This window comes from Hemiscyllium ocellatum, chromosome 20, assembly GCF_020745735.1.
Source record: "Hemiscyllium ocellatum isolate sHemOce1 chromosome 20, sHemOce1.pat.X.cur, whole genome shotgun sequence".
Classification (NCBI taxonomy): Eukaryota; Metazoa; Chordata; class Chondrichthyes; order Orectolobiformes; family Hemiscylliidae; genus Hemiscyllium; species Hemiscyllium ocellatum.
The window spans coordinates 4,531,860-4,660,676 of NC_083420.1; the positions used below are offsets into that span (position 1 = coordinate 4,531,860).

The 128,817-nt window shown below is 42.5% G+C and overlaps 2 protein-coding genes across 5 annotated transcripts in view; one reads left to right on the forward strand and one right to left on the reverse strand.

The window, feature by feature from the left end:
- Nucleotides 1-8,079, forward strand: part of LOC132825317 (meiosis regulator and mRNA stability factor 1) — a 55,808-nt gene extending 47,729 nt beyond the window's left edge. For 3 of the 4 annotated variants that reach the window (XM_060840430.1, XM_060840434.1, XM_060840431.1), the window contains exons 23-27: nt 317-529; nt 2,030-2,090; nt 3,307-3,450; nt 4,307-4,477; nt 5,869-8,079. In XM_060840430.1, coding sequence (XP_060696413.1) covers nt 317-529; nt 2,030-2,090; nt 3,307-3,450; nt 4,307-4,477; nt 5,869-6,110 — 831 coding nt within the window. In that variant the 3' untranslated portion in view covers nt 6,111-8,079. The remainder of the gene's footprint in view (nt 1-316; nt 530-2,029; nt 2,091-3,306; nt 3,451-4,306; nt 4,478-5,868) is intronic. The other variant, XM_060840433.1, reaches the window with a different exon arrangement.
- Nucleotides 8,080-12,910: 4,831 nt separating this feature from the next.
- On the reverse strand, nt 12,911-120,851 carry LOC132825320 (bMERB domain-containing protein 1-like). The gene is made up of 6 exons (XM_060840440.1): nt 120,548-120,851; nt 58,782-58,905; nt 33,429-33,502; nt 17,798-17,912; nt 15,786-15,868; nt 12,911-14,302 (listed from the first exon to the last, which is right to left on the reverse strand). The coding sequence occupies exons 1-6, from the start codon at nt 120,849-120,851 to the stop codon at nt 14,184-14,186; spliced, it is 819 nt and encodes a 272-aa protein (XP_060696423.1). The 3' UTR covers nt 12,911-14,183.
- Nucleotides 120,852-128,817: the final 7,966 nt, after the last annotated feature.

Here is a 128,817-nt window from a genome sequence, read left to right on the forward strand (position 1 = left end):
TTACATTCTGGTTTTATATGCAGCATGCTGTATCCTATTTTAATATGTAAAAATCATCATTTACTACAAATTATGTAACACAGTAAACTTTTAGCTTCTGTTGTGTGACAGGAATTCTTCACCTGAATTTAAAAATGGAAGTTTGTTTATCGCAATGTTTGCAGACTCCAAGCATTATAAGAAATCTTGTTTTTAAGGTTTTACTTTATAGCAAGTTGCCATATTTTCATTTGTTTTGCTATAACTTGGACAGGATTTAAATGAGGAACAATGTTGGTTGTTAAAAGTTCCTTTTTGGGCCATTCATTTGTGACAGGTATTCACTGATGACACTGGCAAAGAATATGTGAAACTGACAAAAGTGTACCAGTTCGCTAAGAATGTGCGAGCCTTGCTACACACCTACCACTACCAGCAGATCTTTCTGACTGAATTTCCCTCCACTTACCACAAGTACACAGGTGAAGTACTGCAACCAAAAGTGTACGGGTATTCCAGCATAGAGGATCTTCTTATTGCTATACCACAGGTAAAGTTGTGTGTTGTTAAGTTATGCAATGTCTTCTCTATAATTTGGTTCTTTCCATAGATGGCAGTTAGTCATCTTGGGACGGCTGGGTTTTGCCATACTGCGATTGTGGAACAAACTTGCAGTGACCAAATTCCCATTGACTGTATTAATATAAAATGACCCCTAAAGTACAGAGGCTTTTACAGTTTTAAATTCAATCAATCTCTTTTGAATGTTCTTCCCTTTCCTTAATATATTCCCCACTCCCTTAGTTTTCTTATTCCTTACTCTCTCGGAGCACTTGGAAGGGAATGTTTATATTAGCTTTAGTCACTTGGAATCTTCTATTGATTGACCTAGAAAGTCCATCAAATTAGAAATGCTGTATTAATGAATTGTATTCAACTGCAGCTTTCAAAACTAACTAGAACTTAGTGAAATCTTTGCCACAGTCAAGGTGGTTGATGAATATTAGCACTGTTAAATACTTTGCCTGGGACCCAATTGTTGTGTATTTACATCTGTAACGTTTATAATTGCCTGTTCTGGAGGATCTTTATTTACTAAATTCACAAAACATAAGACGAGGTCAAAGTGTACCCTTGGTTTGCAATTAAATGTAGAAATCCAGAAGTTTTGCTATTGCTGCCCATGTTCCCCTTGGATTGCTCTATTGCTGATGGATTCTGCACAGAGAGAAACTGTGGAGTGAACCACAGCTAATTGTCCGGCGTTCTGCTTTAATCGGAAAGGCTAGAGTCTATTCACTATGCCATTTTACATTTCAAAAGCTGAGTGTACACTGCTGAACAGGCCCTCAGCCCCTGAAGAAAAAAATGACGTTTTATTCTCAAAATTAATGTTGCAATTTTTTTTAGAAGCTTTGTTCGATTGTGGAGAATATTCCAGTCTTTATTTTTGCTTTGTGTAAAATTTGGGGAGTTTTATATTTCCTACTTTTCTCAAATGCTGTGAATCCTGAATGCAATCTACTACCAGACTAATACATCTGAGACACCCAATCACTCTGAGCTAGTATACATTTAGATGAATGGCACAAGTCATTCTTTTCTCATCGCCTTAGATTCAGGCCATTGTGAAATGTCTGATACTGTAATTTGTGTTTTTAAGAAAAAAAAATCTTGGCATGAATTCATGCCAAGTTTATTTAATCAACTGAAAATATTCCCCCTCATTATTCACTGCAGTGGCACTGTGCACTTACTAAGCTGAACTTTGCAGAGTGGTCGAGGATTCGTGTCTTTGTCCCGGAGTTACATGTTTCAGTTTGAGGTTTAACAAGTTTGGGCAGGTAGTTGCTGAAAACTGCCTTGTCACTTTGGTGTTTTGGCTGCTGCTAAGAGTGACCCCATGCGGAAGAATATAAACATGCCATTGACAAACAGAAAATGGATTGCTACAAGGACTGAAATGTCAACCGGTATTAGGACTTTTTAGAAAGCTGTTTATCATTGACTATGGAGTTCTTAATTTAGTGTTTTCTTTATTTTTGAACAGGTCATCTGGATAAAAGGACATGGACACAAAAGAATAGTCGTTTTAAAAAATGATATGAAAGGTGTGGTTTATTTTAAAAATCTGTAAGCTTTGCTGTTTGTTTCTTGTCACTTTTGTTTGTGTGTATATATACTATCACTGTAGCCAGAGATGAAATTATAATGAAATTTTTTGGTAAACATTTTTATCTGCCCCACATCTTTTTCACAAAGAAAACTGAATTTCCACAACACAACGCATTAATGAAACTGCATTAGGGGCTTTGAGTAGAATTTTGGTCCCATTGAAGAGGCAAGTTGTATTGGAGATAACCTCAGGAGGTTCTCTCGATTGATTGTAGAGATTAGAGATTTCACTTATGAAGAGAAATTGAGCAGTTTAGGCCAAGACACTCTGGAGTTAAGAATGAGAGGAGATCTAATTGTAGTATTCAAGATGCTAAAGGGGATTGATAAAGTAGATGTAGAGGGTGATTCCTCTTGTGGGACAATCTAGAACAATTTTAGGCTAAGGGGCAGAAAATTTAAAACATGAAGACAGATTACTTCTGAGTCATGAACCTATGGAATTCACTACCCCAGATTAATGGATGCCAAAGCACTGAGTAAATTTGGGGAGGTAGTCATGTTTTAGAGATAATTTGAAGAGTTATGGGAAGTGGGTAGGAAAGTGCAGTGGAGATTGAATGATATTTTTGTCTCTAACAGCAAAACAGGATAGAGGGGCTGAATAGCTACTTCTGCTCCTGGTTCTTGTATTCATAGTGGTACGCGATTTGTACTTGCCTTTTTAGACAAGTGAGGAAGAAATCATTTATAAAAACTTATTTTTCCTGCTACTTCACTCCTGAGATTAGAGATATTGAAATGACCTTTGTCCAGCTTATTCTTAACATTGAATGGTAATACCATGACCGAAACCCCCTCAATCAACATCTTGGGGGTTACCAGAAACTGACCTGGACTAGCCATATTAATACTATGGCAACAAAAACAGGTTAGAGGTTAGGAGTCCTGCAGTGAGTGATTTTCCCCCAAAGTCTGGTCACCATCTGCAATGCAAGTCAGGGGCACAGTGCAATATTCCCCATTTGCATGGATGAGTGTAGCTCCAACAGTACTTGGCAACTCAGCACCATCCAGGTCACAGCAGTCTGCTTGATTGGCACCATATCCACAAACATTTAATCCTCAGTGATTCAACAAGATTGCCTAGCTCAGTGGCATCACCTAATCTCGTATCCTTTGTTTTTTTTCCCTCTCGCCTGTCCCCCTCAGTTCGTAACAGTTCTGCATGTTGTTCTCCTGCTTGCATGGTTGAAGAATGTGGACAAACACCAGAAGACCCAAAGCGACCAGTAACTTTGGCTGTACAGAACCCCAGCAGCAATGAGAAAAAGGAGTTAGAAACTGACCGCTCCTGTAAGTAATACATCTCATGAAATACTTAGTCCACTCCTGGCCTGCACTAAGACTTGCCATCCAAGCCTCTCTCCACTCTAATTTGCACATGTACCACTGTTTCTTCATTGTCATTGGGTAAATATCCTGCAGCACTCCACCTAACAGCACTTTTGGTAGCAAATTCACAGGCAGACAACAGTCGTTCTAAGATGGTGTCTTGCCACCTTTAAATTAGAGCAGCAGGAGTCCAGTAAACACCAGCTTTGCCTGTATCAGCGACATTCCGAAAATAAGTATTTTTCTAAACTGTTAAGCAGTCTAATGTGTATGCAAAGGAAAGGTTTAATTTGTTGTTCTCATAGCACTGATTCCAGTGCAAACAGATGTGGCAGCTATAATTTGCGAGCTGGATAATGCTTAAAAATAACATTAGTTTTAAAATGCATGGTCCAGGCCAAGATTTTGGGAAGCTTTGGAGTAACTAGGATTTTTGAATGTCTACAAGTGACAGAATGAGGTACTTTGGTAACAAGAACATTGACTGTTTTGCTTTCTTGGAGGTTGTAGTCTCAAGCAAATCTTATGCCACAGGCTGCACCTGAATCCTGCAAACTTGTTATAATCTTCACATTTCAGCAGGGGCAATGACTGAAAGTGAAAGGCTAAAACCATGAATATTTGTTTAATTTAATACTCCATAATGTCTAGTGGTCTCTTGTTCATTTCCTAAAGTAAGATGAATGCAAAATGTGTCTATGGTTCTAAATACATGTACAATATTTTGAATTAAAATATTATATGGCATCAGTGGCATTGACTGCTAAATATGTTCAGTAATGTGCATGCTGTAATATTTTGTTACCTTTTTTCATAGGTTCAAATCAGACAGAAAAAGAGCTTCTCTGTCTTAATAACCAGTCGCCTGTTGACTTGCTGTGTGGACCCGTACCATCGTGCTTGCCATCCCCTCAGCTCAGACCAGACCCAGTTGTTCTTGAAAACACTGATCTTATCCAGTTTGAAGAACAGTCACCCAATGTTGCAGGTTGAAAGCAAACTTTTTATTCTCTCTTAAAATGTTGTCAGAGTTTCTCCATATAGTGGATTAAAACTCTGTGTTCACCCGTTAAGTCTGTGTTAGGATGGGAAGAAGTCTAATTTGTTAAACAAGTAGTTAAAAATCTACTTACCTCCCTTCATATGGCTTCTCACTGCCTGATGTAAGTCTACTGTAGGAAGGTTTGCATTTATAAAACATTTTCATGATCCTTGGGTATCCCTAAATGTTTTCATCCAGTGAAATATTGTTTGAAGTGTAGTAATTGTAATAATCCATTTGTAGGCAGTAAGTATCCAAAAACTAAGAAAGGAGACGTGTAACGGTTACTTATTGGTAGTTGAGAAGTAACTATTGGTTGGCATGCCAAGGGAGATTACATTGAGTTGTTTTGTCAGCTTGACATGTGACCGTCATTTAACATCTCACCTAAAAGACAGTATCTTGAGGTAAAGCAATGAGAGTAACTGCTTAGATTTTATGCTCCATTTTCTGAGCAAAGTATCTGTTAGCTTTCTTGCTGTTATCTTCCTCGCTCTATTCCTTTGTCTCACTCTAAGCCTCCATTTACCTTGAATGCTGTTTATACTTTGCATGAGTATGCTTCCTTGTTATAATTCCTTCACTTGAACAATTTTCACTTGTTTTGGTTTTTCAGTCTCTTTGTAATTTGCTTTGTAAAGTTCTGATTTCCCAGACTTAACGCATTCTCTCCATTTGTGAGAAGGGAATTATGGGCCCAGTAATACATACTGGCAAAGGTAGGCTACTCGGCCCATCAAGCCTGTTCCACAATTCAACAAGATCGTGATTGATCTGATTTTAACCTCTTCTGATCTGCAAGTAGTTCTGCAATGAGGGGTGGAGGATTTAGGTTTAACAGAACAAAGAAACCAAGCAAGTGAGGTTCTAATTGTGTTGTGTGTAACCACAATGTACGTATTTATCATGGGAATTAAAGAAAGTGAAAGTCGTAACTGTGGGATCGACCGCTTCATCTCAAATAACCATAGAGTCACTGATCAGCAATGCTAGCGTAGCTCTGCTGTTAGCCCAAATAAAACATTTTTTTTCTAATTACAAAGCTTTATAAATGAAGCTCTTACCTAAGCTCTAGCTGAATGAGTTTTATTTGTCAGCGATGTTGGAAAGAACGTGTTACCCAATTTTTTTTATTCCAAAGCATCATTTTAAAATAAAATAAAAAAATTGGTGAACAAGTTGTTGGCTGAAAATTGAGCTGATTTCAGTTGCAAGGAGGTGCTTTTTAATGTAATTGAAATGCAATTTCACCTGCTAATTTTCAATGCCAATTTAGCTTTAACATTGAATAATCAAGTCTTCAAATGTGTTGTAATGCTATATAACTTTCTAAACAGACATGTTGATCTTGACAGAGGAGGAAAAAACTGTCCTTCCTGCAGCTATGACTGAAGAGGCTTTTACCAGTGGCAGTATCACCAACCAGATTAAAAACAATCTACCTACCGTGTGTCAACCTGAGGACACACAAGAAACCAAGTCGCCGCACCTGGAAGTAACTGCCAGCCCGGTCAGGAAGCCTAGAAGTAAAGTGAAGTTAGCAGCAAACTTCTCATTGGCATCCCCCAATAATACTTAAAATAATCTAAAATTTGTGTGCATGTGTATTTTACTGTTTAAAGCACTTAAATGGATTCCAAAGTGCTAAATCCAAAGAACTAAATACTTTTTTTATCTCCGCCTTCTAATTCTCTCTCTCAAAATATTTGACAAAGCTACCATCACATTGCAAGAAAACTGGGTCTTTGTCTGGAGCTAATTTGGTGTTGTCCATGAACTTTCTTGGCTGTGATTGAGATGCCAAGATTTATGTAAGCTTGTTATAATTTAGAAGTTTGTGTGACCAAGGTTTTTGTTTTTAAGAAAGTCAAAGAAAGCAGTGTTTTCTTGCACTAAAAGCCTGTTCATATTATCCCTCCACTTTAAGGTTTCTCTGTAAAATGCATGATATCTCAGAATCTGTGTTGAGGTTTTGTTGATCCAATACCTACAGAACAGCAGTAAGTTTTTGTATAATCTAATTGTACAAGTGTACTTAATGTTCAGCATGTCACTTGAATGGCTTGTAACGATAATCTGTCTTTCAGTTTTGGTCAGCTGTCTGTAGAAAGAACAGATTGCATTCAGTGGTTGTGTTGTTTTATAAATGTCCTGTAGTTGAAGAATAGAACTAAGAGCCTCCTAATAATGCAAATTCTTTTGGGAAGGTGTTGGTTTCCCGTAAGGTTCAGGTTGGTTTTTACTGCTAAGTTGGTCTGATCAGTTATCTGCAATCTTGACTTCATGAATTATATCAATAAATTGAATTTGCCATTGGCTTTAGCAATCTTTTACACTTATGGTGTGTCCCTCAGCTAAAGTGAGTAGCCCTTGTGCAGAAATGGGAGTTCATTGTGAAATATGCATGTATTGCATAAATCATAGATCATGGGTCAGATAAGGAAAACTATTTAAAAACTATCATTTCCACTTGACAGTTAATGGAGCGGACTTTCCCTGTGTAAGTGTGGAAACCTCAAGGTTTTGTTGTTAAACCTTGTTCTTTTTATAAGCCATATTTCATTGGGGAGCAGTGTGCATAAACTAACAGTCACATAAGGTTGTCTTTTTAATACTGACTGCTGCTTATTCCATTGTACGTTGAATGGTTACTCTTGGAAAGTTTTAAGTATCAATTGGTGACTGGTGCCAGTGCGATGACCTTGGGTAAGGTTAGGATTTAATAGTGTGTGGCAGTCAACCCATTAAGGCTTTCTGACTGGGACCTGACTTTTACAATGGGTTGTATTTGTCAGGGCGCACACTTTCTAGATTACAATAACCTATTTTTTTGAAAAATAAGTTCTCCACTGGTCCCAGAGGTTTGAGTTTATTAGTCATGAAAGGTGTAATTGCTGAAATTTTCTTTCTCTACAGAGTTGCATCTGTGACTGTGCAGGTTTATAATGTGAGTAAACATTGAAATATTAGCTTCAGAAATGCTGGAAAGTAGCAAAACTGGGAAAAATTTAAGTTATATGGAAAGATCTGTTCCATGTTAAAACTGGAACTTGTGCTGAAGATGTGGACAGGGTGTTTAAGATTTGTACATCAGTACATGTGTAGATTTTTAAAGATCTTTACTAAATGGCAGCAATTTAGATGCTAAGCTAATGTGCAGTAACTATTGCCAGATACCTTTTTAAATGCTTGGAACATCAACAAAGAGGAACAAAAGTATTCTGATTTATTACAAGCCACTCAAGTTACAGTAGGTTTCTGGTTTTGTCCAAAACCTGCAGTATGTAGTAATTGTTCTGAAATGACAGTTCATATATGCAGATCTGCATAAATTGTGTTGGTAATCTCTAGGCTGATTTGAATAACAGACTTTGTATAACTGATGTAAACTGGATGCATTTCTTTGAGGTCTTTAAACATTATTATGTTGACCCAAATATTGGATATATCTGAAAATATGACAAGGGCTCTTATTCTGTTTCCTCTCTGAATTTTCAACAAAATTTAGCTTATCAAATGCTGACTGCTTTTGTTTGGGACCAAAATTTATTTTGCCATGAATAAAATTTTACAGCAAGCATATTTCCTGTTTGGTCTTGATTTAATGTTTTGCATGTTATTCATGGAAGGGGTAGGTAGGAACAGGATTAGTCTTTTGTGCCAAGTTCTATCAAATGTGCCATTATTTAATGATTTGTCTGATGTATTTGTGCTGTTTTTTCTAAAGCCAGTGTGCTTGATATAAAGGGACTTGTGTATCCTGGTACACAAATCTCAAAGTTGATATGAAGGTGCAGCAAGGGTTAGAAAGACAAATGATACATCAGTTTGTTGCAATGGGAAATGGGAGAGTTTAGCTGTAGCTGTTATAGGATTTTGAAGTCCCACCTGGAGTACTGTGTAGTTTATTATATACAGAAGAACCTCGATTATCCAAAGGAGATTGGCAGGCAGTTTTTCGTTTGAATAATTGATTTTTCACTTAATTGATTCAGCGCCTCTCCTCTGGGACTCAGAGTTCTCTGAAGTTTCCTTTTTCCTCGCTCTGCCTGCATTGCTGTAACTTGGGGTTTGTTTCTGAGCAGACACACTTTTGTGTGTAAGGCATCTGCAGCATTGCTGAAGCTGCCTGCACCCCCAGTCAGTTCAATGGGATTGACACAGTGTGCACTAGTTACTTCCGCTCCCCATTCAGGAGAGTAGGCAGCAGCACACCACGTGAGAATCCGCCCCTCCGGCTAGGACAGCTGGATTGGATACCAATAGCAAAACTGCTGCTGCCTTTGTGAGGTGAGTCTCAAAATAGCAGACGCACGCGTGCACACACGACTTGTTACTGCAACTTTTTGACAAGTTCCACCTTTGCCCTATACAAGACAATGTTGGAGAGATTAAGTGGGGAAGGGGGAGTTTAGGGTACACACCTGTGTAGAACTCCAGGGAAAGTGTGGCGAGAAAAAGGGCGGGTGCTCAGTCATTTGGAGACGATGCCCAGGCTCCCATCGATGTCCAGGACTGTTCTGTTCTTGGCAGCATTTCAGTCAGCCAAGTTCACTTTTAATCATTGTAAACAAAAGATACGATTGGTGTTGGTTACCCTTTTGATGCATGTTTTGGTCGGGATCTCGAGATTATCTTCGGGTAATCCGACTTGGATGTTTGAGGTTCCTCTATTTGCAAAATATAATTACATTGAAGAAATTAAAAACGTTTACTTGATCCCTGGGATGGAGGAATTATGAGCAGATTTGGCATTGGAGTAGAGGGTGAGGTGATTGAATTGAAAATGAGGAAAGTTATGATGACTTGGGTCAGTCATGATTTTTAGTTAATGGTGAAGCAGGCTGAAGGAACTGAACGGCTGCTGTCTCCTGATTCTGGTGTTTGAGTGTGTCTGGTTCGGTCTTGACCCATGTGGCTTGATTGGAAATTGCTGCCTTTATAGTATAACAAGGTCAAATTCCTGGAACTCCCTCCCAGACAGCACTATGGGAATGCTATGGTTCAAGGAAGCTCACCACCGCCACCTTGAGGCAGAGAGGAATGGTCAATAAATGTAGGCAATGCCCTACTGAATGAATGAGTTATTTTAAAGTGAAGCAGACTCTAAGCTGTAGGTTTTTGAGGTAGAACTGAAGTTTTGGAAAGGCAAAAAGAGGGAAAGAACTGCATAATTTATATTGCATTTTAAAGGGACGTGGTTTAATTTTGAAATTGCAGAAATGGCAAAAATGCACATTGAAGAGTTTCTCTTGTTTTACTGAGAATGAAATAAGACTGAAGTCTTTTGATAAAATTGCAATTTTAATGTAGCTTTCAAAAAGTAACAAGATTCTAATCATGGAAATGTTGTTAAAAGATATCGGCTTTACAATTCAGATTAAAGTGAATGAAAAATTAAAATTCATTCCACTTCAAAATAGCAATTACTACACTTTTCCACCCACATCTGCCATCATCTTGATGTCTGAAGGAGACTGCCAGCAGAGAGCCAGTTAGATCGAGCTGTTTTTTGTTTTGTGGATTTACTGGGTTGTCTTTTTGTTAGAAATGTTTACCAAGGTGGAATCACATTATCTGGCAGGTAGCTCTCTCTGATGGCATGTGCCTTGACGTATTGAGTTTTATTCTTCTAAACCATATGTTTAACTTTCCAATGCATGAATTAAAGCTATCCAAGTTTAACAACAGCCCATTTCTTATTAATCAATCAAATGTGGAGCCAAATCTGGAGGGGTGCAAAATTAGTTGAGATAAATATAGATTATCCTAATATCTTTAGAGTATGGGTTTGTTTTTACAGTCATCCACCATCTTTTAATATTTTTTCTTAGCTCCTTAGCATGCTTCTGTCTTTCTCCCAATTAATACTACTTGGCCTTAACATGTACCTCCCACTCCATAAGTTTCCTGCACTTGCCTCCTCCAACTAGAGTATTCCCTTTCCTACATCTTTTGTCTTGGTCTGATGTTTTATAAATAATTGGTATAAGCAAAGTATTTCTGCCTGATCTTGGCCAGATGCTTCTGCGTTTGTCTCATGCAACCTAAATTTTTAGGAGTGACCATGTGGTGAGACTAGGCACGTTATAAATTTTCTCAATAATTTTATCTTTTTACAATTTACCACTTTGCATTTACTTTACAGCTTTGGGTCACCTTCCTTTTGTGCAATTTTCTCCCTTTCTCCCAAGTCATAGAATCCCTACACTGCAGAAAAAGGCCATTGAGCCCATCAAGTCTGCACCAACCCTCCCAAGAGCATCCCACCCAGCCCCCTGAGCCCTACATTTATCATGGCTAATCTACTGAGCCTGCATATCCCTCGACACTGCACAGCAGTTTAGCACAGCCAATCCAATCTCTCCTGTACAACTTTGGACTGTGGGAGGAAACCAGAGACAGGAGAATATGCAGTTTGCCCGAGACTGGAATTGAACCCAGGTTTCTGGAGCCATGATGCAGTAATACTAACTACTGTGGTACCCAACTGAAGGCATAGAAGGTCTTCTAGTGGATACCTAAGACAGATTTATATTCCTAGCTCAAAAGCAATTTGATTGGGAATTTGAAATGAATTTTGTCTGTAGCCACAAGAAAAAATTGCATTCATGTCACATCCTTCATAATCATTAATTGTAAAGCGCCTTGGGACATCCAGTGAAGTTCTTTAAGTATAGTCACTGAAGTGTTTGTAGGAAACTTCCATGATCGGATTGCTGTTGTAATGTAGAGAGAGACTTTAGTCTTGGCCAGGACACTAGGGAGAACTCCTCTGCTCTTTTGAAATAGTCATGGGACCTTTATACCCCTTTATTCAGCTTGGGTGGATGTTAATCTTAAATTAAAACCCAGCTGTTCAGGAGGGAATTCTGACAGGATTACTTAATGCAAAGCCTGATAGAAGTATGGAAAATCCACATTAGAAACAGGATATGCCAGTTCAATCAATTTTAAATCTGATCAATAGATTTGTGTGCCAAGGTTTTAAATCGATACAGAGACTATGTGGGGGGAAAAACAAGGAACCAAGGTTCAGCTTAGCTAAGATTTCATGGAATGCAGTAAAGAGACATGGCTGCCTGGCCTACTTACTCCCATATTCCTGTCAAACCACAAATCTCCATTTCAAAAATCCCCAACTGTAAAATGAGCAACCCTTCTAGATAACCTGAATATTTATTCAATTTAAAATGCATCATTTTATGACAGACATTTGAATAGAATATTTAAAGTTTATGGCAATTTCATTGTTTACTTTCAAAACACTTAATTTTAAAATTTAGTTAACATATTTAACTGAGCATGTACAAATTTGATATTAACAAATGGTTAGTATTTATTTAAAAATGATTTCACATGGTGCTGTTTGCTGTTAAATGCAGTGTTTTTATTCCTATGCCACTGAGTTGATTTTGATGAGATGCTGCAGGATAGTCTGTTCAAGGGGAAGCCAAGAACGTGAGATGAATTTATATAGAGACACACAGCAAGAGAGTTAATAGACCACCACCTCAAAACAAGTGGCAGCTGACTGAACATTAGTCTCCACTCAAGCTATATAGCTAGTCATAAAAACATGACATAGAAACACAAAACAAATCATTCAAAAGTTTTTGTTTCAGATTTGACCATTTGCCACGTTGGGATTCAAACCCTTGTCCCCAGAACATTTAGCCTGGGGTTTGACGTTACTTGTCCTGTGACATGATCTCAGCACTACATCTCTTTATTCTCTTGGTGTACTCAGTTTCCTGAATTGTGAAAAATTGTACCCCAGTATTTTGGAAAGTTGCTGTGCGGTCTATTTTTGTTTTTCTTTTTAAGAAAAAATGTTTTCCCTAAACAAGGGGAAAGAAAAACTCTCCTCTTCCAAAGAAAAGCAGAAACCAACAACAGCAGTAACACACTGACTGAAGTACCAACCAGCACAGAGTCTGTGCTCTAAACTGAGAAAGTTTCACTGTGATAACAAACAGGATGTTTCGTTCAAATCTCCATTCACCCCAGATGGGTCTTGAATCCATCGTCCCTGGCGTAGGAAGCCAATTTGCCTTATCCATTGGGTCACTGGGGCTACACTGTGAAGTCTATATTTGCAAATAAATCCCGCTATAATCAAGTCATAGCAGAATATCAAAAGTAAGTTAAGGTGCTTTTTTGAGACTTGCAATTAAAACATTCAAATCAACCACTAGTTGCTCAATAGTTAGTTTTCAATAAGGTCACTCCTTTTCTAAGGGTTTCAACATCGACTTCTACCAATTCTTACATAAAAATCCTACACTGCATCTGAAGTGAAAACTGCAGATGCTACTGTAAAAAAAAAAGAAACATTTAATCTGAAGAATTGACTTTATTGTGTTCAAGACCTAAACATACAATTGTTTAATTAGCAACATTTCAATAATTACACATTTAATTAAAATAGAGCTGCCAAATGGTTAAGATTTGACATTAAATGAGGCCAAAGTATGTTATTGAACAGGATCGTAAATATAGACTACAATGAGTCAGAAGACAAAGGTTTACTTTCTGGTTCATGTTCTATGGATGCATACAACTATGCTTTTAACTCCTACAGGGATTCATTTCAGCATTAACTAACCGGGTGTTCATCAGCTCTTACTGAGCTTAGACCATGTTCTGACAACTTGCATCACTGGGTTAGTTTCCATTTGATATTCTAAGAGTCATTCAGTGTGGAAAAAAGAGTGCCTAACAGACAAAAATGAATGGAACAGCATATATGCACAAAGTTAATAAATAAGAATATTAAGAATATTTATGGGCTTTGGAGGCCTGGACTGAAATTCAGCTTTGGCTGGGTGTAAAATAGTCTACTGACCCACAAGTGACAATAATTCAATCTTTCCAAAGTTGAATTTCATCCCTTTGAACTTTACGGAGGTGCCATTAGTGTCTGAAATAACTGACTAGATTCTACCATCATCTCTGTTCCACACTATTACTGACAAACCTTGGTTTACTTTGATAGTACCACAGTAAGAGCGACATATTCGTCAATAAGGGAACATTTATTTGCAACACAGCATTCAAATGTACTTTAAATACAGGACAAACATACATAAATTTCAATATTTTAAGTCTGTACAATCTTTCTACACAACAGAAATTCCTGCTAAGTTGTCGAGTTTAAATTTGTGATGCTTGTTACCTGCCAGTTCTCTTGAACAGGAAAATGCTGCAATTGTTTATGAAGCCTCAGTTGAAATGCCCTGTCAATGTTGGAGTATCAGAACAGTTAACTCTAGGAAAGCTTTCTTGTAGGAAACACTTAACAACCCTTACAAGTGTAATTAGGACATTTTGAAAATGGTATGCTCTGTTCTTTCATGTCCTCTGGAACAATTTCCTAAAGCTACGGCAATATCACACGTGCCAGGTATAAAATTCTCCATTTGTACGAGTGGAAACGGGATGCATTTTCCTCTCAGCATGCGGAGTTTGTGATCCATGCATGAAGGACAGACTCACTTCAACAGAAGCAGTGTTTTATCATGACTCTGAATATGGTAGGTCATAGTCTGGTTGAGCATGATTACCATTCTGGTGCTTTTCATCCATCTTGGGTACTGTTCTCTTCCACAAACACTCTTTACAGTTAAGAGTCAAACTTGGTTGGTGAAAACTACATGACACTGCACTGTGTAGTTCCACAGCAATCTCTTATCAATGCCATCCCTACTTTGGTAATGGACGGTTTGATCACTGGGGGTTCAGGAACCACAGGCTTCCCCCTTGGAGACTCTGTAACAATGAAGTGACGATATCTGATCAGTGGCATGTTACTTCAGGTATGCAATTGTGTAGAGTGCACAATAACATATGCGCCAAAATCCAAATTCATCACATTCCTGCAACAGTTTTGGTGGGAATCATGCAGAAAGCTCACACATTGGATCAGAGATTCACAAACATTTACAATACACAAGGCCATTTAGCCCATTGAAACATCTGCCCACACTAATCCCATCTTCCAACCTTTGGTCCATAGACCTAGAGGCTACAAGTGAATATTAAATTCTGCTCTGACGTGATGAGAGCTTCTGACTCAATCACCCTTTCAGGCAGTCTCTCACCACCCTCTGGGAGAAAGAAATTCTCAACTCTCCTCTAGGCCTTTTACTGACAGTGATTGGAACCAGGCCCAGTTGGAGCTCATCGACTAGGAGATCCCAGATTGGGGCCGTTACCCTGGGTCAATCAGGGACTCCTGGCTGACAGATCAGCAGGAGAGTCAGTCTCAGTTTTTGGCTTTGAGCTGGCTGCTCAGAGCCCATGTACTGTACATGTGTAAAGAGTAAGGTCTTGGTGACAGGACACTGGCCTCTGTGCAGTTATTTTAAACTTCTGACCGCATATCAATCCCCCATTACTGACACCCCTTCTAATGGAGAAATTGCCGTCTTATCCATTTGTGCAGAACTTTGCTAGTCACACTCTATCAACCCGAGAATACCCTCACTGCCTCAGCTTCCAGTTCATTAGCCAAATTCTGTATCCATGTGAATACATTAACGCCAATTCCATTAGCCCTATCGTGCTTATTAATGTTTATTGTGGCACCTTAGAGAAGAGTTTTTTTTGGAAATCCTCAGTGTTTATCCACCGTACTAGCTCCATCCTCCAAAAAGCTAATCAATTTGTCAAACGATTTCCCTTTTGAAAACCAGAAGAGGAACTGTGGATGCTGTACATCCAGAAACAAAGCAGAAGTTGCTGGAAAAACTCGGCAGGCCTGGCAACATCTATGGAGAGAAATCAGATACTGCCAGGCCTGCTGAGCTTTTCCAGCAACTCATGTTTTTGTTATAATCTCCATTTTGTTTACTTTATCTGATCATATAATTAATATTTTTGAAGTGCTTTGTAGGAATTTCTAATATACTCCAGCACTTCCCCAGGGTCCAATGTCAGGGTGACTGAAGTGTAGTTCCCAGTTTTCTCTCTTCCCCCACCCCCACCACCTTTGTAGAAACACATTGCTACACTTGCTAACTTCCAATCCACTGGGAACATTCCAGAATCTTGAGAATTTAAGGAGATTATAACTGGTGCATCCACAGTCTCTGCAGCTACATCATTTCAAACCCCAGCATCTCGGTTTGGGACCTGCTGACATTGTGACTTTTGCTCCTTTAAGTGTCTTCAGTACCTATTCTCTATTGATACAAATGACCAGATGTTCCTCGCTCCGATTAGTTCAAATATAGCACTTGTTATGACCTACCCAAAGGTGTTTTAGGTAGATTTTTCAGTGGCCGTAACTTCGATTGGAGAAACTCTTCCATTTCTTTGTCCTCTTCCCTTTCCCTGCAGAAAACAAGTCAATCTTGTTATCCTTCTCACTAAAGACTAGATGATTTTTAGTTGTTTCTGTGATGAATTTCTGTTTATTCAGCTGCGGAATGTCAGTGACAGTGGATGGAATAAGGTTTTCTGCTTCCCTGTTTGTTTTTTAAATTCACTCCTGGGACATGGGCATCACTGGCTAGGCCAGCATTTATTGCCCATCCCTGGTTGTCCTTGAGAAGGAGATAGTGAGCTGCCTTCTTGAACCACTCCATTGGCTGTAGGTAGACCCACAATTCCTTTAGGGAGGGAATTCCAGGATTGTGAACCAACAACAGTGAAGGAACAGTGATATATTTCCAGGTCAGGATGGTGAGTGGTTGGGGAGATGACCTTGCAGGGGATGATGTTCCCATGTATCTGCTGCCCTTGTCCTTCTAGATGGAAGTGATCATAGGTTTAGAAGGTGCTGTCTGAGGATCTTTGGTGAATTTCTGCAGTGCATCTTGTGGATGATGCACACTAAATATTAGGTTTCAGCTTCTAAAGACTTGATTATAAATTACTTGAGAATAATAAATTTTTCCCCTACTCCTTCCATTTTTTGCAGTACACAGAGCATAGTAACTGCAATATCTTTGTTATTTACCACACAGTATAAATATAACATGTGACAGGTGGGCCATAATTGTGTTTATATAACTCTCATGTTGGAGACTTTTGTTTAATGATAGTTGCTGAGTTGTTTTAAGGTTGAATGCGTTACATTTTTTTCCCAGGATTGAGAAGTGCAGCAGAATGGCTAAATCCCACTGTCATATTGTTTAGATTGTTATCCTACTTTACTTTTATTGGGCTCAGCCTCACAGGCCATTCATGAAGTCAGTCCTCGCTGCCTGTGCCTGGGAATTTGCCTAAATGCTGGAGAAGCAGCACAGCTGAAGATCAGATCAAATGCTCAGTTCTTGTAATAAACCGCATTGACCTAATGTGAATTACTGGACCACATCCAAATTAAATGCAATTATTTGTTTTGATCAAAAATATTCAAATCAGCATTTTTCAGAAGTTACACACATTTCACAGAATCCCAGCAGTGTGGAAGCAGGCCATTTGGCCCATTAAGTCCATGTTGAAACTCCGAAGAGCATCTCACCCTGACCCACCCCTTATCCCTATAACTCTGCATTTCCCGTAGCTATCTCATCTAGCCTGCACACCTCTGGATACTATGGGGCAACTTAGCATAGCCAATCCTTCCTAACCTATACATCCCTGGTCACTACAAGGCAATATCTGATGGCCAATTCACCTGCACAGCTTTGGATTGTGGGAGGAAATCCATGCAGACACAGGGAGAATATGCAAACTCCACATAGACGGTTACCAGAGGATGGAATCGAACCAGGATCCCTGGCATCGTAAGGCATCGATACCAACCACTGAGCCACCATGCTGCCCTTACAAATATGTTGATATTTGATGAATAAAATTGAAAACCATAAAGCTCCAGTCAATAATAATCTGGTCTGTCAAGTCAACAGGTGAATAGGCTTCATACTGCAAAGATGTTTCAGTATTTGCATTTCGATTAATGCTGCTGTCCCACCTAAGTTACAAATGCCAGCTGTATGAGAAAGAAGCTCATCACAGGTTCCATTAATCAATATTCTTAAACTGTTGAAATGCAGCACATCATCTATATCATTGCAAAGAAATGAAACTCTATCACTCTGCATTAATACTTCAGAATCTGTCTTCTTGACAAGAGAGAGGACAAAAGCAAGGAAGATAGAAAACAGATCACAAATAAACTGGCAAAGAGTCATCTAGACTCAAAACATTAGTTTACTCTCTCTCCGTGGACGCTGCCTGACCCACTGTGATCTCCAGCACTTTTTGTTTTTATCACAAATAAACAATGTACTGTGTAATCATCCACCTTTTTACCTTAATCTCTCCACCTCTGCATCTTCCACCAGAAAGTCCCTTTTTTCCACTAACTTCTGGATTTTGTAGATTAGTGCATCCTCTTTTTGCTTGTTTTCTGGGTCTTTTTCCTTTTCTGTAATAAACATTGTTTGCAAAATGAAGTTAAGACCATTTCAATCCTATACTTTAACAATGGCTTCAATTTACCATGAGGGAGGCCTGATATGACACTCAGCGGTAAGCTTCTCCAATGGGAACAGGTTACAGCTGGACCACGTGTGAGCTGAACAAGGCTCATGTTGTGGCTATACAGGACATTGGTTAGGCCACTATTGGAATACTGCATGTAATTCTGGTCTCCCTCCTATAGGAAGGAGGTTGAGACTTGAAAGGGTTCAGAAAAGATTTACAAGGACAATGCCAAGGTTGGAGGGTTTGAGCTACAGGTAGAGGCTGAATTGGCTGGGCTATTTTCTTTCCCTCGACTGAGGAGTGACCTTATAGAGGTTTACAAAATTATTGGAAGCATGGATAAAGTGAATAGACAAGTTCTTTTCCCTGGAGTGGGTGAGTCCAGAACTAGAGGGTGTAGGTTTAAGGTGAGAGGGGAAAGATATAAAAGGGACCTAGGAGGCAACTTTTTCCACACAGAGGATGGAACGTGTGTAGAATGAGCCGCCAGAGGAAGTGGTGGAGGCTGGTACAATTGCAACACTTAAAAGGCATCTAGATGGGTACATGAATAGAAAGCGTTTAGAGGGATATGGACCATATGGTGGCAAATGGGACTAGATCAGTTTAGGAAACTGGTCAGCATGGACAAGTTGGACTAAAGGACCTGTTTCTGTGCTGTACATCTCTGACTCTATAATTGTTTGGTTGTACTGAACCTGAATTATGCTGAAAGATAAAAAGAAACTCATTCAACTGAAGGCTTTCATCTTGCACCAATCAGGGCAATTCGCAAGAAATACCCAGTAGAGGAGCAACATTTGAAAAACAACCATCACCCTTCTCATATTGTAAAAAATGGTGTTTGCCTTTATTTTGGTATTCTTGCAAAGTGCCGTGATGAGTGCAAAATGAAAAGCTTCGATGAAATGTTGAAACAGGGGATCCTTCATTGACCTTGACCAGGATCTCTTTTCTGGAAGACTCAAGACCTCCACACCATAAATGATTCTGCATTATACTGACTGCCTTATATCAGACTTCCACTGCAATTCCAATCGTCTGTTGGTTAAAGCTGAAGCAGTGATTTACTCTCTTCAACAGCCCACAATTGTCAGAGTTACCACCCAGGTAAATGCTCAATCACATATGTACATTTTTCAAAAAGGTTCACTGGACCCAAAACATTAACTCGGTTTTCTCTCTCCACAGATGCTGCCTGACCTGTTGAGTTTCTCCAGCAATTTCTGTTCTTGTTTGTTTCAGAGCAAAACAGCTTTTGGCTTCTGCCCGTTCTCCTTTCTAACGGGACCTGACTGCCTGTCAGCTGGTGGGAAGGCATCCCCTGCACGCCTCTGTCATAGAATCCTTAGTGTGGACACAGGCCATTTGGACCAACAAGTTCACACCGACCATCCAAAGAACATCCCACCCAGACCCATCCCCTATCCCTAATACGCTACGTTTACCGCTGACTAAATTGCAGTCAGCTCCTCAGATCAGGCGGTTTGGCAGCAGATGAGGAGCAGTTACTCAGGAGTCGATGAGTTGTGTGATACTTTCATCGCAGTGATGTCTTGCACAAATAACATGATTTTATTTAAATTCACTTTACGTCACTGCATTGTATGTTCATTCCCGAAGTGAAAGGAAATGCATTTTCTAAAGGACAGTGGCCCTTTTGAGAATTGCTGTCTGCCTGTCACTGCAGGAAGGGGGAGGTGGTATCCTGGTAATGTCACCGGGCTAGCCGCAGGTATACATATGGAAAGAGCCCACCTGCTTTATCCTTGCCTTTTCAATGGGGCAGTTTAAAGACCTGAACAGTGAGAACCTACAGCTTTGTTTAACCAGTAACATTGCCCGTAAACCTGTTGGGTTACAACTGCCCAAAAGTCACACTGAAGGGGCTAATGGCAACACGTTTCCTGCAGTCATTAAACTATAGATTTGACAAGTTGTAGATTTAACATATGAGGAATGTTTAAGGACTCTGGATCTATAATTCAATGGAGTTTAGAAGGATAAGGAGGGAATCTGATTGAAACTTACAGAATACTGAATGACCTGGACAAAGTGGGTGTTGGGAAGACGTCTCCATTAGTAGGAGAGACTCGGATCAGCGGGCACAGCCTTAGAGTAAAAGGAAGACCTTTTAGAACGGAGATAAGGAGAGACTTCTTCAGCCAGAGAGTGGGGTGTTTATGGAATTCACTGCCACAGAAAGCTGTGGTGGCCAGGTCATTGAGTATATACGAGACAGAGATAGGTAAATTCTTGATTGTCAAGGGGATCAAAAGTTACAGGGAGAAAGCAGGAGAATGGGGTTGAAAAACCTATCAGTAATGATTAAATAGTGGAGCAGAATCGAGGGCTGAATGGCCTATTTTTGCTCTTATGCCTTATCTCTTATCGAGTTACCTATCTGACTGGAAGCAAGTGAATTTTAGCAACAGCTTGAGCACAAAGCATATGGCAGTGACACATTACACATTACACCCCCTTCATTAATTTCAAACCTAAATCAGGCACAGGACACATTGCCAATAAGTTATTGTGTCTTCTCTCTCGAAATCAATTTCACTGCCATAGTCTTAGCAAATGGCTTTACTTGGACAATTTTCTCTTACAATATATTAAATTAGCTGCATATTGTGAATTTTCACTAAATTCAGATTTCACTATCTGTCCTGGTGGAATTTGAATCCATGGACACCTATATCCCCAGGACATCAGCCCAGGATTTGTGGAGAGCTAACCCGGTGACATTACCAGGATACCACCTCCCCCTTCCTGCAGTGACAGGCAGACAGCAATTCTCCAAAGGGCCACTGTCCTTTAGAAAATGCATTTCCTTTCACTTCAGGAATGAACATACAATGCAGTGACGTAAAGTGAATTTAAATAAAATCATGTTATTTGTGCAAGGCATCACTGCGATGAAAGTATCACACAACTCATCGACTCCTGGGTAACTGCTCATCTGCTACTAATACAGACACAGCAAGCTGCTTTTCTGAGAACTCTGCCCCTAAAACACGATTTATAAAAGATCTGTATTTGTACTAGAAGTAGCTGAAGCTTCAATGAAATCATTGTGTCCTATTGCACCAGTGCTGAACCAGACTGCTGTTACCTCCCACTGGCCCTACCATGTCTGACTGGTTAACAGACAGCATGCCTACATTGGGAAACAAATAGAAATGTATTGTAAGAAACAGAGGGCTGGAACAGGTCAGCTTTGATATATCTAATAGAAACTGACTGAATTATGCCTGGAGCTGCATACAGCTCCCACATGAGCATTTTATGAAGGTCAATCCCCACACAACTTAACAAAAGGCAGCATTATGTCAAAGAATTGTTTCTAAATCTCTACATTTACTTCATTTTGATTCTCTTGTTGTTTAAAATACTTGCTAGCCGCTCCCCTGATGTGATTTCTGATTAGATATTCATGTACAATTGAGTGTTTCAGAAACTCGATGTGGAGGGGCTGCTGGACTGGGATGGACAAGGTCAGAAGTCATACAACATCGGAGTGCTATTCAGGTGTAGAAGGAGCAGTGCTCCGAAAGCTTGTGATTTCAAACAAACCTATTGGACTATAACCTGGGGTCATGTGACTTTGGACTCCCTCTAAAGTAAACGGAGTCCTCAGCTGGCATTATCTAAAGCGCCAGGGCCAAGAGAGAGATTTACAAGAAAGAGTCAGATACATCAAAATCAACGCCTTCAGGACCACAAAAGGACCTCATTACAATTTAAGTGTGTATAACGGAGGAACATTTGGGGTGAAATGTTTCTCGGGAGTGGGTATTTGTACAGTTCCAAAATTATAATCATCGCATACGTGTGCACTAATGGGTGAATTGTGTTAGACACTGTCCCGTTACAGGGGCTGCCAGTAAGTTATTGTGTCCTAAAGCTAATTTCAATGCCTCAGCATTAGCAAAAGGCCTTAACTGGGCAATTTTCTCAAGAACACATTTGAGAAACACTGATAGCTATCATTTGGGAAGCACACTCCAGTATTTTTCTGTGTGAAAGTGAAGCCTCCAGAGAGTAACCTCTTAAGTGGTACGATGAAGCAGGGATACTAGTCGTGAGAAATGTCAAAAAGCAGCATGAAATAACTGAAGCAGGAGGTTACCCTGTCAGGTGGTTTCTTCTGACTGCTGTCACAATTCTCTAAATGCGTGCAGCTTCCCACAGTTGGTTTCAGGTTCTAGTGGAGTCATAGTGATGTAAAGCACAGAAACAGACCCTTCAGTCCAACTCGTCCATGCCAACCAGGTATCCTAAATTAATCTAATCCCATTTCCCAGCATTTGGCCCATATCCTTCCAAACCCTTCCTATTCATATACCCATTCAGATGCCTTTTAAACCTCTCACCCTAAACCTATGCCCTCTAGTTCTAGACTCCCCCATCCCAGGGAAAAGATCTTGTCTATTTGTCCCATCCGTGCTACTCAATTTTGTAAACCTCATTAGGTCACCCCTCAGCCTCCGATGCTCCAGGGAAAACAGCCCCAGCTGTTCAGCCTCTCCCTATAGCTCAAACCTTCCAACCCTGGCAACATCCTTGTAAATCTTTTCTGAACCCATTCAAGTTTCACAACATCCTGTAGCAGAGAGACCAGAATTGCATGCAATATTCCAAATGGGAGCCTAAACAACATCCTGTATAGCTGCAACATGACCTCCCAGCTCCTATACTCAATTCTCTTACCAATAAAAGAAAGCATACCTAACACCTTTATCATTATCCTATCTACCTGCAATTCCACTTTCAAGGAACTATGAACCAGGGAGTGATGGGGTCAGATGTCAAAGGAACCTTGACTGAACTCAAAGTTTCTGTGGTAGTGTCCATTCATCTGGGAATGTAACAACCAGGAGGATGAACAGAAAGCCCTGTCTTCTGGTCAGTTGTTAACCCATTGATCAACTCTCTGGCTTGAGAGTTAAAGGCCTCCAGATCTTCAAGCTTGCACATGGCTGTGGTCAGATAGAGAACCTGAGGAGGTGTCCCAAAGTTTCCACGGGCCCCTCAGTCAGACAGAGGCAGCCGAATTCACTCGGCCGTATCCTCACTCCCACCCAAGGGATTTCTAGGAGTCGAGACCCCCGTCTGGAGGTAATTGAGACACAGCCATGCCAGCTCCTAGTGACAAGGACTCCTTGTGAAACCAGTGAGACCTGCAGGTGTGTTGTTGCAATCATACAGATTTACAGCAATAGAGGGAAGGAGAAAGTGAGGACTGCAGATGCTGGAGATCAGAGTCGAGAGAGTGGTGTTAGATAAACACAGCAGGTCAGGCAGCATCCGAGGAGCAGGAGAGTCAACATTTCGGGCATAAGCTCTTCATCCACATTCTTATTGAAGGGCTTCTGCCCAAAATGTTGACTCCCCTACTCCTCAGATGCTGCCTGACCTGCTGTGCTGTTCCAGCAGCAGACTTTGACAGCAATAAAGGAAGGCCTATCACATCTGCATCAGTGAGAAACAACTGCTGGTTTATATTTAATGTTGTGGCTGCATTCTGGTAAATCACCACTTTTAGTAAAACTACTTTAAGTGAATCAGAGTTTCCCAGACAATTCAATGATTCAGTTGGAGTTTCCTCAGATATGTCTGACTCAGAGAAACAATGTACGAGTTGAAATACTCAGCCATAAATATTTGGCGATGTGTATTCTCATCCGAAATAATTTGCATTGTCAGTGAAACTGTCAGGGAACCTTGTCCAATGCTATACATTATAGCCATTTCAATAAGAGTCATACATCTACAACACTGTACCTTTAGATCAGCTTGGCCCTGTGCAGTGACAGATATTAATCTGTTCAGGTAACAGTTACCCATCTACATACACTAAACCTCCACCATTAGATGGAGCCCAGGTCCTCAGTGCGGACTCAGAGGCAGCAGGTAGGAGAGGAGATCAGATTGTGGGCTAAGTCCCAGGAACAGAGGGTGAGAGAGGAGCAGGAGTCAGACTGAGAGCCAGAGTATAAACCACGGCAGAGGGAGGGGGCAGCTGCAGTCCCTGGTGGTCACAACAGAAACTGGGAACTTCAAACGTAAGAGTGGAGTGTGGAAACAGGAGCCAAGGACATCAGAGACACCAACACCAGTCCACCCAGTCAGGCATGTGGAAAGCCTCCTCCTATTCTGCTTTACACCTGTATGATAATTTTCACATATTGGAGATAAAGGACATCACCTATGATTATCAAACTTGGAAATAATGAAGTGCTTTTAGCAGAGGAAATGGACTGAACAAAAACATTGTCTTTCTTAGCCTTTCAAACAAGGGGGAAGTGCCTGGTGATCGTTTGGATTAAAAAGAAACACCAGGACACAGAGAATTCAAACGGACAATAACTCCTAAAGAAAACACATTTCACTTAGTGGGTGGGAAATAGGGTCGCTTCTTACTCAAAACCCCTGAGCAGGGATCATCGCTGTTAGACACATCTATGGTTTCAATTACAAAGCTCAGAAAACTGTTTTATTTTTATTATATTAGAAGAACGAACTGAGAATGCTGGAAATCAGAAACAGAATCAAAAATTATTGAAGAGACTCAGGTCTGGCAGCGTCTGTGGAGAGAGAAAGTGTCAATATTTCAGGTCCTGTGACCCTACAACCCCACTGAGTCTCTCCAGCAGTTTCTGGTTTTGTTTGTTTGAATGCCAGTTGTTTCAATGCTGTTTTAATATTTGTAACTAGAGCCATTCTTGAACAGCTTTTGGGAATAGGTTACTTTTATTGGAGCCAAATTTATGGAGTCAGACTGAAGGGTCTAGTTTCCGTGTTGTACATCGGTGACTCTATGATCCAGAGCAAGGCCATTCAGCCCACTGACTCTGTGCCAGCTTTCTGTGGACCAATCTAGTTGGTCCCAATCCCCACTTTGTCCCTATCACCCCAAGAGTTCATTTCCCTCAAGAAACTACGTAAATCTCCTTTTGAAGTCAGTTTTACTAACTTTCACTTGGGAACTGACAGGGAAGAGCTAGTCAGTCAAAATCAGTCATCTGGTTGGAAATGACAATAACCCGTTTAGAAGCATTACACCATTTAAAAGGCATCTGGATGGGGATATGAATAGGAAGGGTTTAGAAGGATATGGGCCAAGTGCTGGCAAATGGGACCAGATTGTTAAGGATATCTGGTCAGCATGGACGAGTTGGACCGAAGTGTTTCCGTGCTGAACATCTCTGTGACTCTAGGTGTCCCTCAGATAACAAGAAGAAAACATAATCGCCACTGATATTAAGATCAAAAGACATGGGAGTAAAAGACAAGATCAAAGACAGTGGGCCATTCAGCCCATCGAATCTGCTCCACCCCTCAATGAGATTGTGGCTGATCTGATAATCCTCAACTTTTTCCTGCCTCTCCCCTCCCCCCTCCCCCCCCGCCCCCATAACCCTTTATTCCTCTGGGTTAAAAATCTATCTCAGCCTGAAATATATTTAAAGACTCAGTCCTCTGCAACAAAGAATTCCACAGATTTACTATCATCTGAGGGAAGAAATTCCCTCTCATTTCTCTTAAATGTGACCCTTTAATTTAACATAAAGCAAATAAACCACATGGCTGGAACACGGCTTTTAGTCAAACTCACTGATAGCTTTCTCCTTTGACAGTGAAATCATTGCATCAACATCAAAGTCCTACCAATTTATTTTTATTCTTTTTTTAGACATGAATTCATCCTTTCTTTGCGTAAACAGCTCAATATTTCCACCACTGAGCTTGATTAAAGTAAGCAAATCACTGAAGCGGAAACTTTTAATATGTCCCTGGAAGTCTGCAGAGCCATTTTGTTAAATTTAGGTTTCCCCGAGTTATATTTTCTACGACATTAATGTTTCCGTTTTCCATAAAGTATTGCAGCACGCTGAATACATAACGAGCTTCTTATACCTCAGTCCAATACCGTGTTTGGAAATCAGCTTTTCTTAAAGTTGCAGAGTAACAGCAACTGATGCCAAAACATCTTACTGTCCCCTAATGTTATCACTTATTTATCCCAGTCTCTCTTTCAACTGATGCTGCCCACCCTCCAATGTGTTCGCAGCATTTTTACAGATTTTTAGATTAGATTCTCTACAGTGTGGAAACAGGCTCTTCGGCCCAGCAAGTCCACACTGACCCTCCGAAGAGTAACCCACCCATTCCTCTGAATGATGTACCTAACACTATGGGCAATTTAGCAAAACCCTAACCCTGCACATCTTTGGACTGTGGGAGGAAACTGGAGCACCCGGAGGAAACCCACGCAGACACGGGGAGAACGTGCAAACTCCACACAGTCAGTCGCCCGAGGCTGGATTCGAACCCGGGTCCCAGGTGCTGTGAGGCAGCAATGCGAACCACTGATCCCCCATGCCGCCCATAGTTGAGGATTATCAGATCAGCCCTGAATGGTGGAGTAGACACAATGGGCTGAATAGCCTACTTCTAGTTTTAGGTCTTATGTCCTATTACTACATGCCTTTAAGTGGTGATATCTTTATATTCAAGGAAGGTCATTTAGTATATCTAAATTTGTTCATCTAGGTCGGCCTACAATCATCCCTTATATCGTTCATCTTTTCTTAAATAATTCCTAGGTTTCTGCCTTTATTATTCTACCTGGAAGCCTAATTTTTCCCTGAAAAATTCTTTCTACAAATTTCTTTTCACAAATTTTTCACATCCTTTCATTGAAAGTAATATTCCAATTAACTGTCTTTGCATCCTTAACAATCATAGAGTCATAGAGATGTACAGCATGGAAACAGACCCTTCGGTCCAACCCGTCCATGCCGACCAGATAGCCCAACCCAATCTAGTCCCACCTGCCAGCACCCGGCCCATATCCCTCCAAACCCTTCCTATTCATATACCCATCCAGATGCCTTTTAAACGTTGCAATTGTTCCAGCCTCCACCACATCCTCTGGCAGCTCATTCCATACACGTACCACCCTCTGTGTGAAAAAGTTGCCCCTTAGGTCTCTTTTATATCTTTCCCCTCTCACACTAAACCCATGCCTTCTAGTTCTGGACTCGCCCACCCCAGGGAAAAGACTTTGTCTATTTATTTTATCCATGCTCCTCATAATTTTATAAACCTCTATAAAGGTCACCCCTCATCCTCCGACGCTCCAGGGAAAACAGCCCCAGCCTGTTCAGCCTCTCCCTGTAGCTCAAATCTTCCAACCCTGGCAACATTCTTGTTAATTTTTTCTGAACCCTTTCAAGTTTCACAACATCTTTCCGATAGAAAGGAGACCAGAATTGCACTCAATATTTCAACAGTGGCCTAACCGATCTCCTGTACAGCCACAACATGACCTCCCAACTCCTGTAGGAGAAAGTGAGGACTGCAGATGCTGGAGATCTGAGCTGAAAATGTGTTGCTAGAAAAGCGCAGCAGGTCAGGCAGCATCCAAGGAGCAGGAGAATCTCTGCCTGACCTGCTGCGCTTTTCCAGCAACACATTTTCAGCTCCCAACACCTGTACTCAATACTCGGACCAATAAAGGAAAGCATACCAAACACCTTCTTCACTATCCTATCTACCCACGACTCCAAGGTCTCTTTGTTCAGCAACACTCCCTTGGACCTTAAGTGTATAAGTCCTGCTAAGATTTGCTTTCCCAAAATGCAGCACCTTACGTTTATCTAAATTAAACTCCATCTGCCACTTCTCAGCCCATTGGCCCATCTGATCAAGATTCTGTTATAATCTGAGGTAACCTTCTTCGCTGTCCACTACACCCCAATTTTGGTGTCATCTGCAAAATTAGTAACTATATCTCTTATGCTCGCATCCAAATCATTTGTATAAAATGACGAAAAGTGGTGGACCCAGCACCAATCCTTGTGGCACTCCACTGGTCACAGGCCTCCTGTCTGAACAACAACCCTCCACCACCACCCTCTGTCTTCTACCTTTGAGCCAGTTCTGTACTCTGTACATCTTGTAATAAATCCACTTACGTATACATCTGTCCCATGTAAGCTTGCAATCTGAATGTTATTTTAAAATAAAGCAGTTTTTAATCAATTTGTTCAGAGTTGCTATCACACAACTCTAACGCGAGTAGGTCTTGAACCTGGGCCTCCCGGGTCAGAGATACAGACGCTATCACTGTGCTACAAGAGGGCCCTAAACTGCATATTCTAACATTTTTGGAGTAGTTCCATTACTTTTGTTTTAATCAACGGTTCCAGTAGTCGCTACATTCAAACTTGTCTTGGAACAAGGACAGGGCGTTTTTATATACAATCCCTACAGTGTGGAATCAAGCCCTTAGACCCAACAAGACCACAGCAACCCTCCGCCCTTACCCTATTATCCTATATTTACCTCTGACTACACATCCCTGAACATTATGGGCAATTTAGCATGGCCAATCCACCTGACCTGCACATCTTTGGACTGTGGGAGGAAACCAGAGCACCCGGAGGAAACCCACACAGACACGGGGAGAATGTGCAAACTCCAGACAGGCAGTCGCCAGAGGCTGGAATCAAACTCGGGTCCCTGGCGCTACAAAGCAGCAATGCTCACCACTGAGCCGCTCCAACAACGATTGTAAGCGTTTCGATAACATATCAAGAATCATTACTGAGCAGATCAAGGGTTAGAGTCAGTTGGAGTTAATAAGACAGGGAGTAAATAAAGGAGCAATGAAAAAAGCTCTCAACACAAAAGTGGTGTCAAGGAAGCAACTGTAGGCCACTGGTGCCTTTGAATCCTGGGAGCGAGTAACTGCAGCTAAATACTGGGGCCGGAGCGAAGGAAAAGTTCTGATAGCCACAGGGGCTTGGAGGAAGCCAATGAGCCATAATAGCTCAAGGTGGAAGAGAGTGGGTTGAAATAAGCTCCCAATATGAGTCTTGAAGAAGGATTATACCCGAAATGTGGACTTCTCCACCTCCTGACGCTCCCTGGTCTGTTGTGTTCTTCCAACCTCCTGTTTGTCTACTCTGGATTCCAGCATCTGTTTTTTTTTGTCTCTAACTAAGTAATATTTGCTTGAGCTCAGGGAACCCTTCACTCAGTATCAGTTTGAGAAAGCTGGCTGTTAGCAGATCAAAGCACTTTCTTACTTCCTGAATTTCAGCCCAGAATAAGCAGCTGGATGAAAATAAAGCTCTCCAAATAATACGTTACAGAAATAAACATGTGGACAGCAATGACTGAAGGGGATAATAATATTTTTAAATATATTCGTTCATTAAATTCGGGCTTCATGTAGCATTTTATTGCCCATCCCTAACTGTCCCATGATCAGAGTAGCTCACTAGAACCATTACAGAGTCAGAGTCAATCCCATCACTGTGGGTCTGGAATCACATGTAGGCCAGACTCAGACAGGATCGCAGATTTCCTTCCCTAAAAGGATGCTAGTGAACCAGATGGATTTTTATAACAAACAATTCATAATCATTCTTAGACTTTTAATTCCATACATTTACTGAATTCAAATTCCATCAGATGGTCTGGTAGGATTTGAACCCATACCTCCAGAATATTACCCTGGGTCTCAGGATGACTACTCCAATGACATTACCACTACACCATTATTGGTGTTGCTACATAGCTGCACCGCACCAGAGGGCAAAGTTTAACAGGACGAGGTTTAATTTTTATGAAGGAAATACGGAGAATGTTTTGTTCTCTCTGAGAGCCATTATTCTGTGCAATTCCCTTCCCTGGAAAGTATTTAAGTTTGAGTTAAATAGATTTTTGACAGACAAGGGAGTAAAGGACAAAATAACTTCACAGAGGCCAGTATCCCATCACTAAGTCCCCCCCTTATTTACACACGGAGAGCCCCTGACACGGATCCAGCTCCCTCAGAGCAAACAGGACCTCTGACATTCCTGGTTATATCTGTCAGCCAGGGCTCCCTGATTGGGGCTGTTAACCTGATCCAATCAGGGAACTCAGATTCTATGAGGTCCATCAATCTGACTGACTGCGTTCCAATCCGTACAAAAGTCAGAGGTAAACATGGAAATGAAGCCACAATCAGATCAGCCACGACCTTCCTCGATGGTGGAGCAGGCTTGAGGGGCTGAATGGCCTACTCCTGCTCTTTAGGTCTATGTCACTATGTCTGCAGATTCTCTTCTCCTGCTGAAAGATATACAGCTGCTGACAAGTCAAAGTAAGCATTTAATTAGCAATTGTAAATCATCAGCTTAAAAAGGAAAAAAAAACAAATCTATTCAATTTGCTTCAAAACATCAGGAGTTATCTCCTCCGGGATGGAGGCCGGAATCCTTAGTGGGATCACCCTGTACCCGTCTTGGGGGATCAAGCTACATAAGAGTTAAATGAGCTGGAGCTTTCCTCAGGGAGATGTTTTGTACAAATGCACACCCTCCTTTAATTTCCTACCAACTCCAAGTTAAAACAGTTTCAGTCAATGGTACAATCATACTTGACTTCATTCAAAGAGGAGGAAAGAACAAGGAAGAGTGCAGACAGTTCTCATTTTCATTTGAGGTTTGGTTGACATCGGAGGAATGTGATATTAATGTGAGCTGCTAAAACTGAAATAATGAGCTTCCAGGATTAAGATTCACTTAATATCCACCAGTTGAGAACCTAGTCACTTGGAAGTAAAGAACTTCAGTATTGATGAAAAAGGACACAGTTTGTCCAAGTTTTCGTCTTGCACTCATCAGAATAATTCACAAGAATACCCAACATGAAGGGAAAACATCATTGAGACTATATAAAGAGAAGTACACTGATTGGTTTGACAATTAGTCTATGACTGGCAGCTGACTGTAAGCTATTGTTAATGGATGTATTCTCCATGGCAAAACTTCCACCAGAGACTACCCGCCAATCCATCAGCGCTCTCCTCTCGTACACGATAAACACAGTTTTCTCTCTTTTGTTACTTTCAGGTTCGGGACTTTATATATTGATGGTTAGTCCCTGTAACGCAGATATGGAGAGGAGTGCGGTTTGGTTTACGGGCATTCTCTCAGTCAGCACTCTCCATCACTTCTGAGGAGGCAATGTTTCAAAGAACATTGAGTAGCTGTACGGACTCTGGACTCAAGAATTGGGGGTGGAAATCTCGTCAGAGGTGTAGGAGGATATTTAGGAGAACGTAAGGAACATTTTGATTTGTAAGAGGATGCAGGCTATACAACTGAAGGTCCTCCACAAGGGCTCATTTGGTACTGAAGCGACTAGCAAAATTTAAGACAGGAGCGTCCCCAGTGTAAACTGGATGTTGGCACTCTTACTCATGGTCATGCTACAAGCTTCATCGGTATTGGGACGGCATAGCGAGTGTTTTGGAAAGTGTCTTGGCAACTGAGATTAAGGTGGATCCAATCTCCCTCCTTTTGGGTTTGCCAAATGTCCCTTCTTGAGTCATGCATGAGAAGAAACTGTTTAATATTCTTTCATTCTGCGTGAGAAAGAACATTCTAATGAGCTGGGTGTAGGAGGACCTTCCAGTTATGGAGCACATCCCCCTGGACTTCCTTAGGAGTATGGTGCACCAGAAAATGGAACTTTTTTTATAGAATGTGGCGGCCCTTTCTGAATTATATAGACGTAGACTTGTCAGCTAGATTAATCAGGGCCTTGGTGTAGTCACGAGGGCTGTGCCTGGCAGTCCGGGGACCACTGGGCGGGGGAAGAATCCTGAACAAATATGGGTTTGCCAACTAATGCTCCCAGTGGTGGGGAGCTTTGGTGGGATTGCGCTGAGTGCAGTAACTTAACTGAATGTAATTTAATTTACCTTTTTTTAAACTTGGGTTTCTTTTTAGTTATTTATTGAATTGTAGTTTTTGTAGATTTTTTCTCCTCTCAGTGGTTTGTGGTGAAAACTTTACTTACTATTATTGTCATTCGATTAAAAGGTTGTTATACTGTTTTGTAGTGATTTTGTAACTTTGTAAAAAATTTAAAATCTTTTTTCTCAATAAAAGTATTTTTTTTTAGAATAACTGCAGTTTCCCCTGTACTTTGACATCTTTCGCCAATTTTCCTGATGATACACGATCAAAAAGGTTTGACAAAATGTGGCTTTTTGATCCAGCAAAGCCCAGTCTGTGATTCTTTATTGAGCTAACATGGTTTTGTTCCGTTTAGTCTTATTTCTCCTCACAGAATCCCTATAGTGTGGAAACAGGCCCTTAGGCCCAACAAGTCCACACTGGCCCTCCGAAGAGTATCCCACCCAGACCCATTTCCCCTACCTTATTACTCTACATTTCCCCCTGACTAATGCACCTAACCTACACATCCCAGAACACTATGGGGCAATTTAGCATGGCTAATTCACCTAACCTACACAACTTTGGATTGTGGGAGGAAACCGGAGCACCCAGAGGAAACCCACGCAGACACGGGGAGAACGTGCAAGCTCCACACAGACAGTCGCCAGAGGGAAACGTAGAGTAATTGGGGAGGGGGATAGGTCTGGGTGGGTTACTCTTTGGAGGGTCGGTGTAGATTTGTTGGGCCGAAGAGCCTGTTTCCACACTGGAGGGATTCTGTGATGGATTCTAAAGGTGCAAGAATGGTTGGATCTTTCTGCAGTTCTTATTTTTGGGGTATATCCTGGTGAAGAAAGGACAGGCAGGTCAGGGACAGACACTGACAGAAGTAAAGCTTAAGGATCATGTCTATCCAGAGGACAAGGAAGGCTGATAGAATTGTCAATTTTTATTTACAATTGGCAGCTCAAATACTCCGTGCCAGATCCTGAAGTAAAAATCATAAATTTCTCACATGGAGTCAGTTTGATGACCACTGAACTTATAGCCCACAGGGGCCACACACATGTTCTTCAGTATCCCACATATTGATGCCCCAAATATTCCTCACCTTGTATCGTTCCAGACCCTGGGGCCATATTCCCAGAGGGCAGATTATCAGATGTCATCTCCTCAACCAGGGCTTCCTCCATTGGGAGAAGTGGAAAGAGGCAAGGTCACCGTAGGGTTACCCAGACCATTATCCAGAGAGATAAATGACTGGCGAAAGCTTAAATCTGAGGCTTAATCATACCTCAACCAAGGGAAAGGTTAAGGCATGGTGAACTCAGCTGGTGTAGGAACTGAATCCACACTGTTGGCATCACAAACCAGCCATCCAGCCAACTGAACTAACCAACCTTCTGTTGGGGACAGGTCTGTCACTGTATAACACTGTGGTAAAGCACTGGTATCAATCGCTATTGTGAAAAATTACAGAATCTTGTCACCGTACTTTATAGCCTACATACAATGGACTGGAGTATTGTACCCCACATCAACAACTCAGGGCACACATGGCTACAGGGAAATTGATCACAGCAACTCTCACCTCACTGCTCCTAGCTCTCAATTCTTGTGCAGTTGGAGGAAAATATAAACTATCTCGAACGCAAAACACAGATTACTGAAGGAAATATTTCTAGAAACTGCAAAGATAGATTTACCTGGAATTGAGACCAATTTCTGGAGCTCCTGCTTCAGATCCATTATATCTTTACAAAGTTGAATGTCATCCATCCTGCAATTCAATGTGACATAGATTATTACAGGTTCAGGAGAGAGAAATTCAGCATGCCAAGAAAAATATTTTACTCCATTTATTTCAGTTTCAAGTTTTGAAGCTTGTTATTTTCATGCAGGGAGCAGGTTCCTTAGGGAAGGAGCAGGTTAATGAAGCCAATTGTATCATTTATGTTCTAGAATCTCGGAATAACCAAAGGAAAGGACGATAGGCTATTTACCAAACAGGGCTTCGGCCTCGCTGTCTCAACGCAAAACAATGTGGGTTCAATCATTCCAATCATCCCCGAGATTGGACAACAAACCAAAGCTGACACCTCAGTGCAGTGCCGAGGCAGCGCCATGCTGTCGGAGGGTCAGTGCTGAGGGAATGCCGCACTGTCGGCAGGTCAGTGCTGAGGGAACATTGCGGTGTCTTGGATATTAAAAGTTCTTTAAATAAATAGCAAGGGTGATCTCTCATTGTGCTGGGGAAACCTTATTACTTATTTAAATGGTTAGGAACATGGGATATCACAGCAATTACAGAAACATGGCTCAGGGATGGGCAGGACTGGCAGTTTAATGTTCCAGGATACAAATGCTACAGGAAGGATAGAAAGGGAGGGAAGAGAGGTGGGGGAGTGGTGTTTTTGATAAGGGGTAGCATTACAGTTGTACTGAGGGAGGATATTCCTGGAAATACATCCAGGGAAGTTATTTGGGTGGAACTGAGAAATAAGAAAGGGATTATTGGGATTGTATTATAGACCCCCTAATAGTTAGAGGGAAATTGAGAAACAAATTTGTACGGATATCTCAGTTATCTGTAAGAATAATAGGGTGGTTATGGTAGGGGATTTTAACTTTCCAAACATAGATTGGGACTGCCATAGTGTTAAGGGTTTAGATGGAGAGAAATTTAAGTGTGTGCAGGAAAATTTTCTGACTCAATATGTGGATGTACCTACTAGAGAAGGTGCAAAACTTGACCTACTCTTGGGAAATAAGGCAGGGCAGGTGACTGAGGTGTCAGTGGGGGAGCATTTTGGGGCCAGTGACCGTAATTCTATTAGTTTTAAAATAGTGATGGAAAAAGATAGACTAGATCTAAAAGTTGAAGTTCTAAATTGGAGGAAGGCTAATTTGATGGTAATAGGCAAGAACGATGAAAAGTGGAATGGGGGCAAATGTTTGCAGGTAAAGGGACGGCTGGGAAATGGGAAGCCTTCAGAAATGGGATAACAAGAGTCCAGAGAAAGTGCAGTCCTGATAGGGTGAAAGGAAAAACTGGTAGGTACAGGGAATGCTAGATGACTAAAGAAATTCAGGGTTTGATCAAGAAAAAGAAAGAAGCATATCTAATGTATAGACAGGATAGATCGAGTGAATCCTTAGAAGAGTATAAAGGAAGTAGGAGTATATTTAAGAGGGAAATCAGGAGGGCAAAAGGGGGACATGAGATAGCTTTGGCAAATAGAATTAAGGAGATTCCAAAGGGTTTTTACAAATACAATTAAGGACAAAAGGGTAACTAGGGAGAGAATAGGGCCCTTCAAAGATCAGCAAGGCCACCTTTGTGTGGAGCCACAGACAATGGGGGAGATACCAAATGAGTATTTTGCATCAGTATTTACCGCAGAAAAGGATATGGAAGATATAGACTGTAGGGAAATAGATGGTGACATCTTGCAAAATTTCCATATTACAGAGAAGGAAGTGCTGGATGTCTTGAAACACATAAAAGTGGATAAATCCCTAGGACCTGACCAGGTGTACCCGAGAACTCTGTGGGAAGCGATTGCTGGGCCTCTTGCCGAGGTATTTGTATCATCGATAGTCACAGGTGAGGTGCCGGAAGACTGGAGGCTGGCAAACATGGTGCCACTGTTTAAGAAAGATGGTAAGTACAAGCCAGGGAACTATAGACCAGTGAGCCTGACCTCGGTGGTGGGCAAGTTGTTGGAGGGAATCCTGAGGGACAGGATGTATATGTATTTGGAAAAGCAAGGACTGGCATTGTTTGTGGGAAATCATGTCTCACAAACTTGTTTGAGTTTTTTAAGAAGTAACAAAGAAGTTTGATGAGGGCAGAGCAGTAGATGTGATCTATGTGGACTTCAGTAAGATGTTCAACAAGGTTCCCCATGGGAGACTGATTAGCAAGGTTAGATCTCACGGAATACAGGGAGAACTAGCCATTTGGATACAGAACTGGCTCAAAGGTAGAAGACAGAGGGTGGTGGTGGAGGGTTGTTTTTCAGACTGGAGGCCTGTGACCAGTGGAGTGCCACATGGATCGGTGCTGGATCCACTGCTTTTCGACATTTATATAATGATTTTATAAATTATTCCAATGTGAGCATAAGAGGTATAGTTGGCAAGTTTGCAGATGACACCAAACTTGGAGGTGTACTGGACAACAAAGAAGGTTACCTCAGATTACAATGGGATCTTGATCAAAGAAGAACAAAGAACAAAGAAGAAGAATTACAGCCCAGGAACAGGCCCTTCGGCCCTCCAAGCCTGAGCTGATCCACATGTACTGTCTAAACCTGTTGGTCAATTCCTAAGCCTCTGTATCCCTCTGCTCCCCACCTACTCATGCATCTGTCCAAACGCACCTTAAGTGAATCTACCGTGCCTGCCTCTACCACCTCTGCTGGCAATGTGTTCCAAACGCCCACCACCCTCTGTGTGAAGTACTTGCTGCGTAAAACCCCCTTAAACTTTCCACCTCTCACCTTGAAAGCGTGACCTCTCGTTATCGAATCCTTCACCCTGGGTAAAAGCTTGTCTCTATCCACCCTGTCTATACCCTTCATGATTTTGTAAATCTCAATTAGGTCCCCCCTCAATCTCCTTTTTTCTAATGAAAACAATCCTAACCTACTCAACCTCTCTTCATAGCTAGCACCTTCCATACCAGGCAACATCCTCGTAAACCTTCTCTGCACCCTATCAAAAGCATCCACATCCTTTTGGGTAATGTGGCAACCAGAACTGTACGCAATATTCTAAATGCGGCTGAACCAATGTCTTGTACAATTTTGACATGACTTGCCAACTCTTATACTCAATACCACGTCCTATGAAGGCAAGCATACTATATGCCTTCTTGACCACTCTATTCACCTGTGCAACAACCTTCAGGGTACAATGGACCGGCGCTCCCAGATTTCTCTGCTCATCAACTTTTCCCAAGGATCTTCCATTCAATGTACAATTCGCCCTAGAATTAGACTTACCTAAATGCATCACCTCATATTTTTCTGGATTGAACTCCAATTGCCACTTTCCCGCCCAACTCTCCAGTCTATGTACATCCTCCTGTATTCTCTGACAATCCCTTATGCTTTCTGTCATTCCACCAATCTTTGTGTCATCTGCAAACTTGCTGATCATACCAATAGTGCCCTCGGATGGGCCAGTGGGCTGAGAGGTGGCAGATAGAGTTTAATTTAGATAAATGTGAGATGCTGCATTTTGGGAAAGCAAATCTTAGGAGGAATTATACACTTAATGATAAGGTCCTAGGGAGTGTTGTTGGACAAAGGGACCATGGAGTGCAGGTTCATAGCTCCTTGAAAGTGGAGTCGCAGGTAGATAGGATAGTGAAGACGACGCTTGGTATGCTTTCCTTTATTGACCAGAGTATTGAGTACAGGAGTTGGGAGGTGATGTTGCGGCTATACAGGGTATTGATTAGGCCACTGTTGGAATATTGCATGCAGTTCTGGTCTCCTTCTGTCCGAAGGATTTTGTGAGACTTGAAAGGGTTCAGAAAAGATTGACAAAGATGTTGCCAGGGTTGGGAGATTTGAGCTATAGGGAGAGGTTGAACAGGCTAGGGCTGTTTTCACTGGAGTATCGGAGGCTGAGGGATGACCTTATAGAGGTTTATAAAATTATGAGAGGCGTGGATAGGATAAACAGACAAAGTCTTTTACCTGCGGTGGGGGAGTCCAGAACTAGAGGGCATAGGTTTAGGGTGAGAAGGGAAAGATATAAAAGAGACATTGGAGCAACTTTTTCACACAGAGGGTGGTACGTGTATGGAACGAGCTGCCAGAGGAAGTGGTGGAGGCTGGTACAATCGCAACATTTAAGAGGCATCTGGATAGGTATATGAATAGGAAGGGTTTGGAGGGATATGGGCCAGGTGCTGGAAGGTGGGATTGGATTTGGTTGGGATATCTGGTCAGAATGGATGAGTTGGACCGAAGGGTCTGTTTCTGTGCTGTACATCTCTATGACTCTATAACACCAATAGAATGAGATGAGTGGACCTCCCTAACTTCAAATACTGTTGATCTTGCTTTGTGCATCTCTTGCTCAGCCATAACTTGTATGTCCCGCTCTGTCTAATAATCCTGGCACCTATGTGTCCTTGTTTACTGTCTGTACTGCTTGCAAAACAAAAGTTTCCACTGTACGTAGATACAATTGACAATAAATCAAAGCAAATAATGGTCTCACTTCATCGGATCTTCGAGTGTGGTACTTTACTGTGGAGAAACTGTCAAAGCTGGTTCCTACATTGTAACTCCTTCAGAAGGACTTCATTGACTGTAAAGCCCTTTGGGGATTTCCTGACATTGTGAAAAGTGCCATACAAAAGTAGCCTCTATGTAAAAATACCAAAACTCATGAAATGCCAGGGAACATTAAAATCAGTTTGAAATAATCTTGATTTCTGATTGTGTTTCTGATGAACCCAAAATGACAGTCATTAACTTCCGTTTAATTGGAGGTACTGTCCCTACTCCTGGACTAAGAATCCCCGGTTCAAGTCCCACCTGCTCCCGAGGTGTGTAATAACATCACTGAAGATGTTAATTAGAAAAAAAAACAGGTTGAACTCGTTATGTCTAACTTCAGTGATAATCACATCCCGGATTCCTGACTACTTCAAATCCTCAGTCGCTGCGGTTTTATTAACATTTCTCACTGCCTATCGCCACAACAAACTTTACCTTTTTGTTTCACAGGAGAAACGGTTTTGTCCTCTGGGGTTTGTCAGTTGAGGTGACTGACAATATCTCTCTGTATCCTGCTGATCCAAGAGTGTGTGCATCTCTCAGTGATGCCCTGAGTTAGGGAGTTGGCTTTTTACCCTTTGAGAGAATTGTTTTCATTCCACCTCCAGGACTGGGACAGAAATATCTTAAAGCTCACTGGTTAGTTACAATTTCACAACAAGTAGCACTATCATTAAATAAGCACCTGGACCTCTCTCTCCCCGCCACTGTGTCTCTCTCTCTCTCTGTCCCATTCACCCCAAGCTATAAAAAGCCAGTCTGTCATATTAGTTAGTTAAGATGTGGAGGTGTCAGTGTTGGACTGGGGTGGATGAACTCAAAGTCACAATGCACCAGGTTATAGTCCCAACAGGTTTATTTGAAATCACAAGTTTTCAGAGCGCTGCTCCTTCATCAGCCTGGTGTCGAGTGACCTCTGATCCTGCGCATTATCGAGTCAGCTATCCCACACCAGAAAAATAAAAATCAGAATTTCCCAGCTCAGATTTCCAACAACAATCCCTGCATTTACATAGCACTTTTAACGTGCTACAAGGCATTTCATAAGAACAGTTACTTTTTTTTAAGATATGGCACTTTGGTTTCTGATTTCATTAGTGGTGGAAGTAGCTGCCAGAATTAAAACTGTGGAATCTCCAAAATCATTTTAGGTGGTTCTGCTGTGGGTCTGAAGGCGACAAAGGGACAGTGTTCTGAAAGCTTGTGATTTCAGATAAAGCTGTTGTACTATAACTTGGTGTCGCATGACTCCTGATTTAATTAGTTATCAAAACACGTTAGTCAGGACGTGTTATCCCCACTGCCCTCAGATGCTGCAGCGCCAGTTCATTAGCTGTGATGACGCACTTGCCTCTGCTCTTCTGACAACATTCCAATAAAAATTTATGATGCATCCAACTCAATTTTATCTCATCCATAAAGAGAATACATTATTAGCTCCTCAGATGGCTTCATTGGTGAAGGGAGCACAGGGACCCAGATGTCGAATGCTCCCAGTGACAGTCAAGTATTACTGAATCAGAGGTCAAGTTAGTAATCTAGGTACAATGACTGCTGTTCCTCAGCAAAAGATGTAGACTTTAGCACAAAGACGTCTCAGTCTCCCTGGATCAGGATCTGAATTTCCAATGAGAACAGTAACTTGACGTCATTGCTGATGAGTGAGCATGAACTCAGACTGAGTTACTACACTCCTGATCATCATTAACTGTAATCTGGGAGCTTCCTCCAACACTACGGGGCAAGAGACAACAAAAACAGATACTTTCAAAACCAGATTCAGCAACTGGCAAGAGACATCTGCCAATTGATGGCCTGTCTAAGGTTTCAATTAATTTCAATTTCAGACAATGCTCTCCCTTCAACTGCACAACCGAACCTTACCCCTTTCCCGATTTGTGACAGGAACATAAACTGGCCATTCAGCCCATTGATCCTGTACTTCCTGTCGACAAGATGATGACTGATCGGTCTTGTGACTCAGCCCACTCACTATTACCCTCTCGACACTACCATTGAATATTGAAATCCAACTCTTAGAACACAGCCTACTGATATGGCAGCTAGCAGATACAGAGACCTGCCGATATGGGAGATAACAGATACAGCGACCTACCATTATGGCAGATAGCAATTACAGTAACCTGCCGATATGGCAGATAGCAGATACAGCGACCTGCTGATATGGCAGATAGCAGATACGACAGACTGCCAACATTGCAGATAGCAGATACAGCGACCTGCCGTTATGGCAGATAGCAAATACAGCAACCTTCTGATGTTGCAGATGTAATCCATCACAAAACAAATGATCATTATGGACTATATATGATTGAAGTATAAATTGAAATACAGAATGCAACAATAACAATATCCCTGTGTGGAGACTGAGTATTACCTTTTATGAGAAACATTTCCTGCTTGATTCTGATGATCTGTGGAAAATGATGGAGGTGTTAAAATGTCAGCACAGGAGCTACGTAAGACTTCCTTCCCAAATATCTTGACTCAAGGCCCTGTATTCTGAAACTTATAGATACAGGAACTGGCTACCGTTACAATTCTATTAATTAACGTGACTTCATTTCTCTCAAATACAACACACCTCTGCCCAGGCAATAGCAGCTCAGCTACGTTAATCTGTAACTATGATGTGGAGAAGCTGATGTTGGACTGGGATGGACAAAGTTAAAAATCACACAACACCAAGTTATAGGCAAACAGGTTTATTTGGAAGCACTAGAGCACTGCTCCTTCATAAGGTGGTTGTGGAGCAGGGCCATAAGACACAGAATCTATAGCAAAAGATTGTAGTGTCATGCGACTAAAATGATATATTGAACAAACCTGAATTGCTGTTCAGTCTTTCATCCTTCGAATGGGTTGCAGGTTTTGGTTTATTAATATGCAAATCCCAGAACTTCTTTTGGAATACAGACAGACTCTAACCTCACACCTTTAATACATTGTCTGAGCTGAAATGTCACCTTTTTTTTATAAAACCTTAAGTTATCTTAAGAATGCAACTTAGAAGAAGTTCTGGGGTTTGCATACTAATGAACTGAAAATTGTAATCCATTCTAAAAGATGAAAGACTAAACAACAATCTAGGTTTGTTCAATATATCATCTCAGCTGCCTGACACAATGAGCTTTTGCTTTGAATTCTGTGTCTTATGATCCTGCCCCACTAGCTACCTGATGAAGGAGCAGCGCTCCAAAAGCTATTACTTCCAAATAAACCTGTTGGACTATAACCTGATGTTGTGTTTTTTTAAAAACTTAATCTGAAACTGGTTACTCAGCAGCTTACAAAACTGATTCAATATAAACACCTTGTTCTGCAAAGTCAGCCAGTCTTACAGATTCTGGTCTGGTAAGAAGTAGGACCATATGGGTATTGCAAGGCTACCTGGTCCCAGTGACTCAGAACTCCCCACATCAACCAGCTCCAGTTACTCATCACAATCACTCAACCTTACCTCACCCTGTCGGGGGGACAGGAGAGTCTAACCAGCCCTTCCCTCTATTCCCATGGGTCAGATCAGTCCCACAACAAAACACTCTCCTCACCACAATGCTCAGTATCCAGTTGCTGTCTGCTCCGTTTGGCAGATCAAGTCACTCCTTTCTATCGATCCAACACCACCGACACAGAAAATGGATTCTCTTCTCAGTGCGGTGGGAGTTCCTGTGGAAGATCATCCCCATCTCAGTTAAAACCCAATTTGATCGAAGGCCAGGAGGTCACGTGGGAAGCCCCTCTACCTCCAGAAGCACTGGGTTCAAGCCCTCCTCCAGGATCTGATGGTCAAGGAAGGTGCAGCCACACAAAAGCTCTTTAAAGTCCTTCCAGTGTGCCACAGTATAGCATGGCATAGTCTGGCATCCCAATAGCCTCTGGCTTCAGGCCAGTGACCTGGGCCAGGAACTGTGAACCGTGGACTGGACGGGAACAGGCACCTCACCTGCTTCGTGCATGCCCAGACCCAAGAAGCCGCTCAATTAGCAAACCAGATTCCCATTCAATACTCACTTTTTGATTTTGCACTCACAGGATGTCGGCATTGCTGGCTGAGCCAGCATTTATTGCCCATTACCCTCGAGAAGGTGGGGGGATGGGGATGAGCTGCTTTCTTGAACCACTGCAGTCCGAATATTATAGGTTAACCCACAATGCCATTAGGAAGGGAAGTCCAGAATCTTGATCCAGTGACAGTAAAGGAACGGCGATATATTTCCAAGTCAGGAATCTGCAGGGGGTGGTGCTCCCTTGTATCTGCTGTCCTGGTCTATCTAAATGGAAATGGTCATGGGTTTGGAAGGTGCTCTCTGAGGATCTTTGGTTAATTTTTGCAGTACATCTTTAAAATAGTATGCACTGCTGCTACTGAGCTTTGGTGGGGAAGGAGTGGGTGTTTGTGGATGCAGTGCCAATCAAGCGGCTGCTTTGTCCTGGATGGTGTCAAGCTTTTTGAGTGTTGTTGGAGCTGTCCCCATCCAGGTAAGTGGGGAGTATTTCATCACACTCCTGCCTTGTGCCATGTAGATAGTGGACAGGCTTTGGGGAGTCAAGTAGTGAGTTATTTACCACAGTATTCCCAGCCTCTGACCTGCTCTTGTAGTCGCTGTGTTTATGTGATGAGTCCAGTTGAGTTTCTGGTCAATAATAACCCCCAAGATGTTGATAGTTGGGGAGATTCAGTGATGGTAACATCATTGAATGTCAAGGGGCAATGGTTAGTTTGTCTCTTGTTGTTCATAGCCTGGCATTTGTGTGGCGTGAATGTTACTTGCCATTTGTCAGCCCAAGCCTGGATATTGTCCAGATTGTGTTGCGTTTGAACACGGACTGCTTCAGTATCTGAGGAATCACAAATAATGCTGAACACTGTGCAATCAATCAGTGACCATCCCCACTTCTGACCTTATGATGGAGGGAGGGTCATTGAGGAAGCAGTTGAAGATGTTTGGGCCCAGGACACCACCCTGAAGGAGTCCTGCAGAGATGTCCTGGAGCTGAGATGACTGACCTCCAACAACCACAACCATCTTCCTATGTGTCAGGTATGACCCTAACCAGCTGAGAGTTCGTCCCTTGATACCCATTGATTCCAGATTTGCCAAGGCTCCTTATGCCACACTCGGTCAATGCAGCCTTGTTTTCAAGGGCGGTCACTCTCCCCTCCCCTCTGGAATTCAGCGCTTTTGGCCATGTTTGAAGCAAGGCTGTAATGGGGTCAGGAGCTAAGTGATCCAGGCTGAACCCAAACTGGACATCACTGAGCAGTTTCACACATTTCAACAGAGACTACCCTTCAAATGTACCTTACTGGATACGAAGTGCACTGGGATGTCCTATCATCAAAGGTGCCATATAAATGCAATTCTGTTTGCTCAATCATGTTATTGCATTCAGTTGTTTCACTTCTGTTACACATAACTATTTCACCAAATGAAACTTGTAATTAAAAGTTTTTGATTCAGTTACATTCTTTACCAATTAAAACGGATGGTTCTTCCCTCTGCTGCTCTGCTAGTACTTGTTAACATTCTCTGTCTGCGCTGCTATGTCCATTAATAGGTTTACTGAAGTAGCTAAATAGATCATTGTTTTAAGGTCAGTACTTACGCAAAAGCCTATGGTATTTCTAAATTAACCGAAAACCTCCCTGATTAATAATGAAAGGCTAAAGTTCATTATTACAGAATGAAGAAGGTCAAAAAAAAGGGCTATAACCTGCTGTTGGAGGGGCACTAAAAGCTGCTCCCATGAATTAGAATGTATTCCTGGGCTGTCTAAGGGCTGGCCACTGTTAGAAGTCACAAAAGAAAATGAAAATGGAGAAGAATCTCTGATGACTAATCTACATTTCATTAGAAACAGAGAAAATAGGAGCAGGAGTAGGCCTTCGAGCCTGCCCTGCTATTCAATACAATCATGGCTGACCATCCAACTCAATGCTCTGTCCCCACTCCTCCCCAAACCCTTTGATCCTTGTAGCCCTAAGAACTATCCCTGACTCCGTGAAAACATTCAATGGTTTGGCCTTGGCCACTCTGTTGTAGCAGAGAATTCCACAGGCTTCCCACCCTCTGGGTGAAGAGATATCTCCTAATCTCAGTCCGAAACGGCCCGTCCCGTATCCTTAGACTTTGACTCCTGGTTGTGGACATCGGGAACATCCTTCCTGCCTGTCTAGTCCTGTTAGATCTTTAATTCGCGTGGAGGAATTCGCCTGACCAGGCTGCTTGCTCCATTTTAACCACCTCTCACTTTCGGAACAGTATCTGGTACCCAGCTCCTGTATTGTTGGAGCAGAGTCCGGGAGGTTAATGTATGTTAAGCTGAGGCAGATAGAATCTCAGACAGAGTATTTCACTAACTCAGACAGCAACATTTGGATTTCAATATTCCATTGAGAATCGACACTCACCTGAAGATAAACAACATGAATGCCATTCCCATTAACATTGACAGTAAGTCTGTAAGTTAGCTCATTGAGCTTGAAGGTTTGTTTTCAGTGTTTTGTCCCCATACTAGGTAACATACAGACTCATCATCAAGCTCAGCAAAACACATTGTATTCATCCACTGTAGTTAAAATACAACAAAAGAAAGAAAGAAAGAAATGGAAGAACTTAAATCTACTGGAAAACAACAGAATAATAGATACAGTAACTGTTACTAACTGTTCCAATATAGTAACATCCCATAAACACACACTTGGCAAAGGCAAATTCAGAAAACAGATTATCTCACATGCAATTCCTGGAGCAGGAAGAGAATCCCCAGCTTCTGACTGTAACCAGGAGTGGGGGGGGGGGGGGGGGGGGGAAAGGGGGGAGGGGGGGGTAGAAAGCTTCTGCTTCTTCAAAACTCCAACAACTGCAGACAGCTAAAACTAAAACATCTAGTTCTGTGGAAGCTTGACCCCCAACTACTCAGACTACTTTTATTGGTCCAACTTTTAAAATAACAAACACCCAAGGCCTCACAAACTGTTTACTCTCGTAGACTGCTCGGTGCCTCTGACATAAACCCCGCCCTTCAAAAACAAAATCAGGACAAAACAATCTCTTAAAGCCACAGCACAGTCACATTTGAATTAAAAACTATTTAAAGTCATTAATGAGACTCAGACTGAACAAATACCAATGCCACAAATTTTTCACACAGCAGCAGGCATACCTGAGAAACCAAATGGTTAATTGTGAAATGTAGAATAAAGATTGCTAATACCTCAAATAATAACAGCTAGTCAAAGGGTAGAATGTCCCTTAATTGGAAAAGGAGATGGAGTTCACTGTAAAATTCTGACTAGAGTGATCTGAATGAAGGAACAGAGGATGTTATTGCAAAGTTTGCAAATGACACAAAGACAGGGAGGGACAGATCGTGTTGGGGAAGTGGGGAGGCTGCAGACGGACTTGGACAGGCTGGGAGAGTGGGTAAAGAAATGGCAGATGGAATACAATGTGGGAAGTGTGAGGTTATGCATTTTGATAGGAAGAATAGAGGTGTAGACTATTTTCTAAATGGGGAAAGGCTTCAGAAATCTGAAGCACAAAAGGGACTTGGGAGTCCTAGTTTAGGATTAGCTAAAGGTTAACCTGCAGGTTCAGTTGGCAGTTAGGAAGGCAAATGCAATGTTAGCATTTATTTCAAGTGGGCTAGAATACAAGAGCAGGGATGTACTATTGAGGCTGTATAAGGTTCTGGTCAGACCATGTTGGGAACATTGAACAGTTTGAGTCCTGTATCTGAGGAAGGATGTGCTGACCTTGGAGGGGGTCCAGAGGGGGTTTACAAGAATGATCGTGGGGATGAAGGGTTAGTCACATGAGGAGTGGTTGAGGACTCTGGGTCTGTACTCGATGGTGTTTAGAAGGAGTGGGGGGGGGGGGGGGGGGGGATCTGATTGAAACTTAGAGAATACTGAGAGGCCTGAATAGAGAGGATGTGGAGAAGGTATTTCCACTAGTAGGAGAGACTTGGATACAAGGACACAACCTCAGAGTGAAGGGATGACCTTTTAGAACTGATATGAGGAGGAATTTCTTCAGCCAGAGAGTGGGGAACCTGTGGAACTCATTGTTGCAGACGGCTGTGGAGGCCAAGTCATTGGGTGTGTTTGAGGCAGAGATAGATAGATTAGTAGAGGATCAAGGGTTACGGGGAGAAGGCAGGAGAATGGGGATAAGAAACAGATCAGCCAGGATCAAAGGTGGAGCAGCCTTGATGGGTTGAATGTGCTCCTCTATCTTATGGTCTCTGGAATGGATTAACCTAACAGTAGACATACACCTGTCTTGCTCATCTCCATTGATAAAGATTCTTGCCTTAGAATGGAGGCATTTCACCAAATTGTTTTGCTCGAGTTAGCCACCCCGCAGTTTCAAAGGGGGTAATACGAACAATATTCTTTCAATCCAGACTGATCCCAGGGCCAGGAAAATGGCTCCAAGAAAACTGCAATGTCAAATCTAATATAAAGATTCAAAGAATATATTTGTGTTTCACTGTTGTACGTTGGTGAATTCCAGGTCAGCTCTCTTCCTACCAGAATGCTCTACTGAGAATTTTTTCTCATATTAATGTTTGCTAACGTCACACCTGATGAACTATTTCCATCTATAACTTCTCCATTAACTGGGCTTGAGACATAGTTTAACATAAAACCAAGAAAATGATTCTGTTGTAGCTTTTCCTTATTCTATTTAATCACCATGGAGAGTACTGGTGTCACTGTATATTGCTCATTGCAAAACACTCTAGTTTAATTTCATGTCCATCTTTTGCTACAAAATTCTTTTACAACAATCATTTTCCAAAGTATTTCTCCATAGTTTAGGAAGTTTTCTTCACTGAAGTGTTTTATTTAGGTACGATGGGGTGGGAGTTGGAGGCAGTGAATAGGACCAAAGCACCCCACCTTCATAGAACAGCTTCCATTGTTATGAGTGAACAGACGAGGGAACAAGCTCTCCTAGATCTGGTCCTGTGTAATGATACAGGAATAATTAATGACCTCATAGTTAGGGATGCTCTTGGAAGAAGTGATCACAACATGGCTGAATTGAGAATACAGATGGAGAGTGTGAAGATAACATCCAATACCAGGGTTCTGTGCTTGAACAAGGGAGACTACAATAGAATGAGGGAGGTCCTGGCGAACGTAGACTGGAAACAAAGATTTTAAGGCGGGATAGTTGAGAACTTTCAAAGCAATTTTTCAAAGTGCTCAGCAAAAGTATATTCTAGTGAAAAGGAAGGACTGTAAGAAAAGGGCTAATCTGCCAGGGGTGTCTAAGGAAATAAGGCAGACTATCAAATTGAAAAAGAAGGCATACAATGTAGCCAAGAACAGCAGGAAACTAGAAGATCGGAAGAACTTTGAAGGTCAACAGCTAAAATTAGCTATAAAGAAAAGTAAGATAGAACATGAGAAAAAAGCTAGCACAGGATATAAAGACAGATAGCAAAAGTTTCTATTAAATATCGAAAACAAAATAAAGTGGTTAATGTAGACGTTGGTCATTTAGAGGATGAGAAGGGGCATTTAGTTATGGGATATGATGAAATGGGTGAAGCATTGAACATATTTTGTCTCAGTCTTCATAGTGGAGGGCATCAATAACATCCCAATAATTGACAGAGAGATGAAGGTGGGTGAGGACCTGAAAACAATTATTACATAAGAACTAGTGTTGGGCAACGGAGCTAAGGATAAAACAAGTCTCCTGGCCGTGATGGAATGCATCCCAGGGTACTAAAAACGAGATGGCAGGAGAAATAGCAAGTACACTTGTGGTAATTTTCCAAAATTCGCTGGACTCTGGGCCAGTCCCAGCAGATTGGAAAACAGCAAATGTGATGCCACTGTTTAAAAAGGGAGGTAGACAAAAGATGGGGAATTATAGACCAGTTAGCTTAACCTCTGTAGTGGGAAGATGCTTGAATCTATTATCAAGGAAGAATAGCAGGCCATCTTGAAAGAAATTGTCCCGTTGGACAGATGCAGCATGAGTTCATGAAGGGCAGGTCATGCTTCACAAATCTTTTGGAATTCTATGAAGACATTGCGAGCAAGGTGGACAATGGGGACCCAGGTGATGTGATGTACATACATTTTCAAAAGGCCTTTGACAAGGCGCTGCATAAGGTAAGGATGCATGGCGTTATGGGCAGAGTATTAGCGTGGATAGAGGATTGGTTGACAGACAGGAAGCAAAGAGTGGGGATAAATGAGTGCTATTCTGGTTGGCAGTGACTAGTGGTGTGCCTCAGCAATAGGTGTTGGGACCGCAATTATTCACAACTTATGTAGATGATTTGGATTTGGGGACCATGTGTGATGTGTCAAAGTTTGCAGATGACGCTAAGATGAGTGGCAGAGCGAAGTGTGCAGAGGACTGAGAAACTTTGCAGAGGAACATAGATACATTGAGTGAGTGGGCAAAGGTCTGGCAGATGGAATACAATGTTAATAAATGTGAAGTCATACATTTTGGTAGGAGTAACAGTAAAAGGGATTATTACTTGAATGGTAAAAAGGAGCAGCATGCTGCTGTGCAGAGGGATCGAGTTTAAAAGCTGGGAGGTAATGTTACAGCTGGACAGTGTGCTGGTGAGGACACACCTGGAGTGCTGTGTACAGTTTCAGTTTCTTTCCTTGAGAAAGGACGTACTGGCACTGAAGGGGGTGCAGAGGAGGTTCGCTCGGTTGATTCTGGAGTTGAGGGGGTTGGCTTATGAGGAGAAACTGAGTAGACTGAGATTATATTCATTGGAATTCAGAAAAATGAGGGAGGATCTTATAGAAACATATAAAATTATGAAGGGAATCAATAAGACAGAAGTAGAGAGGCTGTTTCCACTGGTGGGTGAAACTAGGACAAGAGGGCATAGCCTCAAAATTAGGGGGAGCAGATTTCAGACTGAGTTGAGAAGGAATTTCTTCACCCAGAGGGTTGGGAATCTATGGGAAGTAGTTGATGCTATTTCAGTAAGTGTTTTTAAAGCTAAGGTAGATACTTTTTGAACAATAAAGGGATTAAGTGTTAGAGTGAGAGGGTGGGTAAGTGGAGCCCAGTCCATGAAAAGATCGGCCATGATCTTATTGAATATTCTTACGTTCTTATGTGAGCCTAACTTATATGTCCAGCCCAAACTAACCTATTTTTTCAGTGGTCCTTGAAAAATGCTGCCTTCTCTGGCCATTATAAAAGTTCATTTTTCCCTAGCTTCCCTGTTATACCCCCAAAACAACATCTTGCCCACTCTACGATTCCAACATCCCTTCCCCACTTATCATACAGTCATACAGCACAGAAACAGACCTTTCGATCCAACTAGTCCATGCCCTACATAATCCTAAATTAAACCAGTCCTACCTGCCTGCTCCTGGTTCACATCCCTTCAAACCTTTCCCATTCATGTACTTATCCAAAATGTCTTTTAAATGTTTTAATTGTACCCACATCCACCACTTCCACAGGAAGTTAATTCCACATGCGAACCACTGTGTAAAAAAAAAACTGCCCCTTTTTAAAATTTCTGTCCTCTCACCTTAAAAAGGTGCCTCCCAGTCTTGAAATTCCTCATCTTGGGGAAAAGACAACTACATTAACTCTATCTATACCTCTAATTATTTTATAAAAACTTTGATTAGGTCTCAACCTCCTACGCTCCAGTGAAAAACGTCCCAGCCTTTCTTTATAACCCAAACCTTCCACACCCAGCAACATTCTAGTAAGTCTTTTCTGAACCTTCCCCAGCTTAATAACATCCTTCCAGTAACACGACAAACACAACTGGACACAGTACTGTATCCTGGAAGAGACCTCACCAATGTCCTGTACAACCTGAATGTTACATACCAACTCCAACACTCAAAGGACTGAGCACTGAAGGCAAGCTTCTTAAGCAAGTGAAGAACCTTTTGCTGGTTTATCCTTTCCCTGCCCAGTGCCCCTTCATCCCTGCCCCCGGCTCCCTCCAAGTGAAGCAGCAGTTTATTGTACACCTCTCCGTTGTTATGAGGAGACCAGAAGCAAACTGGTAGCCACTTTGCTAAACTCCTTCGTTCAGTCCACAACATGACCCTGAGCTCCCGGTTCCCTGTCAGTTAAATCTCTGACCTTGTACAGACAGCCCTCACTATGTTGTTCCAATCAATAAAGAAAGACTTGCATTTACGTGGCACCTTCCACATCCACTCGACACCTCAAAACAGTCAATGAAATACTTTCAAAGCACAGTCGCTGTCGAAATGTGTGTGAACAGTAAACTCCCACAATGGGACAATGGCCAGATCATTTTATTTTGTGGCACAGATTCAGGGATAAATAATAGCCAGATGGGGGGAATTTTAAAAAAAAAGAGTATTTTCTGTTTTTAATTAAAAAGGTTACTTCATTGCCAGTGCAAAACCACAGGCACCCTGTAGCAAGCTAAAATATCTCAATGTAGGCTAAAGATTTTTAAAAACCTGTTTCTCCCCTAGAGTACATATTTGCAGATGATTAAGAATGAAGTCAGGTTTGCAATAATGTTGCTTGGTGATTCAAACATTCGATGGAGACTCGGGCCCTGTGTGCTTAGGGAACGTCTTTGGAACATAACCAGGCAGCAGCAGCTAACATACATTACTAGTGAGAGTTCTCAGTTAGGCTTGGAAGGGATTAATTAAATTAGAAGCTGCATTCTTGGAAGGATAGACCTGCTCATTTACATCAAATTTTCCTAGCCTATACGACTTACACTGTGGGTATTTGCCCTCAGTTTATTTGTCCTCCCTAGAGTTACTCTTGCCCCCGTTTCTTTCTCTGTTGCAAAGACCACTTTCCCACCACCCAGTGTCATTTCACGTGACATGGGATGTTGCGTTCTAGGCCAGTATGGATTGTCCTTGTAAAGATGGGGCTGAACTGCCTCTTTAACAGCTGCAGTCCTTGGGTTTTAGAGACACCCCTTTATTAGTCTCAGTCACACTCACAGCTTTACTGCAATTGCAGGGTAAGCCAGTCCCAGTATTTGACCTTGAAGTTCCTCTGCTTTATATAACCTGCTGTGTTTACATGGTAGTGTTTACTGAAGAAGTCCGTATTTACAAATTACCCAAGACAATCGATTAATGTAAGATTACTTGAATTGTCCCCATGAGCCTCAGAGCTGGCTTTCTGGTTAAAGCAGCTATTTTCTACTGGAAGTCCAAGGCAGCCCATTCTAACTCTGCACCCCTGTGCTATATAACCTTTCTGCAAATTGTGGAAGACTATTTTAATATTTTATTAATTGAAACATTTGGTTCTTTCCCAATTAGAAGAAGCTTAATTATTTTCTTTCAGCGGTCTCTTATTCAGGAATACAAACATTTTCTCTTCCTTGATCTACATCCTGTCATTTCAAAATGACACAGCAAAAACAAATCAGACCTACATTCTTGATACATTGACTCTGGACCTGACCTATGAAGGTCCTCATCTGCATTTTTACAAAATGTATCAAAGTTTGTTCTTATTGGCCTCTAATAAATTGTATTGCCAGGGATTCGCATCAGAAAATGCATTGGCCGTGTAGATAAAGCATTGCAATTGCTTACCCTGTTCTTGCTCACATGCACAGCAGTGAATTTGACTAATTTAATTTTGCTTTCATTAAATAGTGGCCTTAGAACCATAAAGTCATAGAATCATATAGTACAGAATAGGTCCTTCAGCCCATTGAGTCTGTACTACCTTATTATTGATTTGTTTTCATCCTGGTGTGTAAATGAACCATTCTACATTCCATATTCCATACATTTCAAGTTTTGAAATTAACCAATTGCTATAGGCAGTCATCCCAAAGAAATACTTTACCCGGTGATGGTGCTGTCACTTTAAGAGAGGATTGATGAGGGCAGAGTAGTAGTTCGGGGTGCCCAGAATTAGAGGGCATAGGTTTAGGGTGAGAGGGGAAAGATATAAGAGAGACCTAAGGGGCAACTTTTTCACACAGAGGGTGGTACGTGCATGGAATGATCTGCCAGAGGAAGTGGTGGAGGCTAGTACAATTACAACATTTAAGAGGCATTTGGATGGGTATTCGAATAGAAAGGGTTTGGAGGGATATGGGCTGGGTATGGTTGGTGGGACTAGATTGGGTTGGGATGTCCGGTCAGCGTGGACGGGTTGGACCGAAGGGTATGTTTCCATGCTGTACATCTCTATGACTCTAATTTGCTCTTGTTTTTTTTGGAGAGGTTGGAAGGCAGAGGTGCTGAACAGCCACCGGAAGGCAGCTTAAGTAAACAACATGCGAGGCCTTGAGATTTAGCTTAAAAGTTGGAATAATGGAAATAGCCTGAATGGGAATGGGCAAGCTTTCTTTGTTTATTAGTTTTAGCAACAGAAGCTGTTTGGGATCCCAGAAGAGCTGGAAGGTTCAGGGAAATGGTTCCTAGCTGCTACATTCTTTGAAATCTCAATGATGTTTTTCCCTCCTGTATTGGAGAACTGCATGGGAGAATCTAAATTTATCTTTTTGCCAAGAAGTGTATTTATGGGATGTTACTGTATTGGAACAGTTAATTAGTAATAGGTACTGCATCTCTTATTAGGTTACATTTTCCAATAGTTAAGCTACCCTAAATTCCTCTTTCTTTTCTTTGTATTTTAACTCTAGCGATTAAATAAATTCTTTCACTTAACGAAGAGCAGTTGCACTACATCTATAACACGCGCTGCACATCTACCTTGAAAATAAAAAGTTAGGATCTGGGCCCACGTGGATTAGGTTTGCTCACTAAGCTGGAAGCTTCATTTTTCAGAGATTTCATCACCATACTAGGTAACAACAGTGATCCGAGAGTGAAGCACTGGTGTTATGACCTGCTTTCTATTTGTGTTTAGGTTTCCTTGGGTTGGTGATGTCATTTCCTGTTCTTTTCTCAGAGTGGCTACCCTTCCAACACATTTTGAGGGGGTCTGGTCTCGTACATAACAAGCACAAGATGCTTTCACTAAAGATGGGGCAATGAAATGATAACGTCAGCAGAGTGGCTCAGTGGTCAGCACTGCTGCCTCTCAGCACCTGAATCCCAGATTCAGTTCCACCCTTGGACACCTGTCTGTGTGGAGTATGCATATTCTCCTTGTGACTGCATGGGTTTCCTCCAGGTTCTCGAGTTTCCTCTCACAGTCCAAAGATGTGCAGATTAGGATGGATGGGATATGCTAAATTGCCCATAGTGTTCAGAGATGTGCAGTTTAGGTAAATTAGTCAGCGGTAAACATAGGGTAAGGGAATGGGTCTGGGTGGGATACTCTTTGGAGAGTTGGTGTGGACTTGTTGGGTCAAATGACCTGTTTCCACACTGTAGGAGTTCTATGATAAGCTAAATGTCCTCCATCTATGTAGTAGCTAATCTATGATTCAATAAAATTTTGGGTTGAAGTATATTTTGTTTTTTAATCAAAGTGAATTCATGCAGTTTTCTTTATAAAAACCACAGGTGCCAGGTATCCAAAGCATAGACGGTTGTGATATCTCACAATCAATTGTAAACTGATCAAGGCCCATTATCGAGATGGCCCTCATTCTCTCCAACTACAACAGATGGACTAGGCAAAGTCCTTTCAACAGCTCTCCCTGACTAGAAACAGATGGGAATCAATGATGTGATGATCCAGTCTGGTTAGACAATGAGGAGTAAATGGTGGATCCAAAGCTGGAAGCTAAAAGGCAGGAGTTTAATTAGAACTCACATAGACAGAAAAGTAACACTAAACCAAAACAAATTAACCAGCCCATCAGGCACCTAGTTTGTCACTTAAATTTCACATACAGTATCCAGAAGAGGTGAAACTGAGTGAATCAAAAGCGAAATGTGCTTTTGACCATTGCTGTGTATGTTTGTTGCCTGTTACTATTCAATACAGTAACTTAATGACAAGTATCTGGCATCAAATTACAAATTGTTTCTGGGTCCATCTTCCAAAGGTCAGGGCAGTGTGTCTAAAAGACACAATACCCAGTTCAGACCATACAACTGACTTGTTGTTAGCGTCCAGGTTGCGTTGGAATATAACCAAGTATTGTGCAGTAGCGGCAGACATCAGAACACAACCTGACAGACCACCAGACAGACTACACAACCCTACAGAACAGCTAAGGCAGAACCAAAACTCAAAGAATGTGCATCACAAACAAAGCCTATTAACATTCCTGTTTTATAGATCCAACGCATACTATGAAGGTCAGGATATGAACCATTTTAGAGCATATTGACAGAGATTATAAATCCTATCATTGTGTCACTTTCTCAATGACCATCTTCAATAAACAAAGCATTCATAAATGAAACTATCACTTGAACAGTGGCCTGGAAGTTTCTGGGAATAAATTTACTCTACAAATGTTTAATGCAGTCTCGTCAAATTTCTCTCCATTTTTTCTCTGTGCTATCTTTGTCAATTGTCCCTGGCCTATACTTATCCACAATTGGGTGTCAGCTCCATGTTCAGTCACTGCAGCTTGGCTGTTGTTATCTTATTGTTCAATCATAATTACAACATTGTGTGTGAGTTTTCAAAAGCTGAACTTTTCTCTAGCCATGAGAAGCTGATTGTAAACACATTTGTTATTGATGGGCTAAAAATACAGGTATTGAACTCAGCCGGATCATGATCCATCAGAATAAAAGAATAAATTATTTGAAAACAGCTGTATTTTTACGTGCTCAACTACAACCTGTAAAGACATTTGGATAGATACACGAATTGGAAGGGTTTGGAGGGCCAGGAACAGGCAGGTGGAACTAGTTTGGGATTATATTCAACATGGACTCGTTAGACCGAAGGGTCTGTTTCTGTGCTGTATGACTCTAAGAGTACAAGTGAAACGTTTACAAGTTTATCTCGCCATCTTACGTGATGAAGTAACCTCGGTACACAACCTTAACTATTAATTGTTCGGGAAAAATATTAGAAAAAAATAAAGAAATAAAAGCCCAGCATTACAGAACACAGGAATAAATTACAACAAATGCATACATAAGCAGAGTAGCTGCATTTCAATAGAACCTCTGAAGCTCATTTGCTTATTTGTTTGAAATTTTTAAAAAGTATATTGGAAAATGGTGCGTCCTAGTCAACACTCAACTTATTTTCTTTAGGTCTCTTTAAGGAAATATCTAGAAGCCATAAACTAACAGGAGGGTGAAACCCATGTTCCAGCAGTTCACGGCACAGAAATGTGACACTAAACACATTGTACCCACTTGTTTGCTTCAAATGCTGTTCTGTAGATGTCAAACAGTTCAAATCTTTAAACCAAGTATGATGAAGGAAGATGCTGGGGTGGACCAAATTAATGCACCAAACTTTTAATTATATTTCTTTACTCTTTAATGGGAGTCGTATCACTGGCAAGATCAGCATCTGTGGTCCATCCCAATGAGTGACTGCCCAGCCTTTTCAGTAGACAGGCAGGAGGCTGGAAGAACACAGGAAGCCAGGCAGCATCAGGGGGTGGAGAAGTTGACATTTCAGGTGTAACCCATATTCAGGACTGGGCTACACCCGAAACATCGACTTCTCCACCTCCTGATGCTGCCTGGCTTGCTGTGGCCTCCTGTCTGTCTACTTTGGATTTCAGCATCTGTAGTCTTTTTGTTTCCAGCCATTTCAGTGGAACAGTTATGAGTCAACCCCATTGCTGAGAGTCTGGAGTCACATGTAGGCCAGACCAGGTAAGGATAGCAGTTTGCCTCCCTAAGGGGCATTAGTGAACCAGAGGGGTTTCTGCACTGACTGGATAGAGCTGAGAAATTCTAAGGGTAAAAAGATCCTCTTGGGAGTTATCTATAGGCCCCCAAGCAGTAGTCTGGATGTCGGATGTAAGTTGAATCAGGAGCTGAAATTGGCCTGTCGCAAAGATGTTACTACAGTTGTTATGGGGGAATTTCAATATGCAGGTAGGTTGGGAGAATCAGGATGGTATTGGACCTCAAGAAAGAGACTTTGTGGAGTGCCTCCGAGATGGATTCTTAGAACAGCTGGTGCTGGAGCCTACCAGGGGGAAGGCAATTCTGGATCTGGTATTGTGCAACGAACCAGAATTGGTCAGAGACCTCGAAGTGAAGGAGCCATTGGGAGGTAATGACCATAATACAATAAGTTTCAATCTGCAATTTGAGAGGGAGAGGGTTCAATTGGAAATGACAATATTTCAGTTGAATAAAGGGAACTATAGAGCTATGAGGGAGGAGCTGGCCAAAGTTCAATGGTGCAATACCTTAGCAGGGATGACAGTGGAGGAACAATGTCAGATATTTCTGTGTATAATGCAGAAGATGCAGGATCAGTTCATTCCAAAAAGGAAGAAAGATCCTATGAGGAGACAGGGGTGGTTGTCGCTGACGAGGGGAGTTAAGAAAGATATAAAGTCAAAAGAGAAAAAGTATAACATAGCAAAGGTAAGTGGGAAAACGGAGGACTGGGAAGCTTTTAAAGAACAACAGACGATTACGAAGAAGGAAATACGCAGAGAAAAAATGAGGTACGAAGGTAAACTGGCCAAAAATATAAAGGAGGATAATATGTGAAAGGCAAAAAAATGGTTAACTCTAAATTTGGCCCTTGAAGACAGAAACAGGGGAATATATTACGGGGAACAAAGAAATGGCAGAAGAATTGAATTGGTCCTTCAGATCTGTGTTCACTGGGGAAGACACAAGCAATCTCCCTGAGGTAACAGTGACTGAAGGCCCTGAACTGAAGGGAATTTATATTTGCCAGGAATTGGTGTTGGAGACACTGTTAGATCTGAAGGTTGATAAGTCCCCGGGGCCTGATGGTCTACATCCCAGGGTACTGAAGGAGGTGGCTCGGGAAATCATGAATGCGTTGGTGATTATTTTCCAGAGTTCGATAGATTTGGGATCAGTTCCTGTGGATTGGAAGGTGGCTAATGTTGTACCACTTTTTAAGAAATGTGGGAGAAAGAAAGCAGGAAATTATAGACCAGTTAGTCTGACCTCAGTGGTGGGAAAGATGCTGGAGTCTATTATAAAGGATGAAATTATGACACATCTGGATAGCAGCAACAGGATAGGACAGAGTCAGCATGGATTTATGAAGGGGAAATCATGCTTGACTAATCTTCTGGAATTTTTTGAGGATGTAACCCTGAAGATGGACAAGGGAGATCCAGTAGATGTAGTGAACCTGGACTTTCAGAAAGCTTTTGATAAAGTCCCACATAGGAGGTTAGTGAGCAAAATTAGGGCGCATGGTATTGTGGGCAAAGTACTAACTTGGATTGAAAGTTGGTTGGCTGATAGGAAACAAAGAGTAGTGATAAACGGCTCCCTTTCGGAATGGCAGGCAGTGACCAGTGGGGTACCGCAGGGATCAGTGCTGGGACTGCAGCTTTTTACAATATATGTTAATGATATAGAAGATGGTATTAGTAATAACACTAACAAATTTGCTGATGATGCTAAGCTGGGTGGCAGGGTGAAATGGGAGGAGGACGTTAGGAGATTACAGGGTGACCTGGACAGGTTAGGTGAGTGGTCAGATGCATGGCAGATGCAGTTTAATGTGGATAAATGTATGGTTATCTACTTTGGTGGCAAGAACAGGAAGGCAGATTACTACCTAAATGGAATCAATTTAGGTAAAGGGGCAGTACAGAAAGATCTGGGTGTTCTTGTACACCAGTCAATGAAGGTAAGCATGCAGGTACAGCAGGTAGTGAAGAAGGCTAAGAGCATGCTGGCCTTCATAACAAGAGGGATTGAGTATAGAAGCAAAGAGGTTCTTCTGCAGCTGTACAGGACCCTGGTGAGACCACACCTGGAGTACTGTGTGCAGTTCTGGTCTCCAAATTTGAGGAAAGACATTCTGTCTATTGAGGGAGTGCAGCGGAGGTTCACGAGGTCAATTCCTGGAATGGAGGGATTACCTTACACTGAAAGACTGGAGCGACTGGGCTTGTATACCCTTGAGTTTAGAAGACTGAGAGGGGATCTGATTGAGACATAAGATTATTAAAGGATTGGACACTCTGGAGGCAGGAAACATGTTTCTGCTGATGTGAGAGTGCCGAACCAGAGGACACAGCTTAAAAATACGGGGTAGACCATTTACGTCAGAGATGAGGAGAAACTTCTTCACCCAGAGAGTGGTGGCTGTGTGGAATGCTCTGCCCCAGAGGGCAGTGGAGGCCCAGTCTCTAGATGCATTGAAGAAAGAGTTGGATAGAGCTCTCAAGGATTGTGGAATCAAGGGTTATGGAGATAAGGCAGAAACAGGATACTGATTAAGGATGATCAGCCATGATCATATTGAATGGTGGTGCAGGCTTGAAGGGCAGAATGGCCTACTCCTGCACCTATTGTCTATTGTCTTAACAGTCACCATTACTGAGATTGATTTTATATTCCAGATTTATCAGTGAGTTTAAATTCTATGAGTTGCCAAGGTGGAGTTTGAATTACCATCTTCAAATGATTAACCTGGATGTCTGGATTGCTACACAAACAAAACCAGAAATTGCTGGAAAATCTCAGCAGGTCTGGCAGCATCTCTGGAGAGAAAGCAGAGTTAACGGTTCAAGTCTGGCGATCCTCCCTTAAAATAGGGGATTACTAACTTGGTGATATTACAAATATCCCTTTGTGCACTGAATGCAGTATTTTACCTGGATCAATAACGCACTCTTATTCACATGGTTTTACAGCCAGTTAAATGTCCAAATACCTACATGAAGCGCAGTTCTGATTCCCTCCTCACCAACACCTCTCGAAGTTGCTGGATCCGTACCATTTCCATTTCAATTTCATCTGGGGTCATGGTCAGGTCGGCCATCGAGACGATGTCCAGGTGATCTGCGAGGCAGGAGACATTGGCAAAGTCAGAATAAACAAAAAAGCCATTCCCATCAATCCAACCAACCTTTAATACAACTGACATGTGCCAGCAGCTCTTTAATGTTGACTGACAACAAATCCAATCACATTCACCAGTCAGCATCTATTCAGCAGCAAACAGTATATCTCCTTCTTTAAATAAATGTCAAATGACTTGAGCAAAATAAATTACTATTGGATTGAGACAGACAGTCTTTTTCTTGCCCTGTTACATTATATATGAGGTTCTCAAATTACCTGATAAATGAAGCCAGTTTTTCCAGGTTGAGATGCTACAAATCACATGCAACTTGAATTCTACAATGCTGTTTTTATAGTGTAGGCATCAAACCCATCCCAAACTGCATACATGGAGTATGATTTCAGGCTGATTTTCTCCAGGGTAATTGTTGCCTTTCTTTTTAAATTAAGGTCACATCACAATCTTTTACCATGAGCTCATCTGCTCCATTCAAGAGGGTCAGGCGGGGTTTTTTTTAAAAATGTCGAGAGTGTGGTGCTGGAAAAGCACAGCAGGTCAGGCAGCATCGGGGGAGCAGGAGAATCAACGTTTCAGGCATAAGCCCTGCATCCTTCCTGACGAAGGGCTCATGCCTGAAATGTCAACTCTCCTGCTCCTTGGATGCTGCCTCACCTGCTGTGCTTTTCCAGCTCCATACTCTCGACTCTAATCTCCAGCACCTGCAGTCCTCATTTTCTCCTGTTTCTTTTAAAAATCAATCCCATTTTTTTGACGACTTTCTGGGCGATACTTCAATAGCGTCCTGCTTCAATCCACAAAAGGAGAACGAATGGGAATCCTATGGTGTGTATAACAGAGCTCAGAATCGGAACATAGCCATTTAAATTCAAGGTAAGAGCATTGATGACCTGGCACATATAGTTCCAAGATCAGCACGTTCAATCAAGAGGCAAAATTAAATTGTACTCCCCGATGCTATCTGTGTTTGACTCAATTTGTGAGGGTAAGTGTTCATCAGTGTCATGTTACAAAAGGAAAAGAGACAGATTTCACTCAGTCCAGTCATTTTTTTTTGTTTAGAATCAACAAAATGTGGAGCTGGAAAAAGCACAGCAGGACTCAGTCAGTCCTGACGAAGGATCCTGCTCAAAACATCAACTCTCCTGCTCCTCAGATGCTGCCTGACCTGCTGTGCTTTTCCAGCTCCACATTTTACCCACTCCGACTTTCCAGCATCTGCAGTCCCCACTATCTCCAAACTTCTTTCATTTATCCACATCCGTTTACTTCTCTTAACCTTTCCGGCATGTGTGTATTCTAGTGCCACTCCAAAGTTTAATACAATATTTAAAAGGCATCTGGATGGTATATAAATAGGAAGGATTTAGAGGGATATTGGGCAAATGCTGGCAAATGGTTTATTAGGTTAGGTTAGGTTAGGATAGGATATCTGGTTAGCCTGGACGAGTTGGACCAAAGGGTCTGTTTCAGTGCTGTACATTTCTAAGACTCTAAAAGCTGATCTCAGAGGATTATACCTCTATTTGCTGAAATCTTCCCCAAACCCCTTGGCTCCAAGTGATCAACAAATGGGGTGGCATGGTGAATCAGTGGTTAGTACTGCTGCCTCACAGCGCCAGGGACCCAGGTTCGATTCCAGCCTCGGGCAACTGTCTGGGTAGAGTTTTCACATTCTCCCCGTGTCTGTGTGGATTTCCTCTGGGTGCTCTGGTTTCCTCCCAAAGTGCAAGTTATGCACGTTAGATGAATTGGCTGTGCTAAATTGTTCATAGTGTTCAGGGATGTGTAGGTTAGGTGCATAATTCAGGGGTAAATGTAGAGTAATAGGGTAAGGGAATGGGTCTGGGTGGGATACTCTTTGGAGGGTCAGTGTGGAGTCCTTGGGCCAATTGGCCTGTTTCCACACTGTAGGGATTCTAGATGATAACATGCCATCGTTTCAGCTCTTGCTCTGTCATTCATAGTCTGAGAGCTCACTACAGTACAGTTTTATTCAGAAAACCAACCAAAATTAGCAACAGCAAGTTCAGCAAATAGTACCCCCTTGCAGGAAATCCTGGGCTACAGTGGAAAGGACTTAGACAGCAATGAAATAAAAAAGTTCTTGCTGTAACATTTCTAAAGCTCCTCAAACTATAATCTAACCCACAGGAGTTCAGCATTTGCTCTCCTGTGCTTTGGTATTCAGCATCAACTGACCTGAACTGTTCCCAGCTGCCTCATCAGGAAAAACAACTCCAGGATGACGATAGAATATAGAACATAGAAAAATACAGCGCAGTACAGGCCCTTTGGCCTTCGATGTTGTGCCGACCCAAGCCCCCCTAACCTACACTAGCCCACTATCCTCCATACTCCTATCCAATGCCCGTTTAAATGCCCATAAAGAGGGAGAGTCCACCACTGCTACTGGCAGGGCATTCCATGAACTCACGACTCGCTGAGTAAAGAATCTACCCCTAACATCTGTCCTATACCTACCTCCCCTAATTTAAAGCTATGCCCCCTCGTAATAGCTGACTCCATACATGGAAACGATCTGTAATGTCATTGTGAGGAACGTACTGGGCTAGTGCTGCTTTGTTACAGTGATCTTTCCTGGATCAGATGTTCAAGGGAGGCTTTAGATGACCACAATCAGTTGTATTCTCTAGCAGGGTCTCTCATATTGCACCTTTGGTTTTGATTAATGTAATGGGGCCAATAATGGGGCTGAAAGCTGATAAATCCCCAGGAGCTGAGAGTCTAGGGGCCAGGGTGTTGAAGGAGGTGGCTACAGAGATGGTCAATGCATTACCTTCCAAAATTCTACAGACTAGAATATTGTAAATGTCACCCCATTATGAATGAAAGGGTACAGGGAACTAGAGAGCTGTCAGCCAAACAACGTTCATCAGGAAACTTGGTCGAATTTATTATAAAGATGGGATAAATAGACACTTGGATGATAATAATCTGACCGGTCACTGTCAGCAGGGATTTGTGAATGAGAATCCATGTTTGACAAAGTTAATGTATTTCTGAAGAGGTTCGTGACATAAATCAATAAAAAATAGAGACAGTGACTTCTGAGATTTTCAGAAGGCTTTTGTTAAAGTCCCCACAGGATTCATTTAGAAAAATTAAAGTACATTGGATAGGATGTAACATATTCACAAGGATTAAAGATTGGTTAACAGAGAGAAAACAGAGTAGGAATAAATGAGCCATTCTCACATTGGCAGGCTTCGAGTAGTGGGCTACTACAAGGATCTATACTCAGGCCCCGACCTGGGTCCTAGGTTCACCCAGACCCGTTCTCGGGATGGTGGGACTGTCCTATAAAGGGAGATCACACAAACCGGGCCTGGTGTTCTTTTAAAGAATGAGAGGTGATCGGATTGAAAGTTACAAAACACTTAAAAAGGATAGAGAGGATACAATCACGCAAGATGTTTCCCCCTAATTGGGGAGTCTAGAATCAGAGCGCACAATTTAAAAATAAGAGGAATGTCCCTTAGGTCTGAGGTGAAGGCAGATTATTATTTTCCTCAGCTGGTTGCAAATCTTTGGAATTTTCTACCACCAATAGCACTGGAAGCTCAGCCTTTAAGGCAGAGATTGATAGCTTTCTGATTACCCATGGTGTATAGGATAATGGAGATAGGGTGAATGAAAGGGATTAAGTGTTTAATCAGCCATGATGGGACTGAATGGTGGGGCAGGCCAGTCTTGTTCCCATGTACTACGTTCCAAATTGTAAGAAACTTGACCATTTCCTGTCAAACCACCACCATTTTTGAGGCCTGCACCTCAGTTTTGTCCAAATGCTCTCCTTTAATTACATGAGCGGGAACAGAAAGTTGTTCTGATGCACAAGTAGGGAGTTATGTTTCAGTTATACAGGACACTGGTGTAATCGCATCTAAAGTATTGTGTATAGCACCAGGCACTGTACTTACAGAAGGATGTTAATGAGTTGGAAGCAGGTCAGAGAAGATTTACTCAACTAACACCTGGAATGAGGAAAGGCTGGACAGGCCAGGCCCACATCTTCTGGAGTTTGGAGAAGTAAGAGGTGACTGAATTTAAACACAGAGAGGATTTGACCGGGTGGATGTGGAAAGGATGTTTCCTCTTGTGGGAGAAAGTTGAACGAGGGGCCACTGTTTAAAAGTTTAAGACACAGGTGAAGAATCATGTCATCCCTCTTGGAGTTGACAGTCTTTGGAATTCTCTTCCTCAAAACAAAAAGGTAGAAACTTCAAATATTTTTAAGGCAGAGGCAGAAAGATTCTTGATGACCAAGGGGATAAGAGATTATCGGGGATCCGCAGGAATGTAGAGTTGAGGATCAGCCATGATCTTATTGAATGGCAGATCAGGCTTGAAGGGCCAAATGGCCGAGTCTTGTGGGTAAGGTCTGATCAACATCCCACCCTCAACCAGCAGAATCAAAAAAGATTAACCCTGTTTGTGGGATCGGACTACGTACAACATGGCCTATTGTGTTTGGGTTTAAAACAATAAACTGTCTTTTTAAAAAAAAACATTTCATGGGAAATGAAGTCCTGTGAATGACCTGAAGTTCAGGCAAAATATTACAGATGCTAATTAGCTGTCTCTTTCCATTCAGGTCATCAGTCTTTGTAAGTGAAACAGACAAGTACAATTCTTTTGACAAAAGATGTTCTGAAAATCTGCACGGTTTCTCAGCCTTCTCGAATATAAAGTGCTCACTAGGAGCACTATGTGCAAAACAACGAGGACACTAATCAAAACTGAGAACCTCAAACAGCATAAAAGGTGTTACCAATTACAGGATGAATGATTTATTTTATGCCTCCTCTTTTCAATGCTAATTGAATAACTGTTAGGAGCAAACTCTATATGAACATTTTGGCCAATATTATATGAAGATATTCTTTGGCTATAAAATGTTTTAACAAGTCAGCCTGAAATTGTTAATCTTGTTTTGGGGATATAAAGTCGTTTCTACTTTTCAATTGCATTTTCAATTCACTGATTCTGCAATATAAATATCTTGCTTTGTGTAAAGCTCATATCTGGGACAGAGAATGTCCGATAGAAATCAAGTAATACGCTCAGAAATAAAACAGGAAATACAGATACAATCTTAGAAATGCAATCATTGCTGACAAGGCACACAACGCAAAGCAAGAAACAATATCCTTGGTAGCGTGTTCGGGTTTTCATGGAGTTTGTAATATCAAGGCTACGCGATTCGATAACTCTCTGCAATACAGGCTGAATTTCATTAACGTGACATGATCAAATGGTGTATAAGTTATCATACATCATTGCATAATAAATTCAAAAATCTTACTTTAGGAACTGATAATGTATGTTTAATACTCGATGTGAGAAACCACATCTTAATAAAGAGGATGAACTGGAAGGTTTCAGGCCTTGCATTTACGAGTTGTTGTTAGATTAATATTTCAATGAATGAAGTGAGACAAAGACAGATTTGGAGAGACATCTGGTTACAGTTAATGGGAGAGTCCGAGAAGATGGAAACAAAACACCAGTGTTTGCTTGCGTTATTACGCAGCCTGTCCACCATCGACAAGGCTCAAAGTCAGGAATGGGATAGAATACTCCCCACTTGTCTGAATGGATACAGCTCCAACACTCAAGAAACTTGACATCATCCAGGACAAAGCAACCTGATTGATGCACCATATCCACCACCTTCAACATTCACTCCCTCCAATACCAACGCTCAGTAGCAGCAGGATGTACCAACTACAAAATGCACTGAAGAAATTCACCAAAGATCCTTAGACAGCATTTTTCAAACCCACAACCACTTCCATCGAGAAGGACAAGAGGAGCAGATACATGGGAACACCACTCCCAGCAAGTTCCCCTCCAAGCCACTCACTATCCTGATTTTAAATATATTGCCGTTCCTTCAGTGTCACTGGGTCAAAATCCTGAGGCTTCCGCGAAAACGGAATTGAATTGAATTTATTGTCACGTGTACCGAGGCACAGTGAAAAGCTTTGTGAGCAATACAGGCAGATCACAGAGTTAAGTAGCAAAGATAAGTAAATAATAGGTAAACAGCAGCAAAAGCAGAAACACAGGTACAGACAAATGTTAAGAGTTTGTGAGTCCATTCAGTATTCTAACAACATTAGATAGAGACTGTTATGAAATCGGCGTGTGTGTGTGTGTGTGTGTGTGTGTGTGTGTGTGTATATATATGTGTGTTCAGGCTTCTGTACCTTCTCCCCGATGGTAGAGGTTATCGAAAAGCATTGCCAGGGTGGGATGGATCTTTGAGAATGCTGGCGGCCTTTCCTTGACAGCAGGTCTGGGAGATGGATTCTACAGATGGGAGGTTGGCCTTTGTGATTGTCCGGGCTGAGTTCACCACCTCAGCCATGCATCTACGCTATGTGGACTGCAATCGTTCAGGAAGACTGCTCATTGCTGCGCTGTCTGGGGATATCAGGGATTGGCAATCAATGATGTCCTAGCCAGTGACACCTACATGCCCTGAATTATGAAATGATAGAAAACATCCCTGCCTCATCATATGGAAATGACCCAAACACGGGGCAAAGAAATACCTTGTTTATTAATAGTTCAAAATATTTACACTTTTTTCTGCAATTAAATCCCAGTAAATTCTCTTGGTGCTAGATCAATAGAAGCAAATCAAGATATTGATATTCAAATAGATGGCATGTGCGATCAAAGCTGCAATTACTGAATGGAAGGTTCCATTTTGTACTGTGTAGCACTATTTTTGATAATTTTCTAATAATCAAAGTGCACACAGATTATCTGCCTGCCTAATACCTTTTAGAACACATTCAGTATCAGGTATGATATAAATGTTGTAACAATAATTAAGAGTAATACTAATCCCCAAATAAAACTCTGCAACCCTCCAGGCAAGTCAACAATTATATAGGGAGAGGCTGAACAGGCTGGGGCTGTTTTCCCTGGAGCATCAGAAGCTGAGGGGTGACCTTATAGAGGTTTATAAAATCATGAGGGGCATGGATAGGGTAAATACACAAGGTCTTTTCCCGGGGGGGGTGGGGGGGGAGAGGGAAAGAGTGCAGAACTAGAGGGCATAGGTTTAGGGTGAGAGAGAAGATTTAAAAGGGACCTAAGGGGCAACCTTTTCATGCAGAGGGTGGTGTATGTATGGAATGAGCTGCCAGAGGAAGTGGTGGAGACTGGTACAATTAAAAGGCATTTAAAAGGCATCTGGATGGGCATATGAATAGGCAGGTTTAGAGGGATATGGGTCAAGTGCTGACAAATGTGACTGCATTAATTTAGGATATCTGGTAGGCATGGACGGGTTGGACCAAAGGGTCTGTTTCGTGCTGTACATCTGTATGACTCTGTGAAAGGATAAAATTAAGTATACAGTATGCAAATACAATTAGCAAAAATAACAAACTAAGTTGTATTTGATGGAAACAGATATACATAAATACAGGAAACAGACATGGCATCTCAACCTAATCTCTAGCGTACCTTCTATTCTAATTTGCAATGATGTAGTGTAATGAAAAATGTATGATACACAGTATATTTTTGGGTTTGCATTTTAAAATGAAGATTAAACTTCCATGAAGTTTTTTAAAAAAAAAGGTCAGAGGATCAATTTGGAACTGTGACTGAAATATATCACTTCCAAGAAAGCATGTGACTACAGTCAAGTGCCTGGGAGAACTCTTATGCTAATGGATAAAATATTTGGGTTTTTAACAGACAAAGTAAACACATTAAAGCAATTAGTTCAGTTTTGACTTCAAAACAGAAAGTTCAAACTCAGAAGATGACAGTCTTTTTCCTTGCAGGAGAACCAGGATTTTTTTTAGAAAAACATGTCAGGGGAGCCAGTCACTTCAGCAGAAGTGCATTCTCATCTGTGGAGTTTCCAACCAACTAGGAGAAAGTGAGGACTGCAGATGCTGGAGCCCTCGATGAAGGGCTCTTGCCTGAAACATTGATTCTGCTGCTCCTCGGATGCTGCCTGACCTGCTATGCTTTTCTAGTGCCCCACATTCGACTGTGGAGTTTCCAAACCAGAAGTCTTTGGATATAAATATTCTGGGTCATAAAATATAAAATATTAGGCGTGTAAGGTTTGGGAGGTTCACACCAATTTACATAGAAAGAAATCATAAACAAACAATCTCAACTGTCCAAGGGAAGGTCCTTCCAGAAAGGTTAGTCAAATGACGAATAAAAAGCTGAAATAGAAGTGAGATTTCTCTTGCATTGAATCTTTGCAACAGATCAGATTGGAAAACAACTTGAACATTTGTTTTCATGCTTGTATTAATATCTTCCAGGCTTTTGGATACACCATATATAGCTTTGTTTACTACTTCTTTTGTGCAAAAATAAAATGTTCCCTTGTTAAGAACTTTGCAGCCTCATGTGAATAAATTACAGCGTCTAACCATCACATTAACCAATTGCAAAAAAAAGCCAAGGTTTCGTTCTGGGATTTACCTTATCCACTGGGATTGTAGCAGTGCATAAAACAAAACTCAAATTTACCATGCACACATAAAATTGAGAATTTATAGAACAGGTAATACATTGTCATTTGATGCCAAAATAGTCATCCCTATTTGTAATGACACTTATTTACAAACTACCACAGCAGCAACATTCTTAAAGTTACACCTCCACAGAAACCCACAATAAAATAACAAGGTCAATGGTAAATAAATGTTACATCATGTTTTACTGTAACAAGCAACCTTCACAATTTCAGACATTAAAGTGAAACCAAAATAATATTAATTATTTGCAATGAAATCATTTCGTTTGAGAAGTGATTGGGAAGAAACTGGTGGGTAATCTGAAAGCACATGATATTATTTATCCTAAATAAATCTCAAAATAGGAAAATTTAGCCTCTTGAGTCTGGTCATGTTGGAGATTTTCGTAATTCAGTCGCAGGATGAGGAGATCGCTGGCTAGGCCAGCATTTATTGCCTATGTCTAATTGCCCAGAGGGGAGTTAAGAATCAACCCCATTGCTGTGGGTCTGGAGTCACGTGTAGGCCGGACCAGGTAAGGACGGCAGTTTCCCCCCCAAAGGACATTAGTGATCCAGATGGAGTTTTTCCTGATAATTAACTCTTGGTCATCATTAGGTTTTTAATTCCAGATTCCTTTTTCGCTTTATTGAATTCAATTTCTACCATCTGCCATGGTGGGATTTGAACCTGGGTCCCCAGAACACTAGCTGAGTTTCATGGATTAATAGTCTCGCGATAATGCCACTAGCCCATCACCTCCCCATTCCTGTATGTACCTGTCTTTACTACAGGTGCCCGAATACCCTGATCTGGGGTGTCAGGGTGAGTCTTCCCCCAACCGAGAGGCAACAGAGAAGGTGGCAAGAGGGGAAGATAAAATCGAGAGAGTTGGCATTGAGGAGATAGAATCCTTACAGTGTGGAATTGGCCCTTCGGCCCAATAAGTCCACAACAACCGTCCGAAGAGTACCCCACTCAGACTTATTCCCCTACCCTATTAGCCTATATTTACCCCTGACTAATGTACCTAGCCTGCATATCCCTGAACAGCAGGGGCAATTTAGCTTGGCCAATTCACCTGACCCGCACATCTTTGGACTGTGGGAGGAAACCGGAGCACCCAGAGTAAACCCACGCAGACACAGGAAGAACATGCAAACTCCACACAGACAGTTACCCACGGGTGGAATCGAACCCGGCTCCCTGGTGCTGAGAGGCAGCAGTGCTAACCATTGAGCCATTGTGACCTACCAGGTACCCCTGACCTACCACCAATTGAGGCTTTTAAGTTGTCAGCTAATGACCACTTGAGGGCTTCTGTGATTAACTCTATTTCCAACAATCAAGGGCAGAGGCAGCCTTCCTGAGCAGCTGAAGAGATCGGCCTGGCTACAGGGTTGGTCATGGAGGGCTGGGAGAGGAGGGGGGAGACTCACTCTGCCCCCATCTGGGGGGATGACACCGGAAATCAGATGGGGTTAAGAGAGACGACTGTTGAAAGCCTCTGATTGGCTAGCAGACAGGAACAGGACATTAAGTTTCCTGGAGATTACGCACCAAAAGGCTTCCTGAGTAACCAGTTAAGAGCCTGATTTTTCACAAGATCCCCTGAGTTTTCCCTTTCCCTATGGATGTGCATCCTGTGCATTATTATGGAGGTGCCAGTATTGGACTGAGGCAGACAAAGTCAGCAGTCACATGACACCAGGATACAGTCCAACAGGTTTATTGTGAAATTACAAGTTTTTACAGGTTCATCTGATGAAGGAGCAGCGCTCCAAAAGCTTGTGATTTTGAATAAACCAGTTGGACTATAACCTGGTGTCATGTGACTGGTACAGAGTCAGCTATCCTACTTTGGGGGAAAAAAAAATCAGAAATTTCCAGCCAGATTTCCAGTGGCAATACTCTGCATTTACATAGCACCGTTAACAGCTATTTCATAAGAACAGTTAGCTCTAATTTTTAAGATTATGGCACTTTGGTTTCTGATTTCATTAGTGGAGGAAGTAGCTGCTTGAATTAAACCTGTGGAATCTCCAAAATCATTGTAAAATACCTCAATTAGATCATATCACATATCTAAATTCAAAAGAATAGAGTTTCTGAAACTTAGCTTTCTGATTTAACTCAAAAATACCAACAGCGGTTCTGCGAATCTGCCCCGTGTTGCAGCCACAGCCTGTAAGCCTTTCCTGAGATTCAGCATCAAAACTGAACCGAGTACTTTGATAAAAAGCAAAACATTGCAGGTGCTGGAAATCTGAAATAAAATTTTTAAAATGTTGGAGAAACTCAGCAGTTCTGGCAACATCTGAAGAGAGAGAAAGACAGAATTAAAGTTTCAAGTTCAGTTGAAGAATAGCCATATCAGACTCAAAACGTAAACTACTTCCCTCTCTACAGAGGCTGCCAGACTTGCTGAGTTGATCCAACATAGAATCAGAGAGCCATAGAGATGTACATCATGGAAACAGACCCTTCGGTCCAACCTGTCCATGCCAACCAGATATCTCAACCCAATCTAGTTCCACCTGCCAGCACCTGGCCCATTTCCCTCAAATCCTTCCTATTCATATACCCATCCAGATGCCTTTTAAATATTGCAATTCTACCAGCCTCCACCACTTCCTCTGGCAGATCATTCCATACACACACCGTCCTCTGCATGAAAAAGTTGCCCTTCGGTCTCTTTTATATCTTTCCCCTCTCACCCTAAATCTTTGTCCTTTAGTTCTGGATTCCCCACCCCAGGGAAAAGATTTTGTCTATTTATCCTATCCATGCCCCTCATGATTTTATAAACCTCTTATCAGGTCACCTCTCAGCCTCCAACGCTCCAAGGAAAACAGCCCTTACTTTGTATACAACTGAAATTTCACTCTCATACTTCTGAATTTCAACATTTTCCAAATCCAGGCACTAATACTCTCGTTGATAACCTCTTGTGCAGAACCCAGTTGTTCAGTTTTTATTTATTGCACATCTTATTTTCTTCTTTGTAACCCGTATTCCTTTATATCACTCTCCCAGTCCATTGCATTTCTTACAAACAATGACCAAAATTGCTGGAGAAACTCAGGAGGTCTGGCAGAGCATCTCTGAAGAGAAAGCAGAGTCAACATTTTGAGTCATAGAGATGTATAGCATGGAAACAGACCCTTCGGTCCAGCCCGTCCATGCCGACCAGATATCCCAACCCAATCTAGTCTCACCTGCCAGCACCCCGGCCCATATCCCTCCAAACCTTCCTGTTCATAAACCCATCCAAGTCCAGTGACCCTTCTTCAGAAGTTCAGAATTCTGAGTTCTGTGGAAAGGTCACTGTACTTGAAATGTTATATCTTTTTTCTTCACATATGCTGCCAGATCTGCTGAGTTTCTCCAGCAATTGTTGTTTTTGTTTCCAAGCTCCAGATCCACGGTTCTTTGCTTTACTCGCCTGCATTTATACTTTTTACTGCATTTGTCTTTAAGCTTGCTACTGTCTCTCAACCCCTCTTCTCAGTGTGATTGTTTAACCACACAAATGGAGCCTTTGACTCTTGGATGTATGTTTCGTACTGAGGAGAAAGTGAGGGCTGCAGATGCTGGAGATCAGAGTGGAGAGTGTGGTGCTGGAAAAACACATCCGAGGAGTAGGAGAGTCGATGTTTCGAGCATAAGCCCTTCATCAGGAACATTTTGTACTTAGCAAAACATTCTTCCTCTTGTTTGGCTGTAAGCTTACATTAATGCCTAGTTTACAGGGTGTATTTTTAAGATTAGATTAAATTCCCTACAGTGTGGAAACAGCCCCTTCAGACCAACCAGACCACACTGACCCTCCGAAGAGTAACCCACCCAGACCCACTTCCCTCTGAGTAATGCACCTAACACTATGGGCAATTTAGCATGACAAATTCACCTAACCTGCACATCTTTAGATTAGATTACTTACAGTGTGGAAACAGGCCCTTCGGCCCAACAAGTCCACACCGACCCGCCGAAGCGCAACCCACCCATACCCCTACATTTACCCCTTTTTACCTAACACTACGGGCAATTTAGCATGGCCAATTCACCTAACCTGCACATCTTTGGACTGTGGGAGGAAACCGGAGCACCCGGAGGAAACCCACGCAGACACGGGGAGAACGTGCAAACTCCACACAGTCAGTCGCCTGAGTCGGGAATTGAACCCGGGTCTCCGGGCGCTGTGAGGCAGCAGTGCTAACCACTGTGCCACCGTGCCGCCCAAATCTTTGGACTGTTGGAGGAAACCGGAGCACCCAGAGGAAACCCATGCATCCATGGGGAGAATATGCAAACTCCACACAGACAGTTGCCCAAGGCTGGAATCGAACCTGGGACCCTGGTGCTGTGAGGCAGCAGTGCTAACCACTGAGCCACCGTGCCGCCCTTTTAAGGTGAGAGGAGAAACATTTACAAAAGACATGAGGGGCAATTTGTTTTACATAAAGTGGTTTGTGTGTGAAATGAACTTCCTAAGGAAGTGATAGATGCAAATACTGTTACAACATTTAAAAGACATTTGGATAAGTACATGAATGGGAAAGGTTTAGAAGGATTTGGACCAGGAGCAGGCAGGTGGGATAGTATAGTTTGGGAACAATGTCAACATGGACTGGTTGGACGGAAGGATCTGTTTCCATGCTGTAGGAGTCTGGCCAAGTTACTTCTCAGCTCATCAAGATTCGCCCACACCCTATAAACAAATAAAAAAAAGTGGTCTGCCTCTCACAATTCATGTAAAAATGACAAGAGCTTTGATTTTGTTACGTGTTCTCCGACTCGGTGTCTACATTATATATCTTTATATTGTATTATGTTCCCACTAACAAAATCAGGAGACAAATTCTGGCAGAGTCTTGCATCTTTAGCTTTTTTTTAAGTTTTGCCTACATTGTCGTAATTACTCATCAGCCTCACTGAGATCACTGCTTTGTTCAGCAGTAATTCTGCATCTTAATTAATATCATTACTCCCCCTCTTTTCCCAATTCCCCAGTCTTCTCCAGATTCTCAAAACCTGTATGGCCTAGCTCCCACACACACTTGGGTTACAGTCAATGCATTGCTCCTGGTAAGCAGAGATTGTGCTTCAAGTTGTATTTACACCTGACCTTGTGGATTCGGACAGCACAGAATAGAGCCATTCGGTCCATCACCTCTGTGCCTGCTCTTCAAAAATCCAATCAGCTCCACTCCCCTACTCTTCCCCTTCAGCTCTTCACATTCTTCCTTCATAAATACCAAAACAATTTTGTTTTTCTCAGCCAGAGAATTTACTTTATTAGAACCAAGATCAGAAGTTGTTGGAAAAGCTCAGCAGGTCTGGCAGCACCTGTGGAGAGAAATCAGAGTTAACATTCAGGTCAAGTGACCCTTCGTCAGAACTCGACCTGAAATGTTAACTCTGATGATTTCTCTCTACAAATGCAGCCAGACCTGTTGAGCTTTTCCAGCAATTTCTGTTTTTGTTTCTGATTTACAGCTTCTGCGGTTCTTTTGGTTTTTAATCTATTTATCACTCCTGTTGGCAGTGCATTCCATTCGATAACAGGCACTTGGTAATTAACGTGTCTTTTTCCCTCCTGTTTGTCTCTATTTCTTTTCCCATTACCTTTAGTCCTCTGGAATCACTTTCTCCTTCTTAACGCTATCAAACTCCTCATGCTTTTGAGTGTCATCAAACTTCCCTTTCTTTTCCATTTGGGAAAATGCCAGTCTTTCCCCATAACTGAAGCACTCATCCCTGGTGCCATTCTGGTAAATCTCCACTGAGCCCTTTTCTGGCCTCCTTCCTGCAGTAGGACCTCTCAAACTGGCTACAATAAACCTACTAAGGCTAGTTTAGCACAATGCTCTTGCATTTAAACTTTATCGCACAAATTCCACGTGTTAATTTTTCAGTATTACGTGCCACCTTCAAAGATTTCTCCACCAGTTCTCTTTGGCGTGGCACTACCTTTGGAATTGCACCAGCTAGTTTCTATCACCTCTGCACACTTTTCCAACCACATCAAATTAATTCATACTTCCTTGCATTAAACTTCACATCCCCGGTGTCTTCCTGCTTCAACTCTACGTTTGCTGCCTTGATGTCAGTGATTGCGTTCCTCACTACCTTCTACATTTATGCCATCTGCAAACTTTAAATTATCTCTTGTTTTTCAATTCCAGTTTAGCGCAGAACCACAAATTGTTACAGGAGGCCATTCAGCCCATTGTGTTTGCATCAGCTCTTTAAACGAGCGTCGTTACCCAGGGCCAATCTCCTGCTTTCCCTCCGATACCCACGTGCACCATTTCCATCAGCGTCCGCTGAGTTGGTAAGAAATCAGTCAGGGCATTGAGTATCGAAGTTGGGAAGTTGTGTTGCAGCTGTACAGAACATTGGTGAGGCCGTGCTTGAAGAATTGTGTTCAGTTCTGGTAACCTCGCTAAAGGAAGGATGTTATTAAACTGGAAAGAGTGCAGAAGAAATTTACATGTTGCCAGCATTCAAGGGACTGAGTTCTTGGGAGAGGTTGGACAAGCGAGGACATTTTTCATTACAGTGTAGGAGACTGAAGGGGATCTTATGGAAGTGTACAAGATCATGAGAGGCATGGATAGGGTGAATGTACTCAGTCTTATTAGAAACTAATTAGCCATGATTGAATGGCAAAGCAGACTCAATGGGCTGAATGGCTTAATTTCTGCTCCTGTGTCTTATGGTCTTATAGCCTTAGAGTAAAGGGAAGACCTTTTTGAATGGAGATAAGGAGAAACTTCTTCAGCCAGAGAGTGGGGAATGTGTGGAACTCATTACCACAGAAGACTGCGGAGACCAAGTCACTGAGTATATTAAAGATGGAGATAGATAGGCTCGGAGTATCAAGGGGACCAATGGTTACAGGGAGAAAGCGGGAGAATGGGGTTGAGAAACTTATCAGCCATGATTGAATGGCCACCCTGCCCCCGCTACCTCCTTTATCTGCAGCTCCCCCTATACCCACCCTCAGTCTTGAAGAAGGGTTATACCCAAAACGTCAACTTCTCCACCTCCTGATGCTGCCTGGTTTGCTGTGTTCTCCCAGCCTCCTACTTGTCTACTATGATTGAATGGCGGAGCAGATTCAATGGGATAAATGACCTAATTTCTGCTCTGATATCTTATCGTTTGATGGTGCTATGGTCTTTTTTGCAGGAATCAAGGATCAGAGGGCATCAATTTAAGATTAATGGGGAAAGAATAAAAGGGAACCTGAGGGGCAACTTTTTTTTTTACACAGAGGGTGGTAAGCATATGGAATGAGCTGCTAACAGAAGTAGTTGAGACGGGTACATTAACAACATTGAAAAGGCATTTGGACAATGGATAGGAAAGGTTTAGAAGGATATGGGATAGTGTGGATGGATAGCTTGGTCGGCATGGACCAGTTTGGGCTAAAGGGCCTGTCTCCATGCTGTAGGACTCTCTAAAAGTATGTAGCTCATCGATATGCTGCTCCACAGCAAATTACATGTTCTACCTCTAGGTAGGAAAACACACCCTTGGTCTCCTCCATCGCCAGACCATGGCAACACGAAGCCTGAAGGAGGAGCGCCTCATCTTCTGCCTAGGAACCCTCCAACCACAAGGGATGAATGCAGATTTCTCTAGCTTCCTCATTTCCCCTCCCCCCACCTTATCTCATCCCAACCCTCCGCACCGCCCTCTTGACCTGCAATCTTCTCCCCGACCTCTCCGCCCCCACTCCCTCTCCTGCCTATCACCCTCACCTTAACCTCCTGCCACCTATCACATTCCCAATGCCCCTCCCTCAAGTCCCTCCTCCCTACCTTTTATCTTAGCCTGCTTGGCACACCCTCCTCATTCCTGAAGAAGGGCTTATGCCCAAAATATGGATTCTCCTGCTCCTTGGATGCTGCCTGACCTACTGTGCTTTTCCAGCAACACATATTTCAGCTCTGATCTCCAGCATCTGCAGTACTTATTTTCTCCTGGAAAAGGGTATAGTTAGGTACTTGTTTTTAACATTGATGCAATGGGCAGAAGGGCCTTTTCCCATGCTGTAGACCTCTATGGACTCTGTAGCAATTGTACAGGAAATAACCATTCAGTTACATTACTTGAATTCAAAGAGTCCTTCACCTGATTCACCACATATCTGCAGACTGTGACCCTGTCTGACTAGGTAAGATAAATCAGAAATGGCTAACATCTATATCAGGAATAATGATACAATCAGTTCGGAAGGCAGTCACGGCAGAAAACACAAGATTAAAAACACCAAGTGACTTGTGATAATATTCTAGTTTTCCTATTATATATTATCAGTGTTAGAAGGAAATCTACCACCTTTGAAGATCTTGGAATGTTCCACCAATGAGTAAGGATGAAAAATTTGGTTTTCTGGTGATGGTAGTTGAGAGTTTAATATTGGTTTGGACACCAAGGAGAACCGATCTGTTTCCACATAGAAATAGGTTCATAGGGTCTTCTATATCAGCCTGAAGGAGCAGACTGGACCTTGATCACTCAAAAAGACAGCACCTCTGACAGTGTGGCACTCCTTCTGTAGCTATATTCCTTCTGTATATTTAAGACAGAGTTAGATATGTTCTTTATCAGTTGATGGACATCAAGGGTTTGAAGGAGTAAGGAAATCGACATTTCGGGCAAAAGCCCTTCATCAGGGCTTCATTCCTGATGAAAGGCTTTTGTCCAAAACGTCGATTTTCCTGCCACTTGGATGCTGCCTGACCTGCTGTCCTTTTCCAGCATCACTCTAATCTAGACTCTGACTTCCAGCACCTGCAGTCCTCACTTTTGCCATCAAGGGTTTGAATTTGAGTTTGATTTATTGTTGTCACATGTACTGAACTACAGTGCAAAGTGCTGTTTTGAGTGCAATAAAGGCAGATTGTACCACACAAAGTGCATCAGGGTAGCAGAACAGAGTGCGGAATACAGTGTTACAGTCACAGAGAAAGTGCAGAGAGAGAGATTAGATTTATATTGGAGAGGTCTGTTCAAAAGTCTAATAACAGCGGGGACAAAGCTGTTCTTGATGCTCTTCATACATGTGCTCAAACCTTTATATCTTCTGCCCAACAGAAGAGGGTGGAAGAGAGTATAAGTGGAGTGAGAGGGGTCTTTAACGATGTTGGTTGCTTTCCCGAGGCAGCGGGAAGTGTAGACGGAGTCAACAGATGGAAGGTTGGTTTAAGCAGATGTGAGGATTGCCAGATCAGTCATGATTCTATTGAATGGTGGAGCAGAGTGAGGGGCCAAATGGCCTACACTTGTTCCTATTTTGGATGGGCTTAGAGTGCTGTTTGGAGAGGGCGGACAATTGGTTTAAGTGCACGACTCCTTTTAACTTCACAGTGTGACACGTGTGACCAGACTCAGGTAACTGTGTGGTCATGCTGCTTAGACAAGGCACTGCTCAGTGCTCTCCTGGAGAAATGACTTTGATTTCTGTCTCTGAAGTGGGTCTTGAACCTACTACTTTCTGTTCCACAAGTGAGTCTGCTGGTAATACAGCCATTCATGATTTATACACATTATCTAAATATATTCTGTGGCTTTGTCACTGATCAGCTGCATACAAATTTGTATTAAAGTACGAGAAAGATTCCACTCAAACTCTGCTCCAAAGCTCAGTGTCTGATGTTGCTTCATCCTGCAATGCCTCATTGACAGTCATGATTTGGAGATGCCGGCGATGGACTGGGGTGTACAAAGTTAAAAATCACAATACCAGGTTATAGTCCAACAGGTTTAGTTGGAAGTACTAGCTTTCGGATCGATGCTCCTTCATCAGGTGGTTGTGGAGTATAAGTATGGTTACATTCCATAACCATCTGATGAAGGAGCAGCGCTCTGAAAGCTGATGCTTCCAATTAAACCTGTTGGACCATAACCTGATGTCTGATTTGTAACTTCATTGACAGTGGTGGTTAGGGACAGGGTCCATGTCTACTTTAGTTGGAGTTGGAATCAAAACCACATTGTCTAGATTCAGGCCTGAAAATGTGTTGCTGGTTAAAGCACAGCAGGTTAGGCAGCATCCAAGGAACAGGAAATTCGACGTTTCGGGCCAGAGCCCTTCATCAGGACCAGCCAACACAGCTAACTTTGTAAAAGGCTGTACAATATCACTTAGGTTTTGTGAAGATCTCAATGATGGACAGCAAGCTGGAATTCATAGCACCAAAGAAAGCTACAGACGGAAACAATCATGGCACTTAGTCAAAAAAAAGCTTGGACATGTTCTTAAAAGGGTCATAACCTGCAGGGTTACATAGCGACAGCTGGAAGTGGCGTAAGGCTGGATTACTCATTATTGATCAGCTCAAATGGCCTCTCTCTGCGCTGTATATTTCCACTGTTTCTGTTTCAAATATTCAGACAGCAAAATATACATTTTACATCAAAATGTTAAAAGAAAGCAAATTTTTGTCCAAGATGAAACTGCATCAAACCTACAATTCTGTTGAGTGCATTTTCACATTCTGTTCCAAAATGAGACTTGCACAGAATTTTTCATTTGATCCAGACTGATTGCATGAAACAATTGGTCATTATCAGTCACAGTATGCAGCATGATCCAGTCCTGCAAACCATTTCAGGGAAACAGATAACAGAAATCATTCGCTCTTAAAACGACAATTATTTAACAGAAATCAAAAAATGTACAAGAGAGGGACATGTAAACAAAATCATCTCAGGCAAATATACTACGTTCATATGGCTTTATGCTTAATTCTATCTGAATGGGTTTTTGAGAAAGGTACCGATGGGTCTATTGCTGGGTGACAGCCAATGTCAGAACTCAATCACAAGTTAAATTATGTGAGCAATATTGATTCCTGATGAAGGGCTTATGCCCGAAACGTCGAATTTCCTATTCCTTGGATGCTGCCTAACCTGCTGTGCTTTAACCAGCAACACATTTTCAAATATATAAAGCACACCCACTTTTTTAAAAATAAATTAAACTGGCATCATATTCCATTTCGTACAATTGTGGACTCGGACATGTTTTCCACTTATTCAACTCTGCTGCCGGCTTTGGTCATTTTACTTTTTCATAAACCGAAGAGCATACCGGAAATCTATTTCTGCATTCTCAGTATTAGAGTGTGTGTGTGTGTGATTCCAGTTCCCACGTTTCCATGAACACATTTTGCTCCCTATGAGATAAATAACCCTGCAACATGAACCCGCATTTTCCTCTCAGGTGCTGACATTTTTTTATTGTTTTGTACTACTTGTTAAATGCAATCAACATTGTGTTCTTACTCAGCCTTAAAACAACTATCTTAGGGGACACTGCCGGCAACTAAAGTCATTGCCACTGGATAGTTCCTGTGTCACAGCAGGCAGTAATTGTTTTTTTAAATCTCATTATAACTTGAATGTGCGGATACAACAAACGAAGAGCTGCCACAAGGAATGTTCACATTTTGCCAAGTATTAAGCAGGTATCGAAAAGCCTCTATTTGTTGCAGAAATAATCCATGTAAATAAATAATTATTCTGCATTTTTTAAATTTACACTACAATAAAACAATTTCAAATCAGCGCTTGGCTGACTAAGAGCAAATCCCTATCATTGCCCATTCCCACGCTGGGCTGTAATGTATCTATTTTTCCCTTCAGTGTAACTCTCTCCCGCAGCCAGCTCTGATGCTGAGGCTGTAGTCAGCCTGGGAAAACCGGGCAGGATGGGAGCTAACGCTGGGAGCAGTGACCAGGCTGCGTTCAGCCATCCCAGCCCCCGGCTCTGAGTGTGCTGTTAGAGCACAGCTCCTCTCCCTTTTACAAACAGAAAACAAAACAAAAAGCGCTGCCTGTGAGAACGGTTCATGCCAGCTCAGGTCATCAGCTACTTGCCTTTGCCCACGGCTGCTATGCTCCACTCTGTCTCCTGCACAGCCCCATAGCTCCTCAGTGAGTGCCTGCTATCCAGAGCACTTGGCACAGGACTCTTCAGCTCCATGGCTCGCCTCTGCCTCTCTCTGTCCCTCACTGCTCTCCTCTCACTGGATCCATTGCCAGGATCCACCTCCCTCCTGATGTCAGCTCTGGCTAAATGCGCATGCACAGAGATAGCCTGGCAGCTCCCAAATATCAAAAGGAAATGGGGGGAATTTCTCTGGGATCGACCTGGGAGCGTTCAGCAGGAATGGTACATTAGTCTGTTGGACCATACTCTGTGCAGCCCGTGAGAAAACCCACAGGGAGGTTCAAATTGATTGCTTTTATTTTAATTGCCATTTTATTTTGTATATTTCTCCTTACAAGAAAAAAACAACATTGCAAGCAGGGAGAGAATAGGATTTGACACTTATCCAATTGGGGACAGAGTCTTTTCACTTTCCAGTTGGCTGTCTCATGGCTGGAGTGTTGGGAGAAGTCATGTGATGAATTCTCCACAAACACATTGAATCTCAGTTGGCAACTCCTGAGAAACCGATTGGCCATAAGCCTTTTTATATTTGTGTCTCTTTGGAGTATTCTGTTGTGTAAGGACCCTGGAGTAACCTTGTGATGATGTTACAGAGCTGCTTCTCACTGGGCATAGAGATGTACAGCAAGGAAACAGACCCTTCGGTCCAACCTATCCATGCTTTGACCAGATATCCTAAAGTAATCTCGTCCCATTTGCCAACATTTGGCCCATTTCCCTCAAATCCTTCCTATTCAGATGCCTTTTAAATGTTGCAATTGTACCAGCCTCCACCACTTCCTCTGGCAGCTCATTCCATACACGTACCACCCTCTGCATAAAGACAGTCGCACCTTAGGTCTCTTTTAAATTTTCCATCTCCCCCCGCACCCTCCCCCCCCCCACCCTAAACCTATGCCCTGTAGTTCAGGACTACCCCACCCCAGAGAAAAGACCTTGTCTATTTATTCTATCCATGCCCCTTGTGATTTTATAAACTTCTATAAGGTTACCCCTCAGCCTCTGACGCTCCAGGGAAAACATCCCCAGCCTGTTCAGCCTCTCCCTATAGCTCAAATCCTCCAACCCTGGCAACAACCTTGTAAATCTTTTCTGAACCCTTTCAAGTTTCACAACATCTTTCTGACAGCAGGGAGGCAGGAGTGCATGCTAAGAAGCATATTGAGCAGGATGATCAATATTAGACAGCATGTCTGGACTGGAATAACATCAGTATTGTAACAGTAGGATAAGAGCCCGGGTGTATTTCTGATTACCGTGTATTGTAATATTCAGTACTGAAATGCAATAAGCATTGTTATTAAGAATCTAAGCCTGGAGAGAGTTCCCACCTTCTCCTCAATCAGTCTGCCTGGAACCCAAACTCATAGACGTGAGTGTAAACCCACACGACAAATGACATTGTTACAAAATCCAAATTCTCTTTAACAATGGATTGTCGAGGCTGGATCACAATGTGGATGTGGCAGTACTGGTCCTTTCATCAAGGTAACTGCTGTACTGTTGACCAATTCTCACAATTGGAATAATGCACCTGAAGGCCAAGCACTCACCATTACTTATTGACAGAAACGCTAAAGACAAGAGTAAGACCAAAAGATATAGGAGCCAAAGTAGACCACTCGGCCCATCAAGCCTGATCCACTGTTTAAACAGATTGTGACTGATCTGGTATCCTCAACTCCACTCTCCTGCCTTTTCCCCATAACCTTTGATTCCCTGCCTGATTAAAAATCCATCCTTCTCAGCCTTGAAAATAGTTAATAATCCATCTTCAACAATCCTCTGCAGTGAAAAATTCCACAGATTTCTCACCCTTTGAGAGAAGAAATTCCTCCTCATCTCTGTCTTAAATGGGTGACTCCTGACTCTGATATGATGTCTTCTCGTTCTCAACTGCCTCACAAGGGGAAACGATTATATCTACCCTGTCGCGTCCTCGAGAAATTATCTGTGTTTCAGTTAAGTATCCTCGCCTCCTAAACACCAACAAGTACAAACCCAAACTACTCAATATGTCCTCATGAGAAAGCCCCTCCATACTCGGGATCCATCTAGTGAACCTTCTCTGAACTACCTGCAATATCAATGCATCTTTCCTTAAATCAGGGCACCACAACTATTCATGGCTATAGTCTGACCAGTGCCTTGTACCATTTTAGCAAAATCTCCATTAGCGAACCTCAATATGTTTTCATTTTGTCAATCATAGTTTCATAGTAATAGAAGCAGGAGTAGGCCATTCGGCCCATTGAGCCTGCTCCACCATTCATTAAGATCAAGGCTGATCTATCCATTGTCTCAGCTCCTTCTACTTGCATTAGCCCCATAACCTTTCATTCCCCTACCATGCTGAAACCTATCCAACTGTGTCTTGAATATATTTAATGAAGCTGCCTCTGCTGCTTCCTTGGGCAGAGAATTCCATAGATTCCCTACTCTCTGAGAAAAGCACTTCCTCCTCATCTCTGTATTAAATCTACTCGCCTTAATTGTGAGGCCATGTCCCCTATTCCAATCTCACCAACCAGCGGACAACAAGTCTGCTTCTATCTTATCTCTTCCTTTCATAATTTTATATGTTTCTATAAGATCCCCTCTCAATCTTCTAAATTCTAGCGATTACAGTCCCAGGCAGCTCAACCTCTACCGGAGGCACCGCCAATCCACCCTAACCTGCACCTCCCTGGACACTATGTGACAATTTAACATGGCCAATCCACCCTAACCTACACATCCCTGCACGCGATGGGACAATTTCGCATGCCCAATCCACACAAACCTGCACATTTCTGGGCTCTTTGGGACAATTTAGCTTGGCCAATCCACCCTAACCTGCACATCCCAGAACTCTATGGGACAACTTAGCATGGTCAATCCACCCTAACCTGCACATCCCTGGACACGATGGGACAATTTAGCATAGCCAATCCATCCCAACCTGCACATCCCTGGGCGCTACACCACATTTTCACATTGCCAATCCAATATAACCTGCACATCCCTGGACACAATTGGACAATATAGCATGGCTAATCCACCCTAACCTACACATCCCTGGACACTATGGGACAATTTATCATGGCTAATCCACCCTAACCTACACATCCCTGGACACTATGGGACAATTTAGGGTAACCCCCTCATCTCTGGAATCACCTGGTGTACCTCCTCTGCACCCCTTCCAAAGCCAGTATATCCTTCCTCACAGAAGGAGACCAGAACTGAGCACAATACTCCAGGTGCCTCCTCACCACCAACTGCAGCAGAACCTCTCTGCTCTGAAATTCAATCCCTCTAGAAATGAAAGCCAATATTCCGTTAGACTTCCTGATTACCTGTTGCACCTGCAAATCAACTTTTAGCAATTCATGAAAGAGCACTCCCCAGTCCCTCTGCACAATAACATGCTCCAATCTTCCACCATTTAAATAATACTCTGACCTATTCTTTTTACTTCCAAACTATCTGAATTTATCCCACAGGAGTACCTGACTGAATGAACGACTATTTCACTTCTCATTATTCATAAAATTAATCACCGAATCTGTCAAAGTAGTTAAGAATCTCAAATACTTCCAAATAACAGAATCATTATCTTTTCCAGCAGGGACTCCCTCCTAACTTATGTTTGAAAGGTTTTTGACCCAAAGCTATTCTCAGAACATTGATTTAAGCAGCATTCTTCATTTCCCCTTGGTCTTCATTTCTGAAATAATCAACATGCCGCACCAGCCCAAAGAAAAATATATTTTTAATCACATAATTACTTTGTTCACTGTGTCAAGGTAGGAGATGTGAAGCTGGCCAGAGGAACATTTGAATATTTAAGTCTTAGAGGGATCAAAAACGTAGATGAGAATTTCAGCAACAGACAGGTAATATTACAGAGGTGGAAGACTTCATAATGAAAATGCTCCAGGGAAAAGCAGCTCAACTTCAGATTAAATACACCACCAAAACTACAAGGGGTCTGATTCAATCTCAGAGAGTTGCCAGGTAGAGGGAAGGAGAAAGTGAGGACTGCAGATGCAGGAGGTCAGAGTCAAAAGTGAGAGGCTGGAAAAACACAGCAGGTCAGGCAGCATCCAAGGAGCAGAAGAATCAGCGTTTCAGGCATAAGCCCTTTACCAGGAATAGCAGCATAGTTCATTTCCCCTTGGCGGTCTTCATTTCTGAAAGAATCAAAACAAAGTGAAGTAGAGCCAGATAGAGGGAAGGTGTGGATGAATGAAGAAGAGAGATAGGAATGAGGGCTAAAAGTCAATGTTTAATTGCAAGAAATTCTGATGCATCTGGAAGGTTTAGAGGGGATTTGAAGACACATATTTTCACTCAGAGGGTGGTAGGGTGTACTGCCTGGGAGGGTAAAGTTAAAAATCAAACAACACCAGGTTATAGTCCAGCAGGTTTATTTGGAAGCACTAGCTTTCAGAGCACTGATCTTTTGTCAGGTAGCTAGTGGGGCAGGATCAGAGAACACAGAATTTATTGGAGGGGAGGTGAAGCAGGAAACCTCACAACCTTTAAAATGTTACTTGGATGAGCAGTTGAAAGGTCCCAACATTCAAGGCTGTGGGCTGGGTGCAGGAAAGTGTGACTAATGTAAATCTAAAATAGCTTTTGATGATGCAGACTGAGTGTGGACTGAAGGATCTGAACTGTACTGTATGATTCTGTGATAGTTGTTGGATAACACAAATCCAATGCAAAAGGTAGAAGCAACAGGAGGGCAATATTTTGGAGGTAATATTCTCACTCGGATAACGCAGGGAGGGTGCTGGAGGAGGACAATGGGATCATTGAATTAAAGACAACAGAGAGGTTGGGAAGGGATAATGACAATATCAGTTCTATGGAGACACGCTGTCTCACAACAGACACTTCAGTCATGAGGGCATCCATGAAAGACGATGAAGCCACTGACAGCTAGAACATACTCTATTAGTGAGGAGTCATGGGGCCAGGAGAGAGAGTTGGATGGCCAGTGGTTTAATGGGAATAGGGTCAAAAGAGAATGAGGTGAGTCTAGTGAACAGGATGAAATCAAAGAGGTTCAGGAGTGAATATGGAGGCAGCTGAGGCGTTGGTGTTTGAGCAGTTCGGAGCTGAGAGAGAGTTTAGTCTAAGGAATGTTATTAAAGCTGCAAAGACAGCCAAACAAATGGCTTCAATCTTCACAAATAAATTCCTTGAACTTGTTGTTGGAGGGTGAATAGGGCAAGGGAGAGAATTTAACAAGGTGGCTATCAAAAGAGAAAGAATCCACAAATTCTTGAATCTTGTACTCTTTTTATTCCAATGGCAGAGAAAAGCTAGGAGCTGATAGAGTTTAAGTAGATCTGGCAATGAACATCTAGACAGGTTATGCATCATCAAACAATAAAAGCAATGTATTCATATATTGAAAGGATATGCATACAACAAGGTGTGACTGAAAACACAGCATGCTTCAGGAGCATTTGGAAAATGCACCATGCCATACAATGTTTTATCCTCATCCTTGGGGATTGCCTACCAATTATAGTCCTCCAAAGATTGATTACCCTGTGCCAGTGCAGAGCGTTTCCTGGGTAGATGTAAACCCCAATACATGTCTGATTTCCAGTCGAGATCATCATATTCAAAGCTCTGAGCAGGCAATACTGAAAGTTAAACTCAAGACAGTGAGTCAGTTCCATAACATAAAATATTTGTTCCAAAGTAGATCACATATTGAAAAACAGTCTGTTTAGTTGACTGATACCTATGTTATTATAGTCACAGTCTATGTTTCTACTGGACAAGTCAGATTGCAGAATGAAACTGGCTTGATAGATCACATTTTGTTTTCCTTTAATTTAGTGTGGCATCCTTTTACTGAAATATGAACATACAAGACTGCAGATTTGGTTTTAACAATAAAACAGACGTTTATTGCACTAAAGCAAATAACAATAAAATAAACCAAACCAACTTGGGTGGCTCGGTGGTTAGCACTGTTGCCTCATAGCATTGGGGATCTGGCTCAATTCCTGCCTCGGGCGACTGTCTGTGTGGAGTTTGTATACTCTCCCCATGTCTGTGTGGGTTCCCTCCGGGTGCTCCTGTTTCCTCCCACAGTCCGAAGATATGAAGCTTGGGTAGATGAGCCATGAGAAATTGCCCATAGTGTTCAGGGATGTGCAGGCTTGGTCGATTAGCCATGGGAAACACAGGAGGTGGATCTGGGTGGAATGCTCGCCAGAGTGTTAGTATGTGGTCTTGATGGGCTGAAATATACGAGGAATGGGCAATAAATATTGGGCCAGCCAGCAATGCCCACATCCCATGGTTCACTGAGCAGTTTTGTGAAGTTTGTGTTGCAGTTGGTGGGATATAGCATTTGAAGAGGTAATACTGACCTACTGAATGCAAGCAGTCATCTCGATTGACACAGTTCACATGAATCTCTGTGATGTCTGCTTTGATTTCCACCTATTACAGTAATGTGTTTGGAAATCCTCCTGTAAATAGAGGAAATTTTCTTTCCGGATCTTCTCCTAGTTGAAGAGAGACAAACTGGAGTTGAGTACAGATCTCATTGAATAGTGACAAAGGCTTGAGGGACCAAATGGCCTCCTCCTGTTCCTATCCCATCAACAATATAATGATGATGATGATGAAGGGTTCAAAGCATTTTCATGAATTTTGAGCTTCAGGACGTAACATTTGAAATAGCAATTCGGAATAATCACAGATAGGAATTGTGGATTGGCTCAATTCAAAGCTAGTTTCAAATGCCAACCATCTGGCATTCTGCAGGGTTGTAATTCTTTTGAGAAAGTGGTCACTTCCCTCACAGATAAATATTAACAAAGTGAAGAATTGTGATTATTCTATTCTGTTTGGAAGAACACAACACAGTGAACTGAAGGCCAGTATTATTTTCTTCCATTCTAACAAGAACATGAAGAGGAAATGAAATTGTACTTTCACAATCGCATCTTTCTTTAGGCAAAAAAAAGGAAGCTCGGTTACGGCAAATCATTCCTTGAGATTGGTTGGCAATACCCCTTGAAGAACTAAACCATAAAAGTAAGAAGCCTTATCATCATATTGTGTTTTATGCAGCTCTATTTAAAAATGAAATTAAAAATAATCCACACGTCTATGGCAATGCATTGAACTTTGAAGTTTCCATTTAACTAATCTTCAATGAGCTGACCCCAGCAAACATAAAAATATTAAATTCAGAATTACATCAATAATTACTGCTGTGTCCAGACTGTTTATAACTCAAATATAGAATAATACCTATTGGTTTATGGATGATATTAACTTCTCACATCCAATGGCATATAAGGCAGATAAAGAATATACTCATGTCTTTTTTCATAGCTAGCTTTTCCTGAAACAAGTCACCAATGTGAACCTTATGTGGGGTACCACTTGACATTAACTGCAGTTGACCAGAAGACTGGCCCACTTTAACCATCTGCTGTGGGCACATCAGAAATAGTTACAGGCTGATAGTCAGTCTGCTACAGCACATAACAGATGTACCTCCTGTGGTCTCCTAGACCAGAGGTGGGATTTGAACCTGGAGTTTCTGGTTCAGAACTAAGGGTGCTGCCTTCTGTGTCACGGGCTCCCTGGGGAACACATCACCAACATGGTAATGGAAATTTCTGCGTGTGCAAAGCAGCGTACAATCTGAGGAAATTAGCTATGAAATAAGTCAATAAGGAAGTATAATAAGAGAAGAAAAGTTATTTAAATTTTCCATGCAAATAAAAACACAGAGCAGTAGCTAAATGAGTAATGAGATTTTATGAGCGGACAAAATGTCAGTGACTAATTGCCACTACTACTAAATAAAGACACACAGAGCAAATTAATAACTAATCCATAATTATAATAATTCTACATATGGTAGAAGAGCTGCATTGGTAAAATAAATCACAAAAATCGATAAATCACAAACTCCTTATCAAAACAAATGGTCAACATACAGAAGTTAAAAGTGATACAACACTGGGTTATAGTCGCACAGGTTTATTTGGAAGTACAAGCTTTCGGAGCTGCTCCTTCGTCAAGTAGCTAGTCAGTGAACTAACAACCTGATGAAAGAGCAGTGCTCCAAAAGCTTGTACTTCCAAATAAACCCGTTCGACTATAACCTGGTACTGTGTGATTTTTAACTTTGTCCACCCCAGTTCAACACCAGCACCTCCACATTGTACAGAAGAATACTTTCAGTTTCTGGCATCATCACAGCACTATTTCCACTTCTGGTTCATTCAGTTCCAATACGATATGGGACAGCACAATACTATCTTGAGGACACTCAAGAATATTGGCATCAGATAGACCAATACAAAACAGTGCAGAAATCTAAAAGTTCTATTTGTAACTTTACACTTCTCCAGAACTTAAGGGCCCTGCCACAGACGGCAGCCGTAATAAATCATTGAACGGACAATCAATTTCAATCTTACAGGAACAAAAACAGAAATTTCTGTAAAACTCAGCAGGTGGAGAGCTAACAGAGTTATCATTTCTGGTCCAGTGTCCCTTCTTCAGACCTGCTGAGTTTTTCCAGCAATTTCTGTCTTTGTTTCTGATTTCCAGCATTTACAGTTCTTTCAGGTTTTTTGTTTCATTTCATTGTAAAGGCACTGTAAAAAGTCACAGCTTGTTGAATGAGGTTTAATTGGGTTAGTAACTGTGTGTTAATTTCATCTTTATTGGTAAACACCTTCTTCATGCCTGGAAAACTAATTTCATTCTTATGCAAAATTAAATTTCTCCATAATGGCACGCAATATTTTTTAAAATGTGTGCTGTCTCTTAAAGTTTATCTTTGTTTAAGCTTCTGTCTTAATCCTAACAAAGTCATTTAATTTGCAACCTGGAAATTTAAAGATGGAGTGTTTCACTGCTTTTAACATCTGCTTTGTTATGGAGGGCTACTTAAAGAATGATTGCCTGCTTAGGGCTTATGCCTGAAACGTTGATTCTCTTGCTCCTCAGATGCTGTCTGACTGGCTGTGCTTTTCCAGCGCCACACTCTTCGATTCTGCTTACCCTATGAGCTGACCTTACTGCGGCTGCATGTTCTGATGTGTCCTGGACTTGGATCAAGTTTAAAATACCATCTGAAAATGAAACAAACCACAACACACACAAGTCATGAGTTCATTTTTGACAGCTCTCTTCAAAATGCTCCAATGTTGACCATAGATGGGTGATAAATTATCTCAGGAGGTTTGAATGTGTTCGGAAGAAGAGTCATATTGAACTCAAAACGTTAACTGTGTCTCTCCCCGTACAGTTTCTGGAATCTGCGTTATTTTGCTTTTTTAAAATTTTTTTTTGATGCATTTAATGGATTTGGCTGACCCTGGTTGGCCAGCATTTATTACCAATCTCTAAATTACCCTTTAGAGGGCAACAGTGAGCGATCTTTTTTTCATTCACTCACGGGATAAGAGCGTCTGGCTTGGCCACCATTTATTGTCCATCCCTAAGTGCACATAGGGTAGTTAAGAGTCAACCCCATTGCTGTGGGCCTGGAGGTACTTGTAGGCCAGCCCAGGTAAGGACGGCAGTTTCCTTCCCTGAAGGACATTAGTGAATCAGATAGGTTTTTCCTGACAAACAACAATGGATTCATGGTCATCATTAGACTCTTAATTCCTGATATTTATTGAATTCAAAATACACCATGTGCTGTGGTGGGATTTGAACCCAGGTCCCTGAAACATTATCTGGGTCGTCAGTGTTAATACCACTAGGCCATTGCTTCTCTTCCTTATTGTTAATATTAATAGCAACTTACTTTCCAATCAACCTGTCCAGAGATGTTATTACACACCTTTAGAACAGGTGGGACTCAAACCTGAGCCTCCCAGTTCATGGGTAGGGACACTACCACTACACCATAAGAGGGCCTGTAATTGATGTTGCAGTCCATATGGCGTAGGCTCAAATGTTTTGGGCTATTGATGAGCATGAAATTTCTTAACCCCATGTCTGGGTTATTTCCATACAATCTGAGTAGGAATGTTTTAAAGTTCTGAAATCCCTTCAGTTCTAAAGAAGAGATGTATTGACCGCAAACCATTAACTTTGTTTCTCTCTCTACATAGTTGCTGCCAGACTGCTGCATTTCTCCAGCATTCTGGGTTTGCTTCAGATTTCCATGATTTGCAGTATTTTGCTTTTATTTTAATGAGCTTTCAATTAGTGAGGGACAGTCCCTCACTGTGAAGTTATTAGATTCAGAGAGGGGTAACTAGGAATGGACAGTGATACCCAATGAATGCACGAAAAAAAATACAACAGCCTGGATGCTTTGGAGAAAGAATGGAATTTTCTTCTGTCGGGTAGAAGATATAAAAGTTTCTCTACATGTACAAACAGATTTAATCACAGTTTCTTCCCCATTGTTATCAGACATTTGAATGGATCTCTTTAACGTTTATGTTGATTTCTATCTGCACCTTGTCTGCGGCTGTAATACTGTTTCCTGTACTCTGTTCTGTTACCCTGATGCACTTTGTATGGAGCTGAAAATGTGTTGCTGGAAAAGCGCAGCAGGTCAGGCAGCATCCAAGGAAGAAAGAAGAAGGGCTTATGCCCAAAACGTCAAATCTCCTGTTCCTTGGATGCTGCCTGACCTGCTGCGCTTTTCCAGCAACACATTTTCAGCTCTGATCTCCAGCATCTGCAGACCTCACTTTCTCTCGAGCACTTTGTATGGAGCAAACTGCCTGTAAAGCACATCAGGCAACACTTATCACTGTACCTCAATAGACATGATAGTAATAAATCAATTCAAATCAAATCCTCATGTGGAGCAATCTAGAATGAGAGGTCATAGCTTTAGGATAAGGGGCAGCAGATTAAAACAGAGATGGGGAGGAATTACGTCTCACAAAGAGATGTGAATCTGTGGAATTCATTTCTCCAGAGATGATGGAGGCTGGGACACAGAATAAATTTAAGGGGGAAATGGACAGACTTTTAATGAGTAATGGGTTAAAGTGTGATGGAGAGCAGACAGGAAAGTGATGTTGAGACCAAGATGGCATGAGGCATGATGGTCTTAAATGGCAGAGCAGTTTCGAGGGACTGAATGGCCTCCTCTTGCTCCTAACTCCTATGCTCTTACATTTGAGTTTTTGCAGGTTAATTGTCAATTGACAGAAAACATTACGTCCTGCTGCACACGTTAGTTGTTAGCATGCATTAGCCTTATTCTGCATTTGCATTCTGAAGGCTGCATTCCCAGAATTCAGATCGATGCTGTCTTCCTCCTGAATCGAACAAACAATACCATTTCCTGGAACAGTTGGGCTCACAGTTGTGGGATTTGTCTTTCTTGGATCTCTTGAAAGGGGGGGGGGTGTTATAAATCAAGTGCCAAAGTGTCTGCTCCATAGAAAGCGGAGTCAATAGCTCTTTATTTTAAAAAAATTAGACAAAAAAAGGATGAGTGGGTGGAGTCAGGTTCACACAGTCCCAGGTTTTAGCTTTGCTTTCAGTTGTTGAGGTTGAGCTTTTGGAGTTGAAGCTGTTAGATACAGCTCTATCTCTGCTGCTGCTGCGTAGGCTTAGGTTCTCTATCTGCTGCTAGATTCCTTCTGCCGGTGTCCCTTCTCCTGGACTGGAGGAGATAGCAAGTGAGGAAATCTGTTTTGCTGAATTTGCCTTTGCCAAGGGTATATTTATGGGATGCTGCTATATTAGAACAGTTGATGCATAGTAGTTAAAACATGTATCAATACAGAAACATAGAAGATAAGAGGAGGGGGAGGCCATTCAGCCCTTCGAGCCTGCTCTGCCTGTCATCACGATCATGACTGATTGTCCAACTCAGTAGTCCAATCCTGCTTTCTCCCCATAACCTTTGATCCCATTTGCCCCACCTGCTATATCTAGCTGCCACTTGAACACATTCAATGTTTTGGCATTAACTCCTTCCTGTGGTAATGAATTCCACAGGCTCCCACTCTTTGGGTGAAGAAATATCTCCTCATCTCCATCCTAAATAGCTCACCCCAAACCCTCAGACTGTGACCCCTGGTTCTGGATATACCCACCATCGGGAACATTCTCCCTGCATCTACCCTGTCTAGTCCTGTTAGAATTGTATAAGTCTCTATGAAATCCCTCCTCACTTGTCTGAATTCCTGTTAGCGTAAACAATCCTAACCTAGTCAATCTTTCCTCAGATGTCAGTCCCGCCATTTCCAGAATCAGCGAGGTAAACTTTCGTTGCACTCCCCCAAGAGCAAGAGCACCCTTCCTCAGAAAAGGAGACCAAAACTGCACTCAATATTCTAGGTGTGGTCTCACCAAGGCCCTATACAACTGCAACAGCATTTCCCTGCTCCTGTACTCAAAACCCCTCGCAATGAAGGCCAACAAACCATTTACCTTCTTTAATGCCTACTTTCAGCGACTGATGCACAAGGACACCCAGGTCCCCCTACACACTCCCCTCTCCCAGTTTACAGCCATTCAGGTAGTAGTCTGCCATCTTGTTTTTGCTTCCAAAGTGAATAACCTCACATTTATCCGAATTATTCTGCATCTGCCATTGATGTGCCCACTCACCCAACCTGTTCAGATCATACTGAAAGATCTCTCATCCTCATCACAGTTCATCCTCCCATCCAACTTGGTATCATCTGCAAACCTTGAGATGTTACATTTTGTTCCCTCATCCAAATCATTAAAATAAATTGTGAATAGCCACGGTCCCAGCACTGATCCCTGTGACCCCCCTCCCCCCCCCCCCCCCCCCCCCCGACCCCCACCCCACTAGTTACTGCCTGCCAATTTGAAAAGGACTCATTAATTCCTAATCTTTGTTTCCCCTCCATCAACCAGTTTTCTGTCCATCTCAATACACTTCCCCCAATCCCATGTACTTTAATCTTGCACAATTATCCCTTATCTGGGACTTTGTCAAACACTTTCTGAAATATATCACATTACTGGCTCCCTTGTCAACTCTACTAGTTACATCTTCATAGAACTCCAACAGATTTGTCAAGCATGTTCTCTTCATAAATCCGTGCTGAGTCTGCCGGATCCTGCCTCTGCTTTCTATATGCTCCACTGTAAAGTCTTTAACACTGAATTCGAGAATTTTCCCCACTACCAATGTGAGGCTTACTGGACCATAATTCCCTAATTCTCTCTACCTCCCTTTTGAATATTGGAGTGATATTAGCTACCCTCCAATCTCCAGGGATTCTTCCATTGTCTATAGAATCCTGGAAGATGACCATCAATGCATCCGCTATTTCTAGAGCCACTTCCTTAAGCACTCTGGGATGTAGATTATTAGGCCCTGGGGATTTATCCACCTTCAATCCCCTCAATTTTTACAGCAAATGTTATTTTGTTAAGTATTTTGATAGACTTAAAGTTATGTCAATTGTTCTCTTGGTTTGTATATTAACTGTGGTGTAAAAATATTAAGGTGTAAGAATATTAAGATGTCAGAATATTAAGGTGTAAGAATACTAAGGTGTAAGAATAAAGTGTATTTTGCCTAAAGCCTAGTAGTTTGATCATTCAAATCACATCTTTAAATTGATAGAAGTTAGGGTTTGTGCTATCTCCTTGGGATGTTTGAGGGGGTTTGGTCTGGTACATTACACAGCCCAAGAGCATGTTTTATTTAATGATTAACAACACTAATAAATCACAGAGGGGGCCAAGGCTATGGGCCAAGTGCTAGAAAATAGGATTAGAATAGCTAAATGGTTATTTTTGACTGTCACAGATTCAAAGGGCCTTTTTCTGTGCTGTGGACCCCTATGAATCTATGACTAGCTGATTATAAACTCCCCTCTCTCCTACATTGGTATCTGTCTCCTCGCTCCCAGTCCCTATGGCAACACTCTCCCCTAAGGTAAAAACAATGACTGCAGATGCTGGAAACCAGATTTTGAATTAATGATGCTGGAAGAGCACAGCAGTTCAGGCAGCATCTGAGGAGCAGCTCCTCGGATGCTGCCTGAACTGCTGTGCTCTTCCAGCACTACTAATCCAAAAACACTCTCCCCTAACAAGAGTATAGCTTCTGACTCAATGTAAATGATGCCGGAAATATTCTCCAATAATTTAAATATCTGCGTAGATGAGTGTTGTGGTGTCACAGGAAAATAAAATCAAGAAATAAATATATAGCTGACGACCCTGAGGCAGAAAGAGTATATTATTTTCACAAGGCAAGTAGATGAAGAAAAAAAGCAAATTTTTTTAATGTTAAGTAGATTGTAGAAAGTGTTAGGTTAATAGTATATCGAAAATATTTCTGTTTCCAGTCACTGTGTGATGATAACTGTATGAAAATAACAATCTCTGTTTAGTGATTTTTTTACAAGAATTCTGCACTTCATTTCTGTTTTACACTAATAAGCCCTGAAAATCCAAAAATGACATGAGATTGGATTCCACTGGAAGAGGGTATAACTGAGAGGGAGAGAAAGTGATGACTGTAGATGCTGGAGATCAGAGTCGAAAGTTGTGGTGCAGGAAAAGCGCAGCAGGTCAGGCAGCATTCGAGGAGAATGAGAATCAACATTTTGGGCATAAGCCCTTCATCAGCAATGTGGGGGAGCACGGAAAGGGGGCTGAGAGATAAATAGGGGGTGGGGGCTGGGGCTGGGGCAGGGGGGCAAGAAGCTGGGAATGCGATAAGTAGGTGAAGGTAGGGGTGATAGTGATAGGTCAGAGGGGAGGGTGGAGCGGATGGGTGGAAGGAAGGTGGACAGATAGGACAGGTCAAGAGGTCGGTGCTGAGTTGGAGGGTTGGGTCTGGGAAGAGCAGAGATTTGGAAACTGGTGAAATTGATGTTGATGCCATGTGGTTGGAAGGTGGAAGATGAGGCGTTCTTCCTCCAGGTGACGGATGGCTAGGATTTGGCGGCAGAGGAAGCCCAGGACTTGCATGTCCTTGACGAAGTGGGAGGGGAAGTTGAAGTGGTCGGCCACAGGGTGGTGGAGTTGATTAGTGCGTGTGTCCCAGACATGTTTTCTGAAACGATCCGTGAGTTGGTGTCCTGTCTTCCCAACGTAATGGAGAACACATAGAGAGCATTGCGCACAGTAAATGGGGTGGGTATATGTGCAGGAAAATCTCTGTGGGATGTGGAGTGATCCTTTGGGGCCTTGGATGGAAGTGAGGGAGGAGATGTGGGTGTAGGTTTTACACCTCTTGGAGTGCCTGGGGGAGGTGTGGGAGTGGTGACTGGGTTGGTGGGGGGTGAGGACCTGATGAGGGAGTCGCGGAGGGAGTGGTCTCTGCAGAATACTGATAAGGATGGGGAGGGAAATATACATCTGGTGGTAGGGTCTGACTGTAGATGGCGGAAATGGCAGAGGATAATGCGCTGCCTAACTGAGATGGTTCAAGAGATTGTGGTGATAACAAGGCTTCCTGAAGATAAATTATAGTCACAGATTATAGTAACGTGCAACCTTCACTCTTTCAAGGGAACAGCAACATGATTTACTGAACAGTACCATATCCAGAGAATGGTAGAGGAAGACATTTTCCTTGCGGCCTTCCCAGGCTCCAGTCCCATGTGATCTGACTTCATAAGGGGTATAGCTCCTTCTGGCCATGCTCAGTATCTATATACAGTGTGAAAGTATCATTCACTTTACTCTACAACAATAACACTTGTGTTGCATTCTTGTCGACAGTGGTATTGTCCCTACCTCTGGGCCAGGAGGCCCGAGTTCAAACCATGTCTGCTCCAGAGTTGTGTAATAACCATGCCTCGTAACAAAGGTTATGTCTTCTGGTATGGTATCTAGCATCAACTTTAACAGTACTGGTATGTTTGTAAGACAAAAGAAAATCCTGATTGATCCAAGCAACCAATGATTATTTTCAGTTGTGTTTAAACACCACTAAATTGCCTGCTAAATTACTCAATTTTTCAGGCTCAGTAAACTGATGTTAGCAACTGATGAGAAATAAGTGCATGCGATTCCTGTTTAATTCCCGCTACAGAAACCTGGGTGATATGATGGCTCAGTGGTTAGTACTGCTGCCTCACAGCACCAGAGACTCGGGTTTGATTCCAGACTCGAGTGACTATCTGTGTGGAGTTTGTACATTCTTCCCATGTCTGTGTGGGTTTTTTTCCGGGTTCTCCGGTTTCTTCCCACAGTCCAAAGATGTGCAAGTTAGGTGGACTGGGTGTACCTATAGTGTCCAGGAATATGTGGGCTGGGTGGGTTAACCATGGGAAACGCTGGGTTGGGTCTGGGTGAAATGCTCTTCAGAGGTTCAGTGTGGGCCAAATGACTTGTCCTCACACTGTAAGGATTATATGATTCCACATTGCTTTGCCTCTGTTACCAAGAGGCTGTTTTCAAACAAGGAGTTAAACCAATCAATCTGAGTTCTCAACACGATGTATTCATCCCATTCCTGTATTAACTACTACATGGAATAAGCATTCCAATGTGAAATGAACTGAGCGCATGTTCTTTCACTGGGAAAGTTCAGATTTTGTCCATTTTTGGTATCAGTGTCTCTTCTTTCTATCCAATTAAGGGAAACTGTCCTCTATGAAAGGAACTGTCTTAGCTAAAACAGTTTAATTGCCTCTTTATCCTTCGAATCAGCATTTTGCTGCAGCTAAGAGCAAATTAAATAAGCTCACTCTTCACACACACTCCAGCTAAGAACAAGATTCAGACTTTGGAATTTGAGACTTGGCTATTATCTCTGCAGAAGTATGGCATGTTGAAAAAAACAGAGAAAAAGAACATCCAAGATTTATACCTTTGAATGTGTATTTTACAAACTTTACGAGAATAGGGAATGGTTAAAAATCTGATTGCACTTGTTGGATCTTCTATCATGCTCTTAAAGGCACTGATTTCAGCTGGGCAGGATTCACAGGCTCAGGCAGCCCTCCAGCAGTATATCCAAGTGGCTTCATTTGTAAAGCTGGATGGTGAAATTAAATAGGCTAGTCGACTGTGGGGGCATCACAGCCACAGTTGTGATATATTGCTTATACATGCAGGCTTTCAAGTAGAAGACTGTGCACATCAATTCAGAAGAGAGTAGGCCACGGTTTTGTATCCACTTTTCAATGTGCTACTTTGACAGTTTCATAGTCATAGAAGCAGGAGTAGGTCATTTGGCCCATTGAGCTTGCTCTGCTATTCATTAAGATCATGGCTAATCTATCCATCATCTCAGCTCCTCCCACCTGCATTATCCCCCTAACCCTTAATTTCCCTACCATGCTGAAACCTATCCAACTGTGTCTTGAATATATTTAATGAAGCTGCCTCTACTGCTTCCTTGGGCAGAGAATTCCATGGATTCACTACTCTCTGGGAAAAGCGTATCCTCCTCATCTTTGTCCTAAATCTACTCGCCTTAATTGTGAGGCTATGTCCCCTATTCCTAGTCTCACCCAACTGCGGAAACAAGTTGCCTGCCTCTATCTTATCTCTCCCTTTCATAATTTTATATGTTTCTATAAGATCCCCTCTTTATCTTCTAAATTCTAGCAATTACGGTCCTAGGAGGTTCAACCTCTCCTCATAGGGTAACCCCCTCATCTCCAGAATGACCCTTCTCTGCACCCCCTCCAAAGCCAGTATATCCTTCCTCACATAAGGAGACCAGAACTGAGCACAATACTTTTGTTAGGTGATTAGTTGCTGGAATGCAGAGATTTGATAATATGATAAAGAGGACAAACTTTTTAATTATGTTGAGAAACTGAAGAATCCTGTGTTTTCTTTTCATTGGAACAAGGAAAGGTCAGAGGAGATCTTGTAGAGATTGTCATAATCATGAGGGATGGTTTAGCTGAGGGGAAAGAGAATTTCCAGGGGGAGTGAGTGTATGACTTACTGAGAATTTAGATCAAGTATCTCCACCGAAATAACAGAGATGATTTAGAGATTCCTTTGTGTTATTATGAAAACTGCTGTGAGAGTGTGCAACACTCGGCCCCCCAGACTTTTAAATTGGCCCAGATTAATTATGGAATGTATTCCCCCTGACTTCCTTACAAATATGGTGCACCGAAAGACTGAATTATTTTATAAAATATGGCAGCCCTTCTTGAATTACATAAATGCAGATATTTCGGCCATCCTAACAAGGGCTTTTATTTAATGAAGATTACAAACCTGGCTGCTCCGGGGCCCCTTAGGAGAGGAATCCCGCACGAATACGGGTTTTATTACATTTGATGTTAATATATTCCGAGCATGTAAGAGACTTAAGTATATACTCTGGTTAGTTATAGGTTAGATTAATAGAAAGTTGAGTTTTGTTTTATTTTATTTTGGTATTTTTTTTCCTTTGTTAAATTTTGACTATTGTATATTTGATTTAATTGTACATCAATGTTTGTATTTGAGAGTTTTGTTTATTTTTGTAAACTTGTAAAAATGTTAAATTTCTAATAAAAATATCTTTAAAAAAAAAGAGTGTGCAACACTCTACCCAGAAACAGAGGTAGGAACTGAAAGACTTTTGAAAGAAAATTAGATAAAAGTCTGAAAAATACAAGGATGTTGGAGAGTGAGGAGAAAGTGTGGGACATTCAGCGTCACAAGCCTGTCCCACTGTTCTCCCCCAGGTCTCAACTCTACAATATCTCTAAATCTATCTACCTCCTTTTTAAATACTTTCATTGATCTAGCCTCTGCAACTCTCTGTTGCAGAGAAATCCAGACATTCACTCTTCTGTTTCCCACAGCCACTAAGTACGGAAATTTGCATTTTTTATATTTTTTCCACCCTATAAAATTCATTGTATCCAACAGCTTTAGCATGGAGAATACTATTGTTCCCTAACAGCCTAACCAATATCAACAACATGCCGTAAACTAAAGATTGACTCCATCTGCACTTCCCACTGCCTCAGGAAGGCAGCCAACATCATCAAAGACCCCTCCCACTCCAATTATGCTGTCTTCCACCATCTTCCATTGGACAAAACATATAAAAATTTGAAAACACGTACTAATAGATTTAAGAACAGCTTCTTCCCCACTGTTATCAGACTTTTGAAAGAACCCTTGCATATTAAAATTGAACTTTCTCTGCACCTTCTCTGTAGCTGTAACATTGTATGCTGCATTCTGTTCTGTTTCTCTGATGTATTTATATAAGGTATGATTTGTCTAGTTAGCACACAAAACAATGCTTTTCACTGTGTCTCAGTACATGTGACAATAATAAATCAAATCAAATCAAATCAAAATCTCAATATCACGTTGTGACAGTCAGGTATATGGTGAGCTCAGCTCACATTCACTTCACGTCATAGTCCCAAGAAGTACAATATGAAAACAGACCCTTCAGTCCAACTCGTCCATGCTGACCAGATATCCAAAGTTAATCTAGGGTCCCATTTGTCAGCATTTGGCCCACATTCCTCAAAACCCTTCCTATTTATATACCCATCCAAATACCTTTTAAATATTGTAAATGTACCCGCCTCCATCACTTCCTCTGGCAGCTCATTCCATACATGTACCACCCTCTGTGTGAAAAAGTTGCCTCTCAAGTCCCTTTGAAATCTTTCCCCTCTCACCATAAACCTATGCCCCCTAGTTTTGGACTCCCCTATCCTGGGGAAAAGACTTTGACCATTTACCCTGTCCATGCCCCTCATGATTTTGTAAACCTCTATAAGGTCACTCCTCAGTCTTTGTTGTTCCAGGGAAACTAGTCCCAGCCTGTTCAGCCTCTCCCTACAGCTCAAATCCTCCAACCCTGACAACATTCTTGTAAATCTTTTCTGAACCCTTTCAATTTTCATATCTTTCCTTTATCAGGGAGACCAGCATTGCATGTAGTAATCCAAAAGTGGCATAACCAATGTCCTGTACAGCTGCAACATGACCTCCCAATTCCTGTACTCAATGCCCTGACTAAATGTCTTCTTCACGATCCTGTCTATCTGTGACTCCACTTTCAAGGAACTATCACTGCTATTTTCTCACCTGCTTTATTATAGAGGTTTATAAAATCATGGGGGGCATGGATAGGATAAATAGACAACGTACATTCTCTGGGGTCAGGGAATCCAGAACTAGAGGGCTTTATGCTTTATTATTCCAATTTTACAAACATTCAATAAAATATTCAATACCAGACGTCGAAGTAGTAAATGCAATTTTGTTTTACAATGACAGTCTTACAATACCAAAACACTAGGGCTTTATAGCACAATAACAGGTCATCATTCATTTGATATTAGTATGTTTAAATTAATCACATCAAAACCGAACAGTTCAAAGATTTATTTGCTTACACTTCAGTCTTTTTATTATCAAGTTAACCTCCTGAGACTTTATACTATAATAAGATAATGATTGATTTTCAGTTTTAACCAGTACATTAAGTCCCAGGCACTTTTTTTGCTTAAGCCCTTTTCCTTTCTGTTCTAGATGATTGCTCAGCTTATTCTTCCTGGGTAACAAGAAATACAAAAGCCTCAAGGCTTCTACTAGCTAAATACATTCTGTACCTGGCCTGTCAAACATAGCAATATTAACCTCTAGCCATGTTCCCATATTCGTGACAAAGTAACACAATTAATGTTTGATATTTTAATAAATCCAGCAAACAATTATTACTTGAATGCATTTTGTGAAAGTAAGTTATGAGTTTGAGAAGCATAATTAGTATCTCGTCCTTTATTCATGCATAGGGTGAAGGTGTCGCTGGTTAGGCCAGCATTTATTGCCCATCCCTAATTGCCCAGAGGGCAGTGAAGTATCAAGCACATTGCTGTGGGTCTGGAGTCACATGTAGGCCAGACCAGGGTAAAGATAACAGGCAGATGGCTGGAAGAACACAACAGACCAGGAAGCATCAGAAGGTGGAAAAGTCAACATTTCAGGTGTAACTTTCTTCAGACTGGCTAACTGTGTTCTTGCAGCTTCCTGCTTGTCTACGTTGGAATCCAGCATCTGCAGTTTTTTTTGTCTCAGACCATATAAGAATGGCAGTTTCCTTCCCTAAAGGACATTAGTGAACCATGTGATGGAATACGCCCCATTTGCCTGATTGAGTGCAAGAAGCTCAACACCATTGCAGACCCACTCGGTTGACACCTCATCCAAATAATTTAATATTCACCCTATCCATCATTGGTACTCAGGCACATTAGTGTGTACTCACTACACAATGCCCTCTATTAGTTGACCCTGACTAGTTAGACAGCACCTTCTATCCCACCCTATCTAGAAGGACATGGGAACACCATGTCTAACAAGTTATCTTCCGGGTCACCCACCTTCTTGGCTTGGAACCATACTTTTCCTTCACTATCACTGGGTCAAACTCCTGAAACTCCTTCCCTAACAGCAGGTGTATCACATGGGATGCAGCTTTGATCTATGGAAAAAAATATTTTTTAGCAGAACAGGTTTTTTGAAAAACCTGTCATAATGTTGTTGAAGACATTCTGCTGACCTCAGAGAGTCATAGAGCTGGACAGCACAGAAACAGATCCTTCGGTCCAACTCGTCTATGCCAACTAGATATTCCAACCCAATCTAGTCCCATCTGCCAGCACCCGGCCCACATGCCTCCATACCCTTCCTATCCATATACCCATCCAGATGCCCCTTAAATGTAGTAGTCTCCACCATTTCCTCTGGCAGCTCATTCCGTACACTTATCACCCTCTGTGTGGAAAAGTTGCCCCTTAGGTCTCTTTTATATCTTTCCCCCTCACCCTAAACCTATGCCCTCTGGTTCTGGACTCCCCCACCCCAAGGAAAAGACTTTATCTATTTATCCTATCCATGCCCCTCATAATTTTGTAAACCTCTATAAGGTCATGCCTCAGCCTCCGACGCTCCAGGGAAAATAGCCCCAGCCTGTTCAGCCTCTCCCTATAGCTCAAATCCTCCAACCCTGGCAACATTCTTGTAAATCTTTTCTGAACCCTTTCAGGTTTCACAACATCCTCCGAACCTGCTCTGAAAATGTAGCCAATTGTCTGTGAATTATTTTGTGTAGATTTAATGTAGCTTTGGTTGTACAGACTTGATGAGCTGAAGGGTCTTTTCTGTACTGTATGATTCAATGATTGACTCGGTTTTATGTAAAACCAATTATGGAGCGTAGAATTAAATAAGGAAATAATTTGGATTTATGCAGCCCCGTTCAAGACCCTAGGAACCCCCTAAACACTTCACAGCCAATTTATTATGTTTGATCTTTTTGATGTTTGAGGGGAGGCAATGGCCTAGTGGTATTATTGCTATTCTGTTAATCTAGAGATCTGGGTTCAAATCCTGCCACGGCAGGTGGTGGAATTTGAATTCAACAAAAGTCTGGAATTCAGCGTCTAAATAATGACCATGGATCTGCTGTTGATTGTTGGTGAAAACCCCATTTGGTTCACTCATGCCCTTTAGGGAAGGAATCTGCCACCCTTACCTGGACTGGCCTACATGTGACTCCAGACCCACAGCAACATGTTGACTCTTAACTGCCCTCTGGGTAATAAATGATGGCCTAGCCAGTGACACCCAGATCCTGTGGATGAATAGTCACTGTTTTAATATGGGGAGTGAACTTGCAGGCATTGTGGTATCACAAACAGCAACAAGATAAATTGCCAGAAAATCTGTTTTGTTTATGGTGGTCAGCATAGATGGAGAAATCCTCTGTTACTTTTTTAAAAAGTGCTTTCCTTACCCAAGAGGGATTGATTTTAACTGTTGATTGGTTTGTTTTCCAGTTAGCCTTGAAGACATTCCCTCCCTTCCAGGTATCATCCTAATGAGCCGTCTCTGAACTGCCTTCAGTGAAACTATATATTTTCTTAAATCGGTGATCAAAGCTGCTCACAGTACTCCAAATGCAGTCTTGCCAGCACTGTGTACAGTTGCAATACGACGTCTCTAGTCTAACATTCCAACCCCTTGAAATAAGGGCCAACATTCCATTCGCCTTCCTGATTACCTGCTGTCCCTGTGTGCTAGCTTTTGATGTTTCATGCACAAGTTCCCCCAAGTGCCTTTCTGCAGCTTTTCTCCATTTAAATAATACTAAATAATAATAATCCGAACAATAAACTGAATGAATTGTAAAGTTAAGGTGTGATAATGTGTTGATAATTAATTTTCCTGTAACATTGGAGAAAGATAACTCACTCATGGAGCCCCCTGTTTGACAGGACTTGGGAAATATCATCAGCACATGGACTACAGCAGTTCAAGGAAGCTACTCCCCACCACCTTCTCAAAGGCAATTAAGGATGTGTAATAAATGTGGGCTCTCCCAGTGACACCCACGTCCCAATAATGAATAAGAATCAAAGTTGTGCAGACATATCTTCTCCCATTCCACCCCCTGAAGTGTCTGCTTTCTGACCAGGTCAACATTATGTCCTTGCTCTTGTACTCCATGGTCCTATCAATAAAGCCAGAAAACTGAATGTTTTATTAACTGCTCTCTCCTACTGTCCTGCCACTATCAATAGACTTTGCAGATGTACACCCAGGTGCCTCTGCTTTTGCCGCACCCCCTTTAGAATTGTACCCCTTGTTTGCATTGTCAGTCTGTGTACTTTAAAAAGCATCACCTCACACCTCCCTGCGTTGAACTTCATCAGTCACCTCTCCACAAACTGGTCAATATCCTTTTGAAGTTATAATCTGTCTTCCTCTCAGTTTACAATGGCTATCAGATTTCGTATCATCTGCAAACTTTGAAATTGTCCCCTTTGCACCAGGATTTAGATCATTAATATATTCCAGAAAAAGCCACTCCTGATACAAATTTTCCTCCAGTCCTGAGAATATTCATTGACTCTCTGTTTCCTATCACTCAGTCAGTTTTTTGAAGAAGGGTAAGATGTTTCTGATGCTCCAGTTTTCTGGCACTTTCCCTGAATCCATGAGAAACTGAAAAACATCTGATCAATGCCCCTGTAGTTTCCACTCTCACTTAGTTCAATGTCCTTGATGCATTTTATCCAGCCTGATGCCTTGTCAATGTGAAGTACCCACAGGTTATCCACCACTTCTTCATGGTCAATTTTAAATAATTCTAGTGACAGAGTTTCCTTCTCTGTCACCATGATCTGAGCAGAATCTCCTTCTTTGGTTTTCATTTAACCCCTCAGTCATGCCCTCCTGCCTCTAGGTGTAAATCCCTTTTCTGGTCTCTGATCGGCCCTACTCCCCCTCTCACACTGTTTGTACATCTACATTTAGATTTGGATGTAGGCTTGCTCACTGAGCTGGAAGGTTCGTTTTCAGACGTTTCGTCACCACATTAAGTAACATTTTCAGTGAGCCTCCAAATGAAGCACTGGTGGTGTAGCCTGTTTTCTATTTATATGTCTGAGTTTCCTAGTGTGTCATTTCCTGTAGTGACATAATTTCCTATGGTGATGTCAATTCCTGTTTTTTTCTCAGGGGGTGGTAAATGGGATCCATGTCAATGTGTTTGTTGATAGAATTCTAGTTGGAATGCCATGCTTCTAGGAATTCCTGTGCAAGTTCTCTGTTTGGCTTGTCCTGGGATGGACGTGTCATCCCAGTCGGAGTGGTGTCCTTCCTCATCTGTATGTAAGGATACTAGTGAGAGAGAGTCATGGCTAGCAAATCCCTCACGAGCTCTACCTATCAATTTCGTTTGGACCAACAACACCCATGTGGTCACCCGCCACTTCATTTGTTTAGCCACTTTATCAAGTGCAACAAAAATAGTTTCTATATCCTTCATGTTGAACTTAGGCAATACTGGGAAATATTTAAACATATCCCCACCAAGCCTTTGACTACGATGGAATGTTCTCCATCCCTGTCGTCATCCCTACTCTGACCTTTCACCTCTACCTCTGGCATTTAAAGTCAACTTTGAGTTTTCAGTTCCAACCTCCGAAATTCAAAAACTCTCTTTCTCCCTTTCTTCTGCTTGGACCTACCTTTCCTTTTTGTTCTGCCAGGCCTCTTCATTCCTTTACTTTTTCCTCCTCTAGAGCTATTCTATTTTTCTGCTTTCAGTCCTAATTCAAATAGTTTGATTTCCTTTTCATGTTCAGCTGCTTCAAAGGCATTTGGTATGCTTTCCTTTATTGGTCAGAGTATTGAGTACAGGAGTTGGGAGGTCATGTTGCGGCTGTACAGGACATTGGTTAGGCCACTGTTGGAGTATTGCATACAATTCTGGTCTCCTTCCTCTCGGAAAGATGTTGTGAAACTTGAAAGAGTTCAGAAAAGATTTACAAGGATGTTGCCAGGGTTGGAGGATCTGAGCTACAGGGAGAGGCTGAACAGGCTGGGGCTGTTTTCCCTGGAGCGTCAGAGGCTGAGGGGTGACCTTATAGAGGTTTATATAATCATGAGGGGCATGGATAAGGTAAATAGGCAAAGTCTTTTCTCGGGGCTCGGGGAGTCCAGAACTAGAGGGCATAGGATTGGGGTGAAAGGGGAAAGATTTAAAAGAGACCTAAGGGGCAACTTTTTCACACAGAGGGTGGTACATGTATGGAATGAATTGCCAGAAGAAGTGCTGGAGGCTGGTACAATTGTAACATTTAAGAGGCATTTGGATGGGTATATGAATAGGAAGGGTTTGGAGGGATATGGGCCAGGTGCTGGCAGGTGGGACTAGATTGGGTTGGAATATCTGGTCGGCATAGACAAGTTGGACAGAAGGGTCTGTTTCCATGCTGTATGTCTCTATGACTCTATGACTGCATTTGCAATTGAATTTTAGCCATTTTTGATGGTTCCAATTACATTCTTGGCAATTGCTATTGCCACAATTATTTCCCTGTCTTCACCCAGACAAAGGCAACCCCAGCTCTAGCTTGTGTGCCATTTCCAAAAGCTTTGCCTTGCGCACTGTCTGTAAAACACCCAAGGTGACTTCTTCCACCCCCAGAAAACTCTCAGTGACTGATAGTGTCATTACTACACAAGGCACATCCTATTCAAACCAAACAAACATAAGCCTAACACTCAGAACACTGACATTTACCATCCACTGCCTTTTATTCCAATGATCCTAAACCCAACCTGGAATTAGAGATTTAATCCTGACAAGAGCCCCCAGTTTGCTGTGCACTAGACCAACCCCCATCAAAATATATTACAATAGTCTAGACTCTAATTTTTTCTCATTTTAATGGTAATTGTAAGGGGTTGCATTCCTGTTGCAATTCGATTGGCCAGACTACTCAACAGGAGTAGTTAGATTTGAGATTCAGTACGCTTTCCAAAGTTGGTGGTAACAATTTGTGACAAAAGTGGATTAGACTTTCATCTTTCTGAAATAGTGCTATCCTCACCTCCTGAAAACAGGTGGGCATTACCACACAACTGAATTTGCAGAAATTCACTCCTAATTTACTTAGGAGGCTGACAACCACCAAGTATAACAGCAGATGCCATCTGTCTAAGTGGAACTGAGCCAACTGCTGACATGGTCACAATAGGCTGAATGGCCATCTTCTATGTTGCAATGGACTCTACGGAATCACTGATGAACTCTGTGAACATTTTGCACCATGTGTTCACACCTCCAGCAGGATTCGCTGCTTCGCTGTTAAGTCCAGGCGGAATGTTTGAGCTCAGATTATGCAGACTGGGTAAAGTCTGACTTCGGATTAATAAAAGTAATACGCTCCGTGACCACTCAGTGTGGTGAGGTAACCCCAGGGGCTCACTAGTCCAGGCCACAGCTGATAAACTGAGAACAATTTTGGGACCTTATCTATGGAACGATCTACTCAGATTGGCAATCTAGAGGAGATGTGACAGGTTGATCCCAGATATGAAGGGACTGTCTTATGAGGAAAGGTTGAACCTATATTCATTGGTGTTTGGAAGAATGAGAGGAAACCTTATTAAACATATAAGGTTCTTTGAGGACTTGACAGGATCAAGATTGTTTCCCCTGTGAAGAGTTTAGGACCAGAGAACATTATCCCTGAAGAAAAGGTTGTGTATTTAAGATAGAGATAAGGAGGACTTCCTTCTCTCAGTGGATAATGACTCTGAAATTCTTTGCCACTGAGAGCTGGGTCATAAATTACATTTACAGAATCTCTACAGTGTGGCAGCAGGCCATTCAGCCCATCAAGTCCACACTGACTCCCAAAGAACATCCCACCCAGAGCCACCACACCTACCTATACTTCCCATGGTTAATTGACCTAGCATGCACATCCCTGGACACCATGGGCAACTCAGCATGGCCAATCCACCCTAACCTACATATCTTTGGACTGTGGGAGGAAACCATACAGGCAGGGAGAGAATGTGCAAACTCCACATAGACAGCTGCCTAAGGCTGGGATTGAACCTGGGTCCCTGGCGCTGTGAGGCAGCAATGCTAACCACTGAGCCACCATGCTGTCCAAATGCAGAGAGAAACAGATTTTTTTATATCAGTGAGGAAATCAAGGCATATGGGAAGAAAGCAGGAAAGTTGAGGATCATCAGATCAGTCACAGTCCCATTGACTAGCAGACCAGACTCGATGGGTTGAATGGTCTTTTGATCCCACAGTTTATAGGCTAATGGATGTCTGAGCCTTCACTGGTGAAAGAGGGAAAGGGTGAGGCTCTATGGACTGACATTCACCACCACCAGTGTCTACAGCAGCTTGGTGACCAGGGTCATGGCCAAAAACAACATCCTGTATCGTCACATGATAGCTCCGTGTGTGGCGCCTACTCTCAAGGAACTTCCTTCATGGCCACCAGCAAAGATCCATCAGGCGAAGTCACCGCACCTTCATGGATGGTTTACAACATGGCTATCATCTTGTGTAGATGGAAGGATGCCAACTAACTCATTCCAGTTAATCCAAAAGAGCAATTTAAAATACAGGGCCACCATTTCAGGGTAATGTGGAGGAGCCGGTGTTGGACTGGGATGGGCAAGGTTAAAAATCACACAACACCAGGTTATAGTCCAAGTTTATTTGGAAGCACTAGCTTTTGGAGTGCTCCTCCTTCATCAGGTGATTGTCAACTGGAGCAGCGCTCTGAAAGCTAGTGCTTCCAAATAAACCTGTTGGACTATAACCTGGTGTTGTGTGATTTTTTTTAACTTTATATCAGGATAAGGTGACAATGATATAGAAAATGAAATGGTTTTCATCAATGAGAGACTTTAAAAATTGCATTAGGAATCAAATGACATGGGGAGTGAGTGGAAAAATGGAGTTGACAAGATCAGACACCATCTTATGAAATGGAAGTTCATGTTCAATGAATTACATCATCACTTCCTGCCCTCAAGACCTTATCATTTGATGCTCTTATCTAGCTGATTAGTTCTGTATTTGAATAATTGATCAATTATTGTTTTAGTTCCTCTGTGTTAACCCCTTAATTCCTGTTAAGCAGTTGTTGAAGCTTGTGAACTGTTGTAACTAACACTCAGATATATGATGACACTTACTCTGCTCATAGTCAAACAAATAAGCATTAAAAATTGTGGCAAGGCAGAATATAAACCAATTTATTTCAAGAAAATATGTTCTAACACAATGTTATCGATTCACTGTGAGTTCTTCATTTTGTTCCATAATTCTTAATGAGATTCTCGGAGCTGTGACGATGTTGCCTTAAGTGGGACATGAAAATGACCCACACAAAACCCCAACTTCCAAAAAATGCCATCCTGAAGAATACGGGTATCAAGCCATAATTGATGAGCTGGAACGAGACAGAAATACATTTCAACTATGAGCATTAGCAAGAAAGTGCAAATTGATCATCTTACTCTCAGTTGCAATAAAGAAACATACCTGTACTGTTGGCCAATAGATGATAGCAACCTGGAAACAAAACACAGATTGAACTAAGGATTAATGATGCCTAAATGAACTTATTTCACTCGTTGACTTGGATTTATTAATTCATAGAATAAGATTGGAAATTATTTATTGTACACCTCTAATTACCCTGAAGAAATTGTTGAGACACTTTTCTGATCTACTGCAGTCCCTGGTATAGGGACACTGTGATGATGTTGTGGGTTTAAGGAGTTATTTTGTCCTGGTATATTTTAAGAGAGAGATTGAACGAGAGATGTTGAGCAGTCTGTGGTATTGAGGCCTTGGGCTTTTTTTAAAAAGTTGGAACAATAGAAGCAGCCTGGTTGGGAGTGGCCACCTCTCACAGACCACGATTTCTAATTTTTTTTTACTTTACAGGTTTAGCTTTAAGCGGTTATTGTTGGAATCTCAACAGGGCAGGAGCTGTGAGAGTTTTTAAGAAGTAGAAGCTAACTATTCCCTCTCTCAGCTGGAAGCTGGGGTTTCTATCTGCTGCTGGGTTACCTGAGAGACAAATCTGCTTTTCTGAAATTGCCTTTTTACCAAGGAGTGTGTTTATGGCATGTTACTGTATTGGAACAGTTAATTAGTAATGGTTACTGTATCTATTATTTTGGTTAAGTTTTCCAATAGAGTGTAGTTATTCTAAATTCCTTTTTGATTTGCTATATTTTAATTTTTTAGTGTTTAAATAAACTATGTTTTGCTTATCATTGAGTAGCTGAGCAATTGCATTGCATCGGGAACACAGCACTTCACATTTGCCTTTAAAATAAGAAAAAGTTAGGATCTGGGCTGCCACCTTAAAATATTTTGTGACGGTCTGGTCTGGTCCATAACAACACCTACTGTGCTGTTCGAGATGGAAATCCAAGATTTTAACCCAAGGAACAGCAATATTTCCAAGTCAGGACGGTGAGTGGCTTGGAGGGGAACTTACAGGGGATGGTGTTCCCATTCATCTGTCACTCCAGATGGTAAGGCTTTGGAAGGTATTACCAAACGAATTTTGGTGAGGTATTATAGTGCTTCTTCTAGATGGTATACACTTCTGTTTTTGAGCATCGATGTTGAAGGAAGTGAATGTTGAAGATGGTGGATATAGTGGCAGTTAAGTGGGCTGTTTTGTCCCGGAGGCTATCGAGCTTCTTGAGTGTTATTAGACCTGCACCAATCCAGACAAACAGCGATTATTCCATCATACTCCCGACTTATGCCTTATAGATGGTGGACAGGCTTTGGAGAGTCAAGTAGTTAGTTACTCATGACAGAATTCCCAGCCACTGACCTGCTGTAGTAGCCACTGTATTTATGTGGCTGATCCAATTCAGTTTCTGATCAATGGTAGCCCCAGCATTTTAATTGTGTGGGATTTAGCAGTGATGATGCCATTGAATGTCAAGGGGCAATTGTGAGATTCTTCTCTTGTCAGGAATGGACATTGCCTGGCAAGGATATTATTTATGTTGTCCATATTGTGTTGCTGTATATGCCCACAAGTTAATTTGGTCTATGAGGAGCTGGATGGTATTAAATATTGTGCAATCATCAGGAAACAACCTCTCTTCTGGCCCGATGATCATAGAATCATAGAATCCCTACAGTGTGGAAGAGGCCCCTCAGCTCAACAAGTCCACACTGACCCTCCAAAGAGTTTCCCACCCAAACCCATTCCCATTATGCTACATTTACCCCTGACTACTGCACCTAACCTGCACATCCCTGAACACTATGGGCAATTTAACATAGCCAATTCACCCAACCTGCATACCTTTGGATTATGATGGAGATCAAGTCACTGATGAAGCTGTTGAAGAGGTGCTGAGCCGAGGACACCTCTGGCAATTACTGGAGGATTCTTTTTAGAAGTATTCATACCTCCTCTGGTTCCTTAGTTCTGAATCATATTCAGTTCATAAGGAGTGATTTTATTAAGCATAGTGTTAAAATTTTAAAAAAAGCAAGATCAAAAGCATTGCACCTGCAATTTATTTGTTGTGTGGCCAGCAGATGGGTTCCCCTTCCTATAGTAAGCGTTTGAAAAAAAAAGCAGCCCTGCAGCATTTATTAAATTATTCCTCACTTGAAACATGGAAAGAAGATTGCAGGTCTTCTTCCCGACCTCTCCGCCCCCATCCCCTCTCCGGCCTATCACCCTCACCTTAACTTCCTTCCACCTATCGTATTCCCAACGCCCCTCCCCCAACTCCCTCCTCCCTACCTTTTATCTTAGCCTGCTTGGCACACCCACTTCATTCCTGAAGAACGGCTTATGCCCGAAACGTCGATTCTCCTGCTCCTTTGATGCTGCCTGACCTGCTGCGCTTTTCCAGCAACACATTTTTAAGCTCCCAACTCCTATACTCAATACTCTGACCAATAAAGGAAAGCACCAAATGCCTTCTTCTCTATCCTATCTACCTGCGACTCCACTTTCAAGGAGCTATGAACCTGCACTCCAGGGTCTCTTTGTTCAGCAACACACCCTAGGGCCTTACCATTAAGTGTATAAGTCCTGCTAAGATTGGCTTTCCCAAAATGCAGCACCTCGCAATTATCTGAATTAAACTCCATCTGCCACTTCTCAGCCCATTGGCCCATCTGGTCCAGATCCTGGTGTAATCCGAGGTAACCCTCTTCGCTGTCTACTACACACCTCCAATTTTGGTGTCATCTGCAAACTTACTAACTCTACCTCTTATGCTCGCAACTAAATCATTTATGTAAATGACAAAAAGTAGAAGACCCAGCACTGATCCTTGTGGCACTCCACTGGTCACAGGCCTCCAGTCTGAAAAACAACATCACCCTCTGTCTTCTACCTTTGAGCCAGTTCTGTATCCAAATGGCTAGTTCTCCCTGTATTCCATGAGAGCTAACCTTGCAAATCAGTCTCCCATGGGGAACCTTGTCGAACGCCTTACCGAAGTCCATATACTGAAGTCAATCAAGTTTGTGAGACATGATTTCCTACGCACAAAGCCATGTTGACTATCCCGAATCAATCCTTGTCTTTCCAAATACATGTACATCCTTTGTGCGAAGATTTGTAGCTCGGGTGCTCGTAATCATCAAAAACACGGAAATAGAAAAAACACACCGGATCATCAACGCCACACTCACAGGGATCCGATTCATGAGAGAAGAAGAAAAGGACAGCCAACTCCCATTCCTAGACGTGATAGTACAGAGAACACCGAACGGAGAATTCACCACAAGGGTACACAGGAAAGCAACACACACAGACCAAGTCCTAAACTATGAAAGTAACCACCCCAACACACACAAACGAAGCTGCATCAGGACACTATTCAAAAGAGCCACAACACACTGCAGTACACCAGAACTGCAAAAAGAGGAAGAGGAACACCTATACAAGGTATTCGCCAAAAACGGATACCCGCGCAACTTTATCAACAGATGCCTAAGAGAAAGACCACGGAACGAGGACATGCCACAACCAAAAGGACTAGCCACACTACCATATATCAGGAGCGTTTCAGAACTGACAGCCAGACTACTGCAACCCTTAGGACTCATAACAGCACACAAACCAACAGCCACACTCAGACAACAACTCACTAGAACAAAGGACCCGATACCCAACATGAGCAAAACTAATGTAGTTTACAAAATACCATGCAAGGACTGCACAAAACACTATATAGGACAAACAGGAAGACAGCTAACAATCCGCATACATGAACATCAACTAGCCACGAAACGACACGACCAGCTATCCCTAGTAGCCACACACGCAGACAACAAGCAACATGAATTCAACTGGGAAAACACTACTATCATAGGGCAAGCCAGACAGAGAACAGCCAGGGAATTCCTAGAGGCATGGCATTCATCCACAAACTCCATCAACAAACACATCGACCTGGACCCAATATACCAACCACTACAGCGGATAGCTGAAACTGACACCCGGAAGTGGCAAGGACAGACCACTATAAATACCGGAAGAAACATCAAAGAAGCGCTTTGCAGGAGGCTCCAGAACACTGATGATGTCGCCTAGCCAGGGGACAAAACGTTTGCAACAAGAACTTCCAGCTCGGCGAACAGAACCACAACATGTACATCCTGTCCCTCAGGATTCCCTCCAACCACTTGCCCATCACTGATGTCAGGCTCACCGGTCTATAGTTCCCTGGCTTGTCTTTACTGCCCTTCTTAAACAGTGGCACCACGTTTGCCAACCTCCAGTCTCCCAGCACTTCACCTGTGACTAGCGATGGTACAAATATCTCAGCAAGAGGCCCAGCAATCACTTCTCTGGCTTCCCAATCCTTTTTTGTTACTTCTTCAAAAAACTCAATCAAGTTTGTGAGATATGATTTCCCACACACAAAGCCATGTTGACTATCCCTAATCAGTCCTTGTCTTTCCAAATACATGTACATCCTGTCCCTCAAGATTTCTTCCAACAAATTGCCCACCACTGATGTCAGACTCACTGGTCTATTGTTCCCTGGCTTGTCCTTACCACCCTTCTTAAACAGTGGCACCACATTAGCCAACCTCCAGCCTTCTGGCACCTCACCTGTGACTATCGATGATACAAATATCTCAGCAAGAGGCCCAACAATCACTTCTCTAGCTTCCCACAGAGTTCTAGGGTACACCTGATCAGGTCCTGGCAATTTATCCACTTTTATGTGTTTCAAGACATCCAGCACTTCCTCCTCTATGATATGGACATTTTACAAGATGTCACCATCTATTTCCCTTCAGTCTATATCTTCCATATCCTTTTCCACAGTAAATACTAATGCAAAATACTTATTTAGTATATCCCCCATTTTCTGCAGCTTGCTGATCTTTGAGGGGCCCTATTCTCTCCCTAGTTACCCTTTTGTCCTTAATTGTATTTGTAAAAACCCTTTGGATTCTCCTTATTTCTATTTGCCAAAGCTATCTCATGTCCCCTTTTTGCCCTCCTGATTTCCCTCTTAAGTATACTCCTACTTCCTTTATACTCTTCTAAGGATTCACTCGATCTTTCCTGTCTATACCTGACATATGCTTCCTTCTTTTTCTTAACCAACCTTAGGAGGTAAACCCACACTGACACAGGGAGAATGTGTAAACTCCACGCAGATAGTCACCCAAGGCTGGAATTGAACCCAGGCCCTTGGTGCTGTGAGGTAGCAGCACTAACCACTGAGCCACCATGCAGTATTTGACAGTCTTATTACACTGCACTATGATGGCTCAGAATTTGTGTTAGCAGTATAGGGAAGCTATCAGATTCACAGAACAAATGCAAGCTTGTACTTTTAGCATTTACTTCAGTGTAAAACAGTATGAACAAGTTCCACCATGTTGAGTGAAACATATTCTTTGAGGATGTGACAAAACACGTTGATGAATGTAGGGCAGTGGAAGTGGTGCAGATGGATTTTAGCAAAAGGCATTTGATAAGGTTCCCCATCGTAGGCTCATTGAGAAAGTAAGGAAATATGGGATACAGGGAAACCTGGCTGTCTGGGTACTAAATTGGCTGGCCCACAGAAGGCAGAGAGTGGTGGTCAACGGAAAGTTTTAGCCTGGAGCTTGGTGACCAGTGGTGTTCCGCAGGGATCTGTTGTGAGACCTCTGCTCTTTGTGACTTTTATAAATGACTTGGATGAGGAAATGGAAAGGTGGATAGTCAGTTTGCGGAAGGTTGGTGGAGCTGTGGAGGGCTGTTGTAGGTTGTAATGGGACATTGACAGGATGCAGAACTTGGCTATAATTGGTAAATGGAGTTCAACCTGGAAAAGTGTGAAGTGATTCACTTTGGAAGGTCAAATTTGAATGCATAGTACAGGGTTAAAGGCAGGATTCTTGGCAGTGTGGAGGAACAGAGGGATCTTGTGGTCCATGTCCATAGATCCCTCAAAGTTGCTTCCCAAGTTGATAGGGTTGTCAAGAAGGCACATTGTGTGTTGGCTTTCATGAGCAGGGGATTGAGTTTAAAAGCCAGGAGGTTATGCTGCAGCTCTATAGAGTCCTGGTTAGACCACACTTGGAATATTGTGTTCAGTTCTGGTTGCCTCATTATAGGAAGGATATGAAAGCTTTAGAGAGGGTGCAGAGGAGATTTACCAGGATGCTGCCTGGACTGGAGGGCAGGTCTTATGAAGAAAGGTTGACAAAACTAAGACTTTTCTCATTGGAGTGAAGAAGGGTGAGAGGCAACTTGATAAAGATGTACATGATGATGAGAGGCATAGGTAGCGTGAAAGTCGGAGACATTTTCCCAGGGCAGAAATGGCTATCATGCGGGGGCATTATTTTAAGGTGATTGGAGGAAGGTTTGGGGGAGATGTCAGAGGTAGGTTCTTTACACAGAGAGTGGCGGGTGTGTGGAATGCACTGCCAGTGGTGGCAGTAGAGTCAGAGACATTAGGGACTTTTAAGTGACTCTTGGATAGACACATAGATGACTGTAAAATTAAGGGTTTGTAGTTAGTTTGATCTTAGAGTAGGGTAAAAGATTGGCACAACATCAAAGGCTGAAGGGCCTCTACTGTGCTGTACTGTTCTATGTTCTATAACTGGGATCCTTAACATTGCACTAATTCCAAAATGATTACTGGACATCCTCATGGATCAGAGAAATTAATTTTATATCTGTAGAATACCACTTCCTCCACAATAATAAGTTCCACTAGAATTTAAAAAAGACTTGTTTTAAAACTCTGTTAATCTTGGTTTTATTCTATTTTCATTTAACATAATCATTTATTCTTCAGTGTGTGTAACTTCCTGGCTTGTTGTGTGTGTAGTTACTATCTGAATTGTGTCAAAACTCCTATAGATGTTTTGGGAATTAACTGCACTTGGATTTTATTTAAGAAAGGCAACAGAAAAATACAGTGGATGCTGGAAATCTAAAATAAAAACAAAAATCACCAGAAATGCTCAGCAGATCTACACAAGGACTTCCAATGAACATACACTACTGTCCAATGTCCAATCACCTCCTGACTTGAAGATGGCGCCAGTGGAGTAGGTAGTCTCCGGATGAGACCGATTCGGGCAGAGAGTGTGCCCAGTGCAGGAGGGGAGAGTGAGCCCTGTGCGAGGGGAGAATGTGCCCAGTGCAAGGGGAGAATATGCCCAGTGCAGGGGAGAGTGTGCTAGTGCAGGGGGAGAGTGTGCCCAGTGCAGGGGAAGAGTGTGTCCAGTGCAGGGGGGGAGAATAAGACCAGTGCAGAGGGGAGAATGTGCCCAGTGCAGGGGAAGAGTATGCCCCATGCAGGGGGAGAGTGTACCCAGTGCACCTCCCCCCACCACCCCACCCCCTCCTCCCCCACCACCACCCCCACTACCTCCCTGAGGTTTGAAGATTTCCACAGAGTAGCAGCATTGGGCACCACACTGGGCTGGATTCATCCTGGAATTGTGGGCCCCAGCCCTTAATTGGCCTCAATGGGTGACCATGGGCCATCTCACCCAAAACTGAATGCTGATGGAGGCAGCAAGCGATGGGGGAGGGGGTGAGTGAGTAGCCTCCCAATCTCCATGCTGAGTACAACTGGGAGAAGAAATACCAATTAATTAACACTGTTTCTCTCTCCACGATATTGCCAGACCTGCTGAATATTTCTAAAGCTTTCGGTTTTGTTCAAAAATAGCCTTGCCTTAATTTTCACCCAAAGGTTATGGAAGCAGCACTAGTATAGCAGGGAGAGTGTGTGTGTATACCCGGGAGAGGCTGTGTGTATAGCGGGGAGAGGCTGTGTGTATAGCGGGGAGAGGCTGTGTGTATAGCGGGGAGAGTGTATGTATACCGGGGAGAGGCTGTGTGCATACCCGGGAGAGGCTGTGTGTATAGCGGGGAGAGTGTGTGTATACCGGGGAGAGGCTGTGTGTATACCCGGGACAGGTTGTGTGTATAGCGGGGAGAGGCTGTGTGTATACCGGGGAGAGGCTGTGTGTATAGCAGGAAGAGTGTGTGTATACCGGGGAGAGGCTGTGTGTATAGCGGGGAGAGGCTGTGTGTATAGCGGGAAAAGGCTGTTTATATAGCAGGGAGAGTCTGTGTGTATAACGGGGAGAGTCTGTGTGTACTGCGGGGAGAGGCTGTTTGTATAGCGGGGAGAGTCTGTGTTTATAGCAGGGAGAGTCTGTGTGTATAGCGGGGAGAGGCTGTGTGTATAGCGGGGAGAGTCTGTGTGTATAGCGGGGAGAGGCTGTTTGTATAGCAGGGAAAGTCTGTGTTTATAGCGGGGAGAGGCTGTGTTTATAGCAGGGAAAGACTGTGTTTACAGCGGGGAGAGGCTCTGTTTATAGCGGGGAGAGGCTGTTTGTATAGCGGGGAGAGTCTGTGTTTATAGCAGGGGGAGTCTGTGTTTATAGCGGGGAAAGGCTGTGTGTATAGCAGGGAGAGTCTGTGTTTACAGTAGGGGGAGTCTGTGTTTATAGCAGGGAAAGGCTGTGTTTATAGCAGGGAAAGGCTGTGTGTATAGTGGGGAGAGGCTGTGTGTATAGCAGGGAAAGGCTGTGTTTATAGCAGGGAGAGGCTGTGTGTATAGCAGGGGGAGTCTGTGTTTATAGCAGGGAGAGTCTGTGTTTACAGCAGGGGGAGTCTGTGTTTATAGCAGGGAAAGGCTGTGTGTATTGCGGGGAGAGGCTGTGTGTATTGCGGGGAGAGGCTGTGTGTATAGCAGGGAAAGGCTGTGTGTATTGCGGGGAGAGGCTGCTTGCCTTTGGTTTAACTAGCAAATACATCATGGTTAGGCTTCAGGTTCCTTTTTTACCTTATATGTATCCCAGAACTTTTCTCTCCAGACTGCAAAGATATCGTGTTTCCCTTCCATCACACTCATACCTAAACAAAATTACAGATGTACAAGAATAAAGAATGACTCTGCTGACAGAATATTCTGACGTTAATGCAAAGCATCTTCAAAATCTGCATTCCACCACTGACTATCAATTCATAGAATCCCTGCAGCATGGAAGCAGGCCATTGAGACACACCAACCCTCTGAAAAACATCCCACCCAAACCCACACTCTGCATTTCCCATGGCCAATCCACCTAACCTGCCCATCCTCGAATTGTGGGAGGAAACCCATGCAGACATGAGGAGAATGCGCAAACTCCACAAAGTCAGTTACCCAAGGCTGGAATCGAACCTGCATCCATGGCACTATGAGGCAGCTGTGCTAACCACTGAGCCACCATGTTACCTATACAGATAGAATGGGTAGAAGTGTCCATTCCTTAACCATCAACCTTGCTGGAAAACTGTGATAAAAAAATTGGACTTTGTTGAATGATGATCAAATGTGTTTTATTGATGAAATAAGATCACAGAGCCAGTGTGAAACAGCTAACTCCACCCATTGCTCAAATATGTGAGATACAGCCAGTCCCCAGTTTGCAAACCATTCTACTTCTGAGTCTGTTTGCAACTCATAGAATCATACAGCATGGAAACAGACCCTTCGGTCTAACTCGTCCATGCTGACCTGATGAAGGGCTTATGCCCACAACGTCGATTTACCTGCTCCTCGGATGCTGCCTGACCTGCTGTGCTTTTCCAACACCTAAGGTGGCGCTGTAAGTGGTGACTTATCAACTTTTCACTGTACTCATTTGAGCCCATGTGACAATAAAGCTAATTCAATTTAATTCACAAATCAGGCCTGCTGTGGCTTACAATCTGAGGTAGCCTGGGCACACTGCTACTATGACCAGTAACACAGTGGTGTTCACCACTAAATAGGATTCTGGAGCAGGATCAAAAAGATGTTCTGCCCATTCCACAAGTGGGATATCACAGGATTGTTATAGTGCAGAAGGAGGCCATTCAGACCATCATCTTCTGGATCAGTGACGCTGGAAGAGCACAGCAGTTCAGGCAGCATCCAAAGTGCAGCGAAATCGACATTTCGGGCAAAAGCCCTTCATCAGTGTCAGCATTGGCTGGCCCTCTGAACAATTTGACTTGGTGCCATTCTGCTGCCTTTTCCCTTTGACCTTGTATGTTGTCTCCATTTAAATAACCATCCAATGTGCTCTTGAATGCCTCAACTGAACCTGAAATGCTGACTTAACCACCTTCTGATGCTACTTGGCTTGCTGTTTTATTCCAGCCTCCTGCTTGTCTCAATTGAACCGGATGCAACCATACTTCCAGGAATTCGAATCCTGAGCCAATTCCAGTGTATGTGAGTTTTGGTGCTGATGTGGTGCCGGGCCTGTAGACACGTAGGTTGTATCGAATAGCATGTTCCTTCGGCTGCTCAGAACTAGCAGATATGACAGCATGCAAATAGTATTTCACTTGAAATATTGACAACATTGTGTCCAAAGTTATGTGTGATTCTGTCACTGGACAGCATTTGCTGGATAATCCTGAATGTGCAAAGACTTATATTGGCTACTAATTTGGGATTGCCAACCAGGTTTGTGGTGTGGCAAACTTGTGTGAACTGGAAACAACACATTTGAATACATGGAGCCCTGTTCTTTGCAGAGAGAAAGAATAAATACATTCACTGTCCTTGTTTCAACAGGCATACAATCAGAGTTTCCCTGGATCACTTAAAATATAACCAAAGCTTGGCAGTTTACTGCCAAGGGTGGGGGTGGGATGGGGTGGGGGGGCGTCTCCTGATCAGCCCAGCTAGACTGGTGGCTTTGGCCATTGGCGATGGGAAAGTCTAGTTCCAAGCAGTAATGGGCATGTGGTGGTGGGGGAGGGGGGGGGGGGCAGTTCTGTCTGCCTCATCAGAAAAATCAATGACAAAAACTGAAATTACTGAAAAAAACTGCAGGCCTGACGGCATCTGTGGAGAGAAAGCAAAATTAATCTTTGGGGTTCAATCTTCTTCAGAACTGATTACAGCCAGGGGAAAAGGTTGGTTTTTGTGCAGGAGTTAGGATGGTGGGAGGGAGTCGGAGTAAATGATTGATGGAGATGGAGCCTAAAGATAGATAGAGAGAGAGAGAGAGACAGAGACGGGGAGGGAGAGAGAGAGAGCGCAAAACAGTTGGGCATACGAAGTTGTGAGTAAAGGTCAGCCTGGGAGAATGAGGAGCTGCTAATGGGGACTGTTACTAGCTGACAAAGGGATGTTAGTGTGATGACGAGGCCTAGTTTGTGGGGTGGGGGTGTGGGGGAAATATGGAAGAAAGTACTCAGACCCTAAAATTACTGAACTTGATATTGAGTGGAGAGGTGGCAGGGTTCCCAAGTGGAAAATGAAGAGCTGTGCTTCCAGGTTACACTGAGCTTCGTGGGAGCACTGCAGCAAGTTGGGAAAATGGGAAAATCAATCACAAGGTAAGACATCATGAGTTGGAGATGCTGGTGTTGGACTGGGGTGTACAAAGTTAAAAATCACACAACACCAGGTTATAGTCCAACAGGTTTAATTGGAAGCACACTAGTATCGCTCCGAAAGCTAATGTGCTTCCAATTAAACCTGTTGGACTATAACCTGGTTTTGTGTGATTTTTAACAAGGGAAGACGTGTGATACTTTGAAAGGGCCTGATGCTTTCACTAAGCCAAAGTGTTTCAGTTGTGCCTCAGGTATGTCGCTGTTGGAATAACTATTGAAAAGATAAATTTTCCATGGTCAATTATTTACAATCTCAACGGAAATGCTGATTACAGCTCATTCTGATGATACTTGCAAACCTGTATTTGCAGCAGTAAAATCTCTTCTGTAAATTGAAATAAAGAGCATTAAAAACCTAACAAACACCTAAAAATGTAAATGTAATGGTGAATGGGTGTATTGGTGAAGAGAGAAGGAAACAGCGAAAGTTGATTTTTATTTAAGTTTTCATTTATGAGCAAGAGCAGTGTGGACAGGAAAACAGAGCTGAGCACATACCGTCGGAATTTCTCACCATTGTGTGCGAGTGGACTCTTTGTAACAATAATGAGATAATAATCACAATGTCACAGAATTGTTACAGTGCAGAAGGAGACCATTCAGTCCATCGTTTCTGAGCATTTTAACTTAATGCTGATCTCAGACCTTTTCTCCGAAGCCCCCGGCACTTTTTATTATCCCCTAGTGCCCTCAATGGACCCCGCCTGCCAGGATCACGATATTAATGTTCTAAAAGATAAAGTCACCACAGTCCAGTTCTTATCGAAGAAACTGTTAGCTTGCTAAAACACCAGAAGACCCGCGGACGTTGGAAATCGGAAACAAAACTAGAAATGGCTGGAAATCTCAGCAGGCTTGGCAGCTTCTGAAGATGGGTCATTGGACCCAAAACATGACCTCTGAAGTCAACTTGTAGTGGCGTGCCTCAGGTGAGGGGAGAGATTCCACTTACCGATGTAAAAGCCGCTGACACCGGTTGGAGTTATCACCAGTTGGTCACACACCACTTTGCGAAGGACGTTGCCTGGTGCTGTCCCAGGGAACATGCGCTCCATCAACCTCAGCCACAGGTAGAAGATGTTGCCATGGAAGCTGAAGGCCAGGATGGCAACATTCCGAGACTGTTTCAAGTCGACCTTTTCTTTATTATGCAGTTTCTGTTGGGCCAGATCCCCTGCCGTGAAGATTGAGGTGTACCACGTTACGTTGGTGATCCAGGGAAACCTCTTGGCTTGTGCCAGCAGAAATTTCAACATCATTCATCGATCCGTGGAGGGACTGCAGACTGGCCAAGTGCCAACTGGTGCCTACATTCCTGCCCTCTGCAGAAATAGAGCAAGACTGGACAACATTCAGACAGCACCTTGCCAGGGAGGGAGCAAGCTGACCTAGTGTCTGACCTTTGCTCAGAACCCAGTCCATTGTTTACACCTTTGTGAGATCACCCTCAAACTCCAAACTCTGTCACCGCTGAAGTAACAGCTTCACTTGAGCCCAGGCTACTGACAAAGCAAGTCGGTTAATAAGTACAGTATTCACACTAACCAAAGCTCAACTTCTTTCAACCAGTTTCATCTGTCAGCCAGTGACGGAGATGGAATTGGGTGAATCTCAGAATCTGGTGGGTTGCAAGAAAAGATCAGTGCAGAAAGGGTAAGGAGGTGTCAAGTAATAAGCAGATAAATAATCAGAGCAATTAAAGAGATCCTACGTGAGACAATTAAGATTAACTGACAAGAGCAGTACAGGGATCAGAACTGCAATTAGTAAGAGTGGAAATAAATAAATTGAATGTAAATTCTTCAATTTCCTTTCCTTCTCCATTATTCTGTAAAATTGCTCTCCAAGCAGTCCTCCGGGATCGAGGGGCAGGGGGCTTGCTTTCACTCAGATCCTTGTATTCGGAGGTAGTGACAAGTCCACTGTGTGGTCTATATTCCACCTAGGAACCCTCTAACCACAAGGGATAACTTCTTCAAAGACTGCAATTTCCCCCCAGAGGTGGTTGACAATGCCCTCCACCACATCTCCTCCACTTCCAGCTTCTCCGTCCTTGAGCCCCACCCCTCCAATAGCCACCAGGACAGAACCCCACTGGTTCTCACCTACCACCCCACCAACCTCCATATACATCGTATCATCTGCCGTCATTTCCGCCATCTCCAAACGGACCCCACCACCAGGGATATTTTTCCCTCTCCTCCCCTATCAGCATTCCAAAAAGACCACTCCCTCCGTGACTCCCTCGTCAGGTCCACACCCCCCACCAACCCAACCTCCACTCCCGGCACCTTCCCCTGCAACCGCAAGAAATGCAAAACTTGCGCCCACACCTCCCCCTCACTTCCCTCCAAGGCCCCAAGGGATCCTTCCATATCTGCCACAAATTCACCTGCACCTCCACACACATCACTTACTGCATCCGCTGCACCCGATGTGGCCTCCTCTATATTGGGGAGACAGGCCGCCTACTTGCGGAACGTTTCAGAGAACACCTCTGGGACACCCAGACCAATCAATCCAACCACCCCGTGGTTCAACACTTCAACACCCCCTCCCACTCCACCAAGGACATGCAGGTCCTTGGACTCCTCCATCGCCAGACCATAACAACACAACGGTTGGAGGAAGAGTGCCTTATCTTCCGCCTAGGAACCCTCCAACCACAAGGGATGAACTCAGATTTCTTCAGTTTCCTCATTTCCCCTCCCCCCACCTTGTCTCAGTCAAATCCCTCGAACTCAGCACCGCCTTCCTAACCTGCAATCTTCTTCCTGACCTCTCCGCGCCCACCCCCACTCCGGCCTATCACTCTCACCTTGACCTCCTTCCACCTATCGCATTTCCAACTCCCCTCCCTCAAGTCCCTCCTCCCTACCTTTTATTTTAGCCTGCTTGGCACACTCTCCTCATTCCTGAAGAAGGGCTCATGCCTGAAACGTCGATTCTCCTGCTCCTTGGATGCTGCCTGACCTGCTGCGCTTTTCCAGCAACACACTTTCAGCACTGTGTGATCTGGCCAATGTAGGGACGGGGACCCCTGACTTTTTTGGGAGGCAAGTGATATGGAAAGTTGTGCACCCCCTCTAACGCCTCGACATCCCCTCAGCGTGTTCCTGATGAGATAAGGCAGTGTGCCTGGTATCTTCCTGAACGATTCTTCTCCATTCTGCTTGGTCACAGGCCAGGATTCTGCAGGGGCCTCTTTTGGGAGCCTTTGAGGAGATCCCTAAAGATGTTCCCACTATCCCCCTAGACAGTCTCCTGTGATCAAGATCCGAGTGGAGCAGGTACCTCAGTATGGTGTCAACTATGCAAACCCACCCAGTGGACCTGATTTTCAGGGATTAGGACCTCAAATTTGGCCACGGTATCTTGGGAGTCCTCCAACAATCATACCATTCTCCTATGTGCTGGGTAATGACTACAACCAGTGGAGAGTTTATTCAAGTTTTACTAGGGCTCCATGATATCACACTTGGTCGAATGCAGCCTTGATGTCAAGGAGCTGTCCCTCTACCCTCCCCTCCGGAATTCAGCTCTTTTGACCATGTTTGAACCAAAGCTGTAATAAGGTCAGGAGCTGAGTGACGCTGGAGGAACCCAAACTGGGCATCACTGAGCAGGTTATTCCTGAGCAGGTGCAGCTGGAAAGCACTGTTGATGACACCTTCCATCACTTTACTGATGGTTGAGAGTAGACTGAAGGGGCGGTTATTGGCTGGGCTGGATTTAAAAAATGTGGTGCTGGGAAAGCACAACAGGTCAGGCAGCATCTGAGAAGCATGAGAATCGATGTTTCGAGAATACGCTCTTCATTAGGAATGTGGGGGAGGCCAAAGGGGGCTGAGAGATAAATGGGAGAGAGATGGGGCTGGGGGGCGGTAGCTGGGAATGCGATAGGTAGATAAAGATGGGAGTAATGGTGATTGGTCGGAGAAGAGGGTGGAGCGGATAGGTGGGAAGGAGGATGGACAGGTAGGACAGGTCGAGGGTGATGCCAAGTTGGAAGGTTGGATCTAGGATAAGATGGGAGGAGGGGAGATGAAGAAATTGGTGAAATCCACATTGATCCCGTGTGGTTGCAGGGGCCCAAGGTGGAAGATGAGGGATTCTTCCTCCAGGCATGGGTGGCTAGAATCTGACAATGGAGAAGGCCCAGGGCTTGCATGTCCTTGGCGGAGAGGGAGGGGGAGTTGAAGTGTTCAGCCACAGGGTGGTGGGGTTGTTTAGTGCATGTGACCCAGAGATGTTCTCTGAAACATTCCGCAAATTGGCATCTTGTCTCCCCAACACGGAGCAGACCATGTCAGGAGCAACGGACACAGTAGATGATGTGTGTGGAGTTGCAGGAAAATCTCTGCTGGATGTGGAAGAGTCCTCTGGGGCCTTGGATGGAGGTGAGGGGGAGGTGTGGATGAAGGTTTTACACCTCTTGCAGTTGCAAAGGAACCTCCCCCCACCCGCTCCACCCATCTCCATTTATCTCTCAGCCCCCTTCGGTGTCCTCCACATTCCTGGTGAAGAGCTTATACTTGAAACATCGACTCTTAAGTTCTGCAGTCGTCCTAAATTCTGCAGTCCTGTCACATCCAGTTGTAAATGGTGGTGACAATTAAACAAATCACTGAAGGATGTGGATCCACATAGATCCCTGTCCTCAACATTTGAAGAGCCCAGCAAATCAGGGCAAAAGATAAGGCTGAGGCATTCACAGCAATCCTCAGTCAGAAGTGTCAAGTCGATGATCCAACCCGGCTACCTTCCCCCAGCATACCTAGTGCATTCTCAGTTACCTTCCCCCCAGCCACATACTCCTCCTATTTATCTCTCAACCCCCCCCCCCCCCCCCCCGGCAGACAAGCCTAGTTCCCGATGAAGGGCTTAAGACCAAAACATCGATTCTCCTGCTCCTCAGATGCTACTTAATCTGCTGTGCTTTTCCAGCACCACACTCTCGAATCAGATCATGTGTTGCATGGACAACAGATTGATGAGTAACAAATTATGCTTAAAAACTTTATAACAACTTTTAACCAACATTTCACTTTGAAAATAACAAAGACACTGCCAAGATCATGCTTCAACAGCAGATACTGACTCCCTGCGAATAACTTCATTAACGGTCTGTATATACTATGTGAATCATGCAACTAGAGAAACTTAGAATAAGAGCTAATTTCCAACGAAACTATTGTTGGTGTCTTTGATAAATCAGTCACTAAACTTCTTAAATCAAAAGAGGATTAAAATCTGGAATAAGCAGTACAAACGCCAGAGGACAGTGTCTAGAAAATTGTTCAAGAAGCATTATATAGCAAAAGTTTCATTCCATGCTGAACATTCTATAGAAAATGTTGATTGATCAAAGCACAATACAACATTCTACCAGAGACAGACCTCTCATCTGAAAAAAAAACAACCATCTGAGAACTTCAGTGAAAAGTCCTGAGCATTCTACTGCCATTGTATTTTGTCAGATGTGTGGCTCCTCACCCCAACATCTATGAAAACAAAACTGTTTACCTTTAAACAAACAATATATCCTTTGTCGAAGAAGGGATAATTACTTATCCCTGATTATCCCTGAAGCTGATAATAACTTCAAATGTCTATAACAACCAAACAATGCAACAAAATTCACCATGCTAATCTATCCATCAGAAAAGGTTCAGCCTTCAGCTCCTTTTGATAGATCAATAAATTGAAATATGTGGAAAATACAATTCTTAACATATTGAACAGCTCAGTATTGGAAACCAAATCAAATTGTTCCCAATCCAACTTGTGCATTCGTACTTTAGATCTGAACCTTGAAGAAACGAGCTTCACATTAAGAACAACAATGCATTGATGGACTACTTCATTTCTTCCTAAAGGGACTAAGAACAGTATCCAAAGTAATAATGCAGAAGAAGGTGTATAATTACTTTGTAATTCTGATATACACTTGAAGTTACATTAGTGCAAGCTTCTTCAAAGAACAAAAAACAGAACAGCATGGGAACAGGCCCTTTGGTCCACCAAGACTGTGCCAACACATGATAACTTTCTAAACTGAAAACCTTTTGCCCCTATGCAGTCTCTTTCTCTCTCTTCCCTGCCTATTCATGTATCTGTCAAGTATCCTCTTCAAGATTGGTACTGTATATACCTCCACCACCTCTTCTAGCAGTGCACTCCAGGTACGTACCCTCTGTGTAAAAATCCTTACCTCTCACATCTCCTCTAAACTTATTCCCTTTTACCTTTAAACCTATATGTCCCCTCGTAATTGAGAAGACATTTGTCTCATTTTGACAGTTAGCCCCCGAACACTGAACCATCACTCCCTTACCACAGGTCAAACTGGGGCTAAAACCTAATCCCTGGACCATGAGGGAGATTCAACAGTGATGGTTCTTTAGCTAGGACAATTGAACTTCCGATGAAATGGAAATCAGAAGAGAAACATCAAAGTCACCAACTTTACCTCAGGTATTTCTATTCTTTGTTATAGATGTTCTTGACTCATTTATCAACACAGACTTGTAAACGTTGTAAATGTTGGGGTGGCATGGTGGCTCAGTGGTTAGCATTGCTGCCTCACAGACACCAGATGGGTTCCATCCTCAAGCGACTGCCTGTGTGGAGTTTGCACATTCTCGCCAAGTCTGCGTGCATTTCCTCTAAGTATTCCAGTTTCCTCCCACAGTCCAAAGATGTGCACATTAGCTGAGTTGGCTATGCTAAATTGCCCATAGTGTTCAGGGATATGTAGGTTAGGTGCATTAATCAGGGGTAAATATAGGGTGGGGGGGAATGGGTTGAGTGGGTTCCCCTTTGGAGGGTTCAAAGGGCTTATGTGTGAACCGTTGATTCTCCTGCTCCTTGGATGCTGCCTGACCTGCTGTGCTTTGCCAGTACCACACTCTTGACTCTGATCTCCAGCATCTGCAGTCCTCATTTTCTTCCAAGAGGGTCAGTGTGGGCTTGTTGGGCTGAAGGGCCTGTTTCCACACTGTAGGGACTCTATGGTCCTCAAAGTAATAACTTGAGAATATATATAATCGTTCAAAGTTAAAACTCACACAACACCATGTTATAGTGCATGGTTTGTGAAGGTTTGTAGCTCAGGTTGAAGTTTAGGGTGTAGGTTTGCTCGCTGAACTGTAGGTTTGATATCCAGACGTTTCATTACCTGGCTAGGTAACATCATCAGTGGTGACCTCCAAGTGAAGCGAAGCTGTTGTCTCCTGCTTTCTATTTTTTTGTTTGTCCTGGATGGGGTTCCTAGGGTTTGTGGTGATGTCATTTCCTGTTCGTTTTCTGAGGGGTTGATAGATGGTATCTAGATCTATGTGTTTGTTTATGGCATTGTGGTTGTAGTGCCAGGCCTCTAGGAATTCTCTGGCATGTCTTTGCTTAGCCTGTCCCAGGATAGATATGTTGTCCCAATCGAAATGGTGTTTTTTTTTCATCCGTGTGTAGGGCTATGAGGGAGAGAGGGTCATGTCTTTTTGTGGCTAGCTGGTGTTCGTGTATGCTGGTGGCTAACTTTCTTCCTGTTTGTCCTACGTAGTGTTTGTGGCAGTCCTTGCATGGAATTTTGTAGACGACATTGGTTTTGTCCATGGGTTGTACTGGGTCTTTTAAGTTTGTTAGTTTTTGTTTGAGAGTGTTGGTGGGTTTGTATGCTACTAGGATTCCGAGGGGTCTTAGTAGTCTGGCTGTCACTGCAGCACAGACGAACTTCGGAAAACAGAGGAGAACCACCTATACAACTTATTCAAGAAGAATGGATACTCAAGAAATACAGTCCGAAGATTCCTCAAGAACAAACCACAACATGCAGACCAAACACAGCCAGAAACTCTAACCACCTTGCCATATATCAAGGAAATTTCAGAAATGACAGTCAGACTACTAAGACCCCTCGGAATCTAGTAGCACACAAATCCACCAACACTCTCAAACAAAAACTAACAAACTTAAAAGACCCAGTACAACCCATGGACAAAACCAATGTCGTCTACAAAATTCCAGGAAATGACATCACCACAAACCCCATCCAGGACAAACATATAAATAGAAAGCAAGAGACAACAGCTTCACTTCACTTGGAGGTCGCCACTGATGATGTTACCTAGCCAGGTAATGAAACATCTGGATATCAAACCTACAGCTCAGCGAGCAAACCTACACCCTAAACCATGTTATAGTTCAACAGGTTTATTTGGAAGCACTAGCTTTTGGAGTGCTGCTCCTTCATCAGGTGATGGGGAGCAGAAGATTGTAGGATGCAGAATTTATAGCAACAGCTTACAGTGTGATCTAACTGAAATTATATATTGAAAGATACCTGGATTGTTTGTTAAGTCCCTCATCTTTTAGAATGGGCATCTTGGTTTCAGTTCTTTTATATGTTAATTCCAGAACTTTCCTAAAGTTACATTCTCAAGTGAACTTTAACACTAGGTGCCCAGTTGGCCCAGATAATGCATTCAAGGTGTGAAGAATCCTGTGTGAGGCTGTCTGCGCCCCAACGTTCAGACTGATTCTCATCTAAAAAAAGAGATTTACATGGATTCATGCAGTTTTTGAGCAAAATAAAATGTAATTCTGAAAGTACAAATTCACCCTCCAAACATAAATGCCTGTGTGTGCATGTAGATGTGTGTATGTGGGGGGAAGGGGTACGAGTGTCTGTGAGAGAGTGTAAGTGTATGAGTAAGTGTAAAGGGGTATAGGTCTGTGGGAGGGTGCGTGTGTGAGTGTGGGAGTATATGTGTGAGAGAGAGCTTGTGTATGAGAGACACCCAGCATGAATGTATGGGTCTATAGGAGTGTGTGTGTGTGTGTGTGTAGTGCAGTGGGGGTCACCTGTAATATGATATGAACCCAAGGTTCCGGTTGAGGCCATCCCCATGTGTACCGAACTTGGCTATCAGCCACTGCTGGCCACTTTGCGTTATTGCCTGTCCCGAAGTCCGCCTTGGAGCACCTGGAGGTCTGAGGTCGAATGTCCTGGGCCGCTGAAGTGTTCTCTGACTGGGAAAAATCACTCTTGTCTGTTGATTGTTGTGACCTGTTGCCGTGGCCTCTGCTTGGCCTCACCAATGTACCATGCCTCAGGGCATCCTTGCCTGCAGTGTATAAGATAGACAGTGTTAGCTGAGTCACATGAGTCCCTGCCATGTACATGGTGGGAGGTGTCCCCACGTGTAATGGTGGTATCCGTGT

Coding starts and splice junctions, on each gene's coding strand:
- LOC132825320 (XM_060840440.1), bottom strand. CDS start 120,851: ATGTTGAAATTTCTGCTGGCACAAGCCAAGAGGTTTCCCTGGATCACC. Junction 58,906..120,547: donor TGTCAGCGGCTTTTACATCG/GTAAGTGGAATC, acceptor CCTGCCTCGCAG/ATCACCTGGACATCGTCTCG. Junction 15,869..17,797: donor GCAGAGGTGGAGAGATTAAG/GTAAAAAGGTGG, acceptor TGTTTTCTGCAG/GGAAAGGGAAGAGGACAAAG.